The sequence below is a fragment of the Nilaparvata lugens genome, chromosome 2 (genome assembly GCF_014356525.2).
Source record: "Nilaparvata lugens isolate BPH chromosome 2, ASM1435652v1, whole genome shotgun sequence".
Taxonomy (NCBI): Eukaryota; Metazoa; Arthropoda; class Insecta; order Hemiptera; family Delphacidae; genus Nilaparvata; species Nilaparvata lugens.
The window spans coordinates 85,419,952-85,564,130 of NC_052505.1; the positions used below are offsets into that span (position 1 = coordinate 85,419,952).

Genomic DNA, 144,179 nt, shown 5'->3' on the forward strand with positions numbered 1-144,179 from the left:
GTGCGTAGCGTAGCATATATACTGTTACAATGATAATAGAATAATACTAAAGTAACGTGAATTATGTTTGACATTTCAAAAATGAAATTAGATTCAACCTTCACTTACTTCTCTCCTCTTCTCTCAGAAATAGATGCCGGAAAATGTATCTTTTAGTTCATGTTTCCGAAGCTTCTCAATTTTTTGTCTGCCATGACCTTTCAAGGAATTCCATTAGTGTTGAGAGTTATATTGGACGCATGTAGGATTGACTCTCTTCTCTCGTTATAAACTGTAATATACGTAAAATATATCAACACTGATTTGCTGCTTGAGTTTTTTTTTTTCTTTTCTGTATATCAGAGTAAGTGGATTGAATTATATTAAAAAATTTTAAATTGTATAAATTTTACTACATAGATGTATAAATATTTTTAATTTGTTTTTTGAAAATCTTCAAATCATCATTACTTTTCAAGATTTGAGGTAGCTTGTTATAAAATTTCCTACCAATATAATCTGGTTTTTGTTCAAATAACCTACTATTGTGACCCATTATATGATAATCTGCTCTGTTTCGCGTATTATACTCATGAACATCTGAATTCTGGATCACACCACTCGTTTTCACATGCATTACAACTTCATATACATACAAAGATGGCACAGTTAATAGACCAAGCTTTTTAAATAAAGGCCTACAAGAGTCTAACCTATTCACTTTCTCTATACATCTGAGTGCCTTCTTTTGAATCTTAAACACCCTGTCCATATTTTGTTGAGATGAATTACCCCATACTAAAATAGCATACCTAATATGAGATAGTATAAGTCCATGGTAAGCAGTTAACAGTAGTTTTTTATCATTCAGCCTAGCAAGCTGCCGCAGGACAAATACCCCAGATGATATCTTATTACATATCCTCTCAATGTAAGGATGCCATGTTAATTTCCTGTCCAATAAAATTCCCAAGAATGCTACTTTCTCTTCTTGGTCTAATTCATTTTCCTCTACAAACACATTTATTTCTCTATCCTCTACTGAATTATATTTACTTTTGAATTGTAGGAATTGACATTTCTTACTATTTATTGTTAATTGCCTTTGCTTCAAGAATTGGACAATTGACTGTACTCCAGTAAAAGCATTTATTTCTAGACTATCTAATAAATAATTGTTAAAGATAAGCGATGTGTCATCAGCAAACAACAGAGCTCTGTGATCTTTTAACTCTTTTGGTAATTGGTTCACATACAACAGAAACAGTAAGGGACCCAGAATTGAGCCTTGAGGTACTCCAGCCTGGACCTCCAGTTTTTGAGATTTAATTTTTACTATTTCATTCCCATCCACCTTGGTAAGCTCAACACACTGGTTTCTACCTATGAGATATGATTCAAACCATTTTAGTTCTATACCATTCACACCTACAGTTTTTAGTATTTCCAATAATATTCTATGGTTCACACAATCAAAAGCTTTGGATAAATCAAGAAATATTGCGGCTGCCTTCTCACCTGAATCTATTATATCTATTAGTCTTTCAACAAGGGATACTATTGCAGTCTTAGTAGATTTCCCTTTCTGGAACCCATGCTGTTCATCACATATGAAATTAATTTCTTCCAGGTGCATCAATAGCCTATTTAAAACTACTCTTTCAAAAATTTTACTTATTACATTTAGAATACTAATGGGTCTATAATTTTCAACTCTTTCAGAATCACCGCTCTTGAAAATTGGCAAAATTTTTCCTTGTTTCAGATCATCAGGGAAAATACCCTGCTCTAGTGAAGTATTAAGGAGATGCAATAAAGGGTCCAGTAATTCATTTTCACATTCTTTTAAAATTTTGCTTGAGACCCCATCCAATCCTACTGTTTTTTGTTATTCAAATTTTTTATTATTCTTGACAACTCATCTCTTGATAATGGATGAAATTTAAATACCTTTTCAATTGGCTCAGCATTTAATGTAGTTGTATTATAAGTATTAGTGTTCAGTGACTTTTGGAGATTATATGCAACCTGTTGATAATACTTATTGAAAAAGTTACAAATGTCTATACTATCATCCATATAATTTCCATGTTCATCGATTATCCTAGGGACATTAGTAACTGTATCTTTTTGAGCTGCTCTCCTATTTCTATTAATTACCTCCCAAACAGCAGAGTTAAAATTGGTACTAGTTGTTAATATTTCAGCTGTTTTCTTACACTTAGCTTTCCTCACTTCTTTTGCATAGTTTTTCTTTAGACATTTGTATTTGACTTCACTCGGAACATCCCTCACTAATTTAAATTCCTCATAAGCTTCCCTAACAATATTTCTTTGAGTAAGAATATCTTCAGTTATCCATTCATCTACTTTGTTTAATTTACTTTTTACTTTGACTTTTTTTATTGGACAGCATACACTAATGTGAAATCTTAGAGTATCAATGAATTGCTTATATTTGTAATTTAGGTTACAACTGTTATAAACACTACTCCAATTTTCTTGAAGCAGTTCCTGCTTCAAACAATTTATATTTCCTAGCTCATATTGCTGAATTTCTTTCACAAAAGTTTTTTTTCTGCTTGGATTCTGGCCCTGCAACTTAACATCTAAAATTTGATAGTTATGATCTGATAGATCTGAGCTACCTAACCTGACATTACAACCTTCTATATTTGTGAGGATATTATCAATAATTGTCTGTGAAGTTCGAGTTACTCTTGTATATTCGTGGACCTTAATTTCTAAATTATTCATATTAATAATATCTCTAATATCCTCTGTCATTTTATCCTGCCTGGCAAAATCGGTATTGAAATCTCCTACTACTATAACATTTGTGAAACGAGCGGTTGTAATTTCCAAAAGTGTATGGAGCAGCTCACAAAATTTTTGCCAGTCTCCATTTGGTGACCTATAGATACCTAACACTGCTACCTCAAATCGATCATCAATTTTTAACCTTAGTCCCGTCACCTCTAAATCCATCTCAACAGAAAATCTCTTAACAAAATCCAGTTCATAAGTTTGGGTATGTTTAGCATTGCTAGTGAATATACATACACCACCACTTCTATGAGCTATTCTACAAAATTCTGATCTCAGTGAATAGCCTGGAATCCTAACTTGATTTATTTCCTTTATTTTTAAGCCATGCTCTGTGAAAATAACAATGTCAGGATCCTCCTGTTTAAGAAATACTTCTAATCTGTCAATTTTGTTGCGAAGATACTGAATATTTTGATGATAAATACTAAAAACCTTACCATCTTGTGCTACTCTATCTCTAGCATTTGTAGCTATTTCCCTTTCCCTGTTTTGAGCCAATTTACTAAAAAATCGTTATTTGTTTTTTTGACTGTTTTTAAACCAGAGGATTGCAAACGGCTTTCAATCAGCTCTGCCAATCTATTACAAAAGATTACTTTGCCAGATCGATTTAGATGCAACCCATGATTAGTGAAGTTATGTCTTTTCAGCCTTTCATTTAGAAAACAAATCCCCAGTTGTTTAGAATTCTTATTTTTTAGGCTGTTGATTGTATTATGGATTGATTTGTTTGTCGAATTGATTGCTTCATTTAATTCTGGCCTATCAAACCTATTAGGAATAGTACTTATTATTAAGTTTGTTTTTTTGCTGAGTGGCACAATTTCCTTGATTTTTTCTGTTACTTGAGGAAGATGATTCAAGTTAGGTTCATTTATATTATTTGAGCCACCCAGTACAATTAGATAGTCATTTTCATCAAAGTCTTTAGTTTGTTCCCTAGCTGACTCTACAACTGCATTAATTGATGCACTTGGCTTGAAAAAACATTGGACATCAAATTTATTTTTCAATCTTTTATCAAGGAGATCACTGCAATCACGTCCATGACTGGACGTCAGTAGCAGAACTCTCCCTTTCCTATCTTTATTTCCCTCAGCTATATTTTTGGTTGCTGTCTTCAAAACCTCACTGTACGTTTTATTTCGACCATTTTCAGAGCATTTCCCATCATTTAGGTTAGATTCTATTTTTTTGCATTTGGACGGAGGTTCTATCATACATTTAGTATTATCAAATTTAGATTTTAGTTTCTTTATTTCCTCCGACATTAGACTACATTGATTTTTTAGATTTAGTATTTCTTTTTTATGGTCTTCATCTTGTAATTTTATAATCAGTTCCAAAGATTTAATTTCTTCTACCATCCCTAACCTTTCTTCCTCAGACGTTTTTAGAGTTACTTCTAATTGGTTTTTTAAATTAGTGTGGCTACTTTGTAGTTGAGCAACTTTTTCGGCTAAAGTAGTTTGAGGAACTGGGGTTTTTGGTTTTGGCGTTTTTGAATTTTGGTTTTGGGAACGCGTAAGTACTCCCGCAATGTTTACATTTCTATTAATAACCTTCGGTGTTCTATTTGAGCTCATCTTCCTATCTAAGAAAATATATTACTTGCAATAATAATAATTGATTTATAAATGATAGGATTTTAATTAGGTTATAATTTTAGTCAAGTAAACTATCTATGTTTATTTTTAAATCTCGAAAACCTAACCTCAAAATAACCTCTAAACGATGTTTGGCTTATAAAATAGAATTAAGAATTAAAATCTAAAACAAAATGATAAAACGTGATCAAGAAACAATTAATAATGAAATTAATACAAAATTTGTACTTATCCGTGACTATTTATAACACAAAATCTTCCAAAACCCAGGAGCGAAATTATGTATGACTTTCATTCACAAACCTCAAGGTCATTCCTTGAGGATATCATGATTTATGAATGACTAGCAGGTAACCCGTACTTCGCAAGGGTCTATTTTAAAACTTCCCAAACTAAAAAATCTTGAAGAATTTAAAATAGGCCTATAACCATCCTCGGTCAATTAAGAATCTATATATGCAAAATTTCAAGCAAATCAGTCCAGTAGTTCAGCGTAATGATGCGTCATTCATAATTTTCCGATCCCGTACGTGTATGAGCCAGTTTTTTTACTTTATTATAGTATAGATGATGTATTATGTTGATAGAATAGTTTCCAGACGATGATGTATCATGAACAAGCATTCTATTCAAAACCATCTATCAACTATTCTATTCTCATGAACTTCAAATTATTATTTTAATCTTCAGAAGTATTGAGGTTTCATTATTTTCGAAGCTCTGGTTATGAGTTATAGTGAGGTCCACGTTATAATGGCAGTGGAGAAAGATAGGAGAGAAACGTTGCCGTTGCTCTGTTTTGTCTATGCCTTCTATAGACGGTAGCTGATACAGGATTATTGATGTGATATTAACGGTTCATTCTCGTTCAAAATAATCGATTATATTTTTCAATAATTTCATAATGAATTTCCACAATGAAGATGTAATATTTTGTTAATTGATTATCAGTTGTACATTTTTAAAAGACGATCTGGCAACAGAGCAAAGCGAGAAAGAGCTTTGTTGGATGATAGATAAGGATAGCAATACCATTACTAATCAAACACTGCCATTATAGCGTGAACCTCACTATAATAATTGACCGAACGTAGTGAGGTCTATGTTTTAACTCGAATTTTTCTTTTGTCTGTCTGTATGTAACGCAATTTTGGCCAAACACTTTAATAGAATTCTATGACATTTTTCTTTTTAAGGATAACATGAAAAGAAAAGGAATTCATCCATACTTCGATATCACTATAATAATAATATCATCTACTCTGAAGATGGGAATAATCAGACTATATAATATTATTCATAATCAATCAGCTGACAAGTGATTACACAGATGTCTGGAGAATCCAGTCCATTTCTGTATAAGGTCTAGAGTTGCAATCAGAGACCTTAAAGAGGTATGCATCTTCAAGGTCTTTGGTTTCAATATTTTGTTTTGCAGTCATGGTATTATTAAGCGTGCCCATCAGTATTAATATTCTCAAATTCGAAAAAAAACTTATTTAATATGTGATTAAAAATAATAGAATGAACTAATTAATGCTGAAGAAATTATAATATTTTTGATTGTAAAAAAATAATTTTTCCTACAGTTACGTTGAAAAGTGGCCATTGCTGCACTGATTACAGAACGCAAAGAATCACTTTTCCGCTCTAGTGCGGGAAAAATTTTTCCTGCACTCCAGATTTGCAACATGGCAACGCAAAATAGTTAGTAGGTTATATGGAGCACCAGTGCAGCAAAATAAAAATTAAGTTGGTAACTGTGACTGGTGCACGTTATAAGAATCTTGATGGGGTGGACAACAGTGGATGACAGCAGTTGACAGCACACAGCCGCCCCGCCATTCAAACACACATACTACATTCTATTTTATTTATTAATAATAAAATTACACAGATATACATTTGATGCATTTCAGGGAATTTTACCCATAATTACCCACTTTTCATATTCAATGGTAGCTGTAGGAAAACTTAATGTGAAATACGTGCGCAAAGTTCCTCTGCTGCACTCAAAAAACCATTCCGCCCTCGCCTACGGCTCGGGCGTAAACGTTTCTTTCGGTGCAGCAAACTGTCACTTTGCGCACTAGTTGCACAAATAACTATTGAAAGATTATCAAGGAACTGGATGAATTATATCTATATCATATGGAATACAAATTCAAACGTGAACTGAGTTTGTTGAAATTTAAAACAGGTGATATCAGGTACTTGTGGAGGAGAATACTGCGCGGGGTCTACTGTTCAAAGAACTACTAGTATATGCAGTGGAAGTTTCCTTATTTCAGAGAATGTATGTGAGAAGATTGCAAATGAAGATGGAATGAGAGTCTAGGAACTATGATATTTTTTTAATTTGATAGATGAATACTTGGAATGATAGATGAAATTGGACATTTATATTTTCATTCAATCAACAGGCTGTGAAAGAAGCCAAGATCCCAGACCAGACCAAAGGTCATCCAGACGTGAGGCTGGGACACTCCGATACGCCTCCCCGTTCCCCCCATCCAACAACCGAAAGTTGAGTTCTATCTACGGTACACATCTATCTATTTGTTCTCCTCTCAGATCGTCTGACCTTCCCTCTCTGTTGCCCCATTCTACTCTGCCGGATTCCGCTGAAGCTACAAAACAAACTTTATTCCCAATGGAATAGCCGCCTCATTTTAGTTGAAGTTCTGGCCTCAAACTCGTACCTACGACTGTTGGTGAGTGAAACTGATGAAAAATTCTCATGTTATACCGGCTGGAAAACGAACTGTTGATTCATTTATTGAGCTCGTGGCGAGAATATAGCTTTTATCTTCTGTGTGCGCAGACTGTCTTTTTTTTAATTGGGAATACTGCATCACAGGCCATGAATGGTGAATGCCTGCGAGAGTGACCAACACTCCTCTATACAAGAGTTATGAATGGGTACCAGCGAGGGTATTCCCATCAAAAATTAGTCCTGTCGATGGAACGTGGTGCAATGCTTCACATTTCACCCATTTTCAAATAGTGCAGGAGTTGTTCATTGAGTATCTCAACCTGTATCAGAGTTGAGATCGAATTCTGTTGAATGAAGTAGAATGATGATTCTCACTCTTCTAATTCAACTGTATATTTATATCATTTTTTTCTGCTGTAAAGTACTGTTATACTAGTAGTTCTGTGAAAAGTAGACCTCACGCAGTATTCTCATACACAAGTACCTGATTGATAGACCTTATGATTATAGACCTAATGAAATCGTGATCAGTGAGTCAGTGAGTCAGTGAGATAAGAATTTTATAAGTATAGATGAGAAAATAATAGGAGAGGAAAGTTATGATTTCTCTTTTCTAAAATTGAGTCCATTTTCACTCAAAAACAACGAAAACTAAAAATTTTGATGGTCAAAAACAAAATAATAAACAAAAATATCACACCCAAATCACGCAGAAACTTTTGCGTGATTTTACAAAATTTAGAGCCAGAAAAACACAAATCACTATTCAGCATGAAATGTTTGTATACTGTGATGAGTAATCATTTCTAAAGGTATATGAATTCCCATTTGCCATGGATCAAATTCCTCACGGTGGAAATAATTAACAAGAAACAATAACTGAATTTCAAACTCTTTTTGTAGGTTTGTTATGGATGTTGGATTCACATTACTTGTAAATTCTCCCGAGAAATAGCCTCAGGGACATAGATTTTTATAGATTTTTATAAATACAGCAATAGACTGGCTTCTCCACACATCATTCTGTATAATCACTTGTCAGCTGATTTATGATGAATAATTCTATAGTCTGATTTTTACTCTAATATTGGCGTATGAAGGAGGCTCCTTTTTTATATTATCCTTGAAATGCAAAATTCTCAAAAACCTTGTCGTCGCGCAATTAAAAAAGGAACATACATGTTAAATTTCATGGGAATCTATTACCGCGTTTCGCCGTAAATGCGCAACATATGAACATATATAAACATTCAAACATAAGGAGAAATGCCAAACCGTCGACTTAAATCTCAGACCTCACTTCGCTTGGTCAATTAATGTGCATATGACAAAGATGAGGTGAAAATTGCAAGTGAATTCACAATCTATTCTCTTGATATTGGTTTTGTATTTCCATTTTTTTTAAACTGATAAGCGCTTCATTTTTTTTAGTTTGAAATGTTATTGTGTATATAATGTAATATTGTTATTATCCTTATAATGTTCAACTGATACTGCAGTTCTCTTTCCTTTTTTCTTGCCATTTTAGTTTTATTATTTTTTTTTCTCTTTATCAATTTTCTTTCTGTTAACTGATGCACTTCTTTTCTCTGCCCAAACAGGTTTATGTAACCTTTGGGATTATTTTACTTAATAATGATTCTCTATAATGCTCTTTAGGGTATGATTGTGAATTTTAGTCATCTTGTGATTATTTCCGTAATTTCAGGCTGTGTATATACAGTAAAAATGGAATATAAATTGATTTGATTTTCTGATGGAGAAATAGAGACTAATGAGTGGAAAGAGCAATGACTCATTGAAAGCAATCCGCTGTGCATTCGGGTTAACAAATTCCTCATACTGCTATCGTGAATTCCTCATCTATTAATCATGACAATGATTAACCAATCATTCACTACTTTAAGACAATCATGAACGAAGTTATCCTCACAAGAAGAGTGGAGGCTAGCTCATTGGAAGCTATCTGCTTTTGTTTCTTGAACACAGGACTTGGAAATTCCTCATAGAGCTACAAAGAAATTTGGAAAACCAGGAAAGAAATCAGTTGTTGATTATGAATTATTCTGATAATCTCCTGATTATTCCTTAGTTCAAGATTGTCATGAATGAGAATGATGATCTTCACCAATCACAATTAACCTCAATTTCTATAATTATTCTTTTTTTTCAAGGAAGACAATACACACTCTATTTCAAATAAGGAGGTTTGAGCATCAGTAGAATATTAGAATGACTAAATAAGATAGATTCTAATAATTATAATTGTCTTCGTATGAGGAAACAATGATAAAAAATACTTCTATTTATCATTCAATCGACTAAAGATTCAAAAAAGTTTTTTCCTCCACCTACTGTCTAAAGTACTTACTTTACTCCCTGAAACCTAATACTAAAGTGTCACTTTTTCGCTCTCGGTAGTAAAAAACAGAAAAACTCCCTAGGGAGTAAAAGTGACTCCATTTAAATAACATTAAAGGGGAGCATCTCTATTTTGAAACTTACATTGTAATAGGTTAGAAGGTCTAAGCTCAGATGGGAAAGCATAATAGAGGTGTCTGTCATTGAGTCAACTGAATTCAATACCACAACCAGAAATTTGATTAACTCATGAAATATATGTTTGTATGATAATTATTATATTCTTAATATTAGTAGACGATAAAAATTTATACAATTTTTAAAATATTTTATTCTATTCAAAATACCAGCCAACAAATATTTTTGATCTGCAATTCAAATCTGAACCGCGTGATCTGGAGTCAGCCATTTTTGGTAGCTGCTCAGCTGATATAATTGTTACAACTTTTGCCAATAGATAGCACAATCGGCAGTGCCAATCAGACGACCGGTTTTTAGGTTTTAGATTTGGGTTATGTTGTTAGGAATCATTGTCACCAATACGTAAGTTATTAGAATGATTTTATTTGCAGTTTCTATAAAAAAATGTAGATGGAGGAAAAATGTTGTGTACATCATGAGCGAAAAATACTTTTCCTCCCTAAGGAAAATTGCTGCCCTCGGCTTCGCCTCGGGCTTCAAACTTTTTCCCACAGGGAGAAAAAGTCATACTTTTCACTCTAGATATACAAATAACTATTGTTTCATTGATTTCAATTTTTATTTAACAAATGATTTATAAATAGGCTAGAGTAATATTTTAAATGGTCACATAGAATTAATCTATTTTTCGGATATACAAGTTGAGCTGTCGGTCCCGGCTACCTAAAAAGCAGTAGTAAGGTCATGTCAGAGGCCCTGGAATCGATCAGTTGCGAACCTGAAAACTCTGACACCAGACCTGAGCCAACCAGGTCACTTGATATTATTATAGTAGAATTCATCCATGGTATATGATCTGATCAAGAGATTCTTCGAGCATGGAATTGATGTTCTTCTATTTAATTTATCTCAAAATCTCTCAAGGAACCGAAACATGGATATTCGCTTTTAATGAGGCGCTGTCGCTTAGTTTGCAAAACTTTGCGAGCAAAAGTCGATAAAACTAAGCGAAGCAGATCTCCGTGTTCTTGCTTGCAGAGAAACTTCCGGCCGGACCCTGCAGGTTAATTACTCCTTTCCTCATCATTGTTGAAAAAAGTGTGAAGATCAGAACTTCTAATTATACAACAATTAAGTTTACCAACTTCCCCAATGTTTTTCTAGAGGAATCTTTTCAGAACTTTAAAAAAACAATTTGAAACTTCAAGAGATGAGTTTCAATCTCTCATCATACGGTAAATTAATTAATATGAAGATTGATTGTGAGCATTTTTGTCATCCATTCCAATGTTAAGTTCAAGATAACTTCACGACTCACTTCCTTGTCAGTCGACTGAGTTATCCCAGCTAAAATTTTACTACCCATAACAAGAGTACATTCTTCTCAAGAGTGTGATCCTTAGCAAAGAAGGAATAGCATATTGTGATGTGAATATATTATATAAGTTGAAGCTTCTTAATTCTGAATATGTGGTCTTATGATCTGATGAAATCATGTTTCTGGGATTATTGAACAAGCTACGTTTCTCCTTTAGACTTGAGGCTCGAGTTGTTGACAATTTGTTTGTTTGTGGGTTTTCATGCTCGACGATAACTTTTGAATGCTTCCATAAACTTTGAATATTTAATACATAATATTTGTATCTTCAAACAAATCAAATTCATTGGCCATCAGAATTGACTTACTCCTTTGTCTTTTCCAAAAAGACATGCATGACATTAGTAACCGAATGCCAACGTTCTACTATCTTTTACCTAATGAAACTTGAATTTATCTCTGAACTTTCCAATAGAACAGTTGACATAAAATCAGCGGTATTTCGATCGCCGGGGGCTCACCAGTTGATAAGGAACTCATTGATACTTGGAAGAGAAAGCTTCATAGGCTAGAGAGGATTTTCACACTCCACTTCCTGTTCCTACACAAACAATAGCTTCAATGTTCTTCCTGTCTTTTTTCCGTACGACATTGTCGTAACAATAGTACACATAGTAAGCTTTCCTGTTTATCTTCAAGTTCCGTACTGGACTGTTGGAACATACTTATCAGTTGTCCTACATTTTTATTGAGCGAGTCCATGACCAAAAGAGTTCATTTTTGCTCCATGACCTCTATCAGTTTATGGTTCCATTGGACACAGCTGGCCGAAACCGGATGCACGAATGGTGACAACGGTTGTGGGGGGGGACGTGTAATGGGGAGATGCAAGTTGTGGTGGGAAGGTGTTTGGGGGAGGGAAGAAAGTTGCAACATGTCAACGCATAATATAGCTTTTGAATGCCGTTAACCCAACTTCTATACGCCAGGCAAGCAATTTTGTGAGCACTTTTATAACAACTTTGAAAACTGCCAAGCGCCACTCTCCGCCAACAACTGACAACTTTTCATTCCAAATCACCTAGAGTTGAAGGGCTCTTCCAGCCTGATAGCTTCTGATAATGCAGCACGTTCCATTGAATATTTGCTAGATATCATCTCCACCATCTAATCTCCTCACAGTCGATAGATACTCAACAACTCTTATCTCTCTCTTTTCACCTCTCGCTAAATGCTTCAGAGGCACTTCATGAACAATATTCAAAGTTGATAACGATGTCTCTTGATCACTCATTCCTTCATCCATTTATTCCAATATCAACTGTAACAGAATAAACTGTTCGTACATTAGCTTGTACTAAATTAACTAATAGCTGGGTTCTGTTTCAAGTTGAACATTCTGTACAAGTCCTCCAAATTAATATTTGATAATAAAACTAGTAGAGCTTAAACTGATAGAGCTTCAACTGATTCAGATGAAGGCAATGAAAATTCACCGTTCAATCAAGGATAATGATTCAAGATGAAGGTTAAATACCTCATCAACTCCTCATAAACCTTCAGAAATCTCCATCACAGAGAACTTGTCAGAATTTTTTGAGCTCAAATCGTACAAGTCCTTCAAATTACTCTTTAATGTTACAAGTAGAGATCCAGCTGATTCAGACAAAGAAAATTCTGTGTTTAATCATGAAGAATTTATAGGCCTCACCATTGAAAATGAGTTCATATTAATTTGATGACTTGGACGACTGAAGCTATTGCAGAATGTAGATTTGAATTTTTACTGTAAAATACGTCATTACATAATAAAAAAGCATTGTGCTTCAAAATTTTGAATAACTTGATCTTACAATTATAATAATAATAGGAGTGATGTGAGCAAGGGTATGAATATGAAAGGAATTTTGTTAAGAGCTCCCAACATTCAAAAGTAATAATTTCGACCAATAATCGATATGAATAAATAATTAGTTGGAGAATATTACGATAGTACCCTTCCAAGAATATTTTGATAACCAGTTTTTAGAAACAACCAGTTTCTAAAAAAATTTAAAAGCGTAAGCTACTATGAGATTATTTCTCAACTAACAACTTAATTAGCCCTGAAGTAATACGTTTCCAGAGAATATGATGATTTACTTTATTCTTTATTGATTGATACAATAAGTACATCATCAGAATGATAGGGAGAGATAAAAATAAGGTAACGTTATGCTACTCCTTCCTCAAATTTAGATGAGGTTAGACATAGTCCGAAATAGGTTAAGTCTTGTAGTTGTTGATATAGATCAACTTTAGAATCACTTGAAAAAGTTCGTTATTAATAATACAAATATTGTTTCCAACACCTTAAATTAGATTCCAAATTTTCAATTAGTTGAATATTTCTCATAGTAACAAACTCACGATATTGTAAACTTCCTGATCTCATTTACTGTTCAAAAGTAATCAAAGTCGAAGATCAGTCATATGAACACTCCCGTCATATTATGTTGAATTGACAATGGCTGATACGAAGCTGCTACTGCTCTGCTCTCAGGCTGATCATAATTCACTAGGCATCATCGTTCTGATATTATTATACTTGGAAAGTTGACTCGAATATTATCTCCGACTCTCACTCATCTTGCATCAACATACATTTGCCGCCATCTGGCAACAAACTCATGCCATCAAAGTTTCATTGCAGAACGGATTCACGGCTCATCTTCTGCTCGACTCGTGTACAAGGTCAAAGCTTGTAGTCAACTTTGGCATGGCCGAAACTTTGCTCTAACAAACTAGCTGGCTGCATGACGGATTGAACGAGTAAGCCTGTGGACTCCATAGAGAGCAGTGTTAACAATGCTGTAGGCCTCTGGGTAACAGCAGATTATCAAGAAGCTAACTTCACTCGACCAACTGCTCTTCCATTATCAACTAAAATTATCTGCTCGAATTCTCTGTTTTCTGATAAATTCCATTTCAATCGAATACATCGATATTTTTCCGATCCCATACACGTACCTTCGAGCTCAAAGTTTGTGAGAATTGCGTACTCTAATATAATAATGTGTACTAATAAGTGCTCTAGCACTGAAGAGTTAGTAGGTCACTTGGCTCACGTAGGTGTATGCGCTCACATCATCCTAGATTCAAGTTGCAGTTGAAAGCTCTTCATTGCGCTCTATATCAGAATCCCAGAAACAGAGAATTAATCTGCTCATTTCATCCCAAACGTTGGGATAGTAGTTTTTAATTATTTTCTTTTCCCTTCACAACTTATTCCCTTATTCCCAAAAATCACTTCACTTGTATGGGCTACTTTATTAAAATTAATAAAAACAATATAAAACATGTAAAAATTATTAAGATTGAATCATTCCAGCCAAAAAAAAAATTAAAATCATTTGAAATAAAATAAATAGATGATAAAATGGAATCAATAATCATTTAAAGAAAAAAGTGAATAATCATATGAACATATTATCTAGTATCAACTTGTTCATTTTTACTTTCCTTGCCCTATTACCATAGGTAAGGAAAGTATTGCTTTCCGAAAAATATTAAGGTACCCCAATTTCTAAATTTCTATACGTTTCAAGGTCTCCTGAATCCAAAAAAGTGGTTTTTGGGTATTGGTCTGTATGTGTGTGTGTGTGTGTGTGTGGTGTGTGTGTGTGTGTGTGTGTGTGTGTGTGTGTGTGTGTGTGTGTGTAAGAGTGTATGTGCGTCTGTGTACACGATATCTCATCTCCCAATTAACGGAATGACTTGAAATTTGGAACGTAAGGTCCTTTCAATATAAGGATCCGACACGAACAATTTCGATCAAATGCGATTCAAGATGTCGGCTAAAATGGCGAAAATGTTGTCAAAAACAGGGTTTTTCGCGATTCTCTCGAAAACGGCTCCAACGATTTTGATTAAATTCATTGAGCATGAAAATCTCTACAATTAATGTTCAGTAACATTTTCACCTAAAATTGAAAGTGAGCTTTAAATTCGAGAAAATATGATTATCCAATTGCGAATTATTGTTGATTCTATTAAATCATTCACTATGAAGAGATAGCAGACCTCATGTATGTCTCCAGCGCTATTGCCCTGTCACCAGCTGACTCAAATCTTTGAATAGTAGCTTTGAGATTCGCGGGAACACTAGCCTCAGGTGATCAATTTTCATAACGGCAAGGAAAGATGTGTGAGTGCACCACACCAGATTTTTGAATTTCAACTTAAAAATGGCCAAAGTAGGCCGAAACTAGTCGTTGAAATATTTTAAAGCTTAAAAATGTTTCAAATAAAAAGGGTACTACATGATTGTTTTATATTGTTATCAATCCCTATTCCCTCACTTAACTCTCTATATCACAAATACTATCAAAAGTCCAAGGTTAGAGAGCTTTTGATCAGAGCTTTATTATTTTCTATTTCCTTATCACAAGTTATTTCCTTATTCCCCTATTTTACTCTCTATATCACAATGTCTGTCAAAAGTTCAAGGTGAGCGCTTTTGATGAGAGAATAACCCCGAGATAATGTGGAACACGAGTATTCTCTCATGATCATGTATTTGAACGATTAGCTCTTCCAAGAAGTGCATCATCGACAGTGCTAATGCAACTCAGTTTCTTCCTCTTAATGAGGATGACTCATGTACAACATTATTGTTTATTCTCAACTTCCACATGACTGAAACTGCTTCAACATACTACACAGCTAGGAAAACTAGTAGAAAGGTCGGATAATGCACATTATGATAGGTTATAAGTGGGTTATAGTAACTACTGATTGAGGAGTCTCCTGTGACAGGTCTTAGCTCAAGTAACGATAGAAATAAATACAACATTTTATTCTAATTTGAGAGAAAAATAGTACAAGAGTATCCTTAGTTTTCTCTCCCGGTCATTGCTTTCTTGTAAAAATGATAAATAATGCTAGGCTGTCATTCCCACTGTATTTCAAGATTATCAGTTGTGCTGAATAGTGAATTATTGCAATGTCCCACATGTATTCTAGGTGCCTTGATGAGTTGTGTTATTCTGGCTCTAAATTTTGTAAGATTACGCAGAAATTTCCCAATGAATGGTGATTTGAGTGTAATATTTTTGTATTTTTATCGAGTTTCTCAACCATCAAAATTTAAATTCTCATTTTTTTGGTTTTTGAGTGGAAAAGTTCTAACTTTGAGGTAATTTAAATCTAATCTTGACTATCAACATTTTATTCTAATTTGAGAGAAAAATAGTACAAGAGTATCCTTAGTTTTCTCTCCCGGTCATTGCTTTCTTGTAAAAATAATAAATAATGATAATAAATAGAGCACAGGCTGTTATTCCTACTGAATGTAGTGGAATACCTGGTCCTGGAAATTCTATGAGCGCTACTTTACAAAAATTATTATTCGTCAGCCCAGGTATAATTTTATACTATTGCATTAATTATTACAATACAGCCTAAACATTCACTACCAAACTTCTCACACATTATAATGATCTTACTGGAACCTATAATATCATCCTATGTTACAACCACGGTATATAGAAGAAGACGGTAGGTGTCACGCGCATGTTTGTTCTAAATTTCGGTGTAGCTGACGTCATTTTATATCCAATCATTTGTTTTTAATAAATAAGTTTAATAAATATTGCTAATAGGTGTTAAAAACCCCGGTTGGTGGCGATGACGCAATCTAGCTGGCTGGCCACTGCGCACACATTTCATGACCCCTGCCGTTTTCATCTAAATACCGTGGTTACAACTATCAATCATCACAATTAGTGTACTGAAACTATCAGTTATTACAATATAGCCTGAACATCTACCGAACTAATCCACATCTACATCTGATTTACATCTGAACACCAAACTAATCCTCTATTATATTCAAATTTTTGATGAAGTGTGAAATTTTACTAATTGTGACTGAAAATTTATGAATTCAGAACACTAGTATTGTATTCTTATTAATGGGATCATTCTATTTATATTTTTACAGAGGGTGACAATGACACTCTGCTAACCCAGCAAAACATCAGCAGCAACAGTATCAGCGGAAGCAGTATGGAGGTGGAGTGGCTGTCACCCGCACCCCCTCGTCCCACCTACTTCTTCCTGCCCCCGCGACCACCCCACCATCACCAGGGCTCGCGGTGGGGGCCGTTCTTCGAGGAGGGTCCCGGGCCGCACAACATCACTGCCAGGGTCGGAGAGACTGTCCAACTCGACTGCAAGATTGGCCTACTGCATGATAAAACGGTGAGTAGTCACAATATAATTCGCAACCATCATAAATAATTACCTATCATCATCAATATTGATGGAATAAGGAATAAATAGAAATAAAAGTTGAAGTATCTAGGTCAGATAATGAGGGGAAAGAAATATGAAATATTGCACCTTATTATGCAAGGAGAAATAACAGGCAAGAGATCAGTGGGCAGAAGACGAATATCTTGGTTGAGCAACTTAAGGGATTGATTCCAGTGTACATCCAATGACCTATTCAGAGCAGCTGTAAATAAAATTAAAATCGCCATCATGATAGCCAACCTCCGCCATTGGAAACGGTACATGAAGAAGAAGAAGAAGAAGGAATAAATATTGTTGAAGATGCATCATCTATGATTCATGAAGCATAGATCTCAATGATCTACTGTTCCATAAAGGAATGTCCAAATTCTTATTACGTTTTTATTATAGTCATGGCAGAATATTATAGTATCAAAGCATTTGAAACCTTTCCACCTCAAACGGAGCCAACATCATCCTACGGTTGTTGAGGATGAATAAGTTAAGTTGACGAACATTATCTCCCGACTATTTTCCCTCCACTCGAGCATTTTTTTCTTGTTTGTCTTTCGGTGCTCCTTTGCAGTGCTGACTTCCTACTTGTTGGCCTGCACTAATCATTCACTCGATGCTTCCAGCAAGCTGCTGACTTGGCAAGTTCACTTTCTTTCGTCAGTGTTCAGACTTCACAGTTCCATTCACTTAGTTGAGCAACAACGATTTGTTATAGCCACGGAGCACACAGCAGCTGTTGCATGGCGGAGGTAGTTCTGTAAGTGTGTTAGTGAATGCACATACATTTCAAATGATGCATCGTAGAGTCAGCTGGCAAGTTGGAGGCTGACTTGTGTGAGTGTGAGAGACCTGATTGAGGAAAGGAGAGAGAAATCTGATCGTGATAAATTGAGCCAGTCAGACGAATACATTGCTCGTTTTCACTCAGCGCTGAGTGCGGAGCAGCTACCAAGGAGCTGGAGAATTCAATCGCTCTCTTGGCCCTGTGTTTCGCACCGGTAAACTGAACGTGTAAACATACGATGCATTAATATTCAACATTCCCAGCTACAGCTGTGTCGTGCAACAAACTGTTGGCTGAGACGGTGTGCCTTGTGCCTCGCAACGACATTATTGGTGCAGTTTTCTGCTAGGCTCTGCTCTGCTCTGCTCCGCTCCACTCAGCTATGCTCTGCTATGTTCAGCTATGCTAGCGGGTTAGGTCAAGTTTGCCGAGTTGGGCGCCCCAATGTCAATACTGATTCGGCGGTTATTTCACCCCACACCTCATCTCATCTCATCAGTTCGACTCACACTCGATTCAAGCCTCACAAGTCGCAATTGACGTTTGCTGAAACAATCCTGAAGGTGCGTACAGATTTACGCGCCGCGAACATGAGCAATTCACTTTCAGTCAGCTGATGCCAAGCTTTTTATATCTGTATCTTACCGTTTCTGTGAAAAAACAGATATAGTCAGCTGATTATAAGTGAATTGCTCATGTTCGCGGCGCGAATATCTGTGCGCACCTTACCAACACATCACAATGGTACAATTGAGGTACCAACACATCAATGATTTCAATCAAGATTTTGCACGTTAAGATAGCTAAGAAAGCGTTTAGAAGGAAAATGGACGTCTACACATTAGCTTCATGATTATTGAATTATGATTATCTACATCAAATTGAATTTGTATGGCTTTTATTGGTATGGAGTCTCATGAAGGAAGGTCCCACCTCGCCTGATTATATAAATCAAGCCATCAAAGGGCTTTATGACTGTCATACTTAAGACGGGACCGATAATTTACTTCTAGACATGTAATTTTTAGGAATATTCACCCCAAGTAGTCACGTCTGTTATTCTATCATCAAGCTTCTAAAGCCGGGTCATTGCTGAACAAATGTAAAGGTGCGTACAGATATACGCGCCGCGAACATGTGCAATTCACTTTTAATCAGCTGACTATATCTGTATTTTTACAGAAACGGTATAAGATATAGATATAAAAAGCTTGGCATCAGCTGATTGAAAGTGAATTGCTCATGTTCGCGGCGCGTAAATCTGTACGCATCTTAAGACAAACATGTTTGTTGTAATAGTTCGGGAAAATTTTATCATGTTTGACAAACATTGCTTGCCTGTGGCAAGTGTGGACGCCTAACCAAACAACATATTTGTAAGTAGGGAGAACAGGTTTTGGGTTGCGCCGCAAATTCAGCAAACACTGAAAATGTATGGAAAACAGTAATTTTCTGTTTGACAAACAACGATTGTCCAAACTTTTAAAAATGTTTGTCCCTGAGTCCCTCAACAAACATATTTGCCGAACATGTATGTCGAAGACTTGTTAAGAGCGGACCCGGCTTGAGAGTTCATCAAGTAAATTTTCCAAAAGCTAGAAAAATTCATTCTAGTATTCCTGAGAAGAATGTAGAATTTGTTGCTAAGTTGGAAGAATTATTTCCATGGGAAGTAATGCAAGTTTGAATACTGACAGAGCTGGGTAAGATAATTCCAAATGATTGAGTTACAATACTCATTCGAAATCTACATAAAACATAATTACAATGTCCAAAGACTAGCTTGGCATTCTATCACAGCATGCCTATAAATAGAGAAATCGTTCAATACGTGGGAAAGAAAAAAGGAACAATATTGGAAAATTGACACATCAAGGGATCATATCCATAATTGCAATAGGAGAGATTTCAAATTTAACGAGGATACTTTGGTCCAGTAGCTTTGAACAATAAAGAGTATTTTATTAAATACTTCAATAGAAATAGTTATTTGTGCAACTAGTGCGCAAAGTGACAGTTTGCTGCACCGTAAGAAACGTTTACGCACGAGTCGTAGGCGAGGGCGGAATGAGTCCTTGAGTGCAGCAGAGGAACTTTGCGCACGTATTTCACATTAAAATTTTCCAACAGTTACCATTGAAAAGTGGTTGATTATGGGTAAAATGATGGCTGAAATCCATCCAATTTTTGTCTGTATAATTTTGTATTAATAACTATATTAATAACAAGTTTAATTCATTTTAAACTTGATAATCCAATTAAAAATCAAATTGATCGAATTAATTTGAAAATTTGAATAATTTTGAGTGAATCATAATTTCTAAATAATTTTTAACCAATCAATTCATGAATGAAAAAAATATTATTTGAAATAATGAATAATCAGTAATATTCAAAATGCATAATTTAATGAGTTCTCATTTTTATTCATTTAAAAATCAGAAAAATTATAGATTGAACAAACTCGCATTCAAAATACACGCCAACAATGTAAACAGCTGATTGGGATGGCTGCAAGATAATAAGCAAAGTACGGTATTGAGAGTACACAAAGTAATGCTAATCTACTAGAGCGGAATAGTGATTCTTTGCGTTCTGTAATCAGTGCAGGAATGGTCACTTTTCAAGGTAACTGTGGGAAAAAACATTTTTAAGGTGAACCGTGCATTATTCGTCTTTGCTTACACTTCTCATACTTTCCAAATCCCAACTCTATTGACATGTTATGCTATTATTGTTATTATTATGCATATTATCTGTAGGAATCTAAATAATGTACAATGAACTGGTTCAAATTCCTTGAATTTTCCAGATTTCTGATGAAATGCTTGATGAGAACAATTTGAGGGTTTTGGACTCAATTATTTGAAAAATGAACAAGCTGTCTTCTTGTAGAACAACAACGCAATCATTCCATTCAATATACATTACAATATGAACATAGACAACCCTACATCAGAAATGTACTCACAATGATTGTATCATTGTCCCCTCGGATAGAAGTGTCTTGTCCATCAAATTATTATTCTGTCCTGGACTCGACCAAGAACAAATAACCGCTTACACTAATTGAATTGGCGAGCTGTATGAAGGTGCCTGGTCTGGGTCGTTTTGTCGCTGCGAGAGAAAACAAGTCAGAAATAAATAAAAAGAGTGACAGTTACAAGCAATAAAACTGAAAGGTCAAAGGCTCCAATCCCTGTGGTAGAAATAATTCGTTTCGCCTGTCCAATCAATGTTGTCAAGCACAGTTCAAACTCGGCGAGCTCTTCTTTCTTGAGATCAATCTCCGCTGGGATTCCGACTCACCAAAATGGAACATTCATTTTTCTACTGTCTATAAAGAAAATCTACTACTCATATTCAATCATTCTATATTGCTACAAGAGTTTAACCAGGGAACAAGAATTCAATTTTAATATCAAATCAACTTATCTCAATAATAATTATCTCACTTTTTTGTTATTGAATAGCAGTCAAATTTCTCCAATGAATGGATTCATTCATCCACTTACTGTGACAACGTGATCTTTTGGTAGATCCGCCATCTTGACTCATATACAAGTAGAAGGTTTGAATAGCAATTCCTAGTGTGCTGTTATTGGTGTCTATTGAGTTTGTTGTGGCTGAGAATGTAATCAAAGAGTTTATAGTTTATCAGAGATTGACAATGGTGTAATAACCGAAACCGGTCTTTCTAATAATCAATAAATCAGTGGTTTTTTGACAACTTCTTAGTCTTTTTCATTCAATATGAATAATTACCACATTATAAACTTCTCAACTACACAAAAAGTAATCAAAGAGGTTGTGGGATTTGGAGTTGGTTTGTTCATTCAATATGAATTGTCTATTGCTTTCAAAATTTAGTGTGCTGTTATATTGATACATGGAATATCATTCTCAACTATGAGTGATTGGGAGAGGAACAACAGGCTTTAAGCCCAAAACTGTCCATTTCCTAAATTTAGATATAAATTGTCTAAAAATAGGTTATGTTTACATTTCATAATTTTTGTCCAATAAAGAGTCCAATATATATATATATAAACTAGGAATTTAGAATTTTGAAAAGTTGAAAACCAAATTAAATAAGAATACTACTTCATTAAATCATCACTGATAACTGAAAAATACTAGTGTCTATTGAGTTTTTTGTTGTGGCTGAGAATGCAATCGAAGAATATGTGGGATTTGAAGTTGGTTTGTACATTTGATATGCATTGCCTATTGCTTTTGAACTGAGTGTATATTTCAAACTCTTATACTGTGTCAAGTTCTGGTCCTTTGTTGGTTTTTATGTGTATAATTTGTAGGTCGGTATTTATGTTTGTGATGTACTTGTATTGGGCAGTCGGCAAAAGGAAATACAAGAGAATTATCACCAATATTTTCATGAAATTCCTTCCAATTGATTTTTGTTTTAATGTTTATGATTTGTAGATCGGTATTTATGTTCGTGTGTTTCTGATTTTCTTGTATTGAGTAGTTGGCAAATGCGAATATAAAAGAATTATCTCCAATATTTTTCACGAAATCCCTTCAAATTAATTTTTACATTTGAGTGTGCTAAATAAAACGAAGAGAAGTTGTCTACAAATGCCTGAGAACTGTTCAGCAAGGTTGTTTCTCTCCTATAGGTTCCGATAACACATCACAGCAACTCGTCCAATCCGTTGTGATTGAATGACAAGAATTTCACGATCGCTTTGCCTGTATTGACAGGTGCATTTCTGGCAATAGCAGGCTGTAGCTAGAGATTGGAAGCGGAGAAGACCCTGTTTGATCCCCTTGTCTATTGTTGTTGATATGTTACTGTTCCCTTCACCCACGCTATATGCGAAGCAATTTCATTATTATTGAAACATCACAGCCAGGTTATTTAGATGGAATAAGTATCGTGAATAAAATACGATATAACTTTATTGCCCAGATATCCATAAGTTGAGCTTTTTACATTGATTTTGTTGGAACTATGCGTAGTACTTACTACTGGCACAGGAAAAGAACAAAAAATATAATTAACTTTGTTCTTTCCTTTGTGCTACAGGTACTATCACATTCCTTCATCAGAAATTCTGTGAGTAGTTGGAATTTATTATTAATTGGGATTTATTTATTGAGGATTGTTGGAATTGGAGTTGGAATTCATTATTAAATTGGGATTTATTTATTGAGGATTTATAATTTAATAAACACACGTTGAGCCCACATGAGTTTAAGAGTGAGAGTTTGTGAAGGTAGAATAAAATTAACACCTGCAAAAAGGGACTAAATTATATTAGTATCACAAATTAGAAGCTGATAGATATTTTCAACTTGATGATTCATGGAATAATATTGAAAAACTCACAAATTTGAGCTTGTTTTTACAATATTATCTCAATGTCGACCCAATGTCATCCACATGTTGTTCCAATGCTGTCCCAATGTCGTCCCAATGTCGTTGAGATGTCTTCTCAATATTGTTCCGATAATCTTTCCAATGTCGTTCCAATAATGTAGCTAGCTCACAAATACCTAAAACTATCCGAATTTGTTCATTAGGAAATCTATTCTGGCCAGTTACTTAGTCCTAATGTCGTTTAGATGTCTTCTCAATATCGTTCCAATGTCGTTCCAATAATGTATCTAGCTCACAAATACCTGAAACTATCCAAACTTGTTTATTAGGAAATCTATTTTGGTCAGTTACTTAGTTCAATGAATAAAAAACTGGGATTCAGACACTAAAGTTGTTCCAGTTCAAATTGAGAGACTTTTCAAGCAATTGACAACAATTTCTTAGCGACTTGTAATCATCTCCTTGCTCCAACAATATAGAATTTCTCCTTGGAGACACAATTCGACTAAATTCAATTAAATTTTGTATGAAATTATTATTTTTAAGAATGTTTGGGGGATTAGTAAGGGTTGAATTTCGACCGCTTCATTGAACATTGGTGAAATCTGTAGCAAATTATTTTTTCTTTGACCTGGATTTTTCATGTACCTAGGTGTCGATTAAAATTATGCAAGCCCACTGATGTGAGTACGACTCATTAGAGTTTCTCTTGCTCCAGCATGCGTACAATATTAAAGACTTGTAGGCAAAGAGGATGTATAATGTGAGAATTTCGGTGACAGTCTTGCTTTATTATTCAGGAGTTTGAAATTGCAAAAGGGAGCGTGTCTTTCTTTAGGCCTGGGTAGCATTAAACCTTTGCAATGGATAATTTATCACTTCATCAAACTTCCCCAGATTGCACGCGTTTAAGGAGGCGATGACAATATTTCTGAACTTTGTTGCACACTTTGCAATTGGAGTAAAACTGTCCCACAGCAGAGCAACATCTGTGTCTTTTTGCTGGTTCCATACTGTACGACGATTCACAATTCGCTTACAGTGTTTGGGAGCGGTGAACGTTTCTGTTCTGAACAAAACTAAGACTTTTCCCAACTTTGTGTTCCATTCCACAATTTCGGAAAGTTTACTTCGCGTCGCGTATCTACTTTCTCCACTTCCTGTCACCATCAAAGTCTTCAGCATATCTTTCACTCACTATATAATTCCCATTCTCTGTCTGTTTCCCTTATTTCCTGTTCAGCGAGAAAGTCCTTGTAACAAATCCAATCTAATTTGAAGTGAATGGCAGTTAGTGTATCTGTAACAATTTAAATTTATTAAAACTTTCATCGATGCGGGTCTTATTCTTGTTTTTCTGCTGAGGGTGATGCTCACATGAGCTCTAGGCCTGTGCGTGAGTGACGAATAATGATCAGATATGAGTGGACCTACAGTTTTGGGTGGTTTTAGGTTCCGATCCGCCGGTTAGAATATTCTGCATGACAAATCTATTTGTATGATTCTATAGATATTTTCTTCAAGTATTGTGATTTCTGTTAGACAATATTTCTTCACGATCGGTGTGAGTACAATCTATATAAAAGCGAAATGGCACTTACTGACTGACTGACTGACTCACTCACTCGCAGAACTAAAAATCTACCGGACCAAAAATGTTCAAATTTGGTAAGTATGTTTAGTTGGCCCTTTAGAGGCGCACTAAGAAATCTTTTGGCAATATTTTAACTCTAAGGGTGGTTTTTAAGGGTTTAAAGTTCGTCTTTTAGCATGTATATTCTTCTTATTCTCTTAATTATAATTGAAAAAGGCCATACCATTATGTTAATATAGAACTATAATCTAGAGAGAGTACCTCTTCGAAACAGTTGTTAACTGGTAACTAAATTAATAATTTTGTCAGGTTGGCATTAAGTTGAGTTGACTTTGTTAGGCTGGCACCAAGTTGAAGATTGAAATGCATTTATCGCGGAAAAATTGATTGGGCACTGCTACTTCAATCAGAGCTATTCCTGGGAATATTATATTACTATCCGTCAGGCTCGCTTCGCTCGCCATATCCGTTTAGCCAGACGTTTAGTCTGGACCCCCAACTGGATCGTCCTAGCATATGATAAAAATGCTCAAATGAAAAATGCAGGCGAGCGAAGCGACCCTGCTGATCTCATCCTTGGACGATCCAGTCGGGGGTCCAGGGGGCGGAGCCCCCTTGCTAGACGGATATGGCGAGCGAAGTGAGCCTGACGGCTAGTAAAATATATTGATCATAATTGAATAATCGTCAGCGAGTTCCTACTTCTGATTCAAGGACAAAATCGTTGTCCGCCTGTTTGTTTGTACGCTCTACAATAATATTTGAACGCTCTGTTCAATCAGTTCTGAATTGCGAACTCATTTATTCTTCGAAACTTTTTACAGATCAAGTTCGTTGGACAAAAAGATTAGTGACTTCTTCGGCCTTTCAAGACAAGAAAGAATAGATTTTAAATATAACCATGTATTGTGTATGCCATAATTGACCGAGCGAAGTGAGGTCTAAGGTTTTCTCGACGAATTTGCATTTCTCTTTATATTTATATTTATGTTTATATGTTCCGCATTTACAGCGAAATGCAGCAATAGATTTTCATGAAATTTGACAGATATGTTCCTTTTTGAATTTCGCGTCGACGTATACATAAGGTTTTTTGAAATCTTGCATTTTAAGGATAATACAAAAGGAAAAGGAAAAGGAGTCTCCTTCGATCGCCAATATTACCGTAAAAATCGGACTTTAGAATTATTCATCATCAAGCAGCTGTCGAGTGGATTATAAATGCAATTCAATATGCATTTCAATATGCAATCCAATATCTCAATGTAACTTGGTGAAAAAACAGCTATTGTGTGGACTATTAATTGCATGCAGTGAGGCATGCAATTAATAACTTGAAGTAGCATAGTATTGTCTCCCGACTTTTCTCTGCTTTCAACTTGATAAGTTTTTGATTATAGTAGCATAGCAGTTTACGTCGTAGTACTATCATTGTCGAAACAACAATCTAAACAGTTATAACTGCGCGAGGTCTACTGTTCACAGAGCTACTAGTATATATAGACCCGATAATCACGAAATGAAAAAAAGTCGAATGGAATAATATTGTAAATTGATTCCAGCCAGAGCTTTCAATAGACCAGCTGATAGAATATCAGGAGTAGATCACTTCTTACAATCAAGGATTAGGCTATATCCTGTTCCGACTCATATTCAGCTGCTATTTGTGATTTTTTTATGTGAAATAATATCACATTTAAATATCCTATTTATCTCTTTTCTGTATAGGGCTACCTTTTATAGAAATAGTAATATCACTTGAAAATGGCATCAATTTCCGAAACATGTTGTGATTAAATACTTTAAAGAGGGTACTGAGATTTTTATTTTTCTTTCTATTTCTAAATATCCTATTCTATGGTCAATATGAAATGGATAAATTCTAGCCATTTTTGTGTGGTCTGCCAACCTCTTTCTTGCCTACTGGCTCATAATTGAAACGTTTCAAAGAAAACCTCTCAGCAGGCATTCTTTTGATATGCTCCTCTTATTTATGTAGATACTGCGTCACTTTCATATCCAGACTGACAGATATTCAACTCACTTCTAATATCAGACAGATCCAAAACTTATAATGCGAGAATCTCTCAGCCAATAAAATGGTTGAGAGTAAATCCTTACAGATGACTACAACCTCGAATCGTCCGTTTGTGGGTTTATTTGTTTGACAATTATTACTCTTGATTGATTTTATCAATCTACTTCAAATTTCAAACAAATATTCTTTGAACCATTATACAGATCTAGTTCGTAGGCCAACAAAATTGTCTCATCTCTTCATCCTCTTTGAGAATAACAGAAAAAAATCGAAAATGAGTAAGAGAAAAATTTATTATCCAGCCGACTGTTGGTTTGTGTCTTGAGAATATTATCACACAGACAGTCTGTCCTTTTTGCACCGACTCAGCTTGGGGTTAGGAGCGAGCTCTCCAGCCCATGGGACTCAATAGTTTAAATTGGGACGTGCAATCGGTAGTTAGACTCAGAAATGTAATGTAGTATACAGATATAACTCAGTAACTGGAGCAACCTACTTGCAGAATCGAGAACTTCACCAGCAGGCGTTCCAATCCACTAATCAGAAGAGAGTATGAAGAGCTGGGAGGCGTGGCTTGCTGCTATTGGCCCGTTATTCTTACGCCTTGATTTTCGAATTATCTATCATTCCTGATCTCTTCTAAAAATACACTTTCTCTTTCTTAAAGTAGAGTGTTGATGGGAAGAGTAGATTTATGACTAACAAATACTAATATGATTCCCAATAATTGACCCATCAGTGCTACAGAGTAACCTATTAACATGATATAATCATTATCATCATCATCATCATCATCTTCACTTCAGGGGTAAGATTTATTGACCTGTTCCGGTACCCATCTCTCTCTTGGCCTCCCTACATCTCTTTTTCCTGTAGGTTTATCGTTTTGGACTTGAAGGGGCATTCTTCCAGGTGGCATTCTATCCGAATGACTTTACCAGTTGCGTCTATTTTGAATAATTCTTTCATGCAGAGGAGAAACCGATAAAACCTGTCTCAAATCAGTATTTCTGATTCTATCAACTCTAGTGCAGTCAAATACACTCCTTGGAAACCTCATTTCTGCAGCTTTAATTCGACTGTCCATTGCTCCGTGGATGAACCCAATTCTCACTTCCATATAGGAGAGTTGGAACTGCAATAGTATTATAGAGCTTTATCCTCGTTTCTTGTCTTGTTTTATTTTTGAGATTTCTATGTTTCCATGTCTTTTATATAGTTTCATATTTTCTGGAACTTAGAAATTTTATTGTAGATAAACATAATTTATAATAGACTTGTAAATTATTACAAGTTGCGAATTCGAAAATCAGTATGTAGGTAATTAAAATTGATAGGTGATTTCCTATGATTATAGAATACTTCAAATACTTCAATAAATAGGTGAACTTTAATGCTTTGATACAGATATTGAACTGAAAATATTGATAATGACTAATAAACAAACTGATTGAAGTCGAATACATGTTGCTAAACACATGTTCCACACGTGTGGAAAATAGCTGATGATCCACCACAAGTACAATACGCATGAGCGAGTTCTTCAGCCCGGGGGGGGGGTAACCAGTTATGATTATTATTGTAATTAGGCCTTTGATATTCAAATTGTTACAGTATTTATAAAAATTGGGTAATGTTATTGGATATCACGATTTCCATTATTATACTCGAAGATATTTTTCAGTATCATTTCTCAAGAACTGACTCATTACCTATACAGAGTGATGGATAAAGTTCTATTATTTCACATATAATTACAAGTTGCGGAATTGAATAATTTCTGTATAATTTCAAATTGATGCTATCCTACTCCTGCAGCTGTTCTATATCTGGCCTGCAATTAGATAATATGAATTTGTAGAGGATTCTCGAGGGGACCTGATGAATTTCACATGTTGCAGACACCTTAAGTCAGTTATCCGATGATTGGTGTTGCACATTTGCGGATTTATGTGTTTTGAGTGCAGTCGGGAACAAATAGGGGACGTTATGGCACGTCTCTAATTAAAGCTTTCGCCTTTCAAAAACGACGTGCGAGAGATAAGCCAGTTGCAAGAGCAGTAATAACAGCAATAGTAGCCAACCAGCTGCCGTACCGTACGGACAACATCTATCCGGTCTTTTCCCATGTGCTCCGTAAAGTGGGAATAATCCGTAAATGGAATGCCCACCTGGAAAAGGGGACTTCTGCACCACTTCACTTTGAAGATTAAAATCTCATCAAAAAGGGATCCAAGTCAATTTGCTCGTTTCAAATCCCCTGGAATTCATTTCCTACTCAAAATTGAAATTCATTTGGCTATTCATAAGCCACCACAATTCCATCAGTTAGCGTTCGAATCTGGCAAATCTTATCAGATACATGTGTGGCTTACCCTATTCATTGAGCTGATAGAATTGCTGGAATTGCCCTCTGAGATTGCATAGCTGAGGTAACAGTGAGCTTCCTCTGAACAGGTCAACGGGAAATGATATTATTCATCTTATATTATAATACGACTATTCTCATGGAATACAAAATAGATAGATACATCATATATAATTAATACTATATACAATACAGAATTTAGAGTGATAAGAATTATTATAAATTACATTAGTCACTTACTTATTGTTCATCTTCTGACAATACTGTTCTTGAATTCATATGATAGGACCTACTTTGAAGTTATGTGCTTACGAGTATCTTTCCACTTGATCTAATATATAAATAGAATACTATTTATTATCATCATATGTTGGTGCCGTAAGAAATTTGTGAAAAATCCTCATCTTCTATTCATATCTTTCTCTTACATGAATAAAACAGTGTATAAATGAAAATCAAATATAGGAAATCACCATGTCAGATATATTCATGTCATTGTATTTATGTTAGATGTATTGAAGTTTTTCGGTATTCTTTCTGTCAGTAAATGAATAAGTCTGGTAATCTCTGTAAATCTGAGCACTAGATTCTCGGAAAGGTAACCTGGCTGTAAAGGTTGTTATCAATAATATCTATTCTATTGGTTCTCATCAAAATGTTCGACTCTACACTTACACTATCGGTAGGGTCCGGTCTCACTAGATATCAAACTATCAAGCAATTACTGGGAAAATTTTTAAGAATAACAACCAATCTTGAAAATTTTGTGAAGTGAACAACTACAAGACTTAACCTATTTCGGACTATGTGTAACCTTATCTAAATTTGGGAGAGGAATAGCACAAGGTTACCTTATGTTTTCTCTCCCTATCATTTTGATGATGTATTTATTGTATCAATCAATAAAAAGAATCTTCATTGAAAAATTATGGGTGATCCACTTATCGATTTTTCAACCCACATCATTCATAATTGGTAAAATTTATTGGTTCATCACACCGGGTGCTGAATCATCCTCAGCACTCAGATGCATTACCTTATTGTCTCCATGAATGAATGAATGAATGGATCCTGTGCACCCATATTGTTAGCTGCATTAACCTGTTGTCTCCATAAATGACTGAATCAAATAAATAATAGAGATGTTATTTATAACAGTTAATTTTTTCTCTGTAAATTAATGCATAAAATAGAGAAGTGGTTTATGAAGCTTGTCTCTGTAAATAAATGGGATGGAGATGTTGTTTATGACAGTTAACGTTGTCTTGGTAAATGAATAAATAAAATATAGAATGAATAAGAACAGCTTCAACTTACTAATAGTTGTAGGTTTGTGATTTTGTATTTGAATTTTTCAAAAAAGTGCAATTTTTCTCAAGTTTTTATCCATAGTGATACATTCTGTTATTCATTTGAAGTACTATGTCAACCTTATTAATTCAAAATCTTCAAAACAATATTCCTGGACCAAAAATCAAGTGATGAAGCAGTGTGTGATATCATAACCTCAACCTTTGGACAACTTTCACTTTTTATCGAAATTTTTGGAGAGAAATAGAACAGGCTTAGCCTAGTTTTACCTTGAAAATCATAATTATTATTGTAGTATTTTGTACAATAAATGAATGAATAAAATGAAAAATAGATGTTGTTTGTGACAGTTAATTTTGTCTAGATAAATAATTGAATAAAATAAATATGAAATGTAATTTGCGACAGGTAACGTGGCTACACAGAAAGGCAGACTCGATTCACTTGTTAACAGTCGGTCGGCATGCCTACAGCACTGATCAAAGGGTGACCCTCAGCTTCCGGTATCCCAACAACTGGCGACTGGAGATCGTCTTCGTCACACGGAGAGACGAGGGACTTTACGAGTGTCAGGTGGCAACACATCCACCCAGAATAAAGCAGGTCTATCTAAGGGTTACAGGTTAGTAAACAATAATACTAATAAATTTTCCCTTCTTGTGTAGTTGAGCTGTTGATATTGTGGTAATTATTCATATTGAATGAAAAAGACTAAGAAATTGTCAAAAACCACAGATTTATTGATACTTAGAAAGACCGGTTCCGGTTATTACACCATAACCGAATATATCGAAAATAACCGAAACCAGTCTTTTCGAGTTTATCAGAGATTGACAATGGCGTAATAACCGAAACCGGTCTTTCTATAAGTATCAATAAATCTGTGGTTTTTGACAATTTCTCAGTATCCTCCATTCAATACTAATAAATCGCACATAGGGTTTATTTACCTAGGTTATAATAATTATAATGGTGCACTTTATGCACATAGAGGTGCCTTGATTTGAGTGTCAAATTGAAAATTCCAATATAATAATGCCAATTAATTATTTGAAAGTCAAATTAATTATTTCAATACGAAGATGAAACAAACTAAACGCTTGAATAAGTTGATTAATTATAATCCAACTCTGTCTCAACTAATATAGAAGACTGAACTAATGGGTCATACCTTTACAAACAATATTCTTCTCAAATCAAGTCAAAATAGAATATAGGTATAAATAGCTTATAAGTATCTTACTGTGTGCATAAATAGCAATAAATAAATGTCTATTTCCCAAAAAACTAAAACTACTACATCAATTACAGAAAATATTGGATAGTTCACAATTACATACAATAGTTAGTTACAAAAAAAAATCTCTTATAATGTGTCATCTACATGTTAAGTGTTTTCTGTGTGGAAATTGACCTACTCCACTATGGCCTACCATGTTCTAGAGTAGGTTGCACAATGAAACTGTAGGTTACACAATGAAAGAAAATACGCTTGAAATCTCTAACCTGTTCATAAGGCTTTCAAATTGAAATGAAATTGAGTTTTATTCTTCCTCGATCACATCAATGGTACAACAAAGATACACAGTTAGTATAAAAATCTGGTGTGGCGCACTCACACAACTTTCCTTGTCGTTATGAAAATTGATCACCTGACGCTAGTGTTCCCGCGCATCTCAAGTCTACTATTCAAAGATTTGAGCCAGCTGGTGACAGGGCAATAACGCTGGAGACACACATGAGGTCTGCTATCTCTTCATAGTGAATGATTTAATAGAATCAACAATAATTTGCAATTGAATAATCACATTTTCTCGAATTTAAAGCTTATTTCCAATTTTAGGTGAAAATGTTACTGAACATTAATTGTAGAGATTTTCATGCTCAATCTACTCCACTTGATTTTTTTGTTTTAATTGTATCTGAAGCCTGATAATTGGGAATCTATCTGCATTGATGGGGCGGAGCTCCTGAAATTTTTACAGATATGGGACTTGTGGAAGTTGATAGAGCTTATCGATGACTATTTTAGGTATGAATTTGATCAAAATCGTTGGAGCCGTTTCCGAGAAAATCACGAAAAACCCTGTTTTTGACAACATTTTTGCCATTTTAGCCGCCATCTTGAATTGCATTTGATCGAAATTGTTCGTGTCGGATCCTCATATGGTAAGGACTTCAACTTCCAAATTTCAAGTCATTCCGTTAATTGGGAGATGAGATATCGTGTACACAGACGCACATACACTCATACACACACACACACACACAACACACACACACCACACACACCACACACACACACACAACCACACACACACACACAACACACACACACACACACACACACACACACACAACACACACACACACACACAACACACACACCACACACACACCACACACACACCACACACACACACACACACACACACACACACACACACACCACACACACACACACACACACACAGACCAATACCCAAAAACCAGTTTTTTGGACTCAGGGGACCTTGAAACGTAAAGAAATTTAGAAATTGGGGTACCTTAATTTTTTTCGGAAAGCAATACTTTCCTTACCTATGGTAATAGGGCAAGGAAAGTAAAAAAGGCTCGTCACATGAGCTAATACTTGTGGCTTTTCACTGATACTGTGAGTTACATCCACTAAAAAACATTTTCATCTTCCGTAAAGCACTCGTATTCAATGCTTTAACCATTTTCTTCATAGATTGAACCTTAACAATTATTTCACTTGCTCTGAATTCAATCAATTAGTTGTAATCGATTACATCTTTGTTCAAATTACAAATCAAACTGTTTTTGCAGTATTTGATTTTTTATAGCAATCTCATTATTTCTTAATCTCTTCTTCTATAATCATCCTTTCTTCGATTGATTTATCGATAATATTGAGTTCATCAAAATTGAGTTTATCTTGTGTATCATCCTTTCTTTGATTAATTGATTGATTGATAATCTTTTTTATATTGAGTTTTCAATAGCAGAAATTTTTAGTTCAAGTTCGATTTCAAGCAGAATATTGACAATGGAATGATAAAAAAGTAGGTGCAACAATGAGTAACCCTACAATCTTCTCCTTTTACCGTTTATCATGTATAGAACTTCTATAATCACTGCATTGATAACGCTCTTGAATGCCTGTTAATCCATAAAATAATTCGTAAAAGGAGAGTATTCTTTCCTATTCTGATCACATTTCTCATTAATAGATTCCAATGAATAGTTTCTATATCTATTAAAGCGAAATGTCACTGACGACTGACTCGTTCAAATTTGGTAGGTATGTTCAGTTGGCCCTTTAGAGGCGCACTAAGAACGGATTTGGAAAATGTCCAAAAATACGCCCAAAATCTGCGTTTTTAGCGTTTTCTCAGCTTTATCGAGAACAAATGAACAGAAAATGTTCAAATTTAGTACAGAAGCTCAGCTAGGTTGTAATAATATTGTGTTAGAAGGAATTTGCAATAACGTCAAAGATACGCCCAAAATTAGCGTTTTTTTTTCTTTTTCTTAGTTCTATCGAGAACAAATGAACAGAAATTGTTCAAATTTAGTACAGAAGCTAATCTAGGGTGTAATAATGTTGTGTTGGTAGGAATTTGAAATAACGCCAAAGATACGCCCAAAATCTGCGTTTTTCCAGCGTTTTATTGCGCTTTCTCAGCTTTATCGAGAACAAATGAACAGAAAATGTTCAAATTCAGTACAGTAGCTCAGCTAGGGTGTAATAATGTTGTGTTAAAAGGAATTTGAAATAACGCCGAAGATACGCCCAAAATTTACGTTTTCTCAGTTCTTTCATCAATTAAAAGACAGAAAATGTTCAAATTTGGTACAGAGGTTTAGCTAGGCTCTAAAAATTTTGTGATGAGGTGACTTTAATATTTCATCAAAGATACGCCCAAAATCAACGTTTTCTCAGCTTTTCTGCGTTTTCTCAGTTCTTTGACTCTCTGATGGAAAGAAGCATGCACAAATCAAAAATGCAGGCGAGCGAAGCGAGCCCGCTGATCTCATTTTTGCATGGACGATCCAGTCGGGTGTCCAGGGGGCGGAGCCCCATTGCTAGACGGATATGGCGAGCGAAGCGAGCCTGACTGTTAGTACATGATATGCCCTATTGGAATCGGTATTTGATAAGAGAACTGAGTTTCATATTGTACTTTTTTGTAAATACCGATTGAAGAACCATTTCATAATACTTTCTCTATTTCTCAAAGAGCGATACTCTATCTCTCCAGAGAGTTGATAACCCTGATCTACTTTCAGCCTACTTCATTTTATTAATCAATTATTTGATCTTATCTACCTATATAATTATTTTACTTTATCAATTTTCTGTTTTTTTTCTCTTAATATTCATATTGATTAAAACTTTTACAATTTTTCCATTAATACATAAATCCTTAGTGAAATATGTAATAATGAAATTAACGTTTTGGTAGAGAGTTAGTTGGGAGGATATTTTTAATATTCTTTCCGAAGAATGGACATTGATATGTCCAAAGCTCCGCCAATTTATGTAGATGCATAACAATATAATTATTATCTATAGTTATTATATTACAAATTTCTTTTTCATATGATATACAGTTCAATAATTATTTCTTAGTCTATATATTATGTAAATTCATCTATAATTTGCTGTATTGTAAGCTATTGTATATAAGTGTATAAGCCAGTATATATTGTAGTCTACATAAATAAAGTACTCAATCAATCAATCAAAAACAAATGTTGTAATTTGTTTGAATACAATACAGCATTCATCTCCACCTCACACTACCTCTAGTCAATCTAGTGAGATCTATCTTTACCTCAGATAGAGCTTGAAAGCCTCAATTAGAGAAGTACTTCAGTCCTGTCATGGTCTGGACCAGAGAGCTACTCAATTGAATAGCGTTGTCAATGGGTTTCCATGTACTTAGCCACACGTTTGCTATTCTTGTCTTCATGTTAGGAGATAGAGCAGACTGCAATTTGGATTGGGGGAATTTCATGAGTTAATGCATAGTGTAAGTGAACGATAATTTCATTCATTCATAATATGAATATATATATATATATATATATATATATATATATATATATAGAGAGAGAGAGAGAGATTGATTGATTGAGTACTTTATTTATGTAGATTACAATATATACTGGCTTATACACTTATATACAATAGCTTACAATACAGCAAAATTATAGATGAATTACATAATATAGACTAAGAAAATAATTATTGAACTGTATATGATATGAAAAAGCAGTTTGTAATATAATAACTCTAGATAATAATCATATTGTTATGCATCTACATAAATTGGCGGAGCTTTGGACATATCAATGTCCATTCTTCGGAAAGAATATTAAACATATCCTCCCCACTAACTCTCTACCAAAACGTTAATTTCGTTATTTAAACTAAGGATTTATTTATTAATGGAAATATTGTAAAAGTTTTAATCAATATGAATATTAAAGAGAAAAAAAACAGAAAATTGATAGAGTAAAATAATTATATAGGTAGATAAGATCAAATAAATAAAATGAAGTAGGCTGAAAGTAGATCAGGGTTATCAACTTTCAGTAATATACAGCATTATGCAGTGGATAATTGAAATAACATGAGTTATATAATATATATATATAATATATATATATACAATTCGTTCTATAACATGGTTTAGAGGTTTGTATTTGTGGGATGGGTGGGGGATGGATGTCATGTGATCGTTCTAGGGCCGGACAGTTTCAGTCATTTGTTCCAAAAGATGTTTTTTTAAAGTTAGGATGAAGCTCGCTCGGCTCTCGATGGACCTGATAGAAACAGGAAGTGCATTCCATGCACGACAGGCACTGACTAAGAAGGATTTTGTGAAAATAGTAGTTCGATGATTGGGTATCCTTAAAGTACTTTCTCCGGTTCTAGTATGTGAAGCATCTATCCTCCTACCTTCAGAGACAAATTTGAAATCATCTTTAAAATAGTTCGGATTACCGTATATCAGAGAGAGAGAGAGAGAGAGAGAGAGAGAGAGAGAGAGAGAGAAAAAATACATATTTGTATAAATGGATAAAGAATTCTTCGCATAAGTGAGTGAGTTATTTAGAGTTTTTATTCAACAACAATGTTGAATCAGGCTATTCTGGCGCTTGAGAAAACAAAATTACAACTAGTGGGCTAGAAATAGAACTCATCTATAGGATCATCATTAACGTTGGCATGGATCGCAAGAAACCCATAGAAAATAGAGCTATCTGTTCGATAGGCTTACATTATATTGATTAATGATATGGATCAATATTCTTTTTGCATTATCTTTTGGCCAGTATTATTTATTGAATTACTCCAGCAGTCTTTAATCAGTGGCATGCATACACTCTCTTTCAGTTTTAACATGAAAATATATACGTATAGAATTGTATCAATCAATAATTTTATTCAATAAATCGGTTCCGCTAAACCTTTAAGATTCTACAGTAGGCTACTACAAATAATTGAATACAATAGAATGTTATACTACTAACTTTCATGAAACATTCATGAAACTGGGAGTTTAGCAATATATATTAAGCTTTAAGCAATAATATCAGGTCCAACATATTAAAATGTCTTGAAGCTCTTAAGATGCATAACAAGTGAGTCATGGTGAAGATCGATACCACTAAACCAGCTGTGTAATGATAAAATCAATTTCCTTGCCCTATTACAATAGGTAGGGAAAGTATTGCTTTCCGAAAAAAATTAAGGTACCCCAATTTTTATACGTTTCAAGGTCCCCTTAGTCTGAAAAAGTGGTTTTTGGGTATGGGTCTGTATTCTGTATGTGTGTGTGTGTGTGTTGTGTGTGTGTGTGTGTGTGTGTGTGTGTGTGTGTGTTGTGTGTGTGTGTGTGTGTGTGTGTGTGTGTGTGTGTGGTGTGTGTGTGTGTGTGTGTGTGGTGTGTGTGTGTGTGTGTGTGGTGTGTGTGTGTGTGTGTGTGTGTGTGTGTGTGTGTGTGGTGTGTGTGTGTGTGTGTGTGTGTGTGTGTGGTGTGTGTGTGTGTGTGAGTGTATGTGTGTCTGTGTACACGATATCTCATCTCCCAATTAACGGAATGACTTGAAATTTGGAAGTTGAAGTCCTTACAATATAAAGATCCGACACGAACAATTTAGATCAAATGCAATCCAAGATGGCGGCTAAAATGGTGGAAATGTTGTCAAAAACAGGGGTTTCCGCGATTTTCTCGAAAACGGCTTCAACGATTTTGATCAAATTTATACCTAAAATAGTCATTGATGAACCTTTATCAACTGCCACAAGTCCAATATCTGTAAAAATTTCAGGAGCTCCGCCCCATCTATGCAAATTTGGATTCTAGATTCCCAATTATCAGGCTTCAAAAACAATTTAAACGAAAAATTCCAAGTGGGTAGGATTGAGGATGAAAGTCTCAACAATCAATGTCCAGTAACATTTTCACCTAAAATTAAAAATAAGCTCGAAATTCGAGAAAATGTGACTATTCAATTGCAAACTGTTGGTAACTGTTGATTCTATTAGATCATTCACCATGAAGAGATAGCAGACCTCGTGTGTCTCCAGCGTTATTGGCCTTTCAGCAGCTGGCTCAGATCTTTGAATAGTAGACTTGAGATGCGCGTGAACACTAGCGTCAGGTGATCAATTTTTATAACGGCAAGGAAAGTTCTGTGAGTGCGTCACACCAGATTTTTTTCAGGATGGATCTACCTCATTTATAGTTTCCAAGAATTTTATCAGTTAAATTATGATGTATCAACTCCAGGAAGAAAGATAAGTGACGAAGTTTGCAAGTATAGTACAGTTGCATCTGATTTAATTTTCTCCAAATTTACAAGATATTACTTGATATTCTAGAACTACCTTATCAACAGCAGAGTATGATTCTCAGAAAATCGAGACAGAATTTGGTAAACATGGACAAGTTGAGCAGTTTGATGAAAGAGCACAAACTTCAATGATCAACAGAGACAATTCCAGTAATCTTGAGCTGTTCTCTTCTCTCTCTCTTCATATTTGGAACTAGAAACTTCAGATACCGAGAGTTTGAATCTATCTTACTATCGTCAACACACTAAAGATACCACATCACGGCATCACATACAATATAATATATTTATATAATATATATGGAATATTATCACATGTTTGCCTGTGAAGAGATTTCATGTTCATCTGTTCACATGTCTTATCAGGATATTCATTTTTGCTTGATTTCGTATTTCCCAATCGGTTTTTTTTTGAAGTTCTGAGGTGCTATAGTAATCACTAAAGTTTTGATTATTGAAAACTGATAGAATACACAACTGATAAAGTCACAAATTTCATTCTATATCCTGAAATAACAATACAGTATAGTGATAATCTATACTATAATAAAGGAACGAACTGGCCTATTCACGTACGGGGTAGGAAAATTATGTTTGACCCATCATCACGTCTAAACTACTGGACTGATTGACTTGAAATTCCGCATATTGATTCTTAATCAACCCAGGATGGTTATATATGGGCCTACTTTCAATTTCTCAAGATTTTATCACGTCAAGTTTTCAGTTCGTCAAGTTTTATAATAGACCCTTGCGGAGCACGGGTTACATGCTAGTTGTTGGTGAATTAGGGAAGATTGTTTCAAAGAGAATGTCACGATTCTTTCAAAAATAGTACAAGAGCAAATGAAGACTCAAGTCGATTTCTATTTTCAGAAACATTTTTGTCTCTATGATTTTCCTCTCGACGAAATAATGATCGAAAAGCATAAAGCATAATATGGTAAATTAATAACCGAATGAAATCGACAGAATATTGATAATCGATAAACAAAACCAGTTCTTGCTAGATATTGCATGTTCCAGTGTTGAGTTAACCGGTGTTGATTCTAGCCTCCTCTCAGAATAAATTCCTCTCTAGCTTTTTAGTGAACCTTTGTTCGATACTTTGTAAATGTTTCTGGGCGTGACTTCCTGAACAGAAGTTGAGATTCTCACCCTATACATTACAAATTTCAATATTAATGAAGTTGCAGCTTACCGGGATGCAGGCTACTTCGCATAGAGCAAGATTGGATTTTTGGTAGCTTGGAAGTTTGACAAAGAGCAGACCGGAGAGCGTGCGAGCTGACAATGTTTTTACCTCTATTGTAACTAGTTAGAGCCGGCTGCTGTGAGCCTTGATAAAAGTCATCTGCAAAGTTGAACTTGGCTTTTAAAAGTTATGGTTACAAATTGCGATACTTCAACTTTCTTGCACAAGTCTTGTCTGTGTTGAGGTGAAGCTGTCTGAGCAACAAAAGTAAATAATGTCGATTTATAAACTCAACAAAACGTAACTTTAACAGAATAAGACGCACTCCTTTCCTTATTATGGGGTGGCGTCATAAACAGTATGATCCTTACATGAGACTTCGCCTCTCAAGGATAACGCCCCAAAAAAACTTAAATTAAAATAATATGACACACATAATACCTATTCCTGATCGTTCATCAATCACAAAATTATTCTTCCAACTAGATCAATCATCATTTCAGCTCTCTTATTTGAAATAATTATTGGAATAGTAATGTTTTGATTGGCCTGTTATTCATTACCGAAAGTGTTATGATTCTACTCGATGTTTATAATAATTATTGATGATTTATTAATTTGAAATCTCCGCACCATTATTATAATAAACAAGTAATAGTGAAATAAATTTTTGTCATAGTCATTCAATCTCAGCTGTTTTCCATGCATGAAATCAAGCCGGTAAACAGCTGTTTGCAGAACAAATAAATAAGTTTATTATAAGTAATAAACCTTAAACCAGTTATAGAATAGACACGCTGGGAAGTCTAGCCTGTGATGTCAACATCTACTGCCATATCGCAAAATCGTCACGTCATCATTGGATAGAAAACTTTCAGATTGTGTCTATTTCAGAAGGATGTAAATTATTATTCATTAAAATGGTAAACTCCCGCTAGAATAGAAACAATCTGCTATAGAATACAATGTAAAAAAACTCTACAGAAAAGTTTTCTATTTGATGCTGACGTCACGATTTGGCGATACGGCAGTAGATGTTGACTTCATCGACTTTCAGTATGAGTATACAATGGCCGTGTCTATTCTATAACTTGTCTAAGTAATAAACAAGTAATAATGAAATAAATTTTTTTTCATAGTCAGATGTTTTCCATGCATGAAAACATGCCGGTGAACAGCTGTTTGCAGAACAAATAAACATATGATTCTCGCTACAGCATACTCTACCGTAATGAAAGCATATGTTTCCTTCACAGTCGAGTATGTTTCCTAGTTATGTCAATTCCACAAAATTCCTGATTCGGAATTTGTAAACTAGGCTATGTTTATAGAAAATTTAACTTCAGCACAAGAGGGTAATGTTTTCTATTTATCAATTATTCTTCTTCATATTATTATGACAAAAAATAGTATACGTTATTTGGAAGTGAATGTCTTTTGCAGTGCTCAAATGAAATTCGAGTCTCGGCTAACGCCTCGACTAGAAACACCATTCTCGCCTGCAAAAGGCCCCTTCCCGTCCTTGTGGCGTGAGATACTATTTTGAGCAGCTACTTTTTTATCATTTTCTACATTCTTATCTCCTACCAAAGAGTGTTCCAATATCTCATTTCAATAATTACGAATTCCAACAAACACTTGAGTGAACAATTTTTTTTCAAATTCGAATCTTTTACTGAGTTTATTAATTCTAACTGGGTAGATTATTAGCTGTAGTGTGGTTCATGTAAAAGTGACAGTGCTTGATTAACAATGGTATTGCGCAGATCCTTGTCTATTATTCAACAAAACGGATAGCGCTATCTCTTTCTAGATTTGCTCTATTGCCAGATCGTCTTCTAACAATGTAAAATCAATAATTAATTAACAAGGTATTTCATCTTAGTTATGAAAATTCATTATGAAATTATTGATATATATCATTTCTTGTTTAATAGAATATAATTGATGATTTCAAACGAGGATCAACTGTTAATATTAACACACTTTTCTATGTATCTGAACACTGTCACTACTTCAGTCAGTAAGTAAAAGTTTTTTATATTTACTTAATATTTGACTGCATGTCGTGTCCAAATACATGAAAAAAGTGTGTTAATACAAAGCAGCTCGGAATGGATCAAGAAACCATCACTGTTAATAATATTATAACATCAATAAACCTGTATCAGCTGCCGTCTATAGAAGGCATTGACAAGGCAGAGGATCGGCAACGTTTTTCTCCTATCTTTCTCCACTACCATTATAACGTGGACCTCACTATAGAACTTAGAGGATGTATTTCCTATTCAACCTTCTCCTGATGTTTGAAGATTATTCTGAAAAATGAGATGCAGAGCATTTTTAATAAGAATTTCACAATGAATTGAGTGAATTCATTATAACACTCTGTTAGATCGACGTTTCATAAAACTCATGTTCCTCTAATACCAAATCAATGAAGCAACATGACTTTAGCCTCTCATATACTGCATGATATAAAGGATACTATAGTGAGATTCACGTTATAATGACAGTATTTGGTCAACTTTGGTTTTGCTAACCTTGTCTATCATTCGACGAAACCGATTGTACTATCCTTTTCTAGGTCCACAACGATGACAATTATGTTTTTGACAGTGTAGAAATATAATTAATTAATGCAGAGAATCGGCATCGCTATTTTTCTATCTTTATCCACTGCCATTATAACGTGAACCACACTATAATGGATAAAAATGAGATGCAGAGCATTCATAATAAGAATTTCACAATGAATTGAGTGAATTCATTATAACTCTCTGTTAGATCGGCGTTTCATAAAACTCATGTTTCTTTAATACCAAATTAATAGAGCAACATGACTTTAGCCTCTCATATACTGCATGATATAGAGGATACTAATGGATAAAAATTAGATACAAAGCATTCGTAATAAGAATTTCACAATGACTTGAGTCAATTCATTATAATTCTCTGTTAGTTCGACGTTTCATAAAACTCATGTTTCTCTAATACCAAATCAATGAAGCAACATAACTTTAGCCTCTCATATACTGCATGATATAAAGGATACTAATGGATAAAAATAAGATACAAAGCATTCGTAATAAGAATTTCACAATGAACTAAGTGAATTCATTATAACTCTCTGTTAGATCGGCGTATTAGAGAAACTCATGTTTCTCTAATACCAAATTAATAGAGCAACATGACTTTAGCCTCTCATATATTGCATGATGTAAAGGATGGTCTAGTAGCTACAAAGCTACAACTCCAAGCTCCAAGCGATATCCCTAAAGCTCTGTTAAGTTACTTCGTAAGTTAACTGTTCGTTGTCGGAATCTTACTTTGAAGTGTATCACATCTTTGTGCATAATAGAGGAACAACAGCATTCCAAGACTCAATAGAGCAATTACTCGGAGCTGCTTCCGAGATTCACAATATAGGTACTTGTTATAGAGAACGCTCAGCTTTGTTAACCTTCCAATTAAGCATTATATCGTACTCTGCGTGCCAACATTCGTAAAACATCTTCAAGACTAATTTGCTTGTACAGGATCTTGACTTACTAAAGTTGCTAACAAATCCTTGTATTGACTGCCTGGAATTTGAGTGGAAAGTTATATACATTGTAATTAATGAGGTACTGAGTTGTAAATAGGCTAAATGCCTTTCAAGTTAGGGTTTGTTATTCAATGATGCTATTTGAGCTGGGATAAATGAACATTGATAAGGTTTAAAGCAGTAAGTCAAAATCAATTTATCAGTTCAGAGAGATTCAATTGAATCATGATAATAAATCGATTTCAAAGATAGTCTACTTACTCTAAACCTTGATTATATTTATGAGGCTACTCAAAGAATATCCTCAGGTTAGTGAGAAGAGCTGTCTCAAAACTTTATCATTTAAAATAATTTTAATAATTGACTCTGTCTGAGAAGAATTTCTTCTTGAATATAGGAGTCGCTTCTGTGATGGTCAACCTCCATCATCATTATTTTATGACTACAGCAGCGCGCATGGGCTCTTGACTGAATGTATTGAAATGTATTCAGAACCGAAATTTGAATTCATCATTAGTAATTTATGCAGAGATATTCCATGCCGTACTTAATCTAATGTCCCTTGTCCTGAATGTTGTTGCATATAGAATTAGTCTGTGAACGACGGATACACATAGAAAACGCATCTATCTTGAGACATTTCATCAAAACTCACAATCATAGATTGAATGAATTAACTGTTGAGGAAAGACGAGATAGGAAACAAGATGTGGGAAACTGCATAATTTATTCTAGGACAAGTGAAATCATCTTTCATTTTATACTATTCAACTATTTATAGTGGAGTGATCTACTCTGTAGATTAACTGGATATGTAAATTATTATAGATACTATGTATATAATAGTGTAGAATGAATGAGAACAGAATGCCTAAAATAATATTCAAGGAGAGGCTACATTCAAGAAGAAAGAGAGGAAGGCCAAGAATAAGGTAGGAAGATGAAGTGAGAGATGATCTCCAAAAAATGGGATACAAAGGTAGAGACAATTAACACAGGACCGAGAAGCATGGAGAGCTGTAGTGGAGGCGGCCAAAGCTCATATTAGGCTGTAGTGCTGATAAAAAAATGTATGTAATAGAAGATTGATCTACTATGAATAGAGAGCGATATGAATAGTAAAGTGATCTACTAAGGCCCCGTTAAATTTTAACCGTAATTAATTTCACGGTAACCAATCAGAGAAGGCGTTTTTGAAAAGACGGCTTCTCTGATTGGTTCTCGTGGAATTAATCACGGTTAAAATTTAACCGGCTGTTGTGCTACCGGCACTCTCTCTACCACTACTCATAGTAGAGTGATTAACTATCGTTAAGCCTGAAATGATTGTTGAATAGCGTAGGTTAATAATGAATTGACACAACTTGAACAGTAAAAATCAAATAACTTCGCAGATGATTAGTAGAAAGAACTATTAGAGCTTCTCATGATCACTCTTAACTGGTTTCAGAAGTGTTAAAAGGAAAAAGAAAAGGATACAAATAAATAATAAGATTGGAAGTTCAAATTAACAAAACGTACCTCAATGAAGAAACCTCATGTTTAACATAAATGCCATATCTCATGTCATATCTAACATAGATAGGTATTCGGATCAATTGTCATTTCTTGTAGAGTACTGAATTATTTTACTATGAGCTTCAATTGTTGGAATAATTATTAAAATTATGTTTTAACTCATTACAGCCCCTGAGGTGCGGATCATGGATGAGAAAAAGCATATAGTTACAGAAAAATACTATAAATCGGGGAGTGCTGTAGAACTGACTTGCCTTGCAGCACAAATCGAATCCCCTGCTGACAAAATCACATGGTTAAAAGGAGACCAGCCTTTCGAAGAAGGCATTACGTAAGTATATTCATTTATTTATACATTTATACTTAATGAAATTCATACTTAATATGAATGTACCTATCATGTTACTCAGAGTTACATAGATTGAAGATACTATGAATTGATTAGAAATTCATCTTATTATCGGAGCTTCACGTATATATTTGTGTTTTTATCATGTTAGTCAGAGTTACATAGATTGATGATATTGTCAATTGATTTGAAAATCTTCCTATTATCAAAGCTGCACGGATATTTATGTTTTCAACCATCTATAACTTATTTTTCCACTCCTATCTTATAAATAGAATTTTATCATTTCCTGTTCATCTTCACATTGATTCACATCGATTATTAAGTTAACTGCTATATTGGTGGATAATTCACAAATGCATTTTAATGCATTTGTTGACTCTAGTTCACCTCAAGTCAATTATCATGTTGAATTCCTCCGGTCCTTCATATAACATTCACTCAATAATTGATGAAAATGAACTTGGTTCAATATCTTGAAACGAAATTGAAAATCAAGAGTTTTTGAGAAAAAGACTAAATAATACTCATTCTCGTACATTGTAGATAATCACCAATGAGTGTTGATACAGCTCTCATGTTCCTTCTTTTATAATAATAACTCTTATCAAGAATCAGCATAATAGTCAGCATTATGTGGCATTATGCAACGATTTGAAACTTCCCAAAATGTGATATTTCTACACATTCCCATCATCTCCATTTAAATATCCCTTACTGATGTTACTCGATGTTACCCTATATGATCTCCTAATTCCTCAGTGGTGTTAATTAATTCGTATGTTCTTGATCTCCATTTAAATGTACCTCAATGATGTTATCCCATGACCTTCTTTGGTATCTTCTTATCTAACAGTAGTGTTCTTAATAAGGGGCGTACAGACTTGAACTCCACGAGCATGCGCATTTCACTCTTCATCAAGACTTTATGCTATGCTTATCATATTTGTATCGTAGGCTAGTAACACACATACATTTTTGGACGTACGATTTTTAGACGTACGATTTTTCGCCGTCCCTATAAATAACATTAGATTGAATAGATGTTTTGTCAAACAGTTGATGGTTGTCAAGTTCCGTTTAATTTGATAGGAGGACGGCAAAAAATCGATGTGTGTGTAACTGGCTTTACTGTACCTGTACAAATACCTATACGTACAGTATTACGTATCGAAGTATCTACGAAATACTAAATAGCATTGCAAATGTTCCAGTAGCCCACTCAGCTGAATCTGTGAAGAGGTACTGCACTGTAGCAATAATAGTATTATTTGAAGCTCAAGCATTACGACTCTGCTCCTGTTTAAATGCTAGAGAATGACTGCTAGAAGAGGAGGGAGAAACGTGGCGAAGGATCAAGTTTAGTAGCATCATGGTCCAGCAGACAAATAATAATACAGCACCGCTGTGTGAGGAAATTGAACCTGCTAGGAGAAGTATGGAAATTCTATTTCCTCAAGTGAACAGTGAATAGTGAATGCATAAGCATTTCTAGCTTTGTGTTGGATGTTTTTCAATGCAGGAGAGGAATCTCCTACTATATTTGTGTGAATAATTTTGTATAGGTAGTCTATAGAATAAGCCAGACTCCTTTAGAAACTACATTCATATCTGAATTCTCAACTTCAAATGCTATGAAAATTCAGTGCAGTTCTTTGGTTGAGCTCTATTCAACTGCTCTTAATACAACTTTTTCTTCTCTCAACTCCACAATTGAAATTTCACGCTTCTTCACCTCTATTTAAAGTGATTGTATTCATGTTAACTGAGTCAATGAAAGAATATTTTCAAATATTCTTAGTTTTTCAAAATGAATTTTCTTTTTACTGGAACTAACTGGGAAAATTGATTTCCCTCCATTCATCTAATCACCCGAATTTGAATAACTCAACACACTTCCACACTTATTCACTCACCACTCTCTCATCACTTGCATATGCACAGACTTATTGATTTTATAGCAGAATCCACATGCATTTCATCCAAGGTCTATAAAGCCAGGTCAAGACACCCGTGTTCCTTATGGAGCGGCCATTTTGTGGCTGTTTTTATGGCGGCACATTTGAAAATCCAATCTAATTCAATTTGCTCATGATAAAATCATGCATTATGCATTTTAAAAACAATATTTTGTTCAGATAATATGTAAATTCAGGCTTTAGATTTTTCAATGATGAAATTTCAATAATAAATAATGATTCAATGATTTATTATTAAAAATTGTTCTTATTCTTGTAATATGTTATGATTGATTGGGACGAGAGGCTAACGGATGCTTAATGGCTAACGGAACTAACTTTCACCTCAAAAACCGCTTTAGATTTTTCAATGATGAAATTTCAATAATAAATAATGATTCAATGATTTATTATTAAAAATTGTTCTTATTCTTGTAATATGTTATGATTGATTGGGACGAGAGGCTAACGGATGCTTAATGGCTAACGGAACTAACTTTCACCTCAAAAACCGCTTTAGATTTTTCAATGATGAAATTTCAATAATAAATAATGATTCAATGATTTATTATTAAAAATTGTTCTTATTCTTGTAATATGTTATGATTGATTGGGACGAGAGGCTAACGGATGCTTAATGGCTAACGGAACTAACTTTCACCTCAAAAACCGCTGAAAGTTTCTAATCAATTGAATCCAAAAATCAACCGTTTAGTTCCTAGTTGAAATCTAAATACTATTATTCTAGAATTATATTCATACTAGAGTTAATTTTACTATTCAAAGACAAGCAATATCCCTTGAAAAATCCTATTATATTGAGCGAGCAATTCCTGTATATCTGTTTTCTGTTTATATTTTTATATCTGGTTATTTGTGTTCAACGGATCTCGAAAACGGCTCTAACGATTTTCACGAAATTTGTAACATAGTAGGTTTATGATATAAAACTCGATTGCACTAGGTCTCATCCCTGGGTAAACTTGCTGAACGACATTGAAAGGATAAAATTCATCCTTTTCTGAAACAGCTGAGAATTTCGTCGTCTGTGGATAGTAAAAAGTGAGCGATTGATTCTGTGGAAGATCAAAATATCGCATCCCCGAAATACATAAGCTGACGTATAGTCAGCTGTAAAATATAAACACGATCATTTTAGAGAATTGTGTTCTGTTTATCAATAAATAAAAATAACGAGTGAAGCTCGGTGCCCCGATATTTTAACAAATAACACATCATGTTGTTCACTCTATTATGATAACAGCTGATAAATTTGAAAATTGGTGAACCAAAACCCCACAAAATGGCGATTTTGCAATGCATCACGGGTTGGGGCATGACCTGTATTTATAGACCTTGATATCATCTATTCTAGTTATAACAATAGCTATGCATAAGTACATAGCCTGCTTATCAAAACAGTCGTGGGAAGCAAAATTAACTCCAATAGATATTCCTCACATTTTTTGTGAGTATGCAATTCCTTGCAATTCATCGTGTTAAAATTAGTTATTGCAATTTTGATACCAATAAAACTATTTTAAGCTCCCTAATCCGAACAAAAAGTGGCTTATTATTCATGTTTTCATGTTCCGGGCTGATTCGATTTTGAACGTCTATTGCTGATTAATTCAAAAATCAATGAATAAATGGATAGAAGAATTAATGAAATAATATTCCCCACATTTCTGCAAAATGCAATCTTCAAGAACGGGTATTTGACGAACAATTCAGTTTTTAAAGGATCTATAATTGACCGAGCGAAGTGAGGTTCAAGATTCAAGTCGACGGTTTGGCATTTCTCTTAATGTTTATATGTTGCGCATTTACGGCGAAACGCGGTTATAGATTTTCATGAAATTTGACGCGTCGACGTATATACGAGGTTTTTGGAAATTTTGCATTTCAAGGATAATATGAAAGGAAAAAGGAGCCTCCTTCATACGCCAATATTAGAGTAAAAATCAAACTATAGAATTATTGATCATAAATCAGCTGACAAGTGATTACACGGATGTGTGGAGAAGCCAGTCTATTACTGTATTTCCATAAGGTCTATAGTCTCAATCAGGTACTTGTGGATGAGAATACTGCGTGAGGTCTACTGTTCACAGAATTACTAGTATTATGAGATTCAAGACATTTTCCAGAGAAATAGTTTGACTGTTTTCAGTATTCTACTCCAATATACATTTTTATCTTCATACTAGTATCTTCAATTTTAGTCTCCTTGACCAGAGTGTTCATACTTTCTCCCAATATACCTCATAACCTTCTCACGAAAATTTAATCTATTCTTGTGATGGTAGAGTAGGATTCTTCTATGATGAGTCTCAATGCGATGTAGGAATAGTATCATTTCATTTCCACTGATAATTTCCTTCTCCTATAATCAGTAAATAGATTTCAAAATATAATTTTCATTCACAAACTTATGACATTAATGATGAGAGATCATTCATATACCTTCTAAAGTGAATAAAGCATTATAATTCTGGTAAATTTGTGAAGTCTATTTTCGCTGGGGCAAATGGTAACTGGAAAGTAACGAACAAGTCTGTAGTAGTTAGTTGTTGCCCTTCTCTGAGTATTTGTCCAGGCGCATTGCTTTAAAAGCATAACGGCCCTGCTGATCTAATTCATATGCAGAAAAGGGACCGTCTGAAAAGCAAGATTCCAGCCAAGCTTTATTCAATTACGCGACCCTGCTTTGAATTAAAACTTCTCCTAAAAAGGCGCGAAATGAGTTCCATAAATAATATCAGGTTTTCCTCGTTTCCACTTGAGTCATCCAGAGAAACATAACTTCTTGCGAAAACAAAATTCTAGATTGGATTTCTCGCTCATACACATTTATGGGTATGGCGATTACACTCTCATTTTCATTCCTCTCACTTTTTTCCATGGTAGAATGACTCAATTGCAATAATGAGAACACTGGATCTCCTTAATGTTGCAATGAAATTCATATCATATGAAACATTTTCCTTAGAACACATCCTTTTCACACAACAGTTTTCAAGGAACACATTCTACAAAGAACTTATAATACAAGGGGTCCAAGTGACTTATTGTTAGTTTCGAGGAAATTGAGCCTAAAGTTCACTTACATTAATTAATTTTTCATTCATGAAATGAATATAAAAATGATATTCACCTATTCCTATAACAATTCAGCATAATTTTACCAAATCAAACGTACAGTGTTTCAATCTTAAATTGCTCTCCTTCCTCAATTATCAGCTAAATACTGATAAGAAGTATCACGTGTACCCCTTAATTACCAAACAAAACTCTATTGTCTAGATACACATAAATCTATCAAATTTACCAGCAATTAAACAATGATTAATGACCTCATTGCAATATTATCTTATTCGCTATTTGTTTCTTGAGGTATCTTTTGTTTGATGACATGGCTTAATCAAGGTTAAATTAAATTTTATAGATACGAGCAACCTTTGTCCTGTAAACAAGGGATCTAATCCACTTGGACCTCGAATAAACAGCTGTTTGAAAATGTAGTTTGAAAATTTTACACCAGATGTCAGCACTGATTAGACTTACGCTTATAATACCTCTTGTATACTAGATTTTTACCACTTTCAGCTATCGATTACTGTAGCTAACTCAAAAAATGGAAAATGTCACTTGGACCTCTTGTATTCTGACCCCCTCATCTTGTTCTTTCCAAAGTTATTGGAAATAAACTCATTCTACATGGATGATAGATCTTTACATGTTTTTGCAGATTTACCGTTATGATATATCACACAAGAGAGCTTCAAAATCTGATTGACTAAGAATATTTTTCTCATATCTCAATAGTTTCATAATTGTCGTAGCACTTTATTTTTTCTTTATCGATTTAAAAAAATTATATTTCTTGTTCTTTGAAAACAGGATTTTTCAGTTTCTTCCTACTTCTCTTCGAAAATCAAAGTATATTATGTGACACCATCTTGGTGGAAATACACTAATCCCGTCAACGTTATAGATGAAAAATGAAAATTCCATTATTTTTGAGAGTGTACATTTCTTGATGTAAGTGGATATTGCATATCAAGGCTGATAGTGGTCGGCGAAGAACACAAAAGCACTTAGTTCCTGGCTGAGATATCATGTTACACATCCAAGGGAAAACAGCACGTGTGTTTTAGCTGATCGATGACCCATATATATCTATATTGAAAGGGGATGACTTGATGAAAGTCAATATCGGTCTCTTTTTTCTAAGACATTATGTTTTTTTGTCAAACCCACTAATTTCTTGAAACATTCATTTGAGATACACTAGTTTTGATCGTTACTCTATTATCAATCTCCAGTAAACTGGAAGCTTTTCTTACCACAAACCCCATATCATATCTAAATGTTTCTCCACACTATATGAATGATATAACATTTCTCCACGAAAAATATCCAAAAATGTGTCACATCAAGTGTGAAGTTGAACTGCTGATTGATTTGATATTTCCGTTATCCCTTTTTGTCATATTTTAAATAATAATAATATCATGTGACCTGGCTGGCACAGGTCTGGTGTAAGAGTTTCCAGGTCGCAACTGATCAATTTCAGGGCCTCTGAAATGACCCAACGACTGCTTTTTAGGCAGCCGGGACCAACGTTTTAACGTGTCCATCCGTGTCCATCAATACAAATAATTGATGAAAACCAATGATTGTTATAATAATTGATGAAAACCAATGATCTTGTAATAATTGATGAAAACCAATGATCGTTATAATAATTGATGAAAACCAATGAACGTTATAATAATTATTGATGAAAACCAATGATCATTATAATAATAATTGATGAAAACCAATGATCGTTTTGATGAAGTTCCTGATTGCACCTATTGTGCTGTGAATCAGCATATACTTCTCTGTACACTTCAGATAAATTTTAGACTTTTGAAAAGGCTGGATTTTGAATATTTGTTTAGTAACTTCCAAAGGAGATGATCCTATCCAAATTTTGATCCACCTTCGTTGTGATCATCTTCTCGTTCATATTATATCACTCGCGCATCAAAACGCGGCTGAATCAACTGCATTACTTGTTGAGCCATTATTGGAAATAAACCATTCTAAATGGATGAGCCTTCTCATACTTATATGAGGTATTCTTCACATAGACTTTACATGTTTTCCAGATTTTCCGTTTTGATGAATATCACACGAAACAATTTCAAAATCTGATTGACCAAGAAATCCCCTCATATTTCAATAGTTTTATAGTATAGTAGCACTTATATGTATTCTTTGTCAATTTAAAAAAAGTATTCTTTGAAAATTTGTTAATGTGGGAGAGGTGTAGGCCTAATTACTCAATTTTGTAATGAGTGTTGTTTTGCCCTTAGATATAATACCAGCCTCGGTGACGGCCAGGTATCTTCAACGTTACTTTTGGAGCATGCGCAGAAGCCGAATTCTGGCAACTATACTTGCTCAGTGGGTCGCATCGCGGCAGCTTCCGTGTCTGTTCACATCCTCAATGGTGAGTTATCATGAATCAATCAATCAATCAATAATTACACTCATTTTATTCATCAATCAATCTATCATGAATTGCATTCATTCTGTTCATCAATTTATTCATTCATTTGTACAAACACATATCAGTTATCGTTAGAATAATACTAGAAGAGAAACATTATAGAAACAATAAATTATTCAGAAATTATGATTATCATTCCTCACAGATCACATCGATCAATAATTAGAAATATTCCAATCACCGAATCAATGTTATCATTCATGAAATGTCTTGATAGAAATATTAATCATTATAATAAAACTACGATTGACATTTCATATAATGATAAATTCCACAAAAATCATTTTATCATGATAAGTTTTGTGATACATATTATATAGGCCTACCCCAACTCTTAGTTTGCATTCTTGCAACGGAAATCTATTAAGTTATTTGAATATGATTGTTTCTTCCAATCTGTTTCAAGATAACATAATGTAATCAAACGTGATTGTGACATAATTAATCGGTTAATTACATGCTTATGTCATGCATCACTCACTTATCAAAGACCTTCTCTGCTTTTTGTCATTCAACTTTTGTCCATTCTCTTCTTGTTATTTCTCATCCTTTATCATTTTTACAAAACCATTTTTCCTTCATGCACTTTGGTCTTTATATACTATTGACTCTCATTTCTATGGAATCCGATTCTATCCTATTCAAAGTGAAATATTCTAATTTCTCCATTTATACAATTTAATTTCTTCTAGTATTTGAATATCATGGCCCATATTTTTCTATAGTGCCTGGAGAATAAAATTCATACAATGGTCGGCTAGCGTACAAGTTTTAACTTATGCTGGTCATGCCACAAATAATATACCATAATTGTGTTTCCATTTGTCAATCTGCAACATCTTTAACTTTATATTAGGGGAATTATTATTATAATTGAGCACTACTATACCATCATGTGATTATTCATAACTTCATTGCACTTTTTCCTCTCGATTTGTAATTTGATGGTAGATAAAAAGATGAATTTGAGTCCCTTACATCAAATTTTCAATTTTCCAATATTCTCAGTAAAGAGCCACAAATATCTCAAGAATTGGTTTTGTTTTCCATTATCTATTCTATTGATTAGTTGGATCTCGGAACCATATTTTCCCGCCGTATCTCCTTGGAGAGTTGAAATGTGTCAGAAATTGGTATTTGTGGCTTACGTGGTGGTGTAAAGAATGGGGATGCAGCAGAGTTGGCTCGGCTCACACTGGCTGCGAAAATGCGAGCCTGTCGAACAACTAGCTGAGAGATAAGCGAGCCAAAGCATCAGCTAGTCGCCAAGCAGCTGAAAAATATCGCATCATAAATACTGCTTTTCGGGAGATCATCGATGATAGCCTTCGATTTTTTCCTCGTCGCATTTAACGTCGAACAATTATCAATTATTTACCAAAAAATGGGTCATCAGGTACCAGTCTAGGACAATCTTTGATTTATTGTCTCTCGATTTTTACTTGTTTTATCCTCATCGTGAGCCATTTGAACCAATACGTGAACCAAGTTATCTCCTCTCAAGTCATTGAGTCGCATATATGAATTAGGTCATCAATGTTCCAATAATAAATTTCTCCAACAATTTCAAAAGTGAGAAAGAATGATATTTCTAGTACTTGAAACCAACTTCAATGATGAAAAATGGAGCAAGACCCGTGATATTGTTGATTGTCAACTTGATCAAGTTTATCAATGAAATTTTTCAACAGGTCATTGATAATAATAAAGTCCAGAAATAACTCACATATAACTGTAGTTTCTTGAAGCTCAATTGCTAATGACTATAATTCCAAGATAAGTAAAATGAGTTTATTCCTAATGCTCTGCTCTAGCCATTCTTAATGAGCTTTAATAGAACAGCTTTATTGCAAATATGTTTCTCAATGACATTTTGAAAATGAACTGGAATGAATCAGAATTATATATGAGTATAACAAGATGATCAAATTTACTATACGTTTTGAATCACAAAGTTCCTGGTAAAAAAGCAATTGATTTTGTTATAGAAATGTTTACGATTACACCTCTCTGTAAAATATCGTGTTTCAAGCTCCAGTTAGTTTAATCTTTCATTATTACGAGATTGATCACACTAATTAATCCTTATATGGTTGATAACATTTGAAATACTCTAATATTGGTGTATTTCTGTAACTAGTCACAACAGAAAAGTCTCTTCTCAAATATGGGATTGATTAAATTGACTCAAATTTTAAATTTTAACTGGTTCGTATCCTTTTAGTGAATGTGGAGAATCGATCATCAGCTCTGCAGAGATCATATTGATTGTTTTTTTGAGAATCTATACTCGGAACCTACCTTACTTAGCCATAAATATAGGCTTGTAAAAAATATAGGCTTGTCGTCTGTTGAGATGCGACGCGACGTGACATGACGTGATCCGAATCTGCTAGATGAATTAATATCATATGATCATAAATGATAATGTTTACACGTGCCAGCTTCTTTCAATGTGGAAACTATAATATGATAACTCATCTAGCAGACTCGGTTCACATCGTGTCACGACACGTCGCGTCTCAATATGCGGATTGCCTTATTAGCGGATAACTTAAATTAATATTACTTTCCTTGCCCTATTACCATAGGTAAGGAAAGTATTGCTTTCCGAAAAAAATTAAGGTACCCCATTTCTAAATTTCTATAAGTTTCAAGGTCCCCTGAGTCCAAAAAACTGGTTTTTGGGTATTGGTCTGTATGTGTGTGTGTGGTGTGTGTGTGTGTGTGTGTGTGTGTGTGTGTGTGTGTGTGTGTGTGTGTGGTGTGTGTGTGTGTGTGTGTGTGTGTGTGGTGTGTGTGTGTGTGTATGAGTGTATGTGTGTGTGTGTGTGTGTATGAGTGTATGTGCGTCTGTGTTCACGATATCTCATCTCCCAATTAACGGAATGACTTGAAATTGGAACTTAAGGTCATTTCACTATAAGGATCCGACACGAACAATTTCGATCAAATGCAATTCAAGATGGCGGCTAAAATGGCGAAAATGTTGTCAAAAACAGGGTTTTTCGTTATTTTCTCGGAAACGGCTCCAACGATTTTGAACCAATACGTGAACCAAGTTATCTCCTCTCAAGTCATTGAGTCGCATATATGAATTAGGTCATCAATGTTCCAATAATAAATTTCTCCAACAATTTCAAAAGTGAGAAAGAATGATATTTCTAGTACTTGAAACCAACTTCAATGATGAAAAATGGAGCAAGACCCGTGATATTGTTGACTGTCAACTTGATAAATTTTATCAATGAAATTAATTCTTCAACCGGTCATTGATAATAGTAAAGTCCAGAAATATCTTACTTATAACTCTACTTATCTTGAGTTGATTTACTAATAAAACTATAGTTCCAAGATGAGTAGAATGAGTTTATACTTTAATGCTTTAACCATTCTTTTTGAACAATAACAGGACCATTTTGATAGGAATATATTGCAAGAAGACATTTTGAGTATTAATTGTGATGTATCAAATCAATAAATGTCCAGGACCACATGATGAAATCAGCTAAACATTTAAAATCTCCAAGCTACCTACTTTTTCGAAATTCAATCGATTTTGTAATCGAAATGTTCAGGATTACACCTCTCTGTGAAATATTTCAAGAATATTTCAAAATGCAATATGATAATTAATCCTTAGTTTCTTGATAATATTCTTATTAATGTATTTTGATGTAGAAAATTTCTATAACGAGTTATAGAGAAAATGTCACTATCATATTGGTTCATATCCTTGGTAGAGAATGTAGAGAATCAGCTCTTCGTGGATCATAGTTATTCTCTTAAAGGTGCGTACAGACTTATGAGACACGAACAAGCACATTTCACTTTTCATCAACTGATACTATTTTAATTTTATCTGTATTTGTACAAAAGCAGTAAGATACAGACTTATAAGCAACATAGCATCAGCTGATAAATCTGTACGCACCTTATTGTCTATTGTTGAAAACTTTCCTTCACCTTGAATTTATATTGGGGCAGACATCGCTTTCTAATATAGCTCAGTTAGTGAGGAATATTAATTATTTTTACTACTATAATATTCTTTCCCAGTCACTTGATTCTCTCTATAGTTCACTCACTTGAATTGAATTTCAAATTCAAGATACTATTTGAAACCCAGTGATTGCATGGCGCACAATCAATCACCTGTACTCATGGTACCCAGCACCGTATGTATGAGAATTCTTGGTTAGATTATGCGCTCTGCTGCGAAGGGAATAGCCAACATACGCTGGGGAAAAGAGGAGAATGATTGGGCTTTGTGACCTGTCCTGGAGGATTTCCTTTTCCTGCCGCTCGCACCATCTCCTTCTTTTTCACTTTCTTCTGTCCGTCTGTCTATCACCCCTCTTCCTCGCACTGGGTATTTTTCTTCATCAGTCTGTTTCAATCTTTTCCTATACAACATTCTCTCTCCTCCTCCGGGTTTTGACTATATATATGCTGAGATGGTTCACTGAATCTTCAACACTCTCACAAGACATCTTTATCATTTATTCTCTCTCACGACATTCTCAAGGGAAAACTCTGGTTTCACCTCCAAGAAACAGGCTTAGACCACTGCACCTCATAAATCGAATCGCACCACCCAGAAACGGAACAGAGGTATTCTTTCTCTACCACTGTCAACATTCTATCTACTAGACGGATGAAATGTTATACTTCTGGCTGGACTCTTTGTCAATTGAATTGTTTCAAAAGAAACTTCTATTTTTCAGGTTTGACAAATCGTGATAGATTTAAAAAACTAGATAGCATTGGTATATTGCATTTATAGATGTTATAATCATTCATTCCGTCTTGCATATATTTTCTACGGTAATCTGAAAAGTATGAAAAGCTATTTTAATTCTTAATGTATGAAATATCACCTATTCAGTAAATTCATCGAGTTTTACATTATCCAGTTACATTGACCATAGATTTTTGGACTTTCAATTTTCTACCGTTCTCATAATTCCCTCCAGATTGAACCGAGCTTGGCAAACACATAATATGTTCAGATACCCATAATGTGTTCTCGAAGTTATGTTTGATCTGATAGAATGCATAAGCACAACAAAAATTAACACGTCGTCAACTCGATGTATGTGGAACTGGCTATACTCTACTATTTATTGAATTGAGTAGTACTACCATAGAGAAACAATAGTATAAGTATCCCATGATATAGGGCGTTTATGTCGCAACTCTTACTGTTATCTCAAGCCGATAGTTCATGTAATTCTTTCCCGTGAAGCTGTGTGACACTGGTAGTCTATCATATTGTGCCGTTCATACACTCTCACCCCAACAAAAGAGTAAAATTCGACAATAATCAACAGTAATCGGCTTGAGATAACAGTAAAAGTTACGACATAAACTCCCTATACCATGGGGTATCTACCTACGCTATTGTTTTTTCTAAGATACCACTCAACTTGTAGTACTACAACTACTTGCTTTGAGTAGTTCCATCACTTGGTACAATTACAATATTATTACTCAAGTAGAAAATCAATTATAAAATAGTTTTAACATCTATTACTTCAAAATCAATTCGAATTTGAGTTGCGAACTTTAATAGAAACCAATCTCTCGATAACCCTGATGATAAGAAAAATTAATTCACTTTGAATATGACACGTTTTATATTTGGATATATAATTTGAGATATAATAATATCTGAGGTACAAGTTGAAGTTTCATGATTCCAATCACTTTCCGGCATAATGTGTGTGCCAAACAAGTTGTGTTGTTCAAAGAGTAATGACTGACATTGTATGTGATCATCAAATTAATAATTCCACACGCTGAGATTACCTTTCTCAAGAAACGCTGCTTCTTGTGTCTTGATTATTTATGAGGTTGATTTATCGGCTTTTTATTGTTGAAGTTATTAATATCCTTTCAATTCTCTGATGACCCCACACAATGTGAAGGATTCTAATGATTCTCTGTAATATAATTAAACGATAAAATTATAGCCCTACTAGCCGTCAGGCTCGCGTCGCTCGCCATATCCGTCTGGCCAGGGGGCTCCGCCACCTGGACCCCCGACTGGATCGTCCAAAAATAAGATCAGTGAGCTCGCTTCGCTCGCCTGCATTTTTCATTTGAGCATGCTTCATTCCATCAGAAAGTCAAATTACTGAGAAAACGCAGAAAAACGTTGGAAGAACGCTGATTTTGGGCGAATCTTTGATGAAATTTTAAAGTCACCTCATCACAAAATTCTTAGACGCTAGCTAAACCTCTTTACCAAATTTGAACATTTTCTGTCTATTACTTGATGAAAGAACTGAGAAAAACGCATAAAAACGCTGGAAAACGCTAATTTTGGGCGTATCTTTGACGTTATTGCAAATTCCTTCCAACACAACATTATTACACCCTAGCTGAGCTTCTCTACTAAATTATTTTGAACATTTTCTGTTCATTTGTTCTCGATAAAGCTGAGAAAACGCTGGAAAAACGCAGATTTTGGGCGTATCTTTGGAAATTTTTCGAAATCCGTTCTTAGTGCGCCTCTAAAGGGCCAACTGAACATACCTACTAAATTTGAACATTTTTAGTCCAGTAGATTTTTAGTTCTGCGAGTGAGTGAGTCAGTCAGTCAGTGAGTGAGTGCCATTTCGCTCTTATAGATAGAATGAAATTTGAAATACGGCTTTTTACTGTTTATTCTCATGTTGCTTTTTGTGAACTGGAACAATTAATTTCCTTTGTTGTTCGATGTCATCATTGTTCTTATTCTTATAAAGTAGTCTCTGAGCCGAATTTATGGGTTTGGTAACAAATAACCAGTACGTCCAGATAATTTCTTGTCTCTTATCCCAATTCAATAAGAGTCTCAGATTTGAGGTTACTCCCAAATCCGGATAGTGATTCTGCTCTCGCCCTTCCTAATCTGAACCTTAATCTTCTCTTCCCTTTCCATTTGTCCCTATTCCTTTCGCATTGCTTTCATGTCGGAGCTCTTGGAGTAAGGCAAGAATCCTATTGTTGTTCGAACTTGGATAGTGGCCAGGGAAATAGGGCCGCATAACAGTCGGACATATCTGACAATTTATGTCATTTACTTCCACTTCCTGCAAAGGAATACTTTTCTACTTATAATTTTCTTGCCATTCATCTTCCGCTGTTTTCTTAAAATATAACAAAAAAATGAAGTTGAATTTTGGGTGTCATAAAGGGCCTTTGATGTTCATTTATATGATCAATTATTTTTTGTTCATTAATACGATACTAGCTTACCCGGCGAACTTCGTACCGCGAAAAAGTCAATGTATCTCATGTCACACTTGACTTTATTTGGTGAATCATGAAATCTATTTATTTACAATCAATATTTCCATTCACATCTCAATACGGACTTCCTATGTGCTTGAAACTACCGTTCTAAATACCAGTACCAATTTTATCACAGAGTGATGTGTTTATTACAGCTGGTAAGTTTAAATGCTAAATCATAATTATTATCACAACATGATCTTGAATCATGATGATCTTCCCGTTCTATGTTAGCCGCTTGGCCGACTATTTGGAAAACATAGGTCTGTAAAATGGATTAATATATAATTATTATCAGCCCCCCTATAAAAATTTCTGGTCAGAAACCATCCCCAGTAATTACACAACATATTCCCAAAGTTTCATGCCGTTCTGTCAAGTAGTTTTCGAGTCTATAGGGAACAAACAAACTAACACACAAACAGACATTCATTTTTATAATAGAGATAAGCAGGGGGTTACCCATGCTTCGCAAACCTCTATGAATAACACAAATAGGTCAAAATTACCTTTATAGTACCATGCTGATATTTAAAGTATCAACAACTGTAATAATTTACAACAGAAGACTATTTTATTAGCCATAATTATTATTAAACGAAAATCCCAATTAAATGCTGTAAATCACCCCGAAGACTTCTGCTACTGCAAATATTGAATAGACTGCAAATGACTGCAAAAATTGAATAAATTAGTTTCAATTATAAAAACTATAATTCATCAAGAGACGAAAATTGGAGTATCTGGGACACATTATGAGGAATGAAACTAAATATCAGTTTTTGAAATGTGTACTACAGGATAAAGTTCTTGGCAGGAGAGGTGTTGGTAGGAGACGAGCCTTCCTGGTTAAAGAACTTGAGAACATGGTTTGCAGTGTCCACCCCGGAACTTTTTAGAGCGGCTGTCAACAAGGTTATAATTATTGCCAGAATGATTGCCAACATTCGGTAACGGATAGGCACCAGAAGAAGAAGAAGATAATTCATCGCTTATAACCATCCTTGGTGAATTGAGAATCTTTATTCAGAATTTCAAGTTAATCAGTATACCGTACAAGTATAATCAAAATTTCACTTTATAATATATATAGTACAGATTAAGATTTAGCCAATCTAAGGAGATTTTTCCCCTTCCTAGGTTTCTAGCTCTCCTAGAATAGCTGAGTACTGTTGGAAATACTCTATTCTGCTGAAATTTCTTCTACAAATTGCAAATATTTTCTGAAATAATTATATATTTCTTATTATTCTTCCCTCTCATCTATTCTCTTGATGACAGTCGAGGCAGTACCTACTATTACTTCTATAAGTAATAGTAGGTATTGGTCGGGGTGATTTAATCTGTTCACAGGCTGTCACATTACAGCTGTTACAATGTGGAATGATAATATTGTGAATCAGGGATTATTGGAAAGGAAACTGTTGTGAAAACGAGAATCTTTTTCTTAGCACATTTACAATACAAATGATACTAATGTAATAACATTGGAAGATAAAATAATAAGATAGTCCTTGTGCTATTTTCTTCCAAATTTATGGGTGACAAAGTCCAAGGTAAGGTTAGAATATATTTCACATTTACAATTTTTATAAAATTCTACTAGATCATGCTACAATGAATTAAGCTACCACGCACAATTCCAATGGTTATCATGGAGAAATAATTATCATAACGAGCTGGAAGACGACCAGAAACTTGCGGCTATCTCGTATTTTCAGCGAGCAGACCAGTGTCGTATTCTGTATATTTCATAGTGGAGTTGGATCTGTGAACAAGGTGTTGAAATCAAGAAACACAAAAGTTTCTCGAACAACAAGCAACAAAGTTCCGGTTGTTTTCGGCTTCTGCTCAAGTTTCTTTTCGTTGAGACTGTAATTTGCTCAAAAGTTGCCAACTTTGCTCTCTTACTTCAGTCGATTCTTCCAACAAGACGGTAGATGTCATCTGAATAAAAACGCTGTCAATGTACTTCTATAAAGTTGTTATTTCATATTTCTCTTCACTCATCATCTACAACATCAATAGGATATATCTGGACAATTGAACAACACACATTAAACCAGTATAGATGCCCTCTCATCAAGAACCTAAAATCTTATCCATTCATTGTGTACTAGCAGGTAACCCGTGCTCCGCAAGGGTCTAATTAATAGCTAGACAAACTGAAAACTTGTCGTACTGAAATCTTGAAGAATTCAAAATAGACCTTTAAACATCTTTGGCAAATTAAGAATCTACATTCAAGATTATGTTTGTCAAGTTCCGTTTAATCTGATAAGGTGCGTACAGACTTTCGCTCTGCTCCGCAACCGAACGTCACTCCAGCAGAGCGATTGATGATCGACCGGCGAGCAACAGTGGTTTGACCGGGGAACGCGAGAAGATCTAACATCTTCCGTAACGTGCAGCGACTGTGGTTCGATGGTGGTACGAGGGCGGTACGAGGGAGGAGCGTGCTCGGTGCGGGTTGGAAGCGCGAATATGTATACGCAGCTTTAGAATTCATAAGGACGGCAAAATATCGTACGAACAAAAATCGATGTTTTGTGCAGGGCTTAAATCAGTCCAGTAGTTCAGACGTGATTATGCGTCTTAAGTGAATTTCCTATCTCGTACATGTATAAGCCAGTTCTTTCCTTTATTATATTATACTGTTTGGATGAATGATTAAATTTAAATGATTTAGGACTGTTTCCCAACATTCTCTCTAAAAAAAAATGTTCACGAGACCAGTACTAGTGACTCGTGTAGAACCACATAAATCGCTTCATATAGAAATGAAAATATATTTGAGAGATGAGAAATATTGTAATTGTCATGAGAAATATTTCATATTGAAACTTTGTATGTTCCGTTGAAGTCTATGAAGTGATTTTATTGATTGCTGAAAATTATGATCTCTGAACTATTTATTATCAATGTTAGCTTTTCATATCATAGTTGAGCACAATTCAAAATAAGTGATTGCAAGTTTGAATGAAAAAGACTAAGAAATTTTCAAAAAAACACAGATTTATTGATACTTAGAAAGACCGGTCTTTCTTTCAAAGTATCAATAAATCTGTGGTTTTTTGACAATTTCTTAGTCTTTTTCATTCAATATGAATAATAACCACAATATCAGCTTCTCAACTACACAAAAAGAGATTGCAAGTTTCAATTTGAACTTAAATGCTCTGTATTTATTCCTCTCGTACTCTTCAAACCATCTATGAAATTTTGAGACAACTCCTCTCATCTACCTAAGCTTCCAAACATGGAAATTCCAGATCAATGGGATTCAAGGAGTATAGTTTCGAATAGTTCTGAATGTATCACGTATATTCTGACTTGATATAGGTGATTCAACATGCAGTACACGAGTGGTATAACCCCTTGATCAGCCTCGGTTCTACATAGTCGAGCCGTCAACCTCAATTGCGGTGAGCTCTGGGATCGTGAGTAATTAATTCGTGATCATAATCATCGTTGACTGGTTGCAAACACTCGAGATCAAATTTGATTGTTCTCACATCATAACGCACATGCAACAAAAGGATTTATTGCAATGTACTGTCTAGAATTAAGATCTCGAAATAGTTTGTTAGATACAATAGTTTCTTTCATTCATACTGTATTCAAATAGTTACTGCAACACCTATATTTCAATGAATATAATTGGAATAATAATTGAATAATTTTATATAATAATTTATATGATTGAGACTTCTTTATATAATAATTGGATCAATATATCAATATTGCAAATATCCTCACCAATGGAACAATTTTTTAAACACTATTTAAAAAATCATAGATTCTACTGCGGATGAAATTCTTGTTTAATTGCGAGATGATGCCCATATGAACATTTTGCTTGTGCGTGAGTAATGGAAAGTACGTTTGTGAATTGATAAGATGATTAAACGTCCGTGCCATAGGCGGGATTCGAACCCATGAACCATACGGTGCTAGCAGACTGAAGTTTATAATTCTGCTTACCGCTAGACCAACCCGACCGGCAAATTATGAGAATGATTCTTTTCAATACAAACATAAAGTTGTGAAGAGTCAATCACCAAGCTTCCGATGTATGATTCTTTTTTTAGTCAATGCTTTTCACTTCTCAATTTGAATTGCGAATATTTATGAATGATTAATGAAATAATCAATAGAATGATTCAGATTTGTTGATCTTCAGTGAAAGTGACAATAGAATCGGCAGTATTGTGAATAAAAGTTCGATTTTGCTTTGTGAGTTTTATCAGTCATTCTTCCATTTTCCATGTGCATTACTAGAAACAACATCTCAATCATTCCGAGAGTAGTCTGGGATTGCAGATTTCAACAAAAGCTAGAGGAAAACATAGGATTGTACAAAAAATGAGGAGTGAAAACATCCACGAAATACAGTAGTTGGACTAGCAGGCGTTAGTGGAATATCTTGGCAATCGTCCAATGACGATGACAATGAGAAAGAAGTCTGATGGCGCAGAAAAATAGGAATTTGTCGGTAACAAAACAAAACTTGAGAGGAAAGAATGAAGCAACATTGGAAGGAGAGATAGTTCACATTTCAGGTTGGTACCATAGAAGAATGGAAGGAACGCAAAAAATACCGATAAATGTGAGCTTGGTGGACTACGTTTCCTTACGTGCCCTATCGATTGCAAGTCGAGAAAAATTAATATGAAACCGAAAGCACTCTCATTGATAATATTAACTCAATTCAAATCTCCTAGAGAGTACATTAATTGTTGTTGATGAGACCATATTTCAAATTACTTTCATGACTGTAACTTATAGTAGTTGTTTAATATAACCATAGAAAAATATAATCTACAAAACAACTATTCCGTCATCTTTGATCAAACTGGAAATTCACTGTCCAATGGGATTACAATATTGAAATCATCACATTCCACTCTCTTATTACTCATTAAGAGTGAATATAATAATTGATTTTCAACGAGTCACCCCAGTCTCAGTTTTTAAATGAATCTTATATTAAAATTCAGCTAGAGCCAAGGTGATGAGAATAACAGATGAGCTATATTTAAAAATTGCTCACCATTTGATAATTGAATATTAATGAAGAAATAATTATTATTAAACAAAAATCCAAATTAAATGCTGTAAATCAGCCCGAAGACTTCTGCTACTGCAAATATTGACAACAGGGTTAAAAGCTAGATGAGAAATCTGGTGCGGCGCACTCATACAACTTTCCTTGCCGTTATGAAAATTGATCACCTGACGCTAGTGTGAACGCGCATCTGAAGTCAAAGATCTGAGCCAGCTGGTGACAGTTCAATAACGCTGGATACACACGAGATCTGCTATCTCTTCATAGTGATTGATTTAATAGAATCAACAGTTGCCAAAAGTTTGCAATTGAATAATTACATTTTCTCAAATTTCAAGCTTATTTTCAATTTTAGGTGAAAATGTTACTGGACATTAATTGAAGAGATTTCCATGCTCAATTTTTTCCACTCGAAATTTTTCGTTTCAATTATATCTGAGACCTGATAATTGGAAATCTGAAATCGAACTTTGGATAGATGGGGCGGAGCTCCTGAAATTTTTACAGATATGGGACTTGTGGCAGTTGATATAGCTTATTTTAGGTATAAATTTGATCAAAATCGTTGAGGCCATTTTAGAGAAAATCGCGAAAAACCCTGTTTTTGACAACATTTTCGCCATTTTAGCCGCCATCTTGGATCGCATTTGATCGAAATTGTTCGTGTCGGATCCTTATAGTGTAAGGGCCTTAAGTTCCAAATTTCAAGTCATTCCGTTAATTGGGAGATGAGATATCTGTACACAGACGCACATACACTCATACACACACACACACCACACACACACACACACACACACACACACACACACACACCACACACACACACACACACACACACACACACACACACACACACACACACCACACACACACACACACACACACACACACACCACACACACACCACCACACACACACACACACACACACACACCACACACACACATACATACAGACCAATACCCGAAAACCACTTTTTTGGACTCAGGGGACCTTAAAACGTATAGAAATTTAGAAATTGGGGTACCTTAATTTTTTTCGGAAAGCAATACTTTCCTTACCTATGGTAATAGGGCAAGGAAAGTAAAATTCGATGTGCGATACTATTAAAAAACTATTTGTCAGCCTTGGAATCGGATTTCCATCAAGCTGTTTACCCTGTTATCAATATTTTTGCAGTAGCAGAAATCTTCAGGGTGATTTACAGCATTTAATTTGTATTTTCGTCCAATAATAATTATTAACTCATTAGCATTTGAATAAATGCAATATCTCAGTAATTTCCATCTATTGATGAAGAATTTTGTATGATATATTTCTATTCCATTATATTCTATGTATGTTGAATGAGAACGACTTGATGTTTCAAAACCACCGGTTTATTAGAACAATTTGAGATAATATTTTCGGCTGTAGCACCATTAGTATTCTGAAAGCGAATGCGACACTGAGCAGCAGGATATATAGTGGGGGTGAAGCCCTACGATTGGCCATTAGCTGTCGACCGATAAAGGCTGAGTTCCACCGCAATTAGCCGAGACAAGGCACGCCCAAGGATCTCAAATATGGTCATGAGAGTCGTTGCACAACAACCAATGAAGGGATTCTAGGTGACTAACAAAACCAAATGAATGATAATATGGTAGAAAATGAATGAAAATATACATAATATATACCATACATATAATATGTACTATTTGAAAACCAGATAGCACGAAATGAAGATACATAGGAAAATAAAGATAGAAAAGTTTATTCAAAGGGGAAAGCCAAGGTCAAATTCAAAAGTAAAATAACAAGAAGCTAATAACTGAACTACTACTAAGATGAGACTAAATTTAGTGGTGTTGTACTGGCTTAAATGGATCTGTTTTCTTGAACCAGACTCCAGACATTAGTTGATTTTTCATTATCCTAGTTATTTCTCTTGCTTCTGAATCTTTAAAATGTCTGCCTTTCCCATTGACATGCAAAAATTCAACATTTTCTTCAGCCTTGAACTCCAATGCTTATGGAGAAATTCATTCCTGAAATGGAACATCACTTTCCACTTCCGATTATCACCATATACATGGTTTCTTGAACAATTCGGCATCGGAAATTTGAGGAAGTTCTCATGAGCAATTGGAATAAAAAGCAAGTTAGTCCAATAATGTATTCCACGATTGATAGTCAATCAATCCTTATTGAAAAAGTGTAACTGTTCTCACAAATAAACTATATTAATCTTCTATTCAAAGTAATAAAAGTAACTTTGATCAAATTAGAGGAATTATCAGTCCAAACTACGGCTGAAAAATCTTCGAGACGTATGTGAATGGAATACAATACTTTCTAGAATATTGGCACCCACAGCTACTAACTATAGGCCTAGTTTACACATCGCCAATTGGCGAGACAGTTATCTTTTGACAATAATATCATAGTCACCTCTAATACAGAGGTGGCTATGATAATAGTGGCTATGACATTTTTCAAAATCTTCCTTTCACACCTGCTTAATACACACTGTAGAGCCTAGTTTACACATCGCCAATTGGCGATATACATACAATATTATCATAGCCACCTCTGTATTAGAGGTGACTATGATAATATTGTATGTATATCGCCAATTGGCGATGTGTAAACTAGGCTCTACAGTGTGTATTAAGCAGGTGTGAAAGGAAAATTTTGAAAAATGTCCATATCTCCCCAAAGTTTGCATATTCATTTCTATTATATTTGAGACACAGTGAATTGGAGGAAAATAATCAATTATCTTCATTCTTTGTATTTTTCATTATTTGGTACAAGCATCATACTTGGAAATGTAGTGGAATAAAAGAATAAAACAAAAACAACACGTGTATACGTAATACCTTTGAGCATTCATCAATGCTTTGAATGTGGAGATTAGTATGCAGTCATTGGAGCACACTCAGTGATTGATTTATGGTCAGGCTGATGCGCTATACTACTGGTGTCGGTGCGTGCGTGCGCATCAAATTCCTGATAATTCGTGTTGAAGGAATGTTGGCCGATTTGCAAGTGTGACGACCAAACTCTGATTCTTCTATTCTGCATATAGGAATTCGATGCTTTTGTGGATTTAGTTTATGGCATCGGTGAATAATTTTGGTCGATTCACAGCAATGGATTGGACATGTGAATGCATGACCCAGTAACAGTGGGTGCTGCTCTGGATAACGCTCTGTGTTGTGTCCCGATTGGGTTTGTTTCATGACACATTTTATCCTATCTGTAGTGTGAGACTCTTTGATTGAGAACCTACATGCAAAAATCGTGTATTCAAATTTTTATTTTTCCCAAAAACCTGATTAAAATAATTACAATGGTTATAAAAAAGTAAAATACAATATAAAATGGAAAATGAAATATTTTTAGTGATATTTATTTATAATGTAGTGGTTTTCTTTTAATTTGTAGTGGTAGATATTTGTATTCAACTATTTTTAGTGATATTTGTTGTTTATGAATTCTACAATGTCTCACATATTCACAGAGCTGAATTTGACATGAAATTTTCAATTCATTTATAAACTTCGGTCACTTCGAACAATGTGTTGGAAAATGCACAATAGACAATATGTTAAATGGGCAAAGAGGTTGATGGCAATAGACATTCTGGAACAATGTATCAATTATTCAGATTCTCTTAACTAACTTTTATTTCTTGCCGCTTTCAATATTTCTTCCACTGACCACCAGATGATTCTTACTGCCCACACAGTAGAAAAAAAAAATAACTTTATAAAATGAACAAAAATTACGGCATTAAGTTGTTAATTTCAATTTTGTGACTTGTATTATATGGGAGAATGAAGGGAAAATAATCTATATATAGTTCTACTTTGAGAATATCTTAAAATAATATAGAAAATCATTTGTAGCACATAACAGAGAACACTTTACAGTTTTATAATATTAATTAAAACAGGAAAACACGATAAAGATAGATTAAAAACACTTAGAAACTTACATTATTTTCGGAAATTTTCGAAAAAAGCACTGCTCGACTTGAGGAAGGATGGCAGAGCCACCGAAAATTTCCGAAAATAATGTAAGTTTCTAAATGTTTTCAATCTATCTGTATCGTGTTTTCCTGTTTTAATTGTTATTAAAATATAGAAAGTAATGTAACTAGGTACTAGTAATAACCATGTATTTCTTAGCTTGGTGGTATTCTGTAATGTACAAATTCACCTAGTTATATTCGTAGGTCATATATTAAGCTATACACAAATTATATATGGATAGGTTTTCAACTTTAAACGTCTCTTCCAAATGACAGGGTCATGGAAGAAGTGGTCAGTCCAACAATTAGGCCTACAACTCGAATAATAGAAAAGCTGACTAGCGGAGGAGAATTGAAAATGAAGAAAGTTATCTGTAATTTTCCAGAGATATTGAATCTTGGGAAATGGGGTTGATATTTCAAGTAATTGAGAATGAGAACACCCAAAATGCTATATTCATCGATTGTTTTCTTGATTACTAGTAGGAGACTTATTCAATGTTTCTTTCATTGACCACCGGCAGATTCTTACTGTCCACACATTAGCAGAAATAAACTAAATTCAACAATTTCTATCTTGATTCTTAAAAATATAACATATCTTCTCCATCTTATCATTATTTACCAAATGATTAAGTTCGTCCCATTCATTTGTATCTTGCAATTCATTCAGTGAAATAGTCATATCAATTAACAGAACTAGATCTTAATTGAATCTAACAGAATAATAATACCACTGATACAGAACCACAGAGCAATACTATCGATATGTTGTGGAGCTGAGTGTAGAGCATTTGAACATACAGCTTTCAAATGAGAAGGTTCAATCTATCTAATGGAACTCAGTCCACGCTTCCAGTTCTCAGAGTACTATCATTACCATTACCGACATTATTATCATTTTGTCCAGGTCAAGATGCTTATTCCAATATGCAAATTGAATTGGAGAAATACCATTTAAAATTGCTAGTACGTATATCACTTTTTCTACATAACCGTACTCGCTACACTCCTCTTATTAGAATCTTGTCCTTGGAATTTTAACCTCAGCAGTCTCCCAAATACGACTCGCACAAAACATTCAGATAAATTCATATTTGGTGTCACATGACATTGACTCTTTTGCTGAAGATGATGCCTACATAAGCTCTTGGCAGAGAATGAATCAATCTAAAAATGTTCTCTGCTATAGGCTTGTGCGAGGGTTAAGCCGTGTCCACACTGAACAAATGTTCGACAAACATGTTTGTTGAAACATTTTGGGTAAATTTTATCATGTTTGACAAACAATGTTTGCCCGAGGCCAGTGTGGACGCATCACGGAACAAAATATTGTAATTGAGGAGTACAGGTTTTATATTTTACAGCAAACACTGAAAAATGTTTGGAAAAACAGTAATTTTTTGTTTGACAAACTTTGATTGACCAAACTTTTTAAAATGTTTGTCCCTGAGCTCCTCAACAAACATGTTTGCCGAGCATCTATGTCGAAAATTTGACCTGATGACGAGAGATGAGATTGCAAACAGGAGTGTCTGTTCTGAAGATCACAAGACTTGAATTGGAAACAGTGTCTGCAAGGGGCATACAAGGGTATTGCTCTCTCCGTGCTGTGCCCAATTAGAGGCGTCGGTCAGTGGCATCGGCATCGGTCTGCCGCTAATTGTTCCCAGCGGAGGTGGCTGATGACGTCAGCCGGTGGCCGAAATGCATTAGGTCGCTGCTGAGCTGGCATTTTCAATTCTTTCCAACCGTATGCATTTTTCAGTTCACCAAAGTGCTGAACGGTCCTAGTCCCAGTGCTTCTCCACACAGAATCTATCAACATCCGACAAACCTAGAGATAATAGTCTCTTTCACTATCAAAATTTTATGATCCATAGAAAATTGATTCATTTAGCGTTGAAACTCATTCAAGAAAACACTTAGTAGAATACTATAAATAACTAATATACAGATAGATTCAAAATACAAAAATTCAGATAGTTTTCAAGCTATCCACAGGACGTCTAGCTTATCAAAGCACTCATAAAGCACTCAAAGCTGTGAGTAGCTTATTTATGAAGTATCTCCAACTGTGGGAATCATTCCTCATTATTTGTAAGAGCGTTCTATTACTTCATTCTATCATTTTTATTGAGTATCTCTAAAAATTCTCACAATCTTTGAAGAACATGTCATTAACCTATTGAACTCCTAGTGAACTTGATTTCAATTATTATTAAACGAAGACCCCAATTAAATGCTGTAAATCACCCTAATGTTGGGGAAAGCAAAGACTTCCCCTGCTACTAATGTTGTAGCATCAAAGACTTCTGCTACTGAAAATATTGACAACAGGGTCAGATGGAAAATTCGACAAATAACTTTTTGTATAGTAGTGCAAATCGAATTGCCATCTAGCTGTTAACCACGTTGTCAATATTTGCAGTAGCAGAAGTCTTCGAAGGTGATTTACAGCATTCAATTAGGATTTTCGTTTAATAATAATTATTCATGAATTTTCATTTTAACAAATGCAATTCCTAATTTATTTCCACCTGTAACTTGATTTTACTGCTGAATCGTACTGCAGAGATCCTGGTGGGAAAAGTTCAAAGAATAGAATAGAATAGATGTTTATTTCATCAAGACAATAAATTGTAGAACACAATAGTTACACTTTTTACCAATCAAATGACAATAGAAAGTACCATACAATAATTTATAATATGTTTGTTATATCAATACTATAATGGGAGTCTCTATAAACAGTAAATTACAAAAAAATAGTTACTCCATAGCACGTTTGTTGACTATTATTTAATAATACAACAAATAATACTGAGAGGATCATTACAGTTCCATTCATTGATAAAAATAATACTTGTGAATGAGATTCACCTTATGAATAGAATAAATTCTGTTCATTATTTGTAGGCTACATTTACAAGCATTTTAAGTTCTATTACGCTAAGAGATTGTGTTCTTACTTTGTTTCATCAAATACAGTAATGATTGTGAGATAAATTATGACCATATAGCATGATAATTTTATTTGATACAACTCTCACAGGTTGATATTTATACTTTTCTTGCCCTATTACAATAGGTAAGCAAAGTATTGCTTTCCAAAAAAAATTAAGTTACCCCAATTTCTAAATTTCTATACGTTTCAAGGTTTCCCTGAGTCCAAAGAAGTGGTTTTTGGGTATTGGTCTGTATGTGTGTGTGTGTGTGTGGTGTGTGTGTGTGTGTGTGTGTGTGTGTGGTGTGTGTGTGTGTGTGTGTGTGTGTGTGTGTGTGTGTGTGTGTGTGGTGTGTGTGTGTGTGTGTGTGTGTGTGTGTGTGTGTGTGTGTGTATGTGCGTCTGTGTACACGATATCTCATCGTCCAATTAACGGAATGACTTGGAATTCGGAACTTAAGGTCCTTACAATATAAGGATCCGATACGAACAATTTCGATCAAATGCAATTCAAGATGGCGGTTAAAATTGCGAAAATTCTGTCAAAAACAGCAATTCTCTCGAAAACGACTCCAACGATTCTGATCAAATTTATACCTAAAATAGTCATTGATAAGCTCTATGAACTTCCACAAGTCCCATATCTGTAAAAATTTCAGGTGCTCCGCCCCATATATGCAAAGTTGGATTTTAGATTCCCAATTATCAGGCTTCAGATACAATTTAAACAAAAAAATTCAAGTCGAAAAGATTGAGCATAAAAATCTATACAATTAATGTTGAGTAACATTTTCACCTAAAATTGAAAATAAGCTAGAAATGCGAGAAAATAAGATTATTCAATTGCAAACTGTTGGCAACTGTTGATTCTATTGAATCATTCACTATGAAGAGATAGCAGACCACGTGTGTCTGCAGCGCTATTGTTCTGTCACCAGCAGTCTCAGATCTTAGAATAGTAGATTTGATATGCGCGGGAACACTAGCGTCAGTTGATCAATTTTCATAACGGCAAGGAAAGTTGTGTGAGTGCGCCACACCAGATTTTTTCTGAAGACTTTTGCTTAGTTCTCATTAAACAGGTGCGTTAAGATTTGAAAATGGATTGAAATTGGCAAGTTTCAGCAATGACAAATATTGTTCGGGAATAATCTATTAAATCAACAATCTCATACAATATAATTCATCAGAGAATAATTCCGAGCAAAGGGGACTAATGTCAAGCATCCATGTAACAAGCTGACAGCCTTTAGTCTTTGTTTTATAGAATCGGGTCCATGCATTCAAGTTGCGTACCATTGATGAGTATCCATTCAATCCACATAATATAATTGTATTAGCGAAGAGCACACACATAATATGCGGCATGCTCAGCGGTGCATAACAATGCAGGCTGGATGAAATTCGTCCCTGGGCGGTGATATCCAACTAAACAGTATAATCACCGCCTCTTCTCCATCACCACTATGCCACCGTCGCCGTGTCGCAGACTGAATGCACATTAAACTGCAGTACAATCCACAAACTCGACATTTATGACCATCTTTTTCCTTTAATGAAACTGTGTAGTCTGGTTTTGAAGTGTAGATTGTGTTTCCACTCTAGTGAAATAATCTTATACAGAAGTTACACTTGATTGTTAATTTTGTCTAGAAATCCTGATGGACTGGTGTGTCCATCAGTACAATTTATTTTGTTGAAGTGATGTTGAGTAGTTGTAACTTGTAAGTACTAATTTCGTGTAAATGTAACTACTTGTAGTATTTACGTGTAAATGTAACAACTATTGTCTTTTTTCTTTAGGGCTACTTTTAATGTAAATAGAAATACAAATATCAGTACCCTTTTAAATTATTTTTCTTCCACCTACTGTCCAAAGTACTTACTTTACTCCCTGAAACATAATACTAAAGTGTCACTTTTTCGTTCTCGGTAGTAAAAAAACAGAAAAACTCCCTAGGGAGTAAAAGTGACTCCATTTAAATAACATGGGAAGCATCTCTATTTTAAAAGCTTACATTGTAATAGGTTAGAAGGTCTAAGCTTAGATGAGGAAGCATATAGAGTAAACCAACTCTACATTATACCTAACCATTATTCTACAGTATACATTAAACCAACTAAATTCAATACCTCAACCAGACATTTGATCAATTATTTATGAAATTTATGTTTGTATGCTAAAATTATTACAAACTTCATATCACTATACTCAAAAAGTGAAAAAAATTTATTCTATGCTATCCAAAAAACCAGCCAACGAATATTCCTCATTAACAATTTGAAACGGGAACTTCATCATAGCTGTAGCTGTGGTGGCCATTGTTGTTACAACTTTTGCCGACAGATAGCGCTGTCGGCGGAGAACTGTGATTACAAGCCAGCTGTTTCTGTTTACTTTTTAGATTATGTTGTAACACGTTGTTTGGTCACGTACGTTTTTAAAAATTATTTTATTTCAAGTTTTTATAAAAATGTAGGTGGAGGAAAAATGTTGTGTACATCATGAGTGAGAAATGTTTTTTCTCCCTCAGGGAAATTGTTGCCCTCGGCTTCGCCTCGGGCTTCAAACTTTTCCCTCAGGAAGAAAAAACAGTACTTTTCACTCTAGATATACAAATAACTATTATCACAACATGTTTCGGACATTAATGCCATTTTTATATTTTTTTTATGTAACTACTAAGTTGTTGGTGATTGTTAATAATAGTTGAAGAATTCTTCCATAAATAATGTTAATGTAATCTCAACAAAAATACAATATGAATCTACAATTATGCAGAATAACCTATAAGAAAAAACAGATGATCAATATGAGAATCATCAATATAGCAGTTGTATTCTAGTTATTTCACAGTGAATTTAATCCATAATCCTTGGGAAAAAAATAAATTTAACATTCTCCCATATCTATAACATTACCTAAGAGTGATAATCCACAATGTAGGGGTCGGAACGAGGTGATTAGGCATTGCATGACAGGACAGGAAGCTCTCCGATTTTTGATTCGCCAGCTCAATCAGCCAATCGGAGAGCTTCCTGTCCTGTTGTGCCCTGCCTGAAAAAATGACTCGTGTGTTTCGGCCTGAAAAGTCTAAGCTTTATACAATTTTACACTAAATTATTATTAAATCACTAATTCTAAACTGAATTATTCTTCAATCTTCCATACAATGCAGGAAACTTTTAGATGCAGATTTCACTTTATCATTCTTGATATTTTCTCTCTTTTTCAGCCGGTGAACTTCCAGCAGCAGTACAAGATGGAAGTTCAGGGACGATCATAGCGCCTTGCATCGTGGCTTTCTGGCTTATCGTTATTTCTTGCTTCTTTGCAGTGTTCCGGTGACACATCTAGTCATCCTCTCAACCCAACAGGTAAAACGGCTACATGTTTCAAATAAAATAATTGTAGTTACGTCTCAAACAAGTAGCGTAGGCCTACAAAGTACTTGTTCACATCCTTGAAACGAGAGTTATCATCAACTCATTGGTTTGCAGTTGCTGTGAAGTCAAATTATTTATCCACTCAATATGAACAAAATATTCCGAATCGAATCACTATAGTGTGATAAATTGTTCTTGACATTGTTCAATCAGACTCAATATATACCTAGTCTAATCAAAAGGAAGACAATAAAAAACACAGCAGAGCCAATAGTTCACTGAAACGAGTTCACATCTCAAGTTATAACAGTTTCTTTATTGTTCATTCAACTCGAAGAATTTTATCAAAAAATATAATAAGGTGCGTACAGACTTATGCGCAACAAACACGCGCATTTCGCTTTTCATCAGCTGATTATATCTGTATCTTACTGTTTCTGTACAAATACAGATATAATAAGCATAACAACAGCTGATGGAAAGTGAACGCGCGTTTTTGTGGCGCATAATTCTGTCAAGCTGCGTTTTCAACGTTTTCAACAAAATGATTATTTTTCCGTCCTTATAGATTCTATCAGATTAAACAAAACTTAGCATACACATTTGTGCTTGTCAAGTTCCGTTCAATCTGATAGAATCTATAAGAACGGAAAAATAATCATTTTATTGACGCAGCTTAAGGACCTTTAGAATGATACTCATAGAATGGAGTAATAGAAAGTATTTCTAATCGAATCCAAAGTTTAGAATAGGGTAGTCTTCTTCCTAGGTAAAGAGCTTTATCTCAATAACGTTCACGATTCAAAAAAAGAGCTTGAAAAGTTGGAGGGTTGATCGAAAGAGTTTGACGAATGGAAAGAAATAGGGAAAGAGGAAACTGAAGAGAAAACCAGGAGGAAGAGAAATGGAAGAATAGCAGCCAGCCACTGTGTATCGTTCCATAGACAAAGAGAAACAATATGCAGTTCTCTGGGAAGGAAAAGCTGCTTGTGGATTAAGGCAGTTAAGATTGAGAGTTGATACGCATTCAGACTCATAGTCGAGGTTGCAATGGAGAAAGTACGGGTCATGGGGAGGCTCTGATTAGCATTTAGATTGGCGGAGAAGAGGACAACTACCATTGAAGGTGGCTAGTGTTGAGAGAAAGAATCAATGGGCTTGATATTTCACAATGCCGTGCGTAAATTAAACGTCCAAGAAAACTTATAGGAGAGAAGTTCAGTTGTAGAATGTGGTGAGTTGTATCAATACCTACTATTACGAAGTGGTGTAATAATAGCAAAGTAATAGTAGGTATTGGTTGTATAGATTTAATTGAAAAACAATTTAACAGCTATTTGGAGATCATACAAGCCCAATCGAACTGCACTTTAAAGTGGCATCAAGGATTGATGGATTATAAATTATTGTGCAAATCGAGGGTATTACAGAGAAAACTAATATAATTGTATCACTGTATTGTTAAATTGCTGAATTCTGTGATATTATGTAAATCGATTTCTATCATATTAAGCTATTATTGAGATATGTATGTGTTCTAGTGACTGAATCGTCTTAAAATATTTTTTTTTCAAACACAAATTGAACTTTACAGACTACACATAACTTTTATGTTATGATGTCACTCTCTCATGGTGGTTGTGAGTAAGATGCTCCTCTTATACAGCCTTTCAACATGTCAACATGTTGTATGTTTATTATACTCTTTAATCTCTCAAGAACTGTTGTTCAAAGAAAATAAATGAAAATGTAATATTAAATCTCTCTGGAACAGTATTTTTGCCACTATCACTACATTCATATACCGTAGACTACTATATTCATAATCACAGTTTATGATTCAAGCGAAATTCGTAAAATCAAGCCAAAAGGTGTGAAATAAGTAGGATAATTATATTGAATTTCCTTTTGTTTATTTATTGATGAGAGGACAAACTGAACTATAGAATCACTATTCTAATTTTATCCTACATTCGAGGTTTTAGATTTGTGTATGATGATGAGGTATAAGTACAATAATGATTATTATTATTACTCTCTACAAGAGTTTGACCGTTCTGTGTTTTTTTTCTCTCAATTTATTGACAAACACTGAGAATGGTGGATGGAGTAATTTTTGAATGGATGAATATTGTTTGGTGTTGGAGTAGTAATGTTGGCGATATCGGCTCCTTTATTCATAGCTTCGACCAGCAATACTGGCGAGCTATTTTTGTAGAAGTGGGCCGAACAAGAAGGATCGTTGGGACAGTTGAACACAATCCATTTAAATTTTATTGCCACTGATACACGAGTGGGACAGCATGGGGTGAGCTGTAGGTGGTAGATAGGGTATTGCTGCTCATCCCTGTAAACGCCCAATTAAATGGCTCTCCCATCCCAATATCGAGGCTTTTTTGAGCGTGCTGATGGTGATGGCAGAGGGCAGATAACAGTGGCAGTGGTCAGGCGGCAGAATCGCATCACACTGATGTCAGTCATAGTTATTGCGGAAACAGGGTGGCCGGAAACTGGTTGATTTAGTGACGTCACTGAGGAGAGCATCGCGTTCAATAGCCGTGCAAACCGGATTTACCGGCGCTGTATTTCTTATCAGCATTCGACAGTCGAAAACACGCATTTTGCTTACCTACATATCCTCAAAATACAACCTTTTGGATTAATCGAGCAACAAACATCCTTTTAAAACTCATACCTTCAGTGAAATATCCTGTTTCTCATTTATGCTATCATGCATGCTACTTTATAAGTGAAAGCAGGTAAAACACGCACCATCTTCATTGCTTATTTTATTTGATTGATCCAGTTTATCTATATTGATGTATATACAGAGATGTTAAGATGCAGTCTGGGTCCCAAAAAAGGTTTTTTTTTTAATTTTATTGATCTAGTTGTTCTATATTGATGTATATACAGAGGTGTATACAGGGGGTTTAGATGCAGTCTGGGTCCCAAAAAAGGTTTTTTTTTTTAATTTTATTGATCTAGTTGTTCTATATTGAGGTATATACAGAGGTGTATACAGGGGGTTTAGATGCAGTCTGGGTCCCAAAAAGGTGTTTTTTTTTAAATTAAGACTGTTTATATGCTATCATGCATGCTACTTTATAAGTGAAAGCAGGCAAAACACACACACCATTTTTATTATTTATAATTGATTGATTCAGTTGATCTAGATACAGAGGTGTACAGGGGATTTAGGCGCAGACTGGATCCCAAAAAAGGTTAGCAGCAGTTGACAGACAAACTAACCACACTCTTTTTGGGTTTACGAGCAAGGGCGGGGGAGAGGTAGCCTGGATTCTGATTCCAAGAGGGGGGGGGGTGCTGCAATGTATAAAAAAACTCATACTGGAAAGCTAAATATCAATTTGTCTTTTATCACAAAAAATAGAGAAAAATACATGGAAGTAATGAATGTTACTCCTTCTACTCCGTGCTTTTATGGATGACAAAAATTTAGATCATCGGGTAGATTATTCAGAAGCGATTGATTTCAGCAGGTATTATTGTATCAGTTATTGTAGAGTCGACTGTATGTCTACTCTATCAATAGGTCTATGTAGGTAATTGTTTATTGCATTAAATTTGACCATTTTCCAGTAGATATGATCAGTTCCAATCTAGGTATGGGCAATCTATCAGAATCTAGCATTAGAGTCCAAGTTTTCTAATATGACAATCAATTCAAATATTCACTGCAGTTGATCAACTGCAATTTCTAATAATTCTTCCAGCTTTCTCCAATCTCTTCGATAGTTCTCCAATATAATTGAGGCGGTCTACGTAAAAAGGGCGTATAAGCTCATACGCCCTTTTTACGCAGAATGCTCTATTCGATTTTATTGTGAATCCAATGAGACCAGATTTTTTAAAATATCTTGAAAATTGACGATGGTACACCTGTTTGAAGATGGCTATGACAGCTGATATTCGAGTTGAGGTTCCGGTTATATTTTTAATAATATTAAAATAATATACTGTCATCTCATTTTTCTAATATTATTATAGTGTGCACTACTATGTTTAATATGTAGGCCTATTTGGTCATGGAAAACATCAAAATAATATGTCATCTCATTTGTTTTATATTATTATAGTGTGTACTATTATGTTTAATATGTAGGCCTATTTGGTCATGGAAAACATCAAAATAATATGTCATCTCATTTGTTTTATTTATTATTATTATATTCTAAATAATTATTATTCCTATACTTGATAATGGTTTATCACTTACTTTGATTATTTTGTAATGTAAAATGTATTTTTAAATAGATGGAAGTCAAGTTTGAGGAGAGACTCTTGATTTTTTTATGATAGGTAGCTAAAAAGAATTTTCAGTTCTGGTATTCAGTATACATTTGTTGATCATCATATATTTCAAATAATTATTGGTAGAAATAAAGGTAAATTACTTTGATCATAACCATGTTTACTTTGATTTTTTAAAACCTTTCTAGATCAAAAATGCGTTCTGGCTAAGAAGGGCGTATAGACTACCATATCTTTTTCACTTATTACAGAAGACTGATTTGTCTAATTTACTTTTAAACTCATTGAATAACTTATGAAATAGTTATAATATCTATTTTCATTAATATTACAGGGATAATAATTACAATAGCAAAAGGACACAGGAATAAAATCTTCTTTTGGCGTTTTCTCAAAACAAGGTTTTTGCTTATACGCCCTTTTTACGTAGACCGCCTCAATTGATGTAATTTAATGGATTTCCTAATTTTTCTATACTGTATAAATAAAAAAAACTATTTATAGAATAGTACCCTTTAAAATTAATAAAATATCAAAAAACAAGAATACATATTGTAACGTAATCGTAATACGTAATTGTATTCTTGTTTTTTATTTTTTTCAATATTTTATCAATTGTAAAGGGTACTATAATTCGATTTCATAAATACAAGAAAGTAGCCCTGAATTCATACATTAAAAAAAACTCATATTCTATCAGTTGGTCAACTGCAATTTCTAATAATTTTTCAACTTTCTCCTTCAATTTCTTCAATAGTTCTCCAATATAATTGATGTAATTTAATGGATTTCCTAATATTTCTGTATACTGTATGAATCAAAATGAAACTGATATTCTATCAGTTGGTCAACTGCAATTTCTAATAATTCATCCAACTTCTCTAATTTTTTCAATAGTTCTCCAATATAATTGTGTAATTTAATGGATTTCCTAATTTTCCAGATGCCGGATCGTCGCATCTGGATCAAACTACAGAGATACTTCACTCCAGCTGCCTGATCGAAATATAGCAAACGATACTAGCGAAGTGAACATTATCGTTGACGTATGAGTTATAAATATATAGTGGAAATGGATCAATTTATTCTAGAAAGTTGACACTTCTATCAGAAAGTGACATGTGATATAAGAAACATTTCAAACGCCATGTAGACGATTATATTGTTACCGAGAAATCTGCGACGTAATTTAGTGTTGACATGCGATGTTTTTAATAATTATTATTGTAATTTATGTTCCTATAAAATGCAATTCAAATTTATTCCACATGGATGTTGAAATTTCTTCTGACACAGAAAAATGTTATCCATCTCACTCCCATCAGTATAATTGACTTGTAGACATTCCTCTAAGTGTAATTTAATTCCTCTATTGCTGTGTATTTCTGAGAATGTTACTATAACTCAGGAATGTATTTGGTCACAAAATATGTAGCATGGCACGTCTCTTACGGTGGCATTTCCTACGAACTATAATCATGGTTATATAGTTACTGTACTATGAACCAATTATAAGAGATTTTTATCCTATTATATTAAGCGAGCAATTTCTGTATTTATATGGTTATACGGTTATTTGGTTATTTATGTCCAACGGATCTCGAAAACGGCTCTAAAGATTTTAATGAAATTTGCAATATAGTAGGTTTAAAAATTCGATTACACTAGGTCTCATCCCTAGGAAAACTCGCTTAACGACATTTAAATGATAAAATTTATCCTTGGAAAAACATTTTGAGACTTTCGTCGTCTGTGGATAATGGAAATGAGTGAGCGAGTGTGTCTGTGGAAAATCAAAATATCTCATCCCCGAAATTCATAACTGACGTATATAGCTAGCTGTAAAATATGAACACGACCTAAAAGATGAAGAAACCTTGAGGGTTTGAAAGGTAAAATTATCCATAATTAATAAAAAATAATAATCATAATAAAAAAAAACATATTTTCGCAATGTTTCCAAATTCATCAAGAAAACTCAATTTTCTTTTAATCCTTCAACCCTAAAACTTTTTTAGCAGATGCACTCAGCTGCTGGGAGGCTCTTAGCCCTTTCCATCACAAGACATACTATCTAGAAATGTTAATCGACTTCATCAAAATAATCTGATTTGTTGACATAACATGGTAGGTCTCAAAGACCTTAAAGAGATGCATCTTTAAGGTCTTTGGTAGGCCTATATAATTATTATGAATTAGAGTATATAATAATTTTCAAAGTTTATAATTTTTTTACAGTTTCAAGTGATTATTGAGTGTTATATTTTGTTATTCAATTTGGTTTGTAAACAATCTTAATTATAATTTTTCTGTTTTCAAATGTTTGGACTGAAAATTGGACCTGAATTCAAGTGTATGGAACATATAAACTACTTTTTGGACTATTTATAGTGTATAAATCAAAATTCGGGGAAGAAGCAGTTTTGGGCTGTGCCTGTTAGTCCTTCCCCAATCATTTTAAAGATAAGAATATTGTGTCTGTTTATGCATGAATAAATAACGAGCCAAGTTCGATATTAAGAATTATAAGAACAATTGGTTATAATTTCCTACAAAGAACTGATACCTATACTCAACTTGTATCTGTTACTGTTATCAGTCCACTAACTGTTACTTTCATTATGCTCCTGTATGGAGCAGATGAATGAACTCTCTTGTAGTGACACTCCTTACAAAGTAACTTGGAAAAGCATATCTTACAAACAATTAATAATTTACTAAATTACTGTTCTGTTACTTTTACGACCAGCAGCAACATATATTTTGAGAAATAGACCAGTATCACAACAGTTGTGACAACTTATTAGTTATGAAAATAAGAATTACAAAAATCAAGCATGGCTAATATTGGAGTACATAAGTACATCCATTATACTAATATTAGCTTCTTATTGAGTGTAGAAATAGAAATTGATTTTCTAAATCGGGCTTTGATATGATTAGTATTAAACTATCAACTTGCACGGCACTTGGACTTCCCAACCACAGTAGGCTCTATATTTGTAAATAAAGTATTAGTCATAAACGTTTCAAAGTGGACAGAATTCTCTAAAAATACTCATAAACTTCCCAACCGACTCTCTCTCTCTCTCACCCATAGATACAGAATAGTAGCAGAAAAATAACATCTATACATTTAAATAAAGGTATCAGTTCTTCGTAGGAAACGCCACGATTGAATTTTATTTATTCGTTCATAGGAAACGCCACGCTTAATGTGTTCGTAGAAAACGCCACCGTAGGAAGTGTCATGTAGCCACATATTATGGCTTTATATTGATAAGTCAGTATTTACGTTGATAAATAGCAATAGATACTGGATGAGATTCTTTTCATTGTTACATATTGTCATTCAGGGCTTCCACATTAAATTTCTCGTCTTGTAAACAAGGTTATAAATATTTGATGTAATAATGTTCCATAAGTGAGATTTTCCAAAAAGTTCTTTGTACCTAGTTTTGATTATTTTCGTCTTTTATAATGTGAAGTGCCAAAATGTAGAAACCAGCCCACAACGATAACTAATTGCCGCTTATATTTACTATGAAAACGACACAATTTCCAATTTATAACTTATTTTATAGTGACCCTACGACTATAATGTCTTCTTGTTAATGATAATAGGACAGGCACCAGGACTGTTGATTTTATTAAAACTACTTCTGTCCTTTTCAAAACTCAATAAATTGTTAAAATGTGTGTATTCAGGGCTCTACTCATTCTATATATTTATAAAATAACATCATAGTAGGCCTACCCTTTTTTTGAAAAGTTTTTAATATAAAATAAAGTGTGTTCAAATTAATTGTGTTTTTAATCTGTTATTTTATATTAAAAACTTTTCAAAAAAGGGTAGGCCTACTATGATGTTACTTAATAAATTGATAAACTTAGTCATACTCTTGAAGGATCTGAAGACAGAAAGAGTTTACTGATCATTATCACCTCATGAATCCGATTAAATGTGTTGGTTAAAAGTATGGATGGAACATAAGAGATGAAAAATCAGTGATTTTCAAGTCACAAAAATAATTCAGACTCACAGAAAATTCAGAATAGTATGTGTCTCTGTCGTTATATTATAATTATGATGTTCTTCTAATAATCATTGAAATATTACGGAATAACATCTCTGAATCGCAGTTGGTGAGATAAATGAGAGATGATGAGAATATTTTCTTCACCAAATTTCCCCTCTCACTTTATATTTCTTAAGAAAAAGTTTGTTGAAAAGAAAATTTAGAAAAAGCGTGCCTTCGATATGAAAATTTGGGAACTTTTAGAGTGTGTTTTTGTTGTGGAAAACTTCCTTTCACTCTTCATTTTAGATAGTGTTTAACGGTGTTAAGTAGTTGCTGGACCACATCTCAAATAAAGAAAAAGTTAATAGGTACTCTTCAAAGATTTCACCATTGATGGTGTAATCAAAGTGAGAAAAAAAATTTCATCTCAATGATAGTCATAATACCGGTTTAATTCAATGTGTACGGTACCACAGCTTTCTTCCTATTATCATGGTGTGACTAAACCATACTTGAATAGTTCACTTGCCTGTTTGTTCATGTTATTTATATTCAAATATAGCCTTCTTGCTGTTTCAAATAAAGGTGTTCTTGGTATATTTTTTCAATTATTCTTGATGTATTTTTTCATTTGTATTGTCGATTAGTAGTGTATAAATAATATATACTTTCAGATGTCAAAGTTATTATTCAATTTATCTGTAAATATCCAAAACAGTCAAATGATTATTTCTGATCAATAAACTATTTGTTATTCGTTAGTTTCATTTCAATGTTGTGTGGACCAATTTTCAACAAAAAATATGAAATCAGGTTAGTAGGTACATTTTATAATATTATCATTTAATCCGTTTTGACGACACTACGGCCTAATTTTTTGAATATTAGTTATTAAAAGATAAGTACTCACATGTGAAGCGCTTTCAGATTTTTTCAAATCGATTTAAAAAAAATCCAAAAGCGCTCCTCATGTGATTACTAGTTTTTAATAAATAATTTGTTCAAAAATTAGACTGTAGTGTCATCAAAAATAGTTCAAAACGGATTATTACCTGTAGTTCGTCATGGATAGTGAAAAAGATTATTATTATCATTTAATTTTATTTGATTCATTTATGATATTTTGCTTCAAAACTATAAAATTCCAATGGAGATCTGGATAGCATACTGTAAAAGATTACAAAGCAAAATGGGCAAATGCATTAATCAAGCTAGACCAATATTCTTCTATCAGGCAGTAGTTAGACCAAACGAGCAAATGCTTGTTCGAAAGAAAGATTGATGAAAGTAAAGTACTTAAGTTGAAAAGCTCTTAAGCCATGATGAGAACTAACATTGGATTCATCTTAGACCACAGATAAATTAGAATATAGATTCGTATTAATGGTTAAAGGGATTCATACACGTTTGAAGTCATAATTTATCATGCTTCTCATATTATGTCAGGTTTTTGGAGAGGGTTGTTATTAAGGGATAATTGATTAGAGAGTTCTCTATTTATGTATGTTACAATATTTACTGGCTTATAATACACTAAGGGCTGATTTACACGGTGCCAGTCGGCTTGCCAGTTGATGTAGCCAGTCACTGGATGTCAACGACTGGCACTGTGTAAACGGCTCACGCCAGTAACTGGAGAAGCCAGCAAGCCAAGGACACGCCAGCAGTGCTGGCATTTCCAGCAAAACAAATATTTTTGTTTTACTGGCGCGCCAGCTTTCCCCTCTACCGCGTAACCTCTGTGGCACCAGCCGCAGGCACTGTGTAAACGGCAACAGTCGCCCGACTTGTTCCAGTAGCTGGCAACGTTTAAACAAGGTACCTGCTTAAAGCTGGCATGCTAGTCGCCGCTTGCCAGTGACCTTCCAATCAATATCCAAACTGGTATGCCAGCCACTGGAATCTTGTAAATCAGCCTTAATTCACATTGCAAACGAATTTGAAAGAGTATGAGAAAACAATGAGAATAAATTAAATGCAATTTGAATAATGATATAATATGATATTGTAATGTAACTTCACCGCCGATAAATCGGCGGTGCTTCAAAAAATAATTGTCGATTCTCTGATAGGTTATAAAATAATATCCTTCTTCTAATCAACAAACGACCAGGTAAGAGAGAATGCTGAATATTTTATGTGATTAAGTTGAATAATACTGTAGGCTACTTTCTATCACTATTATTTTATACTCCAACGATAATCTTGAACGACACTGTTGTTTGATATGATGAGAAATGAGTGAACCTACCTCTAGGTTAATTCCAAACAACCAGAAATCGAACCCGGGTTGATTCAAAGTGGCTCAGAATTTTTTAAACTTATCAATGATATTTAGAGAAGCTTGCTTCTCGAATGGTACCTTATGCTTTACAACAGGAGTAATACGTTGATGAATCATAGGCCTAACTTATTTCAGGGTCTGTGCTTACACAGTGCATTCAGGCGTTCAGATGATAAAGACAATCCTATAATGTGGACTCCAGACTAAAACTCCAACCTCACATATCCAAATCAACGATAGCACAATCTAATATATACAATCTTCTCCCAAAGCCCAAACTCAACAGTCAACAGGTGCGGATCCAGGACTCTAACCTGTTGGGGTGGTTTTCCAAAAAATATTAAAGTTTTATATTCAAATCAGCATTTGAGAGCTTTATTTTTAATTATTGATATGATTTAATATGTTTTTCTCGGACCACTCGCGTGTTTCGGATGGACACGTCGGTCCCGGCTGCATAAAAAGCAGTCATTCGGTAATGTCAGAGGTCCTGAAATTAATCAGTTGTGACCTGAAAACTCGAACACCAGACCTGAGCCAGCCAGGTCACACAATATTATTATTTAATATAATTTTTGGATTTGTTCATACATTTCACCTATATTACTGCACCCTCAACATTTTTTTCAAACACCACTTTGAAAAGTGGGAGGTGGGGTAATCGCCCATCTCTGTATCTGCGCCTGACATGGAATTATTATCATGTGAAGTGTATGCTTCCTCCGGTTGGAGGACCATTGGAGGTGCAAATTCAAGGGCTCTGTCTATAAATCATGGTGTCCCTCAGGGCTAGGTTCTAGGACCTGTATTATTATTGATTGCAATCAATGACCTTGATCTTGAGGGTAGGGCACTGAAGTTTGCTGATAATACCACATTGATTTCTTCCAGCCCAAATCACAGGTACAGCGGGAGGCTGATTTGCTGTTTGATGCTGCTGGAGGGTGGTTGGAAGCAAATAAATTGCTACTGAATGTGGAAAAGACACAAAGATTGGTCTGTACACTGAGTCGCAGTCAGGCCATCAGTGCTCACAGTGTGTCTCTCCTTGGATTCACCATCAATCCACGGCTCACCTGGGAGTGCCATATTGAGGGCATCTGTAAGAGGTTGTCACGAGTCACCTATTTGCTTAGGAAGTTGACGCAGTTGGTGAGCAGGCCCTACTTCCTGGTAGTGTACCTGCGCTTTTTCATAGCATCCTGAGCTATGGACTGCTGCTGTGGGGTCATGCTTCTGCATGTGAAGATGTCTTCAAGCTGCAAAAGAGGGCCATCCGCATTATAACCTTTAGTGGATTTCTGGATCACTGTCGACCTCTCTTCCAATCCACAGGTGTAATGACCATCTACAGTCATTACATTTACTTGTGTGATGTGTATGTGCGAGCAAATATTGAAAAGTTCAACAAAAGGAGTGACTTCCATCGATGGTCACGACACTAGAAGTCGAGGTCTCATAGATGTGCCATGCTGTCGCTTGTCAAAGACCCGTGATGCATTTCCTGCATGGCCTTGGGATCTTCAATAGGCTGCCGGGGGATTTGAAGATGACCAGCATTCAACCTGAGACTCAAGTGTTGGCTTAGGAGAAATCCGTTTTATTCCATTCAGGAATTTTTTCTTATTGACTTGGTAGGCCTTGTCTGACGTGTACTGCCATCTCGATAGTAAAAAATGTGAAAAGTTATATATTTTAAACTCTTGACGCAACCCATCCGGCATTGCTGGTATTGGTGAAGAGAAGGTAAGTCAAGGTTGACAAAATGCTCACCTGTAGCTCTGCATTTAAGTTTTCAAAGATATTTATTAACCATCAAACGTCACAACGGAGAAATTTTGTTAAGTCTAGACTTGCTGCTCTAAAAAAGACTCTGTTTATCTTTTATATAGTAAGTGCAATATCTCAAATGTGCAGGTATTTCAAATTGATTCTATTTATTCTGATAAACTGGAATTATGAAAATATTTCTATTTGAAAGCTTAACTTCAACTTCACCAACGTTTCCTTCCACTTGTCCAATTGAACAAAATCTTTTAGGTTATGTTCATACACTGGAAAAAATTGAAATTGAGGAACCGTTGCCGCCGTTGCCGCTGCTGCTTCTCTTCTCGCTTGCTGTTGGTGTTGCGTGTGGAATGTGGATTGGATTCATGATTCATCGTGCAAAGTAAATAAGTGATTTGCTTTTCAAGTTTAATCATACTTACGCGTTTCATTTTAACTTTAAAGTGATTGAGGTTGAGGCTTGTACATTTGCACTAGCATTAACAATGGTAAGTTACCTATTGAAAATCAGTATTTTAGTAGTGCTTTTCTTAGAAAATATTGTTTTAAATCCATTCAAAAATTATTATAATTACTAACATGTTTCATGTATTACCTAGAAAGAGCTGAACAACTTTTGAAAAACAATTATTTTTACTATAAAGTATCATAGTCTACAAAACACGTGTAGAGCTAGTGAGGATGGTCTACAAAAGTTCATTCTCTATCTAAAGTGCAGTATCGTTGATTGTAAATTATGTTAATAATTGGTAGCTTATTTATGATATAGGCTAGTCTATTCTAACTTAACTTACATACTTCAGGTTTCTAAACATTTTTTGGATGTTTATATTTTCTTGCTTAATACCCTGGCATTCCTGGATAGCGATCGCGTCATAAACATAAACAACATAATTATATTCAATAACTCGATTAAAATAGTCAATAATTCTATGGAAGCTTATACTTCATTGACAAAAGCAGGCGGCGTTGAGAATAGGTTACAGTACTTAGGTTGTTATTTAACTCACACTGTAATAACTCATCAATAAACCAATGTGTGATAACATTTTTGCAACTCTTGTACCGTGCAGTCTGAAGAAACAGGAATTCTATTAAAAATTAGCATTTTCAATACAAATCCTCCGTTAAAATGAACATTGCCTAAATCGATTCTCTAAGTTACTTTACTTCTTAGGCCCAATTGATGAGTACCTAGCCTAATATTGTTCTTGAATCCTTATATTTCTATTTTGCTCCTGTTAATAATGTTGTGTAACTTCTCTGGCTCTGGTATCAGAGTTTTCAGGTCACTCCTGATTAATTTTAGGGCGTCTTTAAGCATCCAGGATGGTTTAACGTGTCCATCCAAGAACCAATAATTTTATTGGCCATAAAACAACATTACAAAATGTAAGCAATAGGCTTCGTCAATAATAGGTAAAATATCACAAGGTACACTATACAAACGATCATATTTACACATACACATTAAACTATTCTAGTTAGGTACTCATTAACAGAATAGAAAGCTTCAGACTTGAGCCATTTATCAACAGCAATACAAAACGTTTTCTAAAACTCAACCATATTAAGAACTAGCTAGTAGTTTATCCTTCCTTATCAATGTGATTTGATTTTTGGTGGATCGTCATTATTAGCCTAGGTATTTATAAATTCATATCTTAAAATCCATAGTATCACCAAGTCAGTCGATCCAAGCACTTTTGCTTTCTAAACTCAATTTGTACCTTTTTCAAAGCAATTTGATTTGTTTTGTAAAATTTGTGTCTGTACGGTTCCGTTGAAATGTGAAAAAAGGACACCACAAAAAAGCATGAACCAATGCACGAACAAGAATAGAAATGTCTAAGAATAGAGGAATATTTGCAATATACAGAGGAGATTGATGGATCAATTCTGTGCTTAGCAAAACTATATTTCAAGATGTGCTGTTTTACTCTTTATTGAAGCTCCATTCCAATTATAAAACTTCTTAATTTTTATTAAATCTAACTTAGAGCCTCTTATTTCCCATTAATATGGATATTTTCATTTTTCAGAGAAAATGAGCTGGATGGAAGGGATGATATATACGATAAGTTATAATGAGGTTGTCCCTAATTTTGAGATGGAAATAGACTTATTACTGGAAGAAAAATACTATCAGATTTGGAGAAGTTCTTTTTGGAAAAAGAGGAGTAGATGATTCGATTTGCAAAAATATGAATCTTCAATTTAGTACAATTTTCTGTTACTGGCTAGATGTTATGAATAAAAATGGTGATGAGGTAAGTGAAATATCAAGAGAATAACTTATTTTTCTTCTAATCAATCATCTTATATTATCTCTGCACTCTCTTCAATATTAATAATTTCATGATTAGTGTTGAATCATCTTGTGAAGTTGAAGAATGTGCGTTTATAATTCAGTGATCAATAAGAAATCTCAAAATTTTGAGAGGTGTTGCCAGACCAAACGGATTCTTCTATCTGAGTACGCTAAGCTTGATTGAACGATGACGAATTTTGTTTCGCAGTAGAAGGCAGAACAACCAAGCGCAACCGTGTTCTTTAAATATCAATAACATGAATGAATCACTCTGCTTTTTGAAGATAAATTTCCAAAAAAATAGGACCTTATGATTCACACTGAGTTTGGCTATTAGATGTTTTACTCTATAATGAGGTCCACGTTATAATGGCAGTGGAGAAAGATAGCAGAACAACGTTGCCGATCCTCTGTCTTTTCAATGCGTAGACGGTAGCTGATACAGGTATACTGATGTAATATTAATTGTTCATTCCCGTTTAAAATAATTAAATTTTTCAATAATTTCATAATGAATTTTCATAATTAATATGAAATATTTTGTTCATTAATAATTCTACATAATTCAAAGACGATCTGGCAACAGAGCAAAGCGAGAAAGAGAGCGCTATCCGCTTTGTTGAATGATAGACAAGGATAGCAATTCCATTGCTAATCAAACACTGCCATTATAACGTGGACCTCACTATAGATTCTAAGCATTCGTCGTGGTGACGTCACTCTGTCATCAAAAACTGTGATTCCGCAGAACTACGTGACATATTGCCGTTTTCCCTACAACACCTTCCTGTAATAGGTTCTGGAGGCAGGGCCACTTTGGCAGCTGCGTAATTTATCTGAACCAAGTGTCGCGTCGTTACTATGTTGAATGTTTAGGAAGAAGCGTACCCCAAAGTTGGTGTTATTTCTTATACTATACAGTCTTGCTAGTGAGTTTTTCTACACTATCGCTTGTTTAGACTGTACGGTAAATGTTTAAAATAAATGTAAAAATGTGATTAAAATAAATTATAACGGTTTGGACACAACTATGTTTACATATAGACCTCCATTTAAATTCAAACATATTCATTCTAGAAGGGCAAAGATCATATAATCTAGCTGTGATACTAGATTTTTTGTTTCTCCAAATAGTACAAGTCAATTTTTGTTTAAAATAAAAGATGAAGCTATGATTCTCTCATATTTTAATCTTCAAATTGAGTAAAGAATAAATGAATGATGTGTCCACTGTATTCTCAAACATAGACAAGTAATAGAAAAGAATAATTAAACTTGTACATTTTCTCCATGATTCAAACCTCGAATATTTTTTCAGGGTTTGTCGCATTAAAAAAACTTTCACGTTTAGGTCATAGGAATCACGAGCGAAGCCTATCATTATTCTGAGATGGAGTGATGACCACGCAGTATGAGTGGCAAAAACGCATGTCGGTGGCTTGAGCCAACATAATCAGATCGGAGATGTCAGAAGCCTAAATACTCACTGCTCCAATGCATCTCACCAATGATCTGGTAATAAGCAGTTAATAACTAGTAATAGGCAATTAACTTAGTGGTTTGAGTCATCATAATCAGCTCGGAGATGTTGGAAGCCTGAATACTCAGCTCCAATGCATTGTAGTTTACCAATTGATGTGGCAATGGACAGCTCACCATTCAATGAACTCAGTAGTGTTCAGGCTGTGCAAAGGCTGAAAATAAACTTTCTACTGGTGATATTTTTCAAAGATTTTCGATTTGTATATCATCAAGCTATCAAAATGAAAAAAAAAATTCTTAGGAAAACATTTTTCTCCGATCATTACTTTTTGAGATATGAGAGCCTAAAGTTTAAATTTTTGGGACAAAACATTTCAAATTCGGTAAGAGATAAATCCATGAGATTTAGAGGTTACAAATTTTTTACGTACGTAGCCTACTATTGTTGAATAAAAAAAGTTTGTACTAAAAATATCAGTATTTGTGAAAGTTATTCAATTTACTGGAAATGGTAAATTGAATAATTTTCTCGAAATTGATATTTTCAAAAAACTGTTTTATTCAATCAACAATACCATGAAGAATTTATCCTCTAAATCTCTTGAATTTATCTCCTACCAAATTTGAAATGTTCTGTTCCAAAAATTTTAACTATAGGCGCTCATATCTCATAAAGTAATGATCGGAAAAAAATGTTTTCATAACTTTTTCATTTTGATAGCTTGATGATATACAAATCGAAAAACTTTGAAAAATATCACCAGTAGAAAGTTCATTTTTAGCCTTTGCACAGCCTTAATCCATGCTGTGGAATCTTGATATCTATAAGAGCCTAATCTATTAAGTCTTAATCTATGGCAAAGAAGCATTTCAGTGGCCTGAGTCATCATAATCAGCTAGAATATATCAGGAGCCTGAATACTCTCATCGCAATAATTGCTCTGATGATTGGCGGCTCCCTATCCCTTCAATCTTCAAATTCAAATTCAGAAAAAAGTACATGAAGAACATGTTTCTGAAATAAATATATTGCCTAGTGATTATATAAATAGTAAATTGTAGCGATTAACTAAATATGTAAATGACATTTCTCCAATCAAAGACAATATAATCAAAACATAATCAACATCTTATTACAATGAAGCTTCGAAAAATAAAGCAAAGCCACCCCTGAGTCGAAGCTATTACGTCGTCAAGTTTTGAGTAGAAGCCAAAATATGGGAGGAGAAATATTTTATTGTAGACATTATATTATCCCAATTCTGGCAGATTGAGGACCTGTACTGCGACTGCGATATCCAGTCAGATGATCACCTCCTAAAATGCTGGCTTGCACCAGCATGCACTCGATAAGACCTCTTTGTATAAAATGACAAAGCTGCTAAAACAGTGGATTTTTATTTTAATTTGAGCATCATCTGACACGTACGGACGAAGGAATCCCATGAAGGTCTTACAGCTGTACATTCTGATGATCATGATGAGGCCTGCCAGTAAGGCTTTACAGGTGTAGATTAGGGATAACTTTTGGCTTGTTTACGCATAAGAATAAATGAAATAAATAATCTATCATCATATAATATAGGTAGTTTAATCTATATACCTATAATTATAGAAGAATCTCTATAGTTGTTTTCATTGCGATTTGATTTTGTATGTCTAAACTCTGTTTCCTGTTTGCTTGTTCATAATTTTTCAAAGTTATCATGGCGAAAAAATGTAATTCAGTGGTAGCAGAAGTCTGTAGAGAAATTGAGTATTGAACCGTATATAGAATTCAACTAAAGAATCTTATTTCCTGGTACTTATTTATTTGAATTATTAATCTTGCATTGGTCAATATGTTTTTGATTTTTTATATACTTTACAGTTTGATTAACTAAGACGTATTTGATCAAATAATAATATTGCGAGTGAGTTCCTGGATTTGCCTCGACTGTAACACACGACTGTAATCCATGCCTAACAATGGGTAAAACTCATAATAATGATATTATTTAATAGATGAGCAAATGAAAAGCTTATACACTTATGCTTGATCAAGCAGTCATTAGTTTTGTAAAACAAACCATCGTTTGTGTGACAAACCATCGCATTTAGGCTCTACGGAGTCTTGTAATGTAATGCAGGCAGGCTATTCCGAAATTTCATGATAGTCGTCACTTAATTTCAAGGAAATTGTGTTACTTCTCGAACGCATAAAATAATTCATTTTTTATTCCAGGGATATGGATGTGCAACCTGTGTTGACCCAAGACGATTCTTCACTCCCATGAATTGAGAGGGATATTCCTGGGGGAATATCCCTGGTATAGAGTCGCTGCAGAAAAATCCAGGAACGTTACTCTCTCAAGCTTCAAGATTTCTAGAGAAGAATGTCAACAGGCAGGCCAAGTTTGATGTGAGGTCACCGTATCCACTACCAAACAGAATTATTCATTCATTGGTTAGTTAGTATTATTTATAGTAGTAGGCTGATTTAAATCTTCTCGACTTCATTATCACTCCTACTAAATTCAGGGTCCAGGTCACATTTGTCATGCAGCGTAACTTTGTAACCTTCATAATCCACTCATGTAACCTTGGCAATACAAGAAATACTCCTTGGGGAGTCCGATCTCACTAGACATCAAACCTGCATCAATGTAGGAATCAATCTGAAAAGAAAAACAAACCAATTCACACTGCTAAAACAGATAGATATACTATTTATTTTGTGTAAACAAATTCCTTCAATTTTTCCTCATTTTACTCTTCAAATTTCTCTCAATAGTGGAGAGATTTCTTACTCATTTTGGATTGGATTTTTGGGTTTGAATTCCATGTTGCGTTATGATTTATCTTATGTTTGATGAACATAGGCTAATGAACGTTCAAATCTCACATCAAACCTGCATCAATGTAGAATCAATCTGAAAAAAACAACCAATTCACACTGCTAAAACAGATAGATATACTATTTATTTTGTGTAAACAAATTCCTTCAATTTTTCCTCATTTTACTCTTCAAATTTCTCTCAATAGTGGAGAGATTTCTTACTCATTTTGGATTGGATTTTTGGGTTTGAATTCCATGTTGCGTTATGATTTATCTTATGTTTGATGAACATAGGCTAATGAACGTTCAAATCTCACATCAAACCTGCATCAATGTAGGAATCAATCTGAAAAAAACAAACCAATTCACACTGCTAAAACAGATAGATATACTATTTATTTTGTGTAAACAAATTCCTTCAATTTTTCCTCATTTTACTCTTCAATTTCTCTCAATAGTGGAGAGATTTCTTACTCATTTTGGATTGGATTTTGGGTTTGAATTCCATGTTGCGTTATGATTTATCTTATGTTGATGAACATAGGCTAATGAACGTTCAAATCTCACATCAAACCTGCATCAATGTAGGAATCAATCTGAAAAAAACAACCAATTCACACTGCTAAAACAGATAGATATACTATTTATTTTGTGTAAACAAATTCCTTCAATTTTTCCTCATTTTACTCTTCAAATTTCTCTCAATAGTGGAGAGATTTCTTACTCATTTTGGATTGGATTTTTGGGTTTGAATTCCATGTTGCGTTATGATTTATCTTATGTTTGATGAACATAGGCTAATGAACGTTCAAATCTCACATCAAACCTGCATCAATGTAGGAATCAATCTGAAAAAAACAAACCAATTCACACTGCTAAAACAGATAGATATACTATTTATTTTGTGTAAACAAATTCCTTCAATTTTTCCTCATTTTACTCTTCAAATTTCTCTCAATAGTGGAGAGATTTCTTACTCATTTTGGATTGGATTTTTGGGTTTGAATTCCATGTTGCGTTATGATTTATCTTATGTTTGATGAACATAGGCTAATGAACGTTCAAATCTCACATTAGCAATATCACCAAATTATTTTAATTGATGATTCTATTCTTGACCGGCAGGTAACCCGAGCTTTGCACTGGGGAAATTTTTTTGTTGTAAAATGCAATCTCCTCAAGTCCAGGAAACATGAAAAAGTTGCATAATTGTTTATTATTTTGTCAAAATCACGTGAATAATCCTCATCAGAGTTGAAACTTCCTAGAAAAAAAGAGTTTGATTGGTTTCGAACTCGCAACCGTTCATTCAAGAGTCGTGAGTGCTACCAACTAAGCTATGGAATCACATAGAGACACCTCTGTCTGGTAGAGCATTTTATATTTATGTGAACTCTGAATCACAGATTGAATGATTTTGTTTAGATTATTAAATTAGTATCAATTGATGAATAGCAATGAAATTAAGCCTATGTCCATCCTCAGTAAATTCAGTATTTTCGTGTAAAATTGCAAGTTAATCAGTTTATTAATTTAGTGACAATGCGTCATTCGTGTATCCCCTATCCCGTACATGAGCCGATTCTTTCCTTTATTATATTATAGATTGATTATAGATGTGTCATTCAAATAACAATTTTTTCACTTTGTGATTTTTTTTCATATTCATGTTTTGAATTTCATCTAGGCCTACTTGTAATTTCTTTCATGAGAAGGTTCAAAATAACGATAGTAGACTTGAAATACTAGCCAAAATATTTTCTGTAAGATTTAATAATGCTACGATATTAATGTTGATCTTTTTATTTTACTAGTACGATACAATAATGCTACGATATTAATGATGATCTTTCTATGTTGTAGAATCTCGTTACGTCAGTCATCGTGTGGAGAGTGGGCTCAAATATGTGACTCCATCAATATCAGCATCAGTTGATCATACAGCATCTTCACAAGCAGTTCAACTCATCTGGGGGAAACCAACCTCAGGCAGAATAAAAATACGGCGAGTCTGGAATACAGGTTGGATAAAAGAGTAAATGTATATAAAATGGCTATAAAATGCCATACAATTAAACTGGCCATTCCATAAACTTGATGGCTTGTTGTACCAAAATAGGATGATCGAACATTTGGATTCTACAAACTCGCAGAAAATATCGTCAGCTAAGAGTTTTGACCGGCTATCTATATTCTTGAGAACATATCAATCATTAAAGCCCTGCAAACTAGAAAAAAAGGAATATTGTATCTTCTATGGAATTCATGGTCAAACTTTCATATACTATAACTGAAAAATCTTTAATAAATAAGATTGTTATCAGAATAATTCAAATTTTGTCCAAAATTAGATTTTGGTATCATTACTTACTTATAACCTATTTCAAATTTCTGAAAATTGAAAAGATTCACATGAAAAATCTTTTCTGTAATTATTGTATTTCAATATATTTTGTAAACTTGCAAATTCAGTTCTTGGGATTTCCTGTAAAGCTGTGTAAAATACTCTTAGCTGGCGATATTTAAAATAATATGTTGTCAATCAATTTTAGTTGTCACATCAATATCATGCTGTAGTCTACATTATTTTTAATATTTTATTCACATTGATGATAATATCATCGATCATCTTCCATCTAATCGGCATTGTAGTAAATTATTTCATGTAAGTTCTACTTCTTTCATTATTAATTGATTATAATCAATATTCTATAAATTTTGAACCAGTTGCTCAATTATCATTATGAACAGTTTAGCAGCACAAATGTAAAACAAATTCCATTGTTTCATCAGTTTTGGAGTAGGAACAATATTTAGGTAGTGCTGTGCAACGTAGATTTCTCGGTAATCGAATAGTCGGGCTAACATATTAAATAACAGCTTACTGTGGGCTTACAGTATAATAAATAATTATGGATATGTTTTCGAACGTAGAACATATCTTTTTGAATGTATTTTACAGCTTTCAATAGTTCTTTGTCACTTGCTTCCATGATTTGTAAACAAATTCTCAATATTTTGTTTGCGGTGGGTGGGGGGGGGAGGTTTCGAACCGTTCCTCAACAATTTTTGAAGCTGTATTGGTTTGAGCTACTTTCCCTTACCCTCCCCTCGATTGCCGCCCTGCTACTGGGATTTCGACTGTGTTGTTGTGTTGAATGTCAATTATTTGTTTAACCAAAATCACTTTTATTCATCAATTTTTGTAAACTTATTAGTAATACAAGAATACCCCAACAAAGGGTGAGTAGCCCAGTTTATTGTGAAAGTGACTAGTGCACTCGACTCACTTTATGAGAGGGCTGTGTGAGAGCTCCCTGAGCCCTGTTGCATGAGAAAAAATCTGGTGTGGCGCACTCACACAACTTTCCTTGCCGTTATGGAAATTGATCACCTTACGCTAGTGTTCCCGCGCATCTCAGGTCTACTATTCAAAGATCTGAGCCAGCTGGTGACAGGACAATAACGCTGGATACCCACGAAATCTGCTATCTCTACATAGTGAATGAATCATTTAATAGAATCAACAGTTTGCAATTAAATAATCACATTTTCTCAAATTTCAAGCTTATTTTCAATTTTCGGTGAAAATGTTACTGGACATTAATTGGAAAGATTTTCATGCTCAATCTTTTCCACTCAAAATTGTATCTGAAGCCTAATTGGGAATCTAAAATCAAACTTTGCATAGATGCGGCGGAGCTCCTGAAATTTTTACAGATATGGGACTTGTCGCAGTTGATAGAGCTCATCAATGACTATTTTAGGTATGAATTTGATCAAAATCGTTGGAGCTGTTTTCGAGAAAAACGCGAAAAACCCTGTTTTGACAACATTTTCGCCATTTTAGCCGCCATCTTGAATTGCATTTGATCGAAATTGTTCGTGTCGGATATTGGAAGGACCTTAAGTTCCAAATTTCAAGTCATTCGGTTAATTGGGAGATAAGATATCGTGTACACAGACGCACATACACTCATACACAAACACACACACATACACATACAGACCAATACCCATAAACCACTTTTTTGCACTCTCTGGGACCTTGAAACGTATAGAAATTGGGGAATCTTAATTTTTTTCGGAAACCAATACTTTCCTTACCTATGGTAATAGGGCAAGGAAAGTAATACAAGCTAATATTTTTATAATTTCAATCTTCAATCCTGAGATTGTAAAGCTACATGGAAAAAAATATTCACCTGCTTTTTTACTCCAATTGAGGCATAGAAACATGTAAGTAGTGTCAAAATAATTTTTTTTTTTCACAATTTAAACCAAGTTTTTTTAACATCCTCACTTGTGGACCTCAGGTCTCTAGTTCGTTCAAGGGGCACATCCTAATACTATTCACTTTCATCTGTACAACAAGCAATTTACATTGAAGGGAAGAGAATCTTATCTATTTCAGTTGTGAAGGTGGTATATTTGAATGAATAATCTTGTCATGAGTTAAAAATATAATTTCCAATTTGTAAAACAAGTAAAAATATTTTATCTAACCATTAAATTACAGCTGATTAACTTGACAAAAGAATAGTTTCAGTAAAAATACACAATTCAACACAAAATTCAATACAAAATACCTCACTTGCAACAAATAATTAATTTAAATGGTATTTCCAAAAACAATAATTATTGGAAGTGTTTCAAAAATATAGTACATTTTGTACACAAGTTGCGCGTTTTTGATTGACAATTCTTGAACCTACACTTTGATGCATTTTTTGCTGGAATGAATTTCCACAAATGACCTACATTATCAAAACGAATTTGAGAATCTGGGTGGGGTACAACCATCCTTGCTTTTTTTGGAAGGACTTTCTTCATCAGCTTCACAATCCAAAGAGCGAGGAAGACCCCGACTTTTCTGAATAGGTTGCTGTTTTACAACATGAATGAGAGCTTTTCCCAGATTTAATTTGTATTGCAAAAGTGGTAAACGTGATTTTTTATCAATTTTGTTGTCATTACACCACCTCTTGTACATGATCCAGCAGTTTACTACAGCTAGATCAATGAAATGGTTGAAAAATCTTACAGGCCACTTCCTAGTTCTAATACAGACTCGATAGTAGGCCATGTATCGATCGCACAAGTCAACACCTCCCATTTTTAAATTATATAAATTAATTACCTGCGGTTGAGGAACATCTATTTTCCTCTTTTCTTCTTTCGACCATCTTTTGCAAGTTGTTAGAGGTTCACTACCACAGTATGAAGAGAGAAGGAGGACTGACTTGTCCTTCCATTTTACAATCGCCACCTTCTCATCCTCTCGGACACGTTCATCAAACTCCCCCTTGCCAAATCCCTGTCATCTTTTATTTTTTTAATTACTTTCCCAACTCTATGTGATCATGTGAACATGTAATCAATAGATTTAGTGCTAGTGAAAAACCTGTCGGTATATACAGAATGTTGAAAATTATTGGGAACAGTCATTATCAAATGTTTAACAACTGAAGCTCCTAATCCTAAATCTTTCATATCAACTTCGGGAACTGTTCCTTTACCTGTATATGTCAATGAATCAAGTACCAAGCCATCAGGTGCTGCAAGTATGAAACTTTTAAGCCCAAGTGGACAAGGTTTTGAGGGAATGTATTGCCTGAAAAAACAGTTCCCTGAAAACGGTATCATCTGCTCATCTATGGACAGGTGTGAATTTCGTGAAAGAGATAAACATTTTTTATTAAATGAGTCTACAATTGGCCTGACCTTCCACAGTCTGTCATTTTCGTCATGAACACTTTCATTGTCAAAGAAATGCACATAGTTCCTAAGTTCAAAAAATCTATCCCTTGTCATACAGTTTTTGATTGCAGAAATTTCTGTACTTTGTTGCCAGTACATTTTTACTTGTGGAAAACGTAAGCACGCCATCATCATATGAATTCCGGCGAAATTAATCATTTCTTCTGCAGCAGTGTTCACAGATCGGTGGTCTCGCTTTTGTACAGAATACAAGCACGTATTTTGTGCCACATCCTCCCAAAATTCAAGTGGGAAGTATTCGAAAAAGGCCTCCCTGGAATCTTTCTCATCTTTGTAGTCTGCCATCAGTATTTCATCAACAGGAATCTCTTTCATAGGCATCCTGGAATAAAAAATCAATGGCTATTATATGATGAAGAAAAGAGCTTATTCAATGAAGTAAAGAAGTATGAAGTATGTTCATAAAATTTCAGTACAACAGGTTTTCTTTCCTTGGAAAAGATGTATTATGACCTAGACTGAACTAGGCTACACATCAAAATTTGGGAGAAAAATAGTGCCAGCTCAGCCAGTGATCATAATTATGATAATTGTAAAATGAATAGATGAAAAAATAGATAGTCTGTATCTGTATTCTAGCCCTATGATTGGAGTCTCATATAACCTCTATCAATATTGCAAATGAAATGTGGCTTCACAGAAAAGCATTTAGGATAGCTTCCTGCTGAAGCATTTTAGAAAATTTCAATTATTGTGTTGGTGATACCAAAATATTGTGGGATATCTCCATCTCTTTTGTAATTAAAATGAGTTTGAAGATCAAAGTTATGAGTTCATCATTGACATTTAAACATTGGCAGATTAATGTATAGCTGACAACAAAAATTAGGCGGTTTTGTCTTCAGCTTATGCAATAAAACAGGTAATATAATCAATTGGAGTTGTAATCAAGATATACCTTGCTGATTATTTTGAAATCAAGAGACTATTGATGCTTTACATCAGCTGATACCAGCAAGAAACCCTTCTAAATTCATGGCGTTGGCTCTACATAAGTTAGGTTGCATAGAATGAGCATTCAATCAGTTGCAGCAAATTTATATGACAGATAATATATTCATGTATTGAGTTTGATTACTTTAGACTATTACACTTACTTCATATCTTTCCATTTCATTTCCCTGGGTTCTTGGAGATTTGGTTGTACTACCGGGACTGGAATGTCATTTTGAGGGTTGTCTTCCATATCATCAAATGTAACTTCAACATTTTCATCACCATAATTATCCATAAATTCATTTAGAATATCATCATCACCGTCTGACAATTCAGCATCACTGCAGTTCAGAATATTAAATAATTCGTCATCATCTAGAATCGCTAAAACAAACCAAAACATAACAACATGTTTTGAAAAAACATTTTCGATAAAATGAATGAAAATATGATTTATTCTGTCAAAAATAGCAGATGTGAATGTTTCAATACATTTGTTGATATATTATAAGATGAAAAAAAATTAATGAGCATGTAATCAAGATAAATAAATAAAAAAAAATATATATATTTTCCTCTGCCGTTACGTGAGTCAGACGCCATCGCATAACCAAGTGAACTAAACTCGATGAACATATGATTCTGTGAGTAACAAAGCGCTCTAGCGGTTGTTGAATGAAGCAAAGACATCCACAAGGGAGGATCTTGGGTTTGAAACAACTTTTGGATGACAAAAATAATATCGAATTATGAAGCGTAGAAGTTAGGTCCACATGTGTGGACCAAAGGAGTGAAGAGATTGGTCTAATAACCAGCTGACTATAAGTTGGTATTGTCTCATGCAATGGTAGTTCATGCAATCTGATAGTTCATACAGCATGGTTTCAGAGTTTAAAGATTTCTCTCAACCGTTTCTAGCCTGATTTATAAAATAGGTCTGGGGGAAAAATCTTTGTATATTTCATCTCAGTTGGGTCAAAGAATGTAGAAAATTATACATTTTTGAAATCTCCATTTACATATTTTTCAATGTAGCCAACGAAATGTTCCCAACATGGAGATTCCTTGTGTATGGGAGTAGGATTACTATGGCAAACTTGAATAATAATATTTTTTTGTGTAGTTAAGAAGTTGATATTGTGGGTGGTAATTATTCATATTGGATGAAAAAGACTAAGAAATTGTCAAAAACCCACAGATTTATTGATACTTAGATACTAGTTTATCAGAGATTGACAATGGTGTAATAACCGAAACCGGTCTTTCTAAGTATCAATAAATCTGTGGTTTTTTAACAATTTCTCAGTCTTTTTCATTCAATATGAATGATGGAATTAAATAGAGAATGCGTTTACTCAAATGCTAATTATTATGATATGATATGAATGAATGATATGATAATCATATGTCATGAATCAGTTGTTTGAATTATTCTAAATCATCAGAAAGTTTGTTATTTTATCTCAGTTTATTTTAGTCAATAAAAGCCATTATTCTAGATCTTCAATGGTCTCTATTTATTACAATTTTATTGACTAAAATAAACTGATCACTGTGAAATTGTTTGAATTATTCTAAATCATCAGAAAGTTGGGTCAAAGAATGTAGAAAACTATACATTTTTGAAATCTCCATTTACATATTATTTATCAATAATAATATTCAATGGTCTCTATTTATTACAATGAATAATAATTGTCACAGTAAAGAGTTTGATAATATGCTTCTTGGGATGTATTTTGCTAGTCTGACAATAACTTTGCCAGTAGTTCCCAGATCGGGCTCATGAATTTGTTTATAAAATATTACAGAAAACTTTCGAGTTTTCATTCATTAACTGATTATTTTAGGTGAAGAAGGAGACTTCCCACAAGATCAGTTGAGATATCATGTCGAAATGCAGAACCATCATATGAATCTCAATCAAATAAATGAGAATTACGTTTTCACTAAGTAATGTAACTAGCAATTTGAAATTGAAAAAATAAATAGAAAATGTTATCAATTTGTTGTGAAATGTGCATCAAGTATTTTATTTTTATAGCGTTGTTTATATTGTTTACTCTTTGGCGTAATTGGCTTAAACAATTTTTTTTGATTGGAGGCTCTGATTTCCCACAGTGAATTTCAAATTTGTGTGCAAACCCTCTATCATCACAGATCACATAGTCCCAGTAGTGAGGTCTGTTTGGATTATAGTAGAGCATTATAATATATTATATGATGCTTAATTTTAGTAGCAGATGTTTGTTCGTCAATTATTGGTAATGTAGCCCTCATTTGAATTGATACAAAATTTGTATTCAGCTAGTCAATAACTGGCCTTAGTATGTGGAGACGATCTCGATTGGGTGGTAATTGAATGGAGTTGTCATTAAAGTGCAAAACTGACCGCATGTAATTTATTACAGTTTCATGTTTTCGAATTAGATGCCACGTCTGTCAAGGCAGTGAATTAAATTGCTGCCTCAATTTAATCCTACGTGGGCGAAATTAGGCGAAATTGAAGACTAAGTTAACCATATTTCATATAAATATGAATGAAATGAATTAGAATAGCCTTACTTTTGATTTAAAACTGCAATAGATGAATGTTCTCTTTTGAATAATCAAATAATACACATTACCGGCAAATTTGGGAAAATATATAATTAATATACTAGTGTACTAGATGGTGGGATAATGTAATAGTGCATTATTATGTACAAGAGTAGACCACTAGTACATTAGTAGGACAGTCGCACGTTGACGCTTTGACGCTTCGCTTGTAGACGCTCCAAAAAACAAACCAGCTTGTTCCAAAGTTTGACGCCACGCTCCGCTCCGCGAGTAGACGCTTCCAGTGTGGTGCAGCTCATTACTTAACATGATATTGTTCACGACGCTTCTCAACGCCACGCTACGTTCCGCTCCGTTCCGCTTTCAGTGTGGTTGTACCCTAACACTTTGATACATGTAAAATGGTGTGATAAGAAAGAGAAAAAAGAGGAACTTTCAGAAGAGGTAAATGTCATTGACGTGAGTTGAGTAGTTATTTCACTATGAATGTTCAAAAAGTAGCAAAAACGACCGACACGCTGGGAATGACCAGCGTAAATACAGGCGGCTTGGGGATGACCTTTCATAGAATTGCCGGCACGCTAAGTGTTAAATAATTGGCATCAAAAGGGAACAGTGACACTATGGTATTAGAGGTTTATTATGCCCAAACCCTACCTCGTCCAAAATCATCAGTTTTAAACAGTTTTATAAAAGATAAAAAGAACCCCTGCTGCTTCCAGAGAGCCAAGCGGCCCATTGTCAGAACATAAAAAGCGCGAATCAGCCATCACCCAGCTACTTTAGGTCTCCTCAGCTTGGGAACCCCTTGTGGGGCTCAAACTGCCTCAGACTGTATTCACCAAGGGAGATTGACTCAGAGCACTCTTGTCAAAGGCAATACCACCTGGCAGGTCTTTGGCCACAGGACCTCACAAGGAATCCCCGCGACCTCCAACAAGCCCACTGGTCTCTTGCCATGAACATAAAGCTTGAGCCAGATATCCAAGGATCGAGGTCTCCTTAGCTAAGGAACCCCTAACGGGGCTCAACTGCCTCGGACGCTACCACCAAGGACAATGACCCAGCACACAAACTGCATGTAGTCGGAGGGACCCCTCCACGTCACATTTCTAGCCCCGATGTCACCTTTACATCCGGACAGTCAACAGATTAAAATTAACATTCAAATACAAAGATGGCTATACAATCATATTTACAATCGAAATACTTGAGACAACCACAAGGGTTTGAGAGACTTGCCGTATCATAGTGAACTGACAAAGGAACCCAATTTCACTTAATGCCAGATGTTTAGCAGCTATTTCCAGGATCGGATGCTTGCTAAACTTGCTTGCTTCAACTAATTATACTACTTATTCCATTTTAAAGTATATGAAAAATGAAATATCAGGAAATAAAGAAATATAGGCTACCAGTCTTCCACAAGATAAATATCAACTTTTTATCCAAAAACAGGGTACCATTTTATTCAATCAAAATATATTCCTATGAAAATAAATCAAAACTCTTTGCTATGTAAATGAGAATGTGACTGACCGTTGTTAACCATGTCGAGGTTGGAACCTGTCTCCATGTTATAAACCTGGATATACAGATCACTACTGGTAAGATGCTTGTGCCGCAAAAAATCTTGATGCTCCTGAGATATGAACCTCACTAGCGGCTCAATATTCCTTATTTAGGTATTTCTGTTCTGTATTTCTTCCCTGACACAGTAAAACTCCTTCCCTACAAACTGTACAATAGATTAGAATACAATAAAGTAGAATAGATCCAATAGAAATAAAATACTTGAGTAAAGTGTCAGTTCATGAGAGCACTATCCACTCTTTATGTCTCTACTGTAAAATGTGGATTATCAAACAATCAAGAATAATAGAATACTACTGCATAACTGAACATGAAAAATTGAACCAAGACATCAATAGAATAATTACAATTTAACAAAAATACTTGAATAACACAGCAATATAACAATTATAGTTCAAACAATACTTCAAAGCATATATTTATTTTTTATTAGATATTCAACAATGACAACCACATAATCATGAAATGATTGAAAATTGAAAAACAGGCTTATATCCCTTACTATCCGATTCCCAAATTTTGATTAAAAATTAGTCCAAAAGAGGTTATGATTTGTCAGCACTTAGCTATTTTTGGTCATAAAATTATTACAAAACTTTTTTAATTTAGAATTTTAATATGGGAAACTAATGCTGAGGATATCGCAAAACTTGTAGTAAATTGAACAAATCTTTTGTGTGGATAGCCATGTCGGTGAAAAGCATTGTCCCCAAGAGATTGTAACCAAAAACCGTTTAAACCTTCTTATCCCTCTGCATATAGGGTAAGTATGGGGACGTTTGAAATGTTTACCTCCTAACACTAATCCCAACAAGACTGCAAAGTCAGAAATTGAGTTCTAATCATTCCCTATAAATTTCTTTATCAATTGATCTATTGTTGAAAAGCCATAGAATTCACACCAAACACTTAGACTGCTGCAACAGTCGTAGGGTAATGAGTAGAATAGTGAAATTATACAACAAATTTAAGAAAGTATTTTCCCCCTGTGGGTTGGGGGAGATTTTAGTCAAACATAATTCACCCACAGTATCCCTGTTTGTCGTAGGAGGCGACTAAAAGGGACCTGAGTTGCACCAATGCAACTCCAGAAGTTGCCTTACCTTTAAACCACGGGATATGCCCCATCAGGGCAGTTTCGAAGGAGCAAAAAGAAAAACCCAAGAGACCAGAGATGGGTGAAACTCCAGGCACAAATGTGGGTCAAGAGGCTGAGTCGAGGGTGGCTGGGGACCGGGCGCCCTAGAGGCAGTTTGGCATCCCCTCTCTCAGCAGAAGGACCTACTTTTCTTTTTTTTCATATTATCACTCTGTTGTTAATTCCAACATTCACAAAGAACCATCAAGATAATTAAGCTACCAAACACAAGGAATACATTGAAAGAGAGGATACAATACAAATACAAGTACGTAGGCTGCTCCAACAATATAACAGTGTGCTGCTGCTGGCGATGCTGGACGATGATGTTGATCCGCAATGATGATCCTCTGGAGGCAGCCCCGCCCTCTACCATCTTCTGCAGCAGGGAAGACATCAGCCGCCTCTATGTTGAGCCGGAGTGAGCTCGGCTCCAACCTGCCAATGGTTCACCTCACCCAATTCCCACCGGCACAACCCCTGGTGGTCGGGGTCTCCTCCCCACAAAACGATTCCTCCTTGTTGGTTCATGAGTCATTGCAGTCATTGTCATGAACCGAGAGAAATTTGTATGACTCCCCTGTAGGACACGTGTTGTGACCGATAACAAAAGGCCGGTGGGGAGCCCAATTTCTCTCAGTTGCATCACCAATCTCGGACTCCAGACACCCTGCCAGCTAAGATTGGCTGTGTCAAAGCACATGGGTTGGTGACCTGGGATGTGGTGTTTCTGCCGAATGCTCACACTCAAATCAGGGATGTTCCTGTACTTAGCCTCCTTGTCCCTAGCGGTTCGATCTAAGGGTCGAGATCCGGAGATCACTTGCACATCGAGAACTCTGGAGCTCTCCCCCTTGATCCATACAATGTCAGGCTTATGGGGACCCACAGACGTTGGATAAACATTTTCGCGGGCAACGAAGCATCCCCGCTTTCCAAGCTCATCACTTAAGGTCGCGAGGATGGCAAACTGTGGGTCCTGAAACATCCCTGAATGATATGAGCACTGCTTTCATCTATTGGGCACTCATTGTGACACCTCACACTGGCGGAGCCTCTCACCTTCCTACCTCTAGACGTCCTGATCCTGGAGGGGAGTGCGTTTATCCAAGTCCGGACGTGCTGTAAGAAGTCTCGTCTGGCGATAAAGAGGGACCAGGCAGTCAGCCAAGCTGTTGATGCCCATTCACATCTCGCCTCATGCAACTCGCTCCCATCTACACAGGAAATCAACTGTCTCTTCCAATAGGCTTGTCTATGCCGTTTCGAGCCTGTTGAGATATGGCCATCTCATATGAGATATAATATCATATGAGATATGAACCATCTGGAAGAAGACGTGGTGTCGCACTGAGCTTACAATGGTACTCAGCCCAGTGGGAGCGCGATACCACCTGCGCTGCAGGCAGAGAAGACTCTGCCAGGGACCGGAGCTGCCTATCCATCATTGCAGGGACATCGAGAGAGAGGTTCGGTATCCTGAGACCTCCATCCCGAATAGCTGCATGAAGGAAGGCGACTGGGACATCCGGCGGCAGCGAAAGCCACTTGCATACATACGACCTCACCTTGATGTCAGCCCTCTTCAACGAGCCCTTGGTACACCACCCTAACACTAGGGAGTGGAACAAGCAAGGAAGGAGAAAAACACGAAGAGCCAACAACCTCTGCTGGGGCTTGAGAGGCGCACAAGTGAGCCTCTCAAGGGTTGTTTCCAACAGTGGCTCTACATGCAGCGGCCCAGCAACCCCGAACTCGACCCCCAGGTACGTCCACCTCGAGTTGGCATCCAACTGAGGTAACGGCCCAGAGGAGAGCTGGAATGGCGTGGCCGTCTGGATGAAAAACGTCTTCTCATGTCCCATAGGGACATAAGACCACATGAAGGATTTCCTCATGTTAATCTCCAACCCAAACTGTTGCACGGTCGCCTCAAACGCATTCAGGGCAAGGGCCAGCCCCTTCTTGGTCTGACCAAAAAGGAGAATGTTGTCAGCATAAGCTAACGACGATAATAACACATCCCCCAAACGGACAGAGACGTCCACCGGACAACTCTCGAGGATCAAGTCTACAACATATGCAAATAGCAGTGGTGATAGAAAGTCGCCCTGCCGAACACCTCTATTCACCGGGACTGGGACAGAGCGGACTCCATGCAGCTCAAGGGAGGTATGCGAAGCGGCATACAGGTGTGCGATGTATGTGCACAGCTCTTCGGGGAGGCCTTTAACCCAAAGAGCATGGGTTATTGCTGGGTGGGAGACAGAGTCATAGGCTTTCCCCACGTCCAGGGATGCGAGGTGCATCCCTTTATGGGGGTCCTGCCTGACCTGTCTCAAAAGGGATCCTAAGACAAACACGTTCTCACCACAACCATCGCCGAAGCAACGTTGCCCGAGAGACGCTAGGCTGTGTTTATATAGGCGGCTGGCAAGCACCTTGTGCAAATGCCGAACCACCACGGACAAGACCGATATTGGTCTGAAGTCCAAGGGTCTGCCTTCACCCCCCTTCTTTGGGATGAAGACAGTACGACTGCCCAGAAGGGACATCGGAAAACCACCATGGCAAAGGGCCATGTTAAAGAAAAGACATATGAGGGGAGCAGGCACAGTAGACCACAGCTTAGGGGTAACCCCATCAGGACCGGCTGCTGATGAGATTGATATTCGCTCTCGAACGACCTCCACAATCGTGACAGGACCCCACACATCGGCCAACTGAGCCTGCCTGGGGTAAACCGCTCGGGGAGGTAGTGGTACGGACTCTTGACACATCAGTTCTCGCCAATACTCGAACATACCACCTTGTTCGGGCATCGCTGGTGGGTCGACAAGAGATTTGCCATCAAGAATGCTACGCACAGCACTCGACATGTCCTTCCTGAACAGTTTTTGGGTGCATGCATATTCCATCCGACGAATTTTCCTCTTGGGCCTATGGGGCTTGTTGGGTTGGGTCTGGCAGCGACCCAGGGAGCCTCTGGCGCTGAAGGCGTGGGAGGTGCAGGGAAGACATCATTAGAGCCTGCCACACCACTAGGCATACGGAGGTTAGCCCCCCAAAAACTGCCATCAGGGCAGTTTCAAAGAAGCAAAAAGAAAAACCCAAGAGACCAGAGATGGGTGAAACTCCAGGCACAAATGTGGGTCAAGAGGCTGAGTCGAGGGTGGCTGGGAACCGGGCGCCCTAAAGGCAGTTTGGCATCCCCTCTCTCAGCAGAAGGACCTACAAAAAGGCCATGAGTGGAACTCACGTAGATCACGCATTTGTGGTTGGAGAGACCAAACCTCACCACTGCTCAAAGAAGGGCGGCCATTTAGGCAAAACTTCTTGGGAGAGCTGAGGCTTTAGACCCTGCCAAGTTTCGAAGGGGCAAAAAGAAAAAACCAGAGAGACCAGAGATGGGTGAAACTCCAGGCACAAATGTGGGTCAAGAGGCTGAGTCAAGGGTGGCCGGGCGCCCTAGAGGCAACTTGGCCACCCCTTCTTCAGTGAAAGGACCTTCAAAGAAGGCCAGGAGTGGAACTGCCTTCCAGTGAATCCCCAATTGGGGAGCGCTCTGTTCACAACAATGTTGGAACTGGAGTTTGTATCTATTAGGATAATGGAGTACTTTTTCTCCCCCATAACTGGCTCCTTCTCCTCGATGACGTATGCTTGGAAAGCTTTTCTAAATGCTTTGAAATTTGTAATCTTGAATATGGCCGACTCAACCATCACATCCCATCCTCCTACTGGTTCTTCCATTCCAGCCAACTCGCATTCTTTTGCTTGAAATCAATTATTAACATTCATACCCTGCAAAGTTTTGGAGGGGCAAAATGAAAAAACCCAAAGAGACCAGAGATGGGTGAAACTCCAGGCACAAATGTGGGTCAAGAGGCTGAGTCAAGGGTGGCCGGGCGCCCTAGAGGCAACTTGACCAACCCTTCCACAGGGGAAGGACCTTCAAAGAAGGCCAGGAGTGGAACTGCCTTCCAGCAAATTCCCAATTGGGGAGCGCTCTGTTCACAACAATGTTGGAACTTGAGTTTGTATCTATTAGGATAATGGAGTACTTTTTCTCCCCCATAATTGGCTCCTTCTCCTCGATGACGTATGCTTGGAAAGCTTTTCTAAATGCTTTGAAATTTGTAATCTTGAATATGGCCGACTCAACCATCACATCCCATCCTCCTACTGGTTCTTCCATTCGAGCCAACTTACATTCTTTTGCCTGAAATCAATTATTAACATTCAGACCCTGCAAAGTTTTAGAGGGTCAAAATGAAAAAAACCCAAAGAGACCAGAGATGGGTGAAACTCCAGGCACAAATGTGGGTCAAGAGGCTGAGTCAAGGGTGGCCGGGCGCCCTAGAGGCAACTTGGCCACCCCTTCTTCAGTGGAAGGACCTTCAAAGAAGGCCAGGAGTGGAACTGCCTTCCAGCGAATCCCCAATTGGGGAGCGCTCTGTTCACTACAACGTTGGAACTGGAGTTTGTATCTATTAGGATAATGGAGTACTTTTTCTCCCCCATAACTGGCTCCTTCTCCTCGATGACGTATGCTTGGAAAGCTTTTCTAAATGCTTTGAAATTTGTAATCTTGAATATGGCCGACTCAACCATCACATCCCATCCTCCTACTGGTTCTTCCATTCGAGCCAACTTACATTCTTTTGCCTGAAATCAATTATTAACATTCAGACCCTGCAAAGTTTTGGAGGGGCAAAATGAAAAAACCCAAAGAGACCAAGATGGGTGAAACTCCAGGCACAAATGTGGGTCAAGAGGCTGAGTCAAGGGTGGCCGGACGCCCTAGAGGCAACTTGGCCACGCCTTTCTCAGCGGAAGGACCTTCAAAGAAGGCCAGGAGTGGAACTGCTTTCTGGCGAATCTCCAATTGGGGAGCGCTCTGTTCACAACAATGTTGGAACTGGAGTTTGTATCTATTAGGATAATGGAGTACTTTTTCTCCCCCATAACTGGCTCCTTCTCCTCGATGATGTATGCTTGGAGAGCTTATCTAAACGCTTTGAAATCTGTAATCTCGAATATGGCCGACTCAACCATCACATCCCATCCTCCTTCTGGTTCTTCCATTCCAACCAACTCGCATTCTTTTGCCTGAAATCAATTATTAACATTTACACAATTATTGTTAATTCCAGTCACTCATGCATTTGTTTATTATTTATTTGGACTTTTAATGCTTACAAAGAACATAAAAGTTCAAAATATCTTGATTGACACACTAAAGGAACATAATATTATAGTGAGATCACATCAAAATTTCTGTTTTTTTGGTCTCAGATGCATATCATCCAATCAATGCTGAATGTAATGAATCTCACTAATGTAAGTGGTAGTTCACTGGCCTTCTGTTTTTTCTGATTTAATTATTCAAAACTACAATTATGAATTTGTAATACCATTTCCACAGACAAAAATGATCTATATTTGGATAAAGGAAATAACAATAAAAATGAGAAAGGAAGAATTAAAAAGTATAGCATGTTATGTAAAATATGTTATAAGCATTAATTTTCAAACGCAAACTACAACTATTATTTCTAATGTATATACTGGTTCAAAGATGAAATAAACACCAAAATATAAATTTGAAGGTTTTCGAACATGAAAATGATTCAATTATTAACAGAAACAGACACTCTAAAAAATTAATAGAAATTATCTAAGGTCTGTTCAACGATGAATTATAATGTGAATTATGTCCAACCTCCTGGGTTGGGCCCGAGGTATCAGTGGGAGGGTAGGGAGACTACTCCCAGAGATGGAGGACAAGCCTTGATCCCATAGTCTGGACTACACAGCTTCACCTGCTACGTGTTTAGCAGGCTACTTCCAGAGATGGGGGCCGCAGCCTGATCCCTTTTCTGGTTACTGTGCATATTCGCCTAGTGAGCTGAAGCTCAGCTTCCTTCCTCCTGCCAGTTCACTCAACCAGTCGTACCTGCGCAGATTCCTTAAAAAAGACCCTGAAAGGACCAATGGCACTTAGGGTCACCAATTGCCGCAGATTGTTAGCCTCCGGGAAGGTTTCCCAACCCAGAGAGCTCAAGAGTTGCTGCCGTGCCAGAGTATTTCTCCGGCAGCTCGTCAGGGCATGCATGGTGGTATCTGGCTCTCCATACATGGTGCAGGAACCATCCTCCGATACAGCTTTGTAGATGGTTTTCAGACTCACGTTCTTTGAGCCACAGGACTTGCTGGCTAAGCCTTTCAGTTGAAGAAGGACGCTGCGAGATTTCTCGGTGACCATCTTTGCGTGCTCTACAAAGCTTAGCTTGTGATCAAGAACCACACCAAGGTATGTGGTATGCCATACGACCTGGACTGATCTTCCTCCTTAACGTACTACACATCAAAAACGCTTGGTTTGTTTCTGATACTTACCTCGCCGTTCATCATTTTAACAATTATTATTTGTAACAGTCTAATGCGTTTCACCACTATTTTGTAAACCTCTCCTACTTGGTAAACACTTATGGAAAATGATCAGCAAATGTCCACTTCTCTTGATATTTATTCAGGGCAAATGTTGAATCGCGAAGTAGATTGGCAAATTTTCAATCATACAAAACTGTATTCAAATAAACGGCAAATGTGGACTCCATGACCTGCAGTTTGATAGAATATTATAGAAATATTCTTTACAAGATTTCTTTGAGTCTTGAGAGTTTACCACTTTTTTCTGTCATTTGGAGGAAGCAATTTCTAGCAGCTTGCTAAAATAGTATCCTATGAGGTACTTTCTTTATACCAATTTCTTAAAATAGTTGTAAAAATGTTTTTTGTTCAAATAAAAGAAGATGTTAAATAATGAAGCTACATCATATACACTTGGTTCGTTTCTCATACTTACCTCGCAGTTCATCTTTTCAACAATTCCTATTTGTAACAGTCTAATGCGTTTCACACTATTTTGGTAAACACTTATAAGAAATGATGGCAAATGTGCACTTCAACAATTATTATTTGTAACAGTCTAATGCGTTTCACCACTATTTTGTATTCCACTCTTACTTGGTAAACACTTATGGGAAATGATCAGCAAATGTCCACTTCTCCTGATATTTATTCAGGGCAAATGTCAAATTGCGAAGTAGATTGGCAAATTTTCAATCAAACAAAACTGTATTCGAATAAACGGCAAATGTGGACTCCATGACCAGCACATTTGATAGAATATCATAGAAATATCACTTACAAGATTTCTCTGAGTCTTGAGAATTTACCACTTTTTTCTGTCATTTGGAGGAAGCAATTTCAAGCATCTTGCTAAAAAAGTATCTTATAAGGTACTTTCTTTATACCATTTTCTTAAAATAGCTGGAAAATGTTTTCTGTTGAAATAAAAAAGATGAAAAACATTGAAGCCACATTAAAAACACTTGGTTTGTTTCTCATACTTACCTCGCAGTTCATCTTTTCAACAATTCCTATTTGTAACAGTCTAATACGGTTCACTCCTACTTCACTTATATGAGAAATGTTCGGCAAATGTCTACTTCACTTGATATTTATTCAAGGCGGATGCCAATTTGCAAAGTAGATTGGCAAAATGTCAATCATACAAAACTGTATTCGAAGAAACGGAAAATGGCAACTTTTTGACCAGCAATGTTGATGGAATATTTCCATACAAGATTTCTTTCAGTCTTAAGAATTGACTACTTTTTTGTCATTTGGAGGAAGCAATTTCAAGCAGCTTGCTAAAATAGTATCTTGTACGGTACTTTCTTTGTAACATTTTAATGAAATAGTTGTCAATAAGTACACAATTGAAATTTATATCTCACCAAGTAAGTTAGGCCATTAATTTTTGTCTGTTCAATTATCTTCATCTTGATCATCATCATTTTTGGCACTGCATGTCTGGCACACAATTTCCCTTGTAGTGCATAATATTTCAGGCCATACTTGGCGGGCTTATTTGGTATATATTGCACAAACCCACATGGCCCACAAAATGAAACTAACATTTCGTCGATTGTAGAAAACTCGCCAAGACTATAACTTTTTGACAGTTGTTCACAAATTGAGTTTGTAAATCTCTAATGGCCGCGATCCTGTCAGTTTTTTCTCTCTCATTTCGTGTTTAAATGTTATCAAATCTGAGAGAGCACAATAAGAGTAGAAAACGCTTGTAACTGAAAACTGCTTTGAGAATAGGCATACCTGTTCCATCACTATTCCACAGTTCAAGACAATCGTACCCTTTTTATTATAATTATTCAATCATGACATGTTTCGGCTATATAATGCCATTATCAAATTTTGTTATGTTAAGTTGAAAGAAATGAAGGCTGTACTTTAGTATATTAAATGAACTTACATGCATTTGAAAAGTATTATAACATTATTTATTGAAATGAAGAAAACAGCATTCATTCGTTACAAGAAACATAACTTGACTTGCCATTACCATGTTAATTATTGCTTGTTTTGACCTTGAATAATCATCAGGTTGGAAACAAAGTGCATTGTTCCTGGTTTTTCGTTTTCTGGTTCCGTTTTATTCACACACACAAAACACAACACAACACTTGATAATAGCATTATATAGCCGAAACATGTCGTGATTAAATAATTCTGAAAAGGGTACTCAGATTTATATTTTTATTTGTACTCTCAAGAAAGTATGAATCTGTTTGAGAAATGCATTGAAAACGCAATGAAAAACTTCACAGAATAAATAGAAAGAATTAATTGAGATTGTCACAAATTGTCTTGAAAAGGATGGTTCTGTGGTAGAGCCATCTCTAAGTGTGCCGCCAGTAGTAGAAGAATCTGCCGTTCTATATAGGAACGTTGCCCAGGGTGCACTCGATTGTGTTATTCATGTTTAGCATGTATCAAAAATCGAAATCTTCAGGCAGGCTTCTTCCATGCACCCAAATTACAAGATGATGCTGAAGAAGAAAAATGATTGAAACAAGTTTCTCTTTCTAGAGGGTAGTCACATTTCAGGAGGGATTATTGGAGTTTCTTGAGGTATTAGTCACGAATTGAGAGGGAATGTGGGAGGGATCTTCTGATGTTGTAGGTATGGCAACTCTCAAAGTGTAGGAACTGTTGAGTGTGGGTGGATTTGGTAAAAGCACTGGTGGATAAGGCATTGGAATCAGAAAGGATTACGTTGATGTCTTGGTATTTGGTGGAGGAGTCAGATATATTCCAGGTGAAGGAGACAAAGTAGTTGGAGTTGAGTTGATTGGGGAAGTGGGAGAGGGTATCATGTCCATGCAGCCATATGAGAAATATATTTCATCAATGAAATAGGCCATTTCATTCATTTTAGGCCATGTAAGCCATTTCACGGGGATAGAGTTTGTTTGGAAAGGAAATCCTGTTCAAGAAGACCCATGTAAGCCTACAGGTTTGCATAGGATGGTGCCTATGGCGCTGTACCCTTATTTTGAAGATTATAGTTTATCTTGAAACCTGAAGGCATTGTTTGTAAGCACCAGTTTGGCAAGGTTTACTAGGAAGATGGTTGAAGGATTGGAGGGTGTGGTACGTGAAATGTTGGAGGGATTTCAAGCTTTTAGAGTGAGGGGTGGATGTAGCCACATCAATTGTAACAAGGAGGAGTTTATGGTCAGTTTGAAGGGTTGTGTTTTTTAGGATATCTATGAAGTGGAAGGAGTCTTTGAGGTGAGAGCGCAGGGAGGCAACAATGGGTTGGAGGTAAAAATCGAGAAGGGCAGAGATAAGTTCAGTTGGGCTATTTATTCTAGAAACAATGGGACGGCTAAAAATGTCTTCTTAATGAATTTAACAACATGATTGAATGATTGTGCCGTTTATTAGGCTACCTAGTACTTAATAACGAGAAGGCATGAAATAAATAATAAATAAATAACATTTTATTGCCATGAGCCATCATGGTATGAGCATTGTCAAATTCACAAGTTGAATATAGTCCTATATTATCTAACATACTGTTTTCATCATAATTATTAATTTGATCAAGTCAACAGTTTAAAATGCAATATTGTAATTATACCGTATAAAAGCTTGAAAGCTACTGGTGATTAATATTATCAATGGTTATAACATTAGTAATAACTTACTAATAACATTTAATTATCAACATGAATATGACTTTTTTGAGGTGACATCATTAATATTACAACAACTCACATGAGTACATGGTACTATTTATAAGAATAAGAATGTTTATTTCGCCAAAATTACATAATTACAAAACATGAATTATACATACAAAATGCATATTAAAAATGTAAATTATAATACATCTAAATGATTTGGCACAGCCAGCAAAGTTCATTTCCATGCTATGTTACAAAATACGCCAGTAGATGAAATGAAAATGGAAACTAAATGATTTGAAACAAAAAATGAGATGAAACATTGAATAAAATGAATGAAAAAATCATAATAAAAGTGTGATTTTATTAGAAATGAATTAAAACATAAAATAATAAGATGAATGAATAAAACATAAAATGAATGTATTTGAATGCCACTTCTAATGTGACTGCTAACTCTAAATTGTCATAAAACATAAAATAATAAGATAAGGAACAAATCATAAAATAAAAATGTGATTTTGTTAAAAGAGAAGGAATAAAACATAAAATAATGATATGAATTATTGGTATTATGTGGCATTTGATATTATCTCTAGTTGCAAAGGAAGATTCCTTCACAGATATGTTTCCAAAACTAAGCCCGTTCTTCTAGTGTATGCAACATAATGCCCTATTACATTTGTGTTGTCGCTTCCAATGGAGCCAACACACCCACATAAATGAAATGGCGTTTCGTTGGTGAGGAGGTGGATAGGAAGCTCTCTGACTTTTAAAGTGCACTGGAGAAATTTATTCTCATTGCTTTCAATCCGAAATCAGAAATGATGACAAATGTCCACTTCACTTGATATTTATTCAGGGCAAATAATTATGTCATTTTGCGAAGTAGATTGACAGCTTTTCAATCATACAAAACTGTATTCAAATAATCAGTAAATGTCCACTTGATGGCCAGCACTGATGATAATATTCCCATACAAGATTTCTTTCTGTCTTATGAATTGATCATTTTTTCTGTCATTTGGAGCAAGCATTGTTATGAAGGTTGCTAAAATAGTATCTTGTAAGGTACTTCCTTTGTACCATTTCAATAAAATAGTTGGAAAAAATTTTTTTTTTGTTGAAATATAAAAAGATGAGAAATATTGAAGCTACCGGTACATCATAAACGCTTGGTTCATTTTTTATACTTACCTCGCAGTACATCTTTTTAACAATTCCTATTTGTAACAGATTAATGCGTTTCACTTCTACTTGGTAAACACTTATGAGAAATGATCGACCTCGCCGTTCATCATTTTAACAATTATTATTTGTAACAGTCTAATGCGTTTCACCACTATTTTGTAATCCACTTCTACTTGGTAAACACTTATGAGAAATGATCGGCAAATGTCCACTTCACTTGATATTTATTCAGGGCAAAAATGTCAATTTGCAAAGTAGATTGGCAAAATGTCTAATTGCTAAGGAAGATTTCTTCATAGATAAAATCGTCATATGTTTCCCAATCTCCGCCCGTTCTTCTCCCAGTATATGCAACATAATGCCCTATTTCATTTGTGTTGTCGCTTCTAATGAAGCCAACACACCCACGTAAATGAAATCGTTATAGAGGGCACTGAAGAAATCTATTCTCATTGTTTTCAATCCACACAGGCTCAAGCAGAAGGTAATCAAAAAAATTCTTTGTGTTTTGCAGAAAATGCTTTATTGTTTTGTTCTTCTCCGGCATAGCAGTCTGTTGTTCTGCTCTTCACATCTTCTTGGTCACAGAATTTTTTTTTTTTTTTTAAGATTACGTCCTAAAGACTCCAGTCATGGAGTATAAGACAAGTCATGTTATTACATAATAATTCTAACACTAAGTAGTTCAACCTAGTTTAGGTTTGAAAGGAATTCTTGTACACTATAAAAAGCTCTATCAACTAAATATTTTTTAATTTGTTTTTTGAAAATCTTGAAATCATCATTACTTTTCAAGATTCGAGGTAGCTTGTTATAAAATTTCCTACCAATATAATCTGGTTTTTGTTCAAATAACCTACTATTGTGACCCATTATATGATAATCTGCTCTGTTTCGCGTATTATACTCATGAACATCTGAATTCTGGATCACACCACTCGTTTTCACATGCATTACAACTTCATATACATACAAAGATGGCACAGTTAATAGACCAAGCTTTTTAAATAAAGGCCTACAAGAGTCTAACCTGTTCACTTACTCTATACATCTGAGTGCCTTCTTTTGAATCTGAAACACCCTGTCCATATTTTGTTGAGATGAATTACCCCATACTAAAATAGCATACCTAATATGAGATAGTATAAGTCCATGGTAAGCAGTTAACAGTAGTTTTTTATCATTCAGCCTAGCAAGCTGCCGCAGGACAAATACCCCAGATGATATCTTATTACATATCCTCTCAATGTAAGGATGCCATGTTAATTTCCTGTCCAATAAAATTCCCAAGAATGCTACTTTCTCTTCTTGGTCTAATTCATTTTCCTCTACAAACACATTTATTTCTCTATCCTCTACTGAATTATATTTACTTTTGAATTGTAGGAATTGACATTTCTTACTATTTATTGTTAATTGCCTTTGCTTCAAGAATTGGACAATTGACTGTACTCCAGTAAAAGCATTTATTTCTAGACTATCTAATAAATAATTGTTAAAGATAAGCGATGTGTCATCAGCAAACAACAGAGCTCTGTGATCTTTTAACTCTTTTGGTAATTGGTTCACATACAACAGAAACAGTAAGGGACCCAGAATTGAGCCTTGAGGTACTCCAGCCTGGACCTCCATTTTTAGAGATTTAATTTTTACTATTTCATTCCCATCCACCTTGGTAAGCTCAACACACTGGTTTCTACCTATGAGATATGATTCAAACCATTTTAGTTCTATACCATTCACACCTACAGTTTTTAGTATTTCCAATAATATTCTATGGTTCACACAATCAAAAGCTTTGGATAAATCAAGAAATATTGCGGCTGCCTTCTCACCTGAATCTATTATATCTATTAGTCTTTCAACAAGGGATACTATTGCAGTCTTAGTAGATTTCCCTTTCTGGAACCCATGCTGTTCATCACATATGAAATTAATTTCTTCCAGGTGCATCAATAGCCTATTTAAAACTACTCTTTCAAAAATTTTACTTATTACATTTAGAATACTAATGGGTCTGTAATTTTCAACTCTTTTAGAATCACCGCTCTTGAAAATTGGCAAAATTTTTCCTTGTTTCAGATTATGAGGGAAAATACCCTGCTCTAGTGAAGTATTAAGGAGATGCAATAAAGGGTCCAGTAATTCATTTTCACATTCTTTTAAAATTTTGCTTGAGACCCCATCCAATCCTACTGTTTTTTTGTTATTCAAATTTTTTATTATTCTTGACAACTCATCTCTTGATAATGGATGAAATTTATATACCTTTTCAATTGGCTCAGCATTTAATGTAGTTGTATTATAAGTATTAGTGTTCAGTGACTTTTGGAGATTATATGCAACCTGTTGATAATACTTATTGAAAAAGTTACAAATGTCTATACTATCATCCATATAATTTCCATGTTCATCGATTATCCTAGGGACATTAGTAACTGTATCTTTTTGAGCTGCTCTCCTATTTCTATTAATTACCTCCCAAACAGCAGAGTTAAAATTGGTACTAGTTGTTAATATTTCAGCTGTTTTCTTACACTTAGCTTTCCTCACTTCTTTTGCATAGTTTTTCTTTAGACATTTGTATTTGACTTCACTCGGAACATCCCTCACTAATTTAAATTCCTCATAAGCTTCCCTAACAATATTTCTTTGAGTAAGAATATCTTCAGTTATCCATTCATCTACTTTGTTTAATTTACTTTTTACTTTGACTTTTTTATTGGACAGCATACACTAATGTGAAATCTTAGAGTATCAATGAATTGCTTATATTTGTAATTTAGGTTACAACTGTTATAAACACTACTCCAATTTTCTTGAAGCAGTTCCTGCTTCAAACAATTTATATTTCCTAGCTCATATTGCTGAATTTCTTTCACAAAAGTTTTTTTTCTGCTTGGATACTGGCCCTGCAACTTAACATCTAAAATTTGATAGTTATGATCTGATAGATCTGAGCTACCTAACCTGACATTACAACCTTCTATATTTGTGAGGATATTATCAATAATTGTCTGTGAAGTTCGAGTTACTCTTGTATATTCGTGGACCTTAATTTCTAAATTATTCATATTAATAATATCTCTAATATCCTCTGTCATTTTATCCTGCCTGGCAAAATCGGTATTGAAATCTCCTACTACTATAACATTTGTGAAACGAGCGGTTGTAATTTCCAAAAGTGTATGGAGCAGCTCACAAAATTTTTGCCAGTCTCCATTTGGTGACCTATAGATACCTAACACTGCTACCTCAAATCGATCATCAATTTTTAACCTTAGTCCCGTCACCTCTAAATCCATATCAACAGAAAATCTCTTAACAAAATCCAGTTCATAAGTTTGGGTATGTTTAGCATTGCTAGTGAATATACATACACCACCACTTCTATGAGCTATTCTACAAAATTCTGATCTCAGTGAATAGCCTGGAATCCTAACTTGATTTATTTCCTTTATTTTTAAGCCATGCTCTGTGAAAATAACAATGTCAGGATCCTCCTGTTTAAGAAATACTTCTAATCTGTCAATTTTGTTGCGAAGATACTGAATATTTTGATGATAAATACTAAAAACCTTACCATCTTGTGCTACTCTATCTCTAGCATTTGTAGCTATTTCCCTTTCCCTGTTTTGAGCCACTTTACCAAAAAATCGTTATTTGTTTTTTTGACTGTTTTTAAACCAGAGGATTGCAAACGGCTTTCAATCAGCTCTGCCAATCTATTACAAAAGATTACTTTGCCAGATCGATTTAGATGCAACCCATGATTAGTGAAGTTATGTCTTTTCAGCCTTTCATTTAGAAAACAAATCCCCAGTTGTTTAGAATTCTTATTTTTTAGGCTGTTGATGGTATTATGGATTGATTTGTTTGTCGAATTGATTGCTTCATTTAATTCTGGCCTATCAAACCTATTAGGAATAGTACTTATTATTAAGTTTGTTTTTTTGCTGAGTGGCACAATTTCCTTGATTTTTTCTGTTACTTGAGGAAGATGATTCAAGTTAGGTTCATTTATATTATTTGAGCCACCCAGTACAATTAGATAGTCATTTTCATCAAAGTCTTTAGTTTGTTCCCTAGCTGACTCTACAACTGCATTAATTGATGCACTTGGCTTGAAAAAACATTGGACATCAAATTTATTTTTTAATATTTTATCAAGGAGATCACTGCAATCACGTCCATGACTGGACGTCAGTAGCAGAACTCTCCCTTTCCTATCTTTATTTCCCTCAGCTATATTTTTGGTTGCTGTCTTCAAAACCTCACTGTACGTTTTATTTCGACCATTTTCAGAGCATTTCCCATCATTTAGGTTAGATTCTATTTTTTTGCATTTGGATGGAGGTTCTATCATACATTTAGTATTATCAAATTTAGATTTTAGTTTCTTTATTTCCACCGCCATTAGACTACATTGATTTTTTAGATTTAGTATTTCTTTTTTATAGTCTTCATCTTGTAATTTTATAATCAGTTCCAAAGATTTAATTTCTTCTACCATCCCTAACCTTTCTTCCTCAGACGTTTTTAGAGTTACTTCTAATTGGTTTTTTAAATTAGTGTGGCTACTTTGTAGTTGAGCAACTTTTTCGGCTAAAGTAGTTTGAAGAACTGGGGTTTTTGGTTTTGGCGTTTTTGAATTTTGGTTTTGGGAACGCGTAATTACTCCCGCTATGTTTACATTTCTATTATTAACCTTCGGTGTTCTGCTTGAGCTCATCTTCCTATCTAAGAAATTATATAACTTGCAATAATAATAATTGATTTATAAATGATAGGATTTTAATTTGGTTATAATTTTAGTCAAGTAAACTATCTATGTTTATTTTTAAATCTCGAAAACCTAACCTCAAAATAACCTCTAAACGATGTTTGGCTTATAAAATAGAATTAAGAATTAAAATCTAAAATAAAATGATAAAACGTGATCAAGAAACAATTAATAATGAAATTAATACAAAATTTGTACTTATCCGTGACTATTTATAACACAAAATCTTCCAAAACCCAGGAGCGAAATTATGTATGACTTTCATTCACAACCTCAAGGTCATTATCATATCAGAATGAAAATGAAGGATTTTCTTACTTCATTCGATTCAATATCCCAAAATTTCTCATTCATGATTCTTCGGCGGTCCTCATCAATGTTTGATAAGCATTGCTTTCTACATTTTACACTACATGGCTGTTGAAGCTGATGTGTGTCTCTTTCATTACATTAGACTTCAATTTCTTCTGAAATTTAATGCTTTCAACAACTTCACCCATTCATCCTTCACCCCCCCCCTTGTCGACAGAAAAACTCCACCCCATCACCCATGCAAAAGTGAATTGTAAATTTGGCAAAGCATGCTTGGGAGCATGGGAGCCTGCATTACTTACCGGTCGTTGATGGTGTTTGAGTCAACATAAGTCTTTGGTTACAGGTTGTAGGTAACTTCTCTTTCCCACATTCTGATGGTTGTCATAATAATTGTTTATCACAAACTACTGAACTACACTAACATTACTACTGAAATGTTGCACTACTGACCTACCACTGTATTTCACTTCACACTACTTTTACAAACACTACTACTATTTTACTTCTAGTTTTTAATAATATTCAATCATAAAGGAAATAATAAGGGATCCTACTCTAAAAACTTTTTACAGAAGCCTACCTCTAGTACGATGAAAAGTCAGTTTTTTTTGTAGAAGTTTCGAAAACAATTTCTTTCTTTTGTCCAGCAAAGGCTGGCATTGCACTTCTCACACACCATCCTTGACCTCCCTATACACTTTGGGTATTTACACCTCTGAGGTAATTCATCATCACCATGAATGGGGAGATGATCTACACCATCAAATTGAACCTCTGGGAGGGGTCGTTTCTCTCCTTGTCTCCGTTGAACCACTTTGATTGTTGGAGGAGTATTGCTTGGACGACCACGTTTACTTGTGGGTACTGATCTCCCTACCAAAAGTAGACCATCCATCACTCTTATCCTGAATTCAAGAAGATCCATCATGTTTTTATTTGGAACTTTCAAACTTTCAGCTTCTCTATTGTATTCCTTCCAGCCTTGAACTATTGCCATATCTATTCCATGGAAGATCATACGGAGTGGCCACTTCTTTGACCTCAGAAATATTCTATAATAGCTCATTGACTGATCAAACAGATCAACGCCACCCATTCCATGATTGTAATCCTTGATTACTTCAGGCCGAACAACTGTAGTGTACTGTTTTTTTTATTTGTCCCATCCTTCAACTTCATCAGTAGTGCCTACTCCTACATAATTGGACCCTACAACTACCGCCTTATTGTCAATCCATTTGACCAGTGTTACATTGTCCAGACTGCACACTTCATCACAGAAACCTCGTCCTTTTTTCATAGCCTCCTTATCTGACAGGAGAGGAGGGTTGAGGAATCTGTTCACCCTCACAGTCCCTGCTGCATTGACTTTTAACTCATTTAGGATGTGGAAAAGATTATATGACGAAAAGAAGTTGTCAAAGTACAACTTATGTCCTTTCTCATCTTTGAATCTATCAACTAACTTGAGAATTACACTGGGCCCCAAACCTACATTTTTCTGAATGTCATTGGAAATCTCAGTAGTGGCACCCTGATAAATGATGAAGTCATAACATAGACCACTTTTCCCACAGAGCATAAATATTTTTATTCCCCATGGAGTAGCTTATTCTTGATGTACTGCTTTACTGCTAATCGACCAGTAAATGGAACCATTGCTTCGTCTACACTTAGTATTTCTTCTACTTCAATTTTTAAACACCTGTCACGAATACTATTGTAAAGAGGTCAAACCTTGTAGAATTTATCTGTATTGTTCTTGGGGATTTCAAGATTGTTGACCAAATGCAAATTGCTGTGCAGTTCAAAAAAACGATCTCTAGACATGTTATCTGTAAATAATTTGAATTTTAGCATTGAATCCTAATACATTCTTATTCTTTTGAATTTATAAATTGCTGTTGCAATGTGCAATGCTATCAGAGTTTTTATTTCATTTGTGTTGGTCAATTTGAAATTTGTGACATTATTTTGCAGAGCATAGATATTGGTCATTTCTGATATCAAGTCAAATAACTTGTCTGGACAATACATTTGGAAGTATTCCAATGGGGAAGACAGCTCATCTATTTCTGGAAGTTCTAACCCCTCCCATTCATCATCAACATGATCTATGGAGCAATGCCTCCACTTAACATTTTTTTTATTTACCAAGTTAAAGTTGAAAATATCATCTCTATTATCTTCATTGTTATTGGGCTCCCTATCTTCTAATGGATCGGTTATATTGTCTTCAACTACAGAGGCTTGATGGTCACTCTCTTCAACACTCTCTTCCAGTGGTTCACAATCTTTTTTTAGAACATCACTTCCTATTCTGAGTTCTCTGGTATTTTGATGACTGGGCCCCTCATCAACTGAAATTTCATCTAATTCCTCATTTTCTAGATCACTCAGCTCAGACAAATTACCATCTCCTAGCAACTCTAATATGCAATCATCATTCAAAATATTTTCAAAATCACTATCGTGATCCCTATTTTTACTTGTGCTAGGCTCCATGATGAGATAAAAAGTTCAATTCAGAAGCAAATTACAAAGGAGAACTGGTGGTAGTTCATACTGGCCTAATATCAAAAGTTCATGCAGTACCATAACCCTATATGAATGTTTTCTATGAAACAATCCATATCTCATACAAAAACAGAATACTTATTTGGAAATTTCCAAGGTGGAACTATATAAAAAAGAGTCAAAAAGCCTAAATACAGAGAAAAATTTAGTTTCGGTACCTGTGTACAGTCAAGTTTTAGAAAGCACTGTTTCATCAGTCATGATGTGGTTGATAACTACATTTTTGTTGAGTAATTCCTGATACTATTTGTCAATAAGGAATTCCTAAAGATATATCTCGAAATAATATAACAAATCACAACCAACAACACTAAAATAACAATATAAAATATAGTAAGCACAAATCGGAACACATTACTCATGAGTAAACAAACCGCTCAACTAAATTTAGGTTAGATTTTACAAACTTGGTTCAGACCGGTTGGCTACAAACGTAGCTACTTAAATGCCTGTAGAATCTTATCGACAGCTAATAATTCAATATTTCCATGTCAGATATGTGTGGAAATATACTATTGACATGTATAAAAAATTTCAAAAAGTTAGAAAAACTGGAAGTTCACAATAAAATATTGAATTATAGACAAGTAGGTATAGAAGCTTTGCATAGTCATCCTTTCGACTTTAGAAGGCATTGAAATATTTGAAAACAGTTCTTTTTTTGCAATTCAATCATCAATCTTTTATTTATTTTCAAAGGCAACTCTTCATGAGTATTTTAAGTCCAGGTGATGATGAGGGGATGAATGAATCTTCTCAACTCTCATCTTCTGGGATATATCATTTTTCAAATGTTGTAAATCTTCATATTTCTTCATCAGCAATTCTTCATGCTATCTTATTAACTCGTCATTCCTCATAATCAAAGAAACTTCCAATGTCACTGAGAACCTGGATTTTCATATTGGCGTCACTTGTGTAAAGCAGTTGGTGGTGAAAGGAGTCGAGATGTGTTTCATCAAATCATAGTGACGAATGCACATTTGTGCAATAGACTTGATTGCAAATGACTTTAAATCCTTGTTTTGATGCACAAGACCTCATAACATCACACACAATGCTTTTCGGCAGTACACCAAGAAGATCAATACCGTTGAAGTCAAAGTACCTCAATAGCTACTACATAAACTGGTCTGTAATTGGGTTTCTCCTCTGCCATTGCTTGTTCCTGCTCATTTTCTTTAGCATTCACTTTATTACTGACCTTCATCGAACTTTTCTTTGATATAACTTTGTTCTGAGACTTCAAACAATCGTTCATAAAAATTGTTAAGATGGGGTGCCACCAAAATTTTATGTTTCTTCACATTGACAAGGGTGGCAAGACTGGGTGCAATAATTATTTAATTGTCTCTTCTAAATGTTGATAATTTCTCCCCTTGGCTCATCGACTAATGGTAGAATCAACTATATACTTTTGGAAACAGCTTATTTTATATTTTTGTCATAATCCATCGGACAATCAATAATCGTGAGATTCAGTAAGTCATGCACATGTTTGACATGGAGTGTTGTGGTCTCACTTCAGCAATCGTGTATAGTGTAGCCATACACGCAACAGAAAAATCAGAAGATTATTTTGCATTTGCATTCCATGAATTTATGGAATATGCAATCGACGATTTGTTGACAAGCCACTAGACCACTGGAACAGTCTCAGTTGGCTCCCGACCATTCGGTTCCAGATGAGAGATTAGACACCTTCAAAGTCGTCTCAGCCTCTGTTATGATCAGTAAAACCTACATGCGTTGTGATGTTTCTGACTTTACAGAACAACGTCTCAGAGTCTACAGCAGGTGTTTCAGTCACTGGGATGAACCAACCAGTCCTCTAGTTGTAAACAGTAATGCAATATCCATATGATTAAGTGTGGCTTATTATGGTTGTACATACTAAATGGTTAGTATCAAAAAGATGTTTTTAACCCTCCTAGTACCACGTGGTTGCATGAGACATAGAATACCAGGTGGGGTCGTTTCCGACCCTGTCCCTAATTATGATTTTTCCATCACAAAATTTCTTTTGAATTCAAATTAAAATATTATTTATTTGAACATTCATATACTTTAAAGGAAAAAAACACTTGAATTATTAAAAACTTTTTATACTATGAGTACGAAATTCCAGATTTCCAGTGGTTCTAAATCTACATCAGAGTGTGGTTATACTATAGTGTCTTTTGAGAACATAAATTCTCAGACACCTATAATTAAGTTTGGAAATCATGCGAGACCCCGATGGTGGAGGGGTTAGTGAAATTTCTAGTGCTATTCCAGTGGTTAGGAATCTGAAATAAAAATCATTTGACGATTGATTGCCTCTATATATTAAATATTTGAATTCAAACAACACTTTACAATAAATACTTTCTTCAATTAAAGATTATCTTTGTCTTAAAAGACCAAATTTAACTACATCCACATCTTTAAGAGACCAAAATTAAAGGGACACATTGAATTCCGATGGGGAAAGATCAAGCTTGTAGTTGTTGTTGCGATGTCCGGAGTCCCTGGCGGAGATGGATGAAGGGTGAAGATGATTGATCGTCCTCCAGGAATGTTCATTGATATATATTCCCTCAATTCCTGAGGAAAATATTGGTGAAGAATGAGAGGACATATAACTTCATATCAAACCTCGTGCCAGTGTTGCGATTCAGTTATTTGTTGAATTATCTCCACCTTGATGGTGGAGATAATTGTGATCATTGGGGATCATTGTGATAATTGCATCATAAATGCAATGTGGTTCTTCACCACTATCCAGTGGTGAGGAATCCGAAATAAAAATCATTTGACGATTGATTGCCTCTATATTGAATATTTAAATTCAAACAACACTTTACAATAAATACTTTCTTCAATTAAAGATTATCTTTGTCTTAAGAGACCAAATTCAACTACATTTACGTCTTTAAGAGACCAAAATTAAAGAGACACATTGAATTCCGATGGGGAAAGATCAAGTACTCATCTTGTAGTTGTCGTTGCGATGTCCAGAGTCCCTGGCGGAGATCGATGAAGGGTGAAGATTATTGGTCGTCCTCCAGGAATGTTCAGGCGTCGCGGCGACAGATCCAAAAGGGAGTTAGTCTTGTTCTCTCCTCATCAGCGTTCAATGACGTACGATTCCATCCATGGTTGGAAGAAGTCGCCGGCCCTTTTACAATGGAAATTCTCGGCCCAATACAGAAACTCAGTGAGGACGCGAGCTCGGCGTAGGGGTGGCTCCGTGTCTTCTCCCTCGCCATCATCATCTCTTCGCCCTCTTCTGCCTCGCCTGGGGGGCGCAGGGGGCGCCTGGGGGGCTACATCATAGTTTGAATTGAAACCTGAATGCATTGTTTGTGAGCACCTGTTTGACAAGGTTTACTAGAAAGATGGTTGAAGGAGTGGAGGGTGTGGGACATGAAATGTTGAAGGGATTTCAAGATTTCAGAGTGGCCACATCAATAGTAACAAGGAGGAGTTGATGGTCAGTTGGAAGTGTTGTGCTTTTTAGGATATCTATGAAGTGGAAGGAGTCTTTGAGGTGAGAACGCAGGGAGGTGTTACCACCAACTAGCGTTGGGCAAGTGAACAGGCCTGTACTGGTAATCAGTCTAGAGAGGATAGCAGAATTGCCCTATGGTGTTCAGAATTTATCTATTTCATCATATTTGGAGGACCAGCCTGATGGAATGCCTCTGAGCACAGCACTTGAAAAAGTAATAAATAGACAAGAGGTGTACAATGCAATTGCCTATAGTGGCTGTGGCGATGTCTGGTTGTCGGTGCGGGAATGCATTCACCATAGGCGGTTTGTAGGGTGGACGACATTGTTTCTCACAGTAGTGAGTCGGTATACGAAGGTTGCCGAAAAATATAAGGTATTTAGTCTTTGCGGGAAATGGTTGAATAACATATCACAAACGATGTAACGAAGCGTGGTAGACAGAACAAAGGTTGATCAGACCTTGTCTGAAAGTGGATATATTTTACTGAAAAAAAGGAAATGAACAGAAATACTAAAAAAATTGTGTTTTATTGACAGTTAGGAACAAAATCATTTTACATCTTTTTTTCTCAGGCCTGAAACCTTGGCTTTTGCATATTTCTGCCAGGCTTTTATGATCTCTTCAAATTTCAACAACTGAGGCAGAAGTTTTTTTTGAAGTCTTACTCCACCTGTGAAAAAATGTTATTGTAATACAAATGAACATAGACAAATCTATAATTTTATATCAGACATAACATTTTTCTATTCCATATTGTGCCCATTAGTTTGAATTTTTGGCACAAAATCTCAATATTCTTCAAATGTTCGTATTGTTTTGTCTACATTCCAAAGTTCAACATCGTTTATCTACTCTTGGTTTCCTTTTGGATTGCAAATCTTTGATGAAACACATAACCTCAGCGTTTGGACAAATTTTCAATCAATAATTTTAAATTTGAAATCTACTATTAATGGCAAATGCCTGTTTGTAATAAGTTGATTAAAATTGATTTATAAATAAATAATATTGGAGGTGTAAAATACATTCTATCTGCACAAACATTCAACTAATCTCAAAAACCAGCTGATAGAAGTAAGTAAGTTCTGCAACTCCACTGCTGACTCAATTTTGCTTGTGCCTCAAGTCTCCAATACGGTTCTTTATCATTTCTTTACTAACTTTCAGCTTGCTTCACAATTAATTATTGCTTCTTATAAAATTCAACAGCTATTAAATTTAAAATTTAAAATGTAAATCATTTCAAATTCTTAAAACGGCACCTGTATTTCTTGAATATATTGTAGTTTTTTTATATAGTTTATAAGTGAATCTGTTTATGAGTGATGTCAAAAGAATTGATTCTTAAAAGAAACTTTATAGTGGAAGTGCAACTTACTAAATATGGCTTCCTTCAGATATAGAGAGAAGACCTTCTCCTTTTTAAATCCAATCCAACTGTAGTTGGAGAGAGAAGACCTTCTTCTTTTTAAATCCAATCCAACTGTAGTTGGAGTGAGAAGACCTTCTTCTTTTTAAATCCAATCCAACTGTAGTTGGAGAGAGAAGACCTTCTTCTTTTTAAATCCATTCCAACTGTAGTTTGAGAGAGAACACCTTCTTTTTAAATCCAATCCAACTGTAGTTGGCAGCATATTCGTCTGTCATGGTGAATTTTAGTATGCATCTGACTTTCTGCAATTATGTTTCCACCTTTGCTCGAAAAATATCCTGCCTAGAGTCAGATGAGATATTGTGTCAATGAGAATGATTGCTTCTATTTATAGTTTATTTCAAATCATTTAAAGAATAAATTATTAAAATTATTTCTCAAAAGGTTGAGTTGATGATGGTTATATTGAAATAAATGTGGTTCTATCGCTATAGATATGGGGATTTAATCAAAATATTCATAATAGAAATTCGTTTAAACATAACTATAGTCCCTGATTGAAAAATTAATCATTAAAAAATGAATGTGGCACGAAAAAGGCAACATTTGCATTGACAAGAGCCTTGTCCACTAGACTCTGAGCTGGCTAAATTATCCCTCATCAATGTATATGTCATTTAATGAACGCAGCATCTGTTGTAGTAGTGGTTTCAACCAATGGTTTCAAACCAATGATTTCAGTTTAAAACCTTACTCATTAAAATGAGTGAGGAGAAAATCAGATTATGTTTCTATGATTATTATGATCTAGGTGAACTAGATACATGTGTAAGAGTGGCTACATGTGACTACAGAATTGACAATAATTCCGAATTCCTAAGAAATTATTGCAGGCTCTTTAAAATTGAAAATAAATCATGATCAGGCTAATTTACTATATGCATCTTTCATGTATCAGGCTAATTTACTGTACTTTGATACTAAACTGGTTTACAAGCTGACAGGATTGGGACTGCCCGTTTTGTGTTCTCTCTGTACTGCTCTGTAATTATTTCAAATATTAGAAATTTCCTCAATTTTTGGCAATTGATGCAAGTTAAAGTGTTTATCAGTGTTTGTAGTAATTTACCTGATTTTTCGAATTTTATTGTGACTGAGTTTCCAGAGGATATGCGGCTGTTTCTGAAGAGGTTAGTTTTATACAAGTTGACAAGTGCACATTTGACTCCATTGTTGTTGTTGCAGCTGCGGCTGCTGCAAATAAAGCTGCTGCAGCTGTTGCTGCTGTTGTGTGGAGCTGTTGTATGTTTTCAAATTCTTGCACAAGGGCACAACACGTTAGAAAGAGTCCTTCTCCTTGTCATCTGTACTTCTTATTTTTAACGTGTTGAATATTTCTACTCCCTCACTACCAATCAGGCCACACAGGCTAGACCTCGGGGCGTTTTTTGTTTTATTCATTCTTTTATAAGAACCTTATCATTATGTTAAATCATTATATTATTGTACATTCCTATGCTTCGATGATAAGAAATAGATTTTCCTTATCTTGTACTGTTTTTGGATGAATAAAATCTCTTTCATTTCATTTCAATCAAATTGAGAAATAATGCTATCTTAATATTGTCTGACTTGGTGTCTTTTTCTGTAGCAATCAGATAGTTTTCAAAACTCTGATAAAATTTGTCTTTAGTTCTCTCCCAAGTTTCCTTTGAAAATACATGGAATCCAGAAGTCTTCCATCCATATTGAATTCATGTCGACAAAGAGCTTTTCCAAAGTTCGCAGGGGAAGATTCTTCACTATCTTTGGTTCTTTCTCATCAAATATTTCTTCCACCACTTGTCTTTTTGCCAATGTTCCAGCTTATTTTACCTATATTGTGGCCATAGCTGACTTGTAAAACTTTTTGCTATTGGTAAGCCATCTATTCCAATTAAAGAGCTCTGTAGCACAGAGCACTTGAAAGCACAAAGCATAGCAGCATATCTATTATGACTTTATTATTACATGCACTGCAATTGGACATTGTCAATGAAGATCACAAAATAAAGCAAAGGAGAATATACTTGTACCTCACTTTACTCAAGTAATTCTATTCTGGCGAGAGAGTTCTTTCTCGCAGCGAGAGGAAGTTGAAAATAATAATCAGCAATGATTAGGATGAGGATGAATGATGGGGTGAGAGTATGACCATGTTAAAGTGCACTAAATGAACCCAAAAATACTCTGATATTGACCAATAGGGCATATCTCCAACCATCCCATATTCACTTTGTGACACTGCAATCAAGCGGGCCATCTACATTTATTTTTACATAGTTTGCAATCAGTTTGGCAACGGGCGGAGTTGGAAAATAAGATACCATTATCCACTTTTTCTAATGACAGAAAAGGGTAGTAAACCAATGTTAAACAGACAGATGAGGTTTGAGTTGAACAACATTTTTAAATATGATTGATAATATGGGCCACAGAGTTTCAAATGCTCCAATCATTTAACCTCTGAAGATCCAGTGTACTTTAAAAAGGACATCAAAAATATATCACATTTATGGAAAAATTATATGCATTTTATGCTTTACTTAAGAATTTTAATTAACTGGAATTGAAAAAACAATTCCCCCAACTATGAAGACATTTATATTAAAATAGTCATAGATTCAAATCGAAAGTATAAAGTATGATAATAACAATTGTATCTTATAATCATTGTATCTTACTTATATGTCATTCATTCTATTTGAAAGGCTCACCCTCTTCACAAGATGAAATGCAATTTGCCAGGTCCCTTATAACTCTAATTATTATTTCAAAATTAAATTGTAGGTATGGTAACTCTCAAAGTGTTGCAACTTTTGAGTGTGGGTGGATTTGGTAAACGCACTGGTGGATAAGGCATTGGAATCAGAAAGGATTATATTGATGTCTTAGAAGTTGATTGAGGAGTAAGATATATTCCAGGTGAAGGAGACAGAGTAGTTGGAGTTGAGTTGATTGAGGAAGTGGGAGAGGGTATCATGTCCATGAAGCCATAATATGAGAAATATATCATCAATGAGATAGGTCATTTCAGCCTTTTTATGCCATCTAAGCCATTTCAGGGGGATAGGGTTTGTTAGGAAAAGGAAATCCTGTTGAAGAAATCCCATATAGGCCTACATGTTTGCATAGGATGGTGCCTATGGCTGTACCCTGATTTTAAACATCATAGTTTGAATTGAAACCTGAATGCATTGTTTGTGAGCACCAGTTTGGCAAGGTTTACTAGAAAGATGGTTGAAGGATTGAAGGCGAGGGACATGAAATGTTGAAGGGATTTCAAGCTTTCAGAGTGATGGGTAGATGTAGCTTCAGAGGGTAGCCACATCAATAGTAACAAGGAGGAGTTGATGGTCAGTTGGAAGTGTTGTGTTTTTTAGAATATCTATGAAGTGGAAGGAGTCTTTGAGGTGAGAACGCAGGGAGGTGTTACCACCAAGGCACCAACTAGCATTGGGCAAGTGAACAGGCCTGTACTGGTAATCAGTCTAGAGAGAATAGCAGAATTGCCCTATGGTGTTCAGAATTTATCTATTCCATCATATTTGGAGGACCAGCCTGATGGAATGTCTCTGAGCACAGCACTTGAAAAAGTAATAAATAGACAAGAGGTGCACAATGCAATTGCCTATAGCGGCTGTGGCAATGTCTGGTTGTTGGTGCGGGAATGCATTCACCGTAGGCGGTTCGTAGGGTGGACGACATTGTTTCTCACAGTAGTGAGTCGGTATACGAAGGTTGCCGAAAAATATAAGGTGTTTAGTCTTTGCGGGAAAAGGTTGAATAACATATTACAAACGTTGTAATGAAGCACGGTAGACAGAACAAAGGTTGATCAGACCTTGTCTGAAAGTGAATGTATTTAACTGAAAAAAAGGAAATGTACAGAAATACTAAAAAATTAGTGATTTATTGACAGTTAGGAACAAAATCATTTTACACCTTTTTTTTTTCTCTGGCCTGAAACCTCAGCTTTTGCATATTTCTGCCAGGTTTTTATGATCTCTTCAAATTTCAACATCTGAGGCAGAAGTTATTTTTGAATTAAGTCTTACTCCACCTGTGAAAAAATGTTATTATAATACAAATGAACATAGACAAATCTATAATTTTATATCAGACATAATATTTTTCTATTCCATATTGTGCCCATTAGTTGTATGAATTTTTGGCACAAAATCTCAATATTCTTCAAATGTTCATATTGTTTTGTCTACATTCCAAAGTTCAACATCGTTTATCTACTCTTGGTTTCCTTTTGGATTGCAAATCTTTGATGAAACACATAACCTCAGCGTTTGGACGAATTTTCAATCAATAATTTTAAATTTGAAATCTACTATTAATGGCAAATGCCTGTTTGTAATAAGTTGATTAAAATTGATTTCTAAATAAATAATATTGGTGGTGTAAGATACATTCTATCTGCACAAACATTCAACTAATCTTAACAACCAACTGATAGAAGTAAGTTCTGTAACTCTGCTGCTGACTCAATTTTCCTTGTGCCTCAAGTCTCCAATATGGTTCTATAGACATTTCTTTACTAACTTTCAGCTTGCTTCACAATTAATTATTGCTTCTTATAAAATTCAACAGCTATTCAATTTTAAATTTAAAATGTAAATCATTTCAAATTCTTAAAACGGCACCTGTATTTCTTGAATATATTGTAGGGTAGTTTTTTTCTACAGTTTATAAGTGAATCTGTTTATGAGTGATGTCAAAAGAATTGATTCTTAAAAGAAACTTTATAGTGGAAGTGCAACTTACTACATATGGCTTCCTTCAGATATAGAGAGAAGACCTTCTCCTTTTTAAATCCAATCCAACTGTAGTTGGAGAGAGAAGACCTTCTTCTTTTTAAATCCAATCCAACTGTAGTTGGAGTGAGAATACCTTCTTTTTAAATCCAATCCAACTGTAGTTGGAGAGAGAAGACCTTCTTCTTTTTAAATCCAAACCAACTGTAGTTGGAGAGAGAAGACCTTCTTCTTTTTAAATCCATTCCAACTGTAGTTGGAGAGAGAAGACCTTCTTCTTTTTAAATCCAATTCAACTGTAGTTGGAGAGAGAAGACCTTCTTTTTAAATCCAATCCAACTGTAGTTGGAGAGAGAAGACCTTCTTTTTAAATCCAATCCTACTGTAGTTGGAGAGAGAAGACTTTCTTCTTTTTAAATCCAATCCAACTGTAGTTGGAGAGAGAAGACCTTCTTTTTTTTAAATCCAATCCTACTGTAGTTGGAGAGAAGACCTTCTTCTTTTTAAATCCAATCCAACTGTAGTTGGAGAGAGGACCTTCTTTTTAAATCCATTCCAACTGTAGTTGGAGAGAGAAGACCTTCTTTTTTTTAAAAACCAATCCAACTGTAGTTGGCAGCATATTCGTCTGTCATGGTGGATTTTTGTATCTCTTACTTTTTATGTTATTCATTCTATTTGAAAGGCTAACCCTCTTCACAAGATGAAATGCAATTTGCCAGGTTCCTTATAACTATAATTATTATTTTAAAATTAAACTTCAAGTAATCAAAGTTTGAACTACCCCGGTTTCAGGGTCAAGAGAAAGTAAATACATTAATTATTACAAGGTAAATATACAGAATAATTAAAGTATTAGAATATTCACTATTATTATTTATCATAAAAATAATTAATGTTTAATAATTATTGATTCCTCCAGTTTAATCGCTCAGCTCGTTTGCTTATCAAGTCTTGAAGCTCTAAATCTATGTTTGTCTTGAGCTTCAATTATAAAATCAGGCTCTCTCACTTTCACACCTCTAACAATTCCGCTTTTTATTATTTCTAGCAGCATACGTCTGTTATAAAACTGCAGAAGTTTCGGAAGTGCTCTCTTCTGCCAGAATGTTTTATCTCTCCTAATCCTATCCATCAATAACTCTCCTTTTTTCGTATAAATTACTAAATCACAGCACTCTCTTTGACATATGTTTAGCTGCCCTTGTATCTGATAATGGTAGTTATGAATTCTCTTCAGTGCCAAAACCACTGTTATGAACCCACCTCATTTTCCAGCGAAGGTGTATACGTTTGTTATTGTTATGAAGATTTCAAAACAATTGTGACCTGTCTAAAAAAGGGATCTTTTTACAAACCTTGGTGGCGTGCATTTCTGCAGAGGGTTGAAAAGAATTCACCATTTGCTGGTAATCACCAAAGAAAGAGGGCAGTATGAAGGAGTCAAAGACAGAGGTTGATATAATTAATAGCATATCATTTGATATAATCATATTATTAATATAGTCAATATCATTTTGATGGTGCTATCAGTCATCCCACTTTTGGCCTATTGCTCATCCAAACATCAAGAGCTAAAGCAATATTTATATAATACTAATTGCATTAATTAATCAAGAGCATTGGTAGGCTAGTTGATATTATAAAAATTTAAAGTAGAATATGATTTAAGAACTTCAAGGTGGTTCCCAAATGGCATTACCTACTTTATAATCAACACATTTAGAAACTTCAACACACCTTCACGTTGTAGGATCCGTTTTTCATACTGGCTTGCATAAAAACTTGCAATTTTTTTCAAATTTCGATCGTACATAATCTTTGTTATGTGATTTGATAGCACAGCGTCTTCACCTTTCTTATCTGCATTAGGTTCATCCCCAAAGAACCCAAATATTTCGCCTTTTATGACACACATAGCCTACCTAATTCAATGCTTAACCTATTCTATAACCTATAACTAATACTAATATTAATAACTGTACTCTAATCCTTTAGCCAAAATAATTTTCCTGTCTAACTATGAACAACCTAATTTCTTCTAAAACAACTATTACTAACTTTAAACAACTGAATACTGAACCTGCGTAAATACTACACCCTTTAACCTACACAAACTATATTATAATGCTGCAAATACCTGATAACTAATCTAAGAAAAGACCTGTACTTGATTATAAGAATGACTAGAATGCTCTTTTCATTGTTCTAAATGAACAAGGACCTCTAAATCCAAGAAGTTCTTCATCAATAGTACAATATTCTGATGGAATATAGAATGATTTAGAGGTTTTGACAAACTTTTCCCGAAACATTATATATTGGTGCAAATTTATCTGCTTCAATTTTTGGCCTGCCTAGTCTGTCATAAAATTTTAGGCAGATTCCTAGAAATTTGATTCGTTCAAAGACATTATTAGACCAAAGTTCTTCAAGAGTTCTTTGAACTCCAGAAAGATAGAGCTACCCAACAAATGCTAATAGTTCATTATAATTAGTCTCCTTATGATAGTTTTGTTTCACTTGAGGGTCGTGAATTTTTTGTTCGATTTCTGAGTTTTTATGAGTTATTATTTCTGTTTTGATAGTTATGATGCCTTCTCTATTTCTCTTCTTGCTCTTGAATGACGGTAATCTTACACAGCCTTAGACTCATCAAATTGTGATTGCTCCTTGGGATAGGATCTCTTATAATTGGTTGTCAATTTGAAGGCTCCATCACCTAGAAAAACATAAAGAAGACCGCCATTTGAGCCAGGAAGTGCTGAAAGAGATGGTAACGGAATACTTCCACTTTAAACTGCTTTACCAAAATCACTGTTCAGTTATATAGCTGAGTCCCTTTTCAATTGTGTCCGATGTCTATCATCATGAACTTGTAGCTGAGATCCACCACAGCAATAACAAAAAAAAAGTCCTTATAATTGAAATGGGTAGATCCTGATTTGTTGGGGCAAGCAGGTCTCATGTGTTTACCGTCCATGGTGCCAATGCAATTTGGATTGTTCAAATCAAATAAATCAAATAAAATTTATTCATCAAAAACAATTACATTACAAATAAGAATACTATAACAATTAATACAATTGAAACAATGAAGTTTTATGCATTGAATAATTTCTTAATAGGCAATTATAATTCAATGAATAAACATAATTCAAGAATTTTCTCGTCTGGAGATTGGACTTTTTGTCTTCAGCAAAAACTCTGACACATAATAATCATCATAGCATGCATACAAACTAACATGCAAAAATGTCTACAATCCTACATGATAATTTCATTCATTTGTAACTTGGCTGGCAGAAGCTTACATCAGTATTTGCAATGAGCTGAGCTCATGAGGCTTTAGTCATTCTTTCACAGTAAAGCTGTACTAGCCTCATTCTTCCCATACATAGTATATTTAAAACCTCTCTATCTCTGTTAATAACAGCGTTTTCCCCCGGTTTTTTGTGCTTAAAATGTAGCATTTGTTTTATGGCTCCACTCAAAATGTCAAATCAAATATACAATTGCTATTGCCTTGAGGTGAGAAATTGCTATATGCTTCAAAGTCAAGTTTCTTTGAAGATGAATTTGATAGAGTTGGAGCTCTTGAAGTAGAAGCTTGCAGTATACACTGCTGGTGATCAATGATGCTAGAACTGCTGGCCTCAACTTGCACTGAACTTGGCTTTGAATTTTTTACATATGCCTATCTATTTCCATGAAATTTACTTTTTTCTTGAAAGATGCTTTAGCTCCAGGAGTTTTCAACTTCTAATAATTCACCTTCTACAAACACAATAATTGAAACACTTCCAAAACTACTGTTGATTGCTGTTGACTCCATAACATCGATAATATGATCAATGATGTTATCAACCAATAACAATATCAATAATGTAATACATATAATCCATATCAATCTCGAGGTGTATAGCGCATCTTACAAATATGTTTCCCTATAATAATAATAATAATAATATTATATTGTTTTTGATATACTACAGCCAGCTGAAAAAAATATAATGCAGCATAGGCTTTGGTGTATGACTTGGTCAGATGTTTCATTATTTTTCAAGAATAAAGAATTATCATATAGTGATTCTCACTCTCAAAGCACACAGTTCTCTCTCTCTCTCTCTCTCTCTCTCTCTCTCTCTCTTCAGTCAACAGCAAATTTCCAATCATTGCAGATCTTTATAATGTTTGTTCTGAACAAGCTTAACAGTCGGCATAGCGTGCAGCACCAGTCTCAAAGCAGGCGTTAGCCACAAGACAGTCAGTGCTGTGCCATAATGGGAGGGTCATAGTTGTTGTCTGCATTGACTGCTGTTTCCCATCAGTGTCAGTCAGGTGAAATGACTGACTAAAATTATGTTGTATTTGTTGAATGAAATGAATTTTAATTGTTGACTTCTGAATAATATCATCTTTGTAAATATATTTCTGACTAATTCAGCTCTATTACTCTACATTTTACACCAGTAGGTGTATCTCACCTTCAGATATTTTTTCACAATGCATTTCACTAGTAGGCATGAGTGATTTGCTGTTGGAGATGTTTCATGCCTTTCCAAACAATTGAATACATTTTTATCCATCAACAATGTTAGAACAATTATTTCCAACTTGCCGTGCTACCATTTTCTCCTAAATAGGTTTGATAGCATTTTTCACCTATTAACCTAAAGAAAGTTATTGCCTCAAATGGTAAATTCTTGATAAATAATGAATGGATCTATTGCTTATGAATAAGAAATCCAGTTTTCAGAGCAAACCAACTTATAATTTTCATAAGAATTTCGGCAATATACAACACAAATCCACAGAACAACACCTTACAACACTTGAACATATAGCATCATTATAAGCTAAAATTCTTATCCATTTATATAGTTGAAAACAATGGCTATAGGCTTGTAAACACTCAAATAAAATTATACAAAATTAGAACACCATAAAACTGTTCAAATCTCAAATTAAAACATTATAAATTTCAATTAAACAGAAAAATATTCAGAGAGCACAAAACACCTTCAACAGCCAGCCACCATTTTTTTTTTTAGAGAAGAGAACAAAGACAGCATTTTAGATGAAGCCATGAACAGTGACATTATGAACACGTCATCGATATTAATTTCAAAAAAATGATAAATTAAAAGATTAGAATTTACATTTCACATTTGTTCTCAATAAAACTTTGTTTTGAAACTGTTATTTTAAATGTATTTATCCTCTATGCTGTTTATAATGATCTGTTAATTCTGAAATAGAACTCTGTTTCAGTGATACCATGGAATGTGCAACACAATTATTTATGATAAATTCTCAGTTAAAAGTTGTCTGCATATCGATTACTCTGATATTTACTATCAAGTTTTATAGATCTCGAATTGAAAATTCGATTTTAATCGAGAAAAAATGTAATATTACAAACTTGAAAGATGCACTTCATTCATAGGGAAATGAGAGGGTACATTTATTTGTAGAATTGTCATGGGGTGGAGTAGGGATTGAAACAACTGGAAAATTTGGATTATTGGGTCTAACTATGATGGTCCACTCATGATGTTCTCCTGCCAAACTCGCCCAATTTAGAAATCCTTGCTTCAGGCTCAACTGTAAATGGTGAGGCAGTGAACGAGCAGTTTGGGTTATGCTACCAAAAAATAGATCCAACTCATCTGGCTCTTTATCTTGTGATTTTAGTTTCTCCTTTTCTTGTTTCTCCAAGTCGTTGAATAGAATAGAATTCTTTATTGTCATTAAACACATAGTGGAATAGACATGGTCATCAAGAAGCAAAATACATACAATATTCATACAATAATCACACTGATAAATACAGAATAAAGCAATTCACATAAATCAATATGAAGTTTGAACACACATAACAATAAGCATCCACAAAATATATGAGTTCTATACATGGATAATACTTGAATAGACATAGCCTAGAATTACATTTAAACAGTGAAATAAGTCATGAGAAAGAAAGGCTCTCCATTCTCAAATCATGCCATTCTTGAAGTGAATAAAGTGGTTTGGCTTTCAAGAACGTGAGCATTAAAAATTTGAATTTTTTAAAGGTAACATTTCTAGCATCTAGTGGTAACTTTTCAAATAATTTAATACTCATATAATCAAAGTTCATTTGAGTCTTAGTCAATCTAGCCTGAGTTACCTGCAGCTGATACCTATTTCTTGTAACATGACTATGAATATCACTTCTTTGTATTAATTTATAAAGATTGCCTTTAGCAAAAAGTAAACAGTTGAGAATGAAAATACATGGCACAGTGAGTATACCTAACCGTACAAAATGATCCCTACAAGACTCTGTGGGTGGAATGCCAATCATTCTTCTTGTTTCATACTCGCATTTGAGTTTTATACATCAATGGATTCGTCTTAACAAGAACCTAGTCAACTCAGTCAGTTTATAAGCTAAAATTGATCAAATAACAAGAGATTCTTAATGGAATGTACAATATACTGGCCTCCTGATTAAAAGTGCAGTAAGTGACAAATTTTGAGTCTTTGAGTTTTATACATCAATGGATTCGTCTTACAAGATCCTAGTCAACTCAGTCAGTACTTAAAAGCTAAAATTGATAAAACATTGATGCTCAGGCCCTTGGGCTGCTGCTGATCCTGTAAATAAAATTAGAACATTTGAAATCTCCAATGTTGTTGTACATTATATGAAAGCAATAACACATTTGAAGACTCACTTAGTGTCGGTTGAATTCTAATCTTGATTGATTTCATGGCTTTTGTGCAACCTGGCATACATGATGTGAAATTGTAGAAAATTTCATTGGGATCAAGGAATGTTCCCGGGTAGTTTAGGAGAAGTGTTCCCAAAATTCATGAATTCCCGGGAAACATTCCCAGGGACGGCAGTTTACAAGTTTTGGGAATGTTTCCCTTGAATCTCCTGGGAATGTTTCCTCAATTTTGGATTCCCGTGAGTTTTGCATCACTGGATAAGGTTTCAAATGTGCAATCAATTTTATAAAAATTGGATTTTTGTATAAAATTACAAAAAATGCATTTTTATCAAAGTGTCAATCACAAGTTATACATAAACGGTTATAGGCTATATGGAAGTGATTGGAATAAATAACTTTTAAAAGTGTAATAAATACGTTCAAAGAATTGAGTAGTTAATTTTTATTGAATGATCAATCCATGATAGACGTAAGGAGCTAGATAGCCCATTACCGATTTGACTGGTTCATTTAACAGTTACACTATATAAACACAGTTTCATTTTTAAATTTGTGTATATAAATGTTGTTTTCATGAACTTCTTATAACTCGCAAGATGTATCTTCATTAGAATCTTTTACTTTTGGCATGAAATCTTGAAAAATTCATAACTTTATTCACATTGGAACTGGCCTGCTTTCTGAATTGAGATTCACAGATTTTACAAATGGTGAATATCAAACCTGGTGACTCCATTGTTTTGCATGAATCAGGAATTGCTGGTTGCTCCTGGAGCTGGTTATTCCCTTCACTACTTGATGTACATTTGTTTTCATTCCTATAAGGTAGCTTCTTGCAATTTGCTTGACTGCTACTTGTTGGTGAATTCCAATCATTTAATCCTTGCAATTGTCGAAGCAACTGAGTTTGTTCATATAAAAGAGTGGATCACCTTTCTTCCACAAAGTTTGGTGGACCTGCATAGTGCTTTTGAAAGGTTTTAAATATTGAGGAAACAATGACGTCTGAGCTCTCAATCATACAAATTTGTATCCGGGTGGCAGAGCACAGAACCTTAACAAATGTTCCAATATCCACAACATCCTCGCCTAGTGCAACAGCTTGGTCTGCTGTGAACCAGTATTATAGCCGCTGGTTATGATGTTATCCCAGATGCAAAAGATCAAGTACACTTTCTGTGTATAGGATCTTTATGACGTTGTTATACCCCATTTTCCCCTAGATTTAGCAAAGGGGTGGACAAGCCAGCTCAAGGGCTTGGCTTTGGTCGCTCGTTCGGCCATGTTCTTCTTGGGCCTGTAATAGAGCTCGACCGTGATCTTTATCTTCACTCTCCTTCATCTTGACCTTCTTCGGGCCAGTGCTTTCGTCTTTGTCCTTCAATTTCTTGAGGCCAACCTTCACATCTTTCAACATGGTATTGTCAGTCACTCTACGCTTCTTTCGATTCTGTTGAGAAGCGGATTGTAGTCTGGTAACTACATCATAGATAGTGCCAACATCAGGAGAAACTTTCAGATACGGATAGTCCTTCAGATTTCCATGAAAGATAGCAAATTTCAAAAAGTGTTCTGCTATCATATTATCCTGTCCAGAGCCGCATTGCCGAAACTGCTGTAAGCGTCTTCTTAGATCAGTCTCAGTTGCAGTCAGTTCTCCACTACATAGTTTTGGAGTAGTAGGAGATTTAAAGTTATGTCTCATTGCCTCTGACTCATAGCAACCGAAATATGGATCTTTCATTAAATAGGCATTGTTGACGACACTGTTAATCACCATTGTCGCAAAGTTGTTGGTTATGGCGTTAACGTATACGGGCGTTGTTTCCATCACTTGTACTGGTGGTAACTTATCAGTGATGCTCTGCTGTTCTTTGTCCCGTATGGATTCGGTCTGTGCTGGCTCTTCGTCTTCACTCATGAATTCATGAGGATGCTTTTCAGCGCGTTCACTGGTGGTAGGAGCGCCTTGGTGAGAACGAAATGGATGGACAGGTGGCTGAGGATGGTCCGTATTGTCTTCGTCTCCGGAATCGATATTCATGACGTCATCTCAGTCATCATCGTCTTCATCTCTTTCAATTTTATTCTGTTCTTTTTCATCAAAAAGGAAGCGTGTGATGTCCAGGATATCGATATGACACGTTGGAGTTACTCTGACTTTGCCACTGCGGGTGTGGTTTGATGCTTTCTAAATTTTCATCATGTTCTTCTTGGGTCCTTCCGCATACAATAATATCATCTAAATAGGCATAACATGATGTCAAATTTTCTTGTTCTATGATTTGATCAATCACTTTCTGGATAGCAGCTACTCCATTCGTGACTCCGAACGGAATTCTTTTGAATTGATACAGTTTGTGTCCAACTTCAAATGCGGTGAAATGCCTTTCCTCAGGCAAGATTGGTATCTGGTGATAGGCAGATTTCAGGTCAATAGATGAGAATATTTTATATTGTGCTACCTTATTGACTAATT

General features: G+C 35.0%; 2 protein-coding genes, 1 long non-coding RNA gene and 1 pseudogene across 3 annotated transcripts; 2 read left to right on the plus strand and 2 right to left on the minus strand.

Annotated features, from left to right (window-relative positions):
* Positions 1 to 16,937: 16,937 nt before the first annotated feature.
* Positions 16,938 to 81,205, plus strand: LOC120350015 (zwei Ig domain protein zig-8-like). The gene is made up of 6 exons (XM_039421960.1): positions 16,938 to 17,194; positions 31,090 to 31,303; positions 44,982 to 45,144; positions 52,487 to 52,623; positions 75,237 to 75,378; positions 80,606 to 81,205. The coding sequence occupies exons 1-5, from the start codon at positions 17,000 to 17,002 to the stop codon at positions 75,347 to 75,349; spliced, it is 822 nt and encodes a 273-aa protein (XP_039277894.1). The 5' UTR covers positions 16,938 to 16,999; the 3' UTR covers positions 75,350 to 75,378; positions 80,606 to 81,205.
* Positions 81,206 to 88,137: 6,932 nt separating this feature from the next.
* LOC120350016 lies at positions 88,138 to 97,719 on the plus strand. Its single transcript, XR_005570575.1, has 5 exons — positions 88,138 to 88,244; positions 89,799 to 90,026; positions 91,386 to 91,582; positions 93,774 to 93,995; positions 96,231 to 97,719. It is a non-coding gene; the product is annotated as an uncharacterized LOC120350016 (long non-coding RNA).
* A 960-nt stretch (positions 97,720 to 98,679) lies between these two features.
* On the minus strand, positions 98,680 to 105,302 carry LOC120349707. The gene is made up of 4 exons (XM_039420235.1): positions 105,183 to 105,302; positions 101,246 to 101,468; positions 100,233 to 100,470; positions 98,680 to 98,730 (listed from the first exon to the last, which is right to left on the minus strand). Exons 1-4 carry the CDS (start codon positions 105,217 to 105,219, stop codon positions 98,680 to 98,682), a joined length of 549 nt encoding a protein of 182 aa, XP_039276169.1. The 5' UTR covers positions 105,220 to 105,302.
* Positions 105,303 to 123,848: 18,546 nt separating this feature from the next.
* LOC120349708 lies at positions 123,849 to 125,232 on the minus strand (annotated as a pseudogene).
* Between the last annotated feature and the right edge of the window lie 18,947 nt (positions 125,233 to 144,179).

Bases quoted from the DNA above. Each gene is read 5' to 3' on its own strand.
- LOC120350015 (XM_039421960.1), top strand. From the start codon at position 17,000: ATGGAGGTGGAGTGGCTGTCACCCGCACCCCCTCGTCCCACCTACTTC. The intron at 17,195-31,089 runs GTGAGTAGTCAC...AATTTGCGACAG, and splicing joins GCCTACTGCATGATAAAACG to GTAACGTGGCTACACAGAAA. The intron at 52,624-75,236 runs GTGAGTTATCAT...TCTCTTTTTCAG, and splicing joins GTCTGTTCACATCCTCAATG to CCGGTGAACTTCCAGCAGCA.
- LOC120349707 (XM_039420235.1), bottom strand. From the start codon at position 105,219: ATGGAGACAGGTTCCAACCTCGACATGGTTAACAACG. The intron at 100,471-101,245 runs GTAAGTGTAATA...TTTTTATTCCAG, and splicing joins ATGAAATGGAAAGATATGAA to GATGCCTATGAAAGAGATTC. The intron at 98,731-100,232 runs GTAAAAATGTAC...CTTGTTGTACAG, and splicing joins CGTGCTTACGTTTTCCACAA to ATGAAAGTGAATAGTATTAG.